The sequence below is a fragment of the Lonchura striata genome, chromosome 5 (assembly GCF_046129695.1).
Source record: "Lonchura striata isolate bLonStr1 chromosome 5, bLonStr1.mat, whole genome shotgun sequence".
NCBI classification, from domain to species: domain Eukaryota; kingdom Metazoa; phylum Chordata; class Aves; order Passeriformes; family Estrildidae; genus Lonchura; species Lonchura striata.
Genome location: NC_134607.1, coordinates 23641024 through 23747617, shown reverse-complemented (window position 1 = coordinate 23747617; position 106594 = coordinate 23641024). Strand labels below are relative to the sequence as shown.

General features: G+C 48.9%; 5 protein-coding genes across 9 annotated transcripts; 4 read left to right on the top strand and 1 right to left on the bottom strand.

Annotated features, from left to right (window-relative positions):
* Positions 1 to 14024: 14024 nt before the first annotated feature.
* CSNK1E (casein kinase 1 epsilon) lies at positions 14025 to 37581 on the top strand. Of its 2 annotated transcripts, none has more exons than XM_021553957.3 (11): positions 14025 to 14057; positions 18347 to 18434; positions 24751 to 24861; positions 25026 to 25174; positions 25874 to 26102; positions 32332 to 32502; positions 33966 to 34114; positions 34613 to 34805; positions 34910 to 35049; positions 35445 to 35510; positions 36037 to 37581. In XM_021553957.3, the coding sequence occupies exons 2-10, from the start codon at positions 18359 to 18361 to the stop codon at positions 35475 to 35477; spliced, it is 1251 nt and encodes a 416-aa protein (XP_021409632.1). In that variant the 5' UTR covers positions 14025 to 14057; positions 18347 to 18358; the 3' UTR covers positions 35478 to 35510; positions 36037 to 37581. The 2 variants fall into 2 exon arrangements, with proteins under 2 accessions (XP_021409632.1, XP_021409631.1); XM_021553956.2 differs by lacking the exon at positions 14025 to 14057 and adding an exon at positions 14098 to 14279.
* A 1663-nt stretch (positions 37582 to 39244) lies between these two features.
* On the top strand, positions 39245 to 70149 carry TMEM184B (transmembrane protein 184B). Of its 2 annotated transcripts, XM_021554079.3 has the most exons (10): positions 39246 to 39355; positions 51913 to 52173; positions 54460 to 54625; positions 58444 to 58534; positions 59065 to 59140; positions 62274 to 62365; positions 62652 to 62821; positions 64764 to 64958; positions 65845 to 65868; positions 66880 to 70149. In XM_021554079.3, exons 1-10 carry the CDS (start codon positions 39353 to 39355, stop codon positions 67119 to 67121), a joined length of 1320 nt encoding a protein of 439 aa, XP_021409754.1. In that variant the 5' UTR covers positions 39246 to 39352; the 3' UTR covers positions 67122 to 70149. The 2 variants fall into 2 exon arrangements, with proteins under 2 accessions (XP_021409755.1, XP_021409754.1); XM_021554080.2 differs by lacking the exon at positions 65845 to 65868 and having other exon boundaries at positions 39245 to 39355.
* Positions 70150 to 71103: 954 nt separating this feature from the next.
* MAFF (MAF bZIP transcription factor F) lies at positions 71104 to 74433 on the bottom strand. 2 transcript variants are annotated; one of them, XM_021553962.3, is made up of 3 exons: positions 74317 to 74433; positions 73182 to 73238; positions 71104 to 73100 (listed from the first exon to the last, which is right to left on the bottom strand). In XM_021553962.3, the coding sequence occupies exons 2-3, from the start codon at positions 73215 to 73217 to the stop codon at positions 72687 to 72689; spliced, it is 450 nt and encodes a 149-aa protein (XP_021409637.1). In that variant the 5' UTR covers positions 73218 to 73238; positions 74317 to 74433; the 3' UTR covers positions 71104 to 72686. The 2 variants fall into 2 exon arrangements, with proteins under 2 accessions (XP_021409637.1, XP_021409638.1); XM_021553963.3 differs by having other exon boundaries at positions 73182 to 73235; positions 74317 to 74430.
* A 487-nt stretch (positions 74434 to 74920) lies between these two features.
* On the top strand, positions 74921 to 89465 carry PLA2G6 (phospholipase A2 group VI). Of its 2 annotated transcripts, XM_021553996.3 has the most exons (16): positions 74921 to 75263; positions 75735 to 75950; positions 77152 to 77332; positions 78467 to 78654; positions 79830 to 79926; positions 80876 to 81058; positions 81245 to 81353; positions 81951 to 82103; positions 83595 to 83685; positions 84432 to 84595; positions 85097 to 85247; positions 85424 to 85560; positions 86184 to 86338; positions 87002 to 87169; positions 88266 to 88339; positions 88805 to 89465. In XM_021553996.3, exons 1-16 carry the CDS (start codon positions 75055 to 75057, stop codon positions 88944 to 88946), a joined length of 2418 nt encoding a protein of 805 aa, XP_021409671.1. In that variant the 5' UTR covers positions 74921 to 75054; the 3' UTR covers positions 88947 to 89465. The 2 variants fall into 2 exon arrangements, with proteins under 2 accessions (XP_021409671.1, XP_021409673.1); XM_021553998.3 differs by lacking the exon at positions 81951 to 82103.
* A 1406-nt stretch (positions 89466 to 90871) lies between these two features.
* BAIAP2L2 (BAR/IMD domain containing adaptor protein 2 like 2) lies at positions 90872 to 102354 on the top strand. Its single transcript, XM_021554031.2, has 14 exons — positions 90872 to 91155; positions 92059 to 92134; positions 92417 to 92503; positions 93540 to 93601; positions 93887 to 93958; positions 94548 to 94664; positions 95044 to 95190; positions 95660 to 95812; positions 96259 to 96400; positions 97201 to 97426; positions 98334 to 98405; positions 98723 to 98903; positions 100718 to 100758; positions 101581 to 102354. Exons 1-14 carry the CDS (start codon positions 91117 to 91119, stop codon positions 101654 to 101656), a joined length of 1491 nt encoding a protein of 496 aa, XP_021409706.1. The 5' UTR covers positions 90872 to 91116; the 3' UTR covers positions 101657 to 102354.
* Positions 102355 to 106594: the final 4240 nt, after the last annotated feature.

The following is a 106594-nucleotide window of genomic DNA, read 5'->3' as shown; positions in this document are numbered from 1 at the left end:
GGCAGATGGTGAAGAAGGAAGGGGAAAAGAGGAAGATAAAGTGAGGTTATATGGAAGTGCATTTGAGAAAGAGCACGAATAGACTCACAAGATATGTCTAGGTCCAGACATGGTCATTTCTCATCCTAGGATGTAGGTTTTGTGGGAGAACAGCTGTCCTGCCTGGGTTTGCTCCATTCACTGGAATAATTCCATTCACCAGAATAATTCCATTCCCCAACACTCTCTGGGCCCAGCAATGGAGCCAGTTTTCTAACCAATGAATGGTGCACCCATTCCATTTCTCCAGGCAGACAATCTCTCCAGGATAAATGCTTTGGGAGACAGTGCCAAAGGCTTTACTGAAGTGCAGGTGGGCATCATCCACAGCCTTGCCCTCATCCACTAAGCAGGTCACTTTGTCATAGAAGGAGATCAGGCTGGTCAAGCAGGACTTGACTTTCCCAAACCCATGCTGGCTGGGCCTGATTCCTGGGTTGTGCCACATGTTCTGTATGATGGCAAGGTGAATTGCTCCATGACCTTTCCTGGCACTGAGGTCAGGTTGACGTGCCTGTAGTTCCCCAGATTCTCCTTCCAGCCCTTTTTGTAGGTGGGTGTCACACTGGCTAACCTCCAGTCACCGGGATCTCTCTGGCTAGCCAGGACTGCTGATAAATGATGGAAAGCAGCTTGGTGAGCTCTTCTGCCAGCTTTCTCAGTGTTCTTGGGTGGATCCCATCCAGCCCCACAGAGTGTCTAAGTGGCGTGGGAGGTCATTGAGCATTCCCCCATGCTTTATGGGACTTCACTTGTGTTCCCTGTCCCTGTCTTCCAGCTCGGAGGACTGAGTACCCTGAGGACAACTTGTGTCACTGTTAAAGACTGAGGCAAAAGAGGCATTAAGTACCTCAGCCTCTACGTCACTCCTGTAGTGATCCTCAGCTCCAGAGCCCATCTGCCAGAGCAGTTTGCCTCAAAGCCTTCACTGAAATGATGGATTCAATAGATTTTGAGTGGCCTCCATCTCTCCTGGTTCTGCTGGTGCTGAGGCAGAGCTGCCTCTCCTCAGAGCTCTAATGCTACTGACTTGGGAATTGGGGTGCCTCTCTCAGCACTAAATTCGAGAGTTTGCTGATTTAGGAAATGAAGTCACTCCCTCCTTTCATTATTTACTTATTTTCCCCTGGGGGAATAAGCAGGGGCTGGTATTGACCTGGCTTTTAATACAGCTTTCAGAGTTGTGTGCCTGCCACTGGCCATGGAAAGAAACTAATGGACCGAGAGGGAAGGACTTTGCGTGCGAGGACACGGGCATTCAGGACACAGGCTGGGGTGGTGGCCTCCAGGAGAGGGGGAACCCTCATGGCTGAGCACCCCCTCACTGACATACAGCATCCTCTGGAGGCGGGTGGCAGTGCTTGGTGGGGATGAAGTGTCCCCTTAGCTCTTGGGTGACTCTTCAGTCACCAAGGAGCGAGTGTGCAGAGATGCCAGGCAAGGGCGGTGCACCAGGGCACGCACAGCTGGAGTGGCTGGGGCAGCACACAGGTCGGCACTGCCTGGGGGCCTCTTGTGGGAAAAATGGGACAAGATTGCAATCAGTCTGAGGGAACAAGCATCATTCAGCCATACTGGTTCCAGCCCCCTCCGTATGTCTGAACCTGCTGGATGTTTTCATGTCATGTTTGGCATCACAGTGGAGAAGACAGTGAGGCATTGGACAATTCCCAGCTAAATCCCTGCTGTTCATAATAAAATTGCAAGAAAGCTTTCAGTGCTGTCAGATCATTAGAGAGGGGAGAGAGAAGGGGGTTGAGGGGAGGTGGCAGGGGGAAGGAGAAAAACAGCCAGTGCAGGAAAACAGAGGTGGTGGGCAAGTGTCTGCCTATCAGACACTCCTCGTACAGCTGTGCTGCTGGAGCCACACACAGCCCCTCCAACAACATGGTGCAGCCACTCCAGTGTCAGTTCCTGCAAGCTGCACATGTGCCCACAGGGTTTGCTGATACACAGCAGCAGGACATCCTTCTGCACAGGTGCTTCTGCACCTGCACACTGGAATCCCAGAGGACTCGTGCCCAAGTACATACTGCAGGTGCCCACATATGCATGCCACACGTGAGGGCAAAATGCATCCTACACCACAACTGCATCCCATAAACACCTAAGCACATTCACAAAAATGCCACACAGCAGCGTCTCAACAAGTGCCTCTCTGCATATGCTGAGGACTCCTTTATCCAGACTGTGAAAAGCCACTGGGAGAATCCATCCTGGAAAACTGCTTCAGAGGAGGCTTGACATTTTTAAGGATTCTGCAAATCAGCTGTCCAGGCCATGCAAAACTGTAAACATACCAGGTATTTTACCTTTTGCACACAGTGTGTGGAGATCAGGTAGGTGATACCTCCTTGCACTGTGCTCTCCAGAGAAGATACGTTTAATGCTTGAGAGGGCATGATGTCCCTGGGATCCTTCCCTCCTCCGGGATCTCATGGAGGGACTACTTCCCTAAGACCTGCCTCCAATCACGAGGGACTGGCAGCTTGCTTTTCAGGAGGAAGACACTGCTTCTTTGTTCATTCAACCACAATCTATATTTCTTTCCTGTCTTACTTCTGAACATCTTACTTGGCTCGTTATTGAAAGCTATTCAAATACCAGAAAGATAATGGGGAGAGGAAGGACTTTTTCCCTATGAATAAGATCCAGGCACTGGTTCAGATCCTCTATCCCATGACAACTAACCACGCTCTTGTCACTCTTGCCAGCTCTCAAATGAATGTTGTTGTTTGAAATGACACTTGAGAAACTTGTTTCATGTTTTATTTTTGGTGACACTTTTGGATAACCCTTTTAAAAAGAAATCATCATTGGCACCTTTCAACTCACACAAAACTTGCTCAGCAAAACATTTTGATACACACTGCAACTAAAAATATTTTTAAGAAACACAACAATAATCTCAATTGAGGAAAAAATAGGTTTGGATTTCCATGATTAGGAAATGGTGCTGAAAATGTCTTTGCTTCTGAACAAACATGTTAGATTTCAAACAGCTCGGTTTTGTCCAAGTTTTGCCCAGAAGTGGATAGGGTACATGGCACTGCCACAGCAGCTGTGCACAGGCTCATGACCTCTGCAAGAATGCCTCCTCTGTGTTCTTTGAACTTGAATAGCTCTTTGCCTTTGCAGGAGGACCTCTTGCAGCTCTTTTGGACCGGCAATATTAAGTGGCCGTGGTTTTAAGTGTCGGAAAAAAAAAAAAAAAAAAAAAAAAAAAAGTCTTACCTTCCCAGGCCATTAAGGGCTTGCCCCCGCGAAGTCAATGGGTCTTTGGCACTGCCCGTGGTAAGAGCAGAGCTGGGCCCTAATGGAGCATCACTATTGGAAAAGCCCGCAGGGCCGCTAAATCCGGAAAGCTGGGATGGGCTGCTGCTGCATGCGCAGGAGGGAGAGCAGGGAATGCAGGCTGCTGGGATGCCGAGAACGTGGGGCGGTGTCGGGCAGCGGGGGCAGCCTCGCTGGCGCAGACAGAGGGGACAGCAGAGGGATGGGGAAGCCGGCGAGCCGGTCTCCGCTCGCAGCTGCCCGCCACACGGGACCCCGCGGCCGGCGTGCCACACCGGCGGGAGCTGAGGCGGAGCCAGCCCTCGGAAGGGCTGCACGGGCTTCTCCTCCTGCCGCGGTCCGCAAGGCGGGTCCTGCCCCGCCAGCCCGGCGGGACGCGGCGCGGCGAGACGGGCAGCGCGGCTACCGCCGGCCTCAGAGCACCATCTAGAGATGAAAGCAAGGCTGGCAGCCCGCGCGTCCCGGAGCCACAGAACCTCCTAGGCTGGAAAAGACCTCTGAGGTCACCGAGTGCAGCCCTGAGCCCAGCACTGCCACGTCCGCTACTAAACCGCATCCCTAAGCATCATATCTACACGTATTTTAAACACTTCTGGGGATGCTGACCTCTCCACTTCCCTGGAAAGCCTGCTCCAGTGCTTGGCAGCACTTTCAGTGAAAAAAATTTTCCTAATATCCAAACTGAACCTTCCCTGGTGCAACTTGAGGCCATTTTCTCTTGTCCTATTGCTTGTTATTTGGGAGGAAAGGTCAACTCCCCTTGCTACAACCTCCTTTCAGGTAGCTGTAGAGAGTGAAAAGGTCACCCCAGAGCCTCCTTTGCTCCAGGCTAAACAACCCTGACTCCCTCAGATGCTCCCCATAAGACTTGTGCCCACACAGATCCCAGCATCCTTGCAGCTCCTGATTCCCCAGGCTCCTCCAGTGCTGGTGGGACACTGTGGGGTTGGGCTGGGGCTGACTCTCCAGGCAGTGCCATGGGGCACAATTGAGGTTTGGGAGAGGAAATGTTTGATCTGGAGTAAAAGTATATTCTGAGAGAACCAGCACCCACCACCAATGCTGCAATAAAGCTCAGCCCTCCTGACAGCCAGGCCATTGCTTTCACAGAGTGGGCACTGACTCTGAAAACAGCTCAGATATGTGCTACCACTTTGATTTCTTGTTGGGGACAAATTTGCAAAGCTATGCCAGCTCTGGGAAGTTAGGCAGAGATGGCCTTTGTTGAGAGTCAGGTCCTTATGGTTGCTGCCTTGCTGTCTGCTTGTCCTTCAGTTGTTTCTCAGCTCTGACTGGTTGTATGTGCTCAATTTATAAAGTTTGCTCCCTTTTCCCCCCCTATTATTCAGTCCTCTGATGGGACATATCCAGCCTGCCTCTCCCATGACATAGACGCGAGGGCAGCATGCTCAGATGGTGGGACGGGGGCAGTGAAGCTGCATGGAGGTGATACTCTTGTCAGCATGAGGGCTGGCAAGTAGAAGGCTTGTTTCCTGAAATCTCTTCAGGCAACAATCATTTTGAATCCACTTGGGACAATAGATAACAACAGCCTGGCTTGCAAACCGTAAGAAGACTCTGGCCTTGAGCTTCTTCCAGGTCCTAAGGAAAACAACACCAGCAAAGCAGTGAGTGGGCTGCCAGTATAATGCTTACCTTTGATCGCATCCCCTCCAGAAAGGGAAAATTTAATGTGGGTAATGCCTCTGCTTCCTGGGCAGCCTGGGCATGTGGACCCCAAGTGACTCACTGTCCATGTCAGGTCAGCCTGGAAAGAGGTAAAGTGGAGCAATGCAATTCCACTGCCCTTATGTCTGTGAAGAAACTCAGTATGGACACAAACACTATCCTGAAATAGTCTGTGTGACACAAGATATTTGAGCTTTAAAAGTTTTTTTTTTTGTCTCTGAAATTAGCCAGATTATTTTGGTGCTGGGCCCAGATTTGAAATAGCAAGTCTTGAAACCTGGGACTTGGCAATATTTGGTCCCTGGCTGCAGTGCATTGATAGAGTTGTTTGAATGTCCCAGCAGTACAGTCACTGGAAGAGTCAGCTGAGGGCCTATGGAGCACAAAGCCTTGTTACAGAAGCTGTATAGGAGCAAGAGAATACGGAGCTTGAAATTGCTCCTGCCAGGTGATTAGGTGCTCACCCAGAAACAGCCTGCACACCACTTCTGGGTTACTGAAGAGAGGAGGAAGATGATACAGGAACTCTAGAGAAGACTTTGAATGTGGTTATAACATGACCTGCAGTCTCCACATGCTTCTCTCAGGGATAAGACCATGAATCTGTAGGAGAGTGGGTGCATGCACATGACAGGCAATGCAGACCTATAGCATAATACTTGGTACCACACAGAATCATCTGATTTAATGCAAGCAGGGTGGAGCCATCCTTGAGCTCCAGGCTGCTGGGTTACAGCATGTGCCTTTGTTTTCTGGGATACAGCGTTGTGCTCACTAGCAATGAGGCTGCCTTAAATAGAGAAACTTATGTGACCCCCTCGAGTGTTGTGTGAGGCTGTAGGAAAAGCAGGGAAGAGCTGCAGTGTAAACCAGCTCTGGAGCAGAGAGCTGCAGACATGGGGTGACTGGCTGCAGGGTGGCAGGGCTAAACAACAGGGTGACCTGGAGTGTCCAAGGAGCCAGCAGTGATCAGCAAGCCAGCAGGTGCCGATGGGACAGAGCAGCGTGAGGTCAGTGGAGGAAGCAAGTCAGGGTGAGGGCAGCTAGCTGGGCTTGCTGCAGAGGAGGTACAAGGTGTGTTGGTACAGCTGTACTGGCCAGATGGAGCTGCATGTTCCCCGCTGCTCTGTTTGAGACAGCTCTCCTGCAGCAGTCAGATGGTCTCATGAGCTCAAAATGCATTGTCAACTGTTAGAATGTAAGAGCCATTTGTGAAAAGCATGGGATTTTCTGACTCCTTGTAAATATTTGATGATTTGTCCCATGGAGAAGCCTCCAGAGTCCTCATGTCCTCCGTGTCTCTATTTTGCTTGTTGCTGCAGTCACAAGAGAAGGGATGGCTTCTGTTCTCAGAGAGAAAGCAAGCACAGGGGGACAGAGGCAGCTGACAGCAAGGCAAACTGACTTTCCCAAGATCATGAAGCAGTCAGTAGCCAAAGGACAGATTTAACCTTCCATTGTGGGGTTAACCTGTCACCTGTTTGTACAGCTAAAGAAGGACATTTCAAGTGGTAAATGAGCCAGGAGAAGTTCCTAGACTGTCTCTGCCTATCCTGTGTCCGCAGCCGCAGCAAAGTTGTTGCCAGGACATTGCACTTCCCTAGGTACACGCACAACACCCATCATCTTTGTACCAGTGCCTACAATTCCAAGCAGTAGTTCTGACAGACCAGGTGCTGTGCATATTCCCATCTCAGACACCCCTGGCCTCTAGACATCCAGATGTAGGAACTGGGAGCTGTTGGGCCTCAGAACTGCTCCAAAAATAGCCTGCATGTGGCCTTACAGATACTAAACATCACCTTCTGGAAGTGAATAGGAGGCTCCTGCAAGTCTTGCAGTCCCTGATGAGCAATTGCACGATCTGAGGCAGAAATAAAAATACACAACCTCAGTCCTCATAGGGAATGAGCCCCAGCTGCCTCTCGTCCTTCGCTGTGTGGGACGGGTGGTGAGATGGCCTTTTGTTAATCGGCGCCCTGTGCCTGGTGTTCAGCTGGCGAGGACAGACTGTCCCTTCCAGAGAAACCCCTTGCATAAGAATTAAAGAGGAGCTGGGCTGAGATGCTGAACTAATCCACCAGGGCATGTCGGGAAGACGCATTTTAAGCCATTCTCCCTGTCCTCCCGCCTTCCAGCGCATTGTTTATCTCTCTTGTCCCTCCCACAGCAGTACGTGAATTATTGTGACTGGGCCAGCTGCTTTCATAACCGCCTGTGTTCTGTCCCATCCCCTCAGCCCCAGAGCCCGCCTGGGAGATGCTCATTCATGGGAGGCTTTTTACCTACGGCCGGTTTGTGCTGCTGTGAACAGCGAGCCCACGCAGACACCGCTCCCCGCTGCCCTGCTGCGTGTGCTGCACACACATTTCACCTCTACGGCTACGTGTTCACTCCCCTGGCACACACACACACACACGGTCCCACCCACAGGCTCCTTGCCAGCCCACTTTGCTCCTCTGATGCTCAGCAAGTTCCCCGGGGTGCACAAAACTAGCACAATTGTCACAGGCGTTGGGAGCTAGTGCTCCCCAACCGTGCTGTGCTCCTCACCCGCTGTCCATCACATCTCTGGGATACCTTGCCTCCCTTGAGCTGCACCCTTCACACAGGATTCAGGCTTGCAGCTGCCACGGACACACATGTGTGTAGCACAGACACACCTGGCACTCACCAGACATATGCTACACACAAGTGGGGCTCTGGGCATCAGAGCATTGAAGGATAATTCAGTGTGAAAGAGTCCCCAGGACAGCTCTAGTCTGACTTCCTGCTCAAAGCAGGGTCAGCAAAGAGGTCAAATAAGGTTGCTTGGAGTTTTATTTGATCTTATAAACTGCTAGGATGGAAACTGTACAGCCTCTCTGGGCAACTTTTTCCCACACTTGACTGCCTTTGAGGACAGAAAGGTCTTCTTTGTATTCAAGCTGGACCTCTCTTCTTTAAACTTATGTTCCTTGTCTCTCATCCTCCCACGAAGCACCACTGTGAAGAGCTTGGCTCTGTATTTTACCAAGACTCACAAGTCCTTTCCCACACAGCTGTTCTGCATCTATCAAGTCCCCAGCCCACATCATTGCCAGAGCCTCTTCCTTGCCAGGTTCAAGGCCGCTCATTTGCCCTTGCTGAACTCCCAGGGTTCCTGCAGGCCCATCCCTCCAGCCTGCTTACGTTTCCTCTGACATCCCCTCAGGCATGTTGACTTGTTTCCCCTCCAATTAAGTGTCACCTGAAAGTGAGACTTGGTGGAAGTGCATCCCATCACCTTCTCCAGGTCATCAATAACCATGTTAAACAGGAGATGTCCCAGGAGAGCCCCCTGAGGCATCCCACTTGGTACCAGGCTCTAGGTAGAATACAACCCATTAACAACTGACTACTCTCTGTACCTGACCAGACAAATATTTTTTGTGTCCATCTGCTTATCCACTTATTGAGACAACACCATTTTTACTTGGATATCAGAACATTAAGAGACAGTGTTGAAAGCCTGGCTGAATTGGAAATAAATTATTTCCACTACTCTCTCCTCACCCATAAGACCAATCTTTTGATCAAAGAAGGTGATTGGGTTGTTCAGGCTGACATGGTGCCTCCGCTGTGGCCCTTCATTTTGCCCAGACTGCTGGGCCAGGTTCTCCCACCACCCTGTAGGAACTCAGCTGCCTCAGTGGCCAGAGAGCACTCAACATGCAGGAGAGCAGGATGAGGTTACACATCTTCAAGTAAGATCCTGCTGATTCAGCCCCTGAGTCCAGCTCCTCCCAGGGAACCTTGGCCCTCCCTTGTGGTTCTCTGATACATCTGCCCTGGCCTGACACAGCTCTGAGAGTGCACCGAAATATTCCTTTTAGTTTCTTTTCCCCATTAGCTCTGTCTTTTTTGTTGCTTCTTTTTTTTTTTTTTTTTTTTTTTTTTTTCACCAAAGCAAGCCAGCAGGGGTGTAATAAAGAGAGCCAGTTGCAAACTGACAGAGGATGGGAATACCATGAGGATAAAAAAGGCAAGGCTATATGGAAAAAAGCAATAAATGCACTTAATTACAGGTGTGGTCAGGAACAGGTCCTATTATTAAAGTTGCCAATGCTTCCCCTCTCAAGACCCTGTTTTCACTTGCTTATATTTTGTCAAAGTTTCACTGCTGGAGCAGAAATTTTGCATAGGAAGTGATTGTCTCAGCTGGAATTGGGAACATTTTGAAAATGTGGACCCACCACTAGTTTTCCGGGGCTAGATTATATATATATACAGCTCAAGGGACAAAAACTGTGGAATTTCTGGGCTTTCAAGCAAGGGCTTGGCCTTGGGCAGGACGTAAGTTTTTGTGTCATGGAGGCTGTGTTTTGCCAGCTCCATGAAGCACTACTGTTCTCCCCCACCAGCATGGACAAATTACATGGTTTTGTTAAACATGGGAAGAAGATTTGTCACAGCGTCACAGCTACAAGCTTTTCAACCTTTGCTAACCTGCCCAACCCTTTTGGTTTCTGAGGCTGTTATGACAACATATGGGCTTTTCCAGGGCGGAGCACTGCAGGGGGAAACTGGGAGGGCTCTCCGTTCTAGAGCTGCTGTTATGTGTCATGCACCGTTTGCATCTCTCAGTGCTTTCCTCTGCCCTGAGCTCTTAGCCACCTCTCTTTCGCCTTCTGGGAAGCCTGGTGGATAAAACTCCCTAATTTGAATACAGAATGAATGACACTCAAGGGAAAGAACCAAAAATCTGGGGAACAGCAAATGAAATTGGGAGGCAGATGAGAGCACAAGCTGCAGGGAAGTCCTGGGTCATTTGAGAAAGGGGCTACTGCCATATTACAGCCGTATCAGCTTGTGTTTCTGGGACTGGAGACTTCTCCAGTGTCCAAACAAGGGTCTTTTCCCAAGTCTTCCCCCAGGTCTTAATGTTCCTGCGCTGTTACCCCAAATGCGACCCGACAGCACATGTCACCTCTTGCCAATCCTGCTCCTTGTTGAGGACAACAGGCAATTGCTGCTCGCTGTTATATCAGAATACACATTTCTCATCACTGAGAAATGTCAGCACCAAGGCTGTACAGCTGCCCTTCAATGTCCTCGTGCATATGAATTACGGTCGAGTCTTTAATTATGTGGCCATGGATTTATTTTCCACAGGACACCTGTAGCACACAGGTTAGATGGTGTTCTGGATGAGTCTGGGCTGTGTCACAAAGAAGGCTCTTCGGAGGGACTCAGCATCATCTTTCTGTTGTTGTGTTCTTTTTTTTTTTTTTTCCAAAAGTGTGAAGAGAAAAGGGTGACTCATTGCTGAGGCAGTTGTGTGCTGGCCTGGATCCTTGCCCTTGCTGCGGATTTCCTACCTGATGCTGAGCGAGTCACTCACAGCAATCTTTTCAGAGGCAGCTATTAGCTATGTTTTATTTATTTTGGCATTTTGCTTTGTTTTTAGCCTTGTGCTATCCTGGGATCCTGATGTCTCATTTGCAGGAGTATTTATTGCTCCCTGCTGCATGTGAAGGGGGACTTGCACCTGACTCTAGAAAATGCTTTAAACTGCAGAGTGCTCTGGTAAAGTGCTCAGATCAGCATCCCCACCTTGCAGGCTGCCTTTGACCTTCCCTCCAGGAATGCTGGATCTTCCCTAAAATGCTGCTATGTCGCTCAGCATGAGTTTTGAAAAGGCAAATCTATTAGTGTTCGTAATGTCCTGAGAAACTAGGTGTATGTTGTGTAAAAGAGGCTCTGTGAATATCGATCACTGTTTTTGGAGTGGGGGCTGCACATTCTGAATAAGCTGTGAGTCAATGCTTTGAAGAACTCTGGCAGCCCTGTTGGACGTGTCAAGCCACAGGTACCTTCCTGCTCAGGTACCTTTGCTCTTGAATGGCAGGTGGAAATGTGTTTGTCCTCGCTTCTCATCTCTTCTTACTTACACTGGCCTTGCAGAAGTAGAACCTCAGCACAGTGTCAAAGTTTTGTCTGCTCTTTCCCTGATTGCTCACACTTCCTGAGCACATGCAAGTGTCTCTGTGGCAAACTGACCTTGGTCTTCAAAGCAGTTTATCCTTCTCTACAGAGTGGGTGAAATGGGATTCTGCTCTTTGTTGATCAGGCAGAGCTGCCAAATGTGACCTGGCAGTTCTCTGAGCTCTGCTAGGTCACTGGAGCTCAGCTTTCCCATGAGTTTTACTAGGTGCTATGAATATCGTATACTGTGACTCTGGAAGGCCACCCACCCAGCCGTGACACTGTGAATAAGCAGCAGAACTCTAACCCTTCTTTTCTTTTCCTACCTGAGGAGTGACATCATGGGCAGTGGAGAGGCTGGCTGTGTGCCCGGTGAGGTGTAGCCCCCTTGGATACACCAGCCCACAAGCATCTGCTCAGGACACGTTGCTGTGGGCTCCCTCTGCAGCGCTGCAATGAGAGCACTGGGGACAGCCCAAGGACCTTTGCATGTGAACAGGACAGCAGCCAAATGTAACCCATCTTCTGCTTGTCTGCCTTCAGCAGCAGCACTCCCTGTAGCATCTAGGGGTGCTTTGACCATGTCTGAATCCTGTGAAGGTGTCCTGGGTGCAGGGCCCCAGTTGCTGAGCTGAGGGGCTTGGATTCCCTTCCATGCTCTTGTACCCAAAGATCCCTTCCAGGCAAACTGGGACAAGGTGAGGCCTCCTGGGGCCTCATCCAGGAATGTTGTTTTGAATGTGTGAGCTTTGTCTCATCACTGGCTCTGGGGGGTTAGACAGCCTTCCAGGTGCTGCTGCCTGAACAGAGCCTTAGTGTACCTTGGTTGGTGCCTAACACAATGCTAACCTGAGAGGACATTCCTCGTTGGACAGGTACACAGAGGAGAAAAGGTGCTGCAGGTACCCACCACTTTGATCACTGTGAGGAACGGAAAAGGCCCAGCAGAGTTTGTCAGCATGGATTCTGCTTGTCCCTTGAATTTATTCCCTGTCCAACCCAACCCTGGCTGGCCTCTCTCTAGTTGGGATCCTGCTGCTTTTGTCATATATAACAACTTCCTTTTTCAGACACTGGGGCAGAAGATACTTGTTGCAGTACTGGAGCAATGACATCCCTGATGGAGACAGGGTCCCTACAGTACTGGCTGCTACATGCATAGCCAAAATCAACATCCCCTGGCCCAGGCTCCCTAATAAAAAATATTCCATGAGAAGAGGTGTAACTAGGCAATACTTGGAGAGAGGTGGGTGTTAATAGATCACATGGCTAGCCAGCACTAAAAGCTTGATTACAATTCAATTAAGGGAATGTTTCTAATTAAAGAGTTCTTATTTTAAGCTGTCAATGATTAAAATAAAGGTAGCTTTAGTGTCTGTACACACTCCAGTTTCATCCCCAAGGGCTTCATCTACATTAGGGATTTCTTCAAATTCCCTCCCGCTGCCTCAGTCAGCAACTGGGGGAGAGTTGGTATGGCCACTGTCCTCCCAGACCTTGCACCTGCCGGACAAGCAGTGTCACCCCAAACTCTGCTCCCACAAGGCATGCAGAGAGCTGCTTCTCCCGGATGCTGATTCAGATCCATCCTTCCCAGCTCCATACCAGAGCCCACCTCTCTCAGTGCCTGTATGAGCCTGCCACTTGCAGCAAAGTCATGAGCAGTGCTGGGCTTTGGCAAATCCCCTCTCTGCTGATGTGCATCCACCCAGGGAAGGAGAGCAACCCTTAGCTGGATCCAGCAGTGGCTGCATGCTGTTACCTGCCTTCCCATCTGCTCACTGTTACATAAGCTGTGAAAAAACAGAGGCTCAATGGAGCATGTGCAAGGAAATGTCATTACTATGAAAAACTCAATTAAATTTTAAATTCTCCAAGTGTAGGCAAAGTTCTGTAATAAAGCAGGTCCAGCAGTGGGAAAGGGAAGCAGTACCGGTTCCCAAAGGCTTGCATAAAAGAGGAACAGCTCTCAGGTCTCAGTGGACTGTCAAGTCAGCATGGGCACTGGCTGGCAGTGGCATTCAGAAGGTTGCAGCCCCCCATCTTGGTACAACACGGAGCAATGACTGCTCTCTGCAGCACACAATGCCAGCATGGCTGCAGCCTGGGCCTCTTGGTGCTGACAGCCTGTGCTTACATTGTATGTTTCGAAGCTGATGTCAGGGGCCTGGCTTAGAAGCACCTAAGGGCTCTTCCCCATCACACTTATCTCCAACTGCAGGAACTGGGGTTCTTGACTTTGGGATGCCTGTGCCAGAGCAGCTCCTGGAGCCTCCAAAGCTGGGCACCATCTGGCTCTTGCTCTACAGAACCCTCTGTCCCTTCCAGCCCACACTACACTGGCCTCCAGCTTTTTCTGCAGTCCTGCTCCCAGAGCTCTCAACAGCACCTCCACTGGCTCCTTTGCACATCCAGCCCCCATCTTCCGGAAGCCCCCAAGTTGTTCCCCAGCGTGGGCTCTGCTCCTATACGCCCAGAAAGGTCTGATACATCCTGCCTGCTCCCCTTTCGGAGCTTTCGGAGGTGCTCTGGGGCTTGCTGTGCCCACCTGTCCCACAAACACCCCAGGGTCTGGGGGGCAGCCCCAGCTTTGCTCCCATCTGTTGGTGGGTGCCTCATGGGCCTCTGTCTGTCCACACTAGGGCTTGTGTGCGTGCTTCCTTATTTGTGTGGATTTGCAGGTGCTTCACCCAAGGGGCATCCCCACTCCTGAGGGGCCTGGGCTGAGGAGCCCTGAACACAGTGGGGCCTTTCTGATGGACCCCCGCTTGACATCCGCTGCCAGCGCGACGGGACACAGCACCCTCCTTCGACCATCCCCATGCTGGGCTACCCCGCTGCGGGTGGCTGCCGTGGGTGGGCTTGCTCCATGCTGAGCAGGAACCTTCAGCGGGGTCGCGGTCCCCAAAACCGAGCCCGTGTGTGTCTGCTCCGCCCGCCGGAGCTGAGGGACGGCGGCTGGGAAGGCGCCGGGAGCGGCGGCAGTTGCGCCTTTAACGGCGGGCGGAGGAGGAGGCGGAGGAGGAGGAGGGCCGGGGCTGCGTTGGGTGACATCAGTGGGTTTGGCTCCGGGGCTCAATGGAAACTGGGTGAGCGCCGGGCTGTGCCGAGCACACGCCGGCTGGAGGGGACGGCGAGCGGGCGGGAGGCGGCAGGCAGCGCCGCGCCGCGCCGAGCCGAGCGAAGGAGGGACGCGCCGGGCACGGCCGCCGCCAGCCCTCCCCAATCCTCCGTCATCCTCCCCGCCGCGGCCGCCTGGCCCCCTGACAGCCGGCGGAGCAGCATCCCCACACGGCCCCCTTCCCGTCAGGGTGGGTATGGGGGGCGCCCGCCCGCATCTTGGGGCGCAAACCCCGGGGGAAAGGCGGCCCCTCCGGCTCTTTGTGTGCGCGGAGGGAGGGGGAGGGGGCGGGGGAGGGGAGGGCAGGGCGCGATGCGCCGGGCCGGGGGGGCGCGGGGGACAAAAGCCCCTTTGTGGGGGCGCGGGGAGGGGGTCGCCCCCTCCGCCAGCGGCAGATTTTGGGGGGGCTGTTCCCCCTTCTCCCCTTTTTCCGCCTGCCGGGGCCCTGCCTGGCTGCCGGCGGGGCCGGGTGGGGAGGGGGGTGCCGTGTGTCCTCGGCGGGGTCTGCGGGGGTCCCGGAGGGGGGCCGCCCCCCGGGGGATTTAGCCCCCCACCCCTTCCGTTCACTGATGCTCCGGGTCTCCCTCCCCGGCCCCCCTCGTCGCCTCTTCGGGGGAGAAGGGGTGTCTGCGTTTGGGGGGATTGTGGGGTCGATATTTCCTCTTGTGGGGGGCGGTAGGGGCGGGGGTCGATGCCGGGTCCGGATGCGAGTGGGGGGACGAGGAGAAGTTCAGCGCCGTTCCCGGGGGTGGCAGCTTTTTGTTACCTACCCGGAAAAATAACAGCCCGGGTACGGCTGTCTTCGCGTAGTGTTTGCCTGTAGGGGGTGGGGGTGTAAGGGACAGATTTATTATTATATTTTTTGGTGTGTGTCCCCCCTTTCCTGTTTTCCTGTTGTGGCTGTTTCTTCCTCAAATGTAGTTCAAATGCTCTGTGCTTGGGGTTTCTTTTCTCCCCCCATCTTATTTGCTGCTCTCCTTTCTGTAAGTGTCTAAGGGTCTGGAGGGGTTTGGTGTTTTGCATTTCAATCAATGTAATTTTTTTCTTTTTTCCTTCACATTTTTAAGCCAGGTCAAATTACTGGTTTCCCAGCCTATCTTTTTTTCCCTTCAAACACCCCCCCCCCAAAAAAAAAAAAAAAAAAAAAAAAAAAAAAAAAAAAAAAAGACGTTTAAAGCCTTAATAGTCTTTGGGTAAAGCAGCCCCCACTCCCTACACTTCCACTGAAAGCTGGAGCATTGCTGGGATCGGCAGCCTCCATTATGGAGCCGTGGGTTTGGTTTTGTATGGCTTTTGCCAGACAGGGCATCTTCTCATTCCCGACCCCCTCGGGTGGGACAGAGGTGTCCCTCCTGTCCCCCAGCCCCTCTTGATGGTCCCCCCCTCCAACATGGTCCCTGCATCGTTGGTCGCCATCGCTGCTGGCACAGCAATGTGATATCAACTCTTATCGTGTGTTTATATAATGGCCTTTGTGCCTGTACGTGGGTATTTTATATTATATAAAAGGGGCTGGTGCAAAATGGTGTGTGTGGGGAAGCAGCGCTGGCGGCTGGATAGTTTTATTATTTTTTTTGAGATTGTGTAGTATTGGATATTCATGTATGCAAACACTCATGCAGAGCACACTCTCGCTCTGAGGTTGTATGTGTGTTAATCCCTTATGGAAAACTAAATGGTTTAACTAAATGATTGCCCTGCAGCCCCTGGGAATGCTGCCTTGGCTGTAGAGTGCAGGAAGGGTGGCAGGGCTGGGGGGTTAAGGCTGTGGGGGGTGGGGTGGGAAGGAGGGTTGGCTTTTAAATTTTACATGTATAAATAACACATAGAGGGGTGATACAAATTTCACATGTAAGAATATATATTTTGTGGGTACAATTTTCTTTCTTCTTGTAACAGTAGACCTGAAGATGAGGAGATAAAGGGCGGAAGCTGTGGATGGTGGTGGGGGTATGTGTGTGAAATAGAAGCAAATGGGATAGATGTTTGAACTCCTGGAGCAGTTGTTGAGGGGGTGGGATGTATGTGTCCTGCCCTCTTACCAGGAATCCAGGCTCTTGCTCTCTGGCTATCCTCAGCCCAGGTTTTCAACTCACACTTGTGTATGTATGTGTGTTGGGGGGGAGATAAGGCAAAATGACAGCTGTGCGAGACCATGATTTTTTTTACTCCATTATCCTGCTTCCCGCTTCCACCCCCGCGCCCTGGAGCATTTTTTAGATTCCCCTTTGGAGCCTGTTGCTTAATCAGCTACAAGGCTGCTGCCTCGTTGTGTGAGAAACCCTTCTTAACCTGGCTCCTGCCTGTCCCAGAAGGGTGGGTCCGAATTTAGGTTAGGGACTGTGGTGTTGCAGAGCAGTACCTGCAGTGTCCCACCGGGCCCTCTTGCCCAGTCTCTGCCGTGTGCTCAGCTGTGCTCGCCCCAGCTGGGAATTGGACTCAAGTGGAAGTGCTCGGGGTTCACAGGCCTGGGTGAGCACTCCATGAAGGAAGGAGGATCGGGAGCTGTCTTCTTGACAGTGGTGTGACGGTTCCTGGGGACACAGACCTTTGATCGTTTATTGGAGTAGGAGTGTAAGCAAGTCAGATGTATGTTAATGTGGTTATACAGAACAGCAGGCAGCGGATAGAAATCATGTCTGTTTGCTGCGCCCTCACCCAGGTACGCCTGCCTTCTGGTTCAGTTCCCAAGGCTCTGCCTACATTCCTGGTAGTAAGAAAGTCAGAAATAGCCACAGGGTTTTCTAGACTTCAGATGGACAGAAACCCACATGCATAAGCAAATACTAGGTGAGGGGACTCCACCTCTGAGTGTTTTGTGTGTGGTTTCTGATGACTGGAGCTCTGCTTTCAGGGTTCACAATGTCCCCTGAATGCCTTGATAGGATTATTTCCCTGTACATCTCCGCAGCCCATCCATTCTTCTGTAATCCCATCTCCTGGGGCAGGGAAGCAGCTCTGGGTTTATAGTATGCCCAGAATCCTGTGGCTGGGATTATTTTTTTGTACTTCTGCCTCACAAGGCCATTTCTCCCTTCTTTCCTACAGTGATGCTTCCTTCCCACCGAACTCCAGCAAGAGAAAGTTCCTCGCTCCCACTTGTGAAAACATGAATCATTCCTCACCTTTCCTGTCCCCAACAGGCTCTGTGTCTGCATTTTGTACGCTAATAATGTGGCACTGCATAAATTAGGACTGTGGCAAATCCCTCTGAAAGGAGACACATTGTCTGTCTCAGGAAGAGATGTGGTTTCTAGAATAAATGGGTGGACATAGAAGAGGCAAGGGAAAGGGGGCTGTTAAGATGGGAGCTGCTGGAGCTGTGTTTGGCCGAGGTGTTTGCAGCAGAAGTTGAGGTTGGCAGAGAGAACAAACTCTGTGGCTGTGGTCCTTCCACCCAGTTGGTTTTCTGTGGTAGGTGAGTAGGCTGAGCCTGGGCATGTTGATAGGGTACATGAGGTCAAAGGGTTAGCTAATCATCTCAGGTAAAGGGATGAGGAAAGGCCTGAGCTGCTAAAAACAAACAGCTGCCATACCTAGGTAGGCAAGAGAGTTGGAGAGGCTCAGGTAGACCAAAGGAGGTGGTGATCAGCAGAAGTGTGTGGAGATGAGCAAGGGGTGTTCCTAGCCAGTGTGTGCCTGGCAGGGTTCAGTTCAGCGAGATGTCTCCTCCCTGTGCCGGCCCCTGCCTAGGAGAGATGCAGTCACTTGCTCCTGGCAGTCTGTCTGTCCCTCGCAGCCCTTGGGTCCTTTGCTTCACCAGCACTGAGGTGTTGGAGTAGGGCTGGGTCAGAGGGAAACTCCTCATAGAGTTTGTTATTCCTGACCCTTCTGGTGTCTCAGAAGGTACTTCTGTCCCAGTGTCAGGTACTGTAAGGTACAGGAAGCAGTACCATGCCACCTCTTTACAGTAGTGTGGCATGATCACGCACTGAAACCTTCTTAGAAGGGGTTTCCTGAACCCCTCCCTAGTCTCTGAGCAAAAAGAGGGGAAGAGGTTCAATCATGCTTCATTCTAATAATGGGAACATGTGAAAAACAAGCTTGAGAGTGTTCTGGTCCTGCAGTGTTTCTTGCTCATGCTGTCCCTGGAAATTCAGATCAGGAGAGGTGATGGAAGCTATGTAGAAAGTGAAGTATTTCAAGATTTAAAACTGCTCAGCCTCTGGATGAAGTGGGGAAGTCTCTTCTGCAGTCTTACATGATTCACTTCCTGTTTCTGCTCTGACAGTGCTCTTTCTGTGCCTCTTTTCTTAGCACGACTGAACCATGGAGCTTCGAGTGGGAAACAAATACCGGCTGGGCAGAAAGATTGGCAGTGGTTCGTTTGGAGACATTTACCTAGGTGAGTGTGAGAGTCTGTCTCAAGGTTGGTTTTCTCAATTGCATCATTGTTTTGGGGTTGTTTTTCTTGCCTGTTGGTATTTGTGGGCACCATGTAAGGTTGGATGGGGTGGAGAAGGGAAAAAAACTAATGGAATACTGCTAGTGGCTGCTGGCCTTCTCATGGTAAAGAAAGGGGGATGAGCTCAGCTTTGACTTACCACATACTGAAGACACAGTGCTGGTTGATCAGACTGATTTAGATTTGGACTGTTTGGGGCATAGTTGTCATATACTCTATTCCAGCATTCTCACTTCCTTTTCTTGAGCTTGGGTGTGTGTGGGTATAAACTCTGTTCACAGAGCGTGTGGTGGAAAGGGAGGACATAGCTATTCCTTCAAGGATAGAAGGAATGCTGTTTTGGGAAGACTGGTAGTGGAAGAGGTGGTCCAGGACCTGTAAGAGAAAGGTATGAGATGAGGAGGTGTAAAACAGGTCAGAGAGCCTGGCCTGGTTGAAGTCCTCGGGCTCAGATCTGTTAGATCTGTAATGGGATTTAGAATTAATGTCTGAAATGACCTGAGCTGGAAGCTCAGTGGACAGAGCCCATGAGGTGCTGGGTTTCCTGTTACCACAGCAGGTCACCTGGGTAGAAGTTCTTCCAAGCCAGTGTGCTGATGTGTAGATATGTTCCCTGATGCTTGCCTGCTCATGTTTTTATTGGCTCAAACCATGTGGGGCCAGAGTGGCGAGACTACCCAGCAGCCTGCTCGATCCCTCCATCAGGGCTGGTGTTACCTTGTCTCTGGTTCTCACCACTACCTGTTCTGCTGTGGTCCTGCAGGCCAGCTGAAGGGCTGCCCTCTGCTTTAGTGTCCGCACCCTTTGGGTACTTGCAGGTGGTTGTCATGTGCTCCTTGACTGTTAATTTGTTCAGTTGAGGTGTATTTCGGTTCCCAGTATATCCACCACTCCTCACTTTTGCTGGTCCTTCAGTTTTTCCTAGTTTCATCTGCTGAGCAGCTTGGAGTCAACACTGCTTTTGAGGTGTGGCATTTCCAGTGCCTGGCAGTGGAGGACTACCCTGGGTGATCTGTAATGTGATGCCTCTGCATAGGCTGCTTTGAGTCTCCTTGGCTTTCCCCATAGCCAACACTATCAGGTTACAGAACTGGCCATAACACACTGTCAGCTGTATCGTTGGAGAGCTCTTCTAGGATCTCCAACATCTTCCCATCCCTCCCCAAATCCCTTTCATTGAATACCTCCAGTTCAGATTACATTTTCCTCTGATTGTAAATCACCATCTATAATCAACCTCTGGTTTTTATTTCCAGTTCCCTCTTGCTTTATTATTCTCTCTTGCTTGGTGCTGGCAGCCCCTCTTGATTAAGTGTCCTGTGGGAATCATCAGTAACAGGCTTTGTTGCCACCTTTATCCAGAACATGAATAAAGGATAAATAATGGATCTGGGATCCCAGTTCCACTGTGTGCTGCCTTTACTACAGCCTGTTCCTGTATGCTGCTCCTGTGTGGGCCTTCAACCAGTTAGTGTCTTGGATGACAGTGGTTTTAATTCCCAGTGCTAGGATTCAGGGATGGTAGCTCAGACACAGCATTTTCCACATTTGTTATGTCTTGAAGCATTGCAGACCCTCTCTACGATAGTGTAAATTGCCAGGATCTTGCTAAACATCTGGGGTACATATAGGGAGAGAAAGGAGGTACTGAATGGAAAGACCTGATCCTGTATTGCTCTGTACCATGTAACAGGTCATCCGCCTGTGCAAATCAGGTATGGAAAACAGGCCCTGGTGAGGGGGTTGTGCCTGCCTTGCCTGTCACTAAACAGAAGAAGCCCAGTGCCCCAGTGTGGTGAGCACAGCAGGATTCAACCAAGTTACTTGAATGCAGTATCAAAGCCCTTGTGATGTTCCTTGAGGTGCAAGCCAGCATGTTTTGAAGCAGTGATAGCGAGACTTCATGGAGCCTGGGTGACTCCCCAGCCTGGAGGGATTGGGCATGTAGTCTGTGGTGGTGTGTCTGGAGGACGCTTGTGTTCATGCTATGCTCTCACGGCCTTCTCTGCAGACGGAAGGACTCATTCACGAGGACTTCTCTCCTGCACCAGGTTCACCTCAGCATTCTCTCCTTTGATAATGGTGTGGATACAGAGCAGGGCTTGTCTGTCTCTGAGGATTAGTAGGGGCTATATGCTTTATCCTTCTCTTTCAGGGTGTTACTACCTTCACCTGCTCTATAACCAATGGGTGCTGCCTGCTGTCCTCTTGGGGTTTGTTTTAGGTTTTTTGTCTGTCAGAAGGAAACTTGGATTTTTACGTGGGTAGATACAAAGGATGGACTGTATTAATCCTTAGCTGGGTCTTGAAGCACATTCCTTCCATGCCCTACTTTGAAGGATAGATGTGCCAGGTGGAATACTCTCTCCGCATTGGTTTGAGAGGGTGGGAAATGAGATCAGGCTGCCCATGAGCCTTGGCTAGCCCATTTACCTCTAGAAATGCTCATTCAGAAGAGCAAACCCAGTTTGCAGAGGAATTGCCGAGACCTTTGGGCTGCTGGAGGGGGAGGTGCTTTGTCAGAGGTGCTGGCCAAGAGGCAGGGCAGGGTTGCTGGACGTGTAGGAATGGTTTGGCCGGGATGCACACTGGTGGTGGAGAGGAGCTGGGCAGACAAAGCATGCTGGGACCTGAGCTGGCTGGGGACAGTTCCTGGTGGCAGGCTCCTCCCTTGCTGGGAGGGGAGTGCCTTCCCTTTGTTTCCTGGCTTGTTAACTCTCTCTCGCCCTATCTGCCTTCATCCATCTGTTCCCAGCCCTCCATTCTTCCCTCGGCAGGCTGTAGAGAGGGGCACAGATGATGGGGAGTGTGGGGCCTCTGCCTGTTGCCCCCGATGCTCAGGGAGGGCGGTGTTTATTGTATCAGACATGCAGTCAGGATTCCACTCTGAAAAGATCCTGTTCAGCCGGTGACATCCTCTGTCCCCGGGGCCCCGTTTCAAAGAGCTTTTGATGAATGAGTTGAATTTGTGCAGCCCCCACAGCGGAGCGAGACTGGGGGAGGATGTTTGGAATTATCCCCCATCCTACATTCAGTCTCTCGAGTGGCTGAAGCTAGCAGACTCTGCTGTATTTGCCTGAAACACGGTGCTTTCCAGTCTGTAAAGAGAGCACAGAACTGTTGCTTTTGTACTTGTAGCTTTAAAAAAGATGGTGGTCGAAGCATGGAACAAAGGATCAGAAAGACTGCTGCCCTTAAATTCCCTCCTCGCTAGTGGTGGTCTTGATCTAGGTGGATCTCTAGCCAAGAAATAGTACAGGGAGCAACTTGTAGACATGGTGAGGTTTGGAGAGGGAACAAGCCGAAAGAGTTCAGACAGTGACCCCCTGAGCAAAGGCTAGGTCAGATTGGTCCAGAGAAGGACCACAATAATGGTTAGATGGATGAAGCACCTCTATTATGAGGAAGGGCTGAGAGAATTGAGATTGTTCAGCCTTGGAGAAGAAAAGGCTTTGGGATGACCTAGTTCCAGCCTTCCCTCCCTGAAAGAAGCATACAAGAAAGACTGGGAGAGACTTTTTGCAAGGGCACATAGTGATAGGACAAGGGGAATGAGTTTAAATTGAAAAAGGTTTTGATTATAGATTAAGAAGAAATTCTTTGCTATGAGGGTGGTGGGAGACTGGAAAAGGTACCCCAGAGAAGTTGTGGATGCCACATCCCTGGAAGTGTTCAAGGCCAGGCTGGATGGGGCTCTGAGCAACCCGGCCTAGTGAAAGGTGTCCCTCATGGCAGGGGTGTTGGAACTAGGTGATCCTTAAGGTCCCTTCCAACCCAAACCATCCTCCAAGTCTGCTTGTGCTCTTCTAGGCCACAGGGTTATTTGTTCTTTCTCTAAGTAACACTTGTGCTTGGGCTATGGAGAGTGGGACTGAAGGCCATCTGAGCATCTGAATCACATAATCACATTTTGAAGAATCAGAGTCTTCTTGATGTCTACCCCTGCTTTCCCTTTATGTGCTCACAGATAACACTCCCTACCTGCAGACAGCCCAGTAGGTGGATGCATCTCCATGTTTCTGAACACCCAGGGTAATTTGGAGATGAAAACTCGTTCATGTTTCCATGGTTCATGTTCTGGGAATCAGGTTCATTCAAAATGCTAATGCTGCAAAAAGTCAGAGAGATTCATCATTTCTTTTGTGTCAGAAAATGTATCAGGAGAGGGAAAAATTCTCCCTTGTCTCTGGGAGCAGACAAGGGAGCTGCTTCAGAGGATTTCGAGGAAAGTCTTCACAAAGGCAGGGGAAAGAGACAAGGGAAGGAAGTGCTCTTACGTTTTTTGGATGTCCTGGGTGTTTCCATGCTGAATGAGAGCCGGTGGTTGAACACTAATTTAAAAGGTGGAAGGATACTAGTCCCTTTTCTTACTCTTTTCCTCCTTGCATCACCTGGTGCTTTTAAGAAGGGTCCTCTGGTGGAGTGAAGGGAATATACGGACTTGTTTTTCTGGCCACCAGTTTTTAAGTGGAAAATGCCAGCATCTTTTCAAAAGTAAGCATTGGACAAATGTTTCTGCCTCTCAGGACGGCTTTTCCCCTTTCCCTTCTCCTGGATCCTGCATTAAAATCTGTATTAAATTAATCCCATTGCTCCTCCTTCCCCTCCCTCAGAACACCCTAAATAATTCCTCTCCCTCCTTAGTGTTTACAGCCTTCAAATATTTGTAGACTGTTGTCATGTCCCATTCTTCTCCCCACCCTTCTTAGTTGTATCTCTTGTCTATGTTACATATTTAGCTCTTTTAATCTTCCTTAGTAAATCAATCCCTCTAGGCCCCAATCGTTTTTGTTGCTCTCTTACAAATTCCTAGCAGCTTGTCTGTCTCAACCCAGCGCTGCAGCATCTAGATCATGTGTTTTTGCTAGCAGGCAGCTCTTGGCTAACTTTGTGTACAAGCCAGAACTCTTCAGCTGGAGATGGATCTCTTTCAGATCCATGGGGAGAAGCAATCCAGTTGTGTGAACATTTCCTTCTTTTCTTTGGTCCCTGGCTCTGGAGGCAGTGTGTGAAAGAGGATAACTGAAAAGATTTATCTGCAGCTTGTCCTTGTGGACTCTTAAAGTCTTATCTCAGGGTTCAGGAGGCACAAATTAGCCAGACCTACCAAAACTAGCTATGGGATATCTGCAAAACATCACCTTTGATTCCAGCTCATGTTTGGCATGCATGTTCTGGAGTAGTTTATTTTATGACAGTGTTCATAGGCTGCTTGTGATCAGGGCTGCTCTCTGATTTGTGTTTAAGTGAAATTTCTAATAGTTCCAGATATGAGGAGGGGCTTGTCTTAGTGTGCGAAGCAGGCATGGTGGAGGAGGAGAAAAGCAAGTCTTGAGTGTCATTCCCGTGACCCGTGTACAGATATTCCTCCTTTCCATTTTAGGATGATGTGAAACATCTGGAATCCTTTCAGCTAGTACAAGAAAAGGAGCAGCCTGTTCCTTCTTTGACAGTGCACTTTGGGACCAGAGTGCTGGCTTTTGCAGCTGGCAGCTCAGTTGTTTTCAGAGAGAAGTGTATGGGGTGGTGGTTTAGTGTAATTGGAAGTATCTAGCAATACCTTCAACAAAGGTGTCCAGACAGCTTAATTCAGGACTGGATTCTGCTTATTTCTTCATACTTCTAATTTGTGATATAGCAAATGTTTCTGTGTTGGCAAAAGATAAAGGTATTATTAAAACCCTCAGGAGAGAGAGAAGCTGGGGATTTGGAAATTGTCTGTATTGAGCAGGTCAGTGCTGTGGAGAAAAGAGAGAGCTCGCATGTTAGTAATGTTTCATCCTGAACTAATTGGCTGTATTGAAATTATGTAACTGAGGTAACCAGTAATTTTTCTGGGGAAGAGATACTCCCTATCACTACCTGAGGGACTGCTTGGGTTCAGGGGCTAGGTTTATGATTAGAGGAAGCTACAACGTCCACTCAGGAAGGTTTAGGTACTGTTGATCTGTGCAGATTGGCCTGCCAAAGTCTGTCACTTTTTGAGATAACAAGGCAGTTCACGTGTAGGATTGTTGTTCTAGACTGACTTCAGGATCAGACCAGGTTTCCTATTCATGTGCCTCTCTCTGGCTTGCGTTTACAAATGGCAGTGCTGGAAACCGTATGAAGTTGAAGTAGCTGAATCTAATTTCTGTCATAGAGAATAAATTTCAGGGCAAATCTTAAGGTCTTGGCATCTTTACAGGCCTTGTTAGAAGTGTTTAACTTCAGTAGAAACTTGTGCAATCTTCATTTCACTCTCATTCCTATGCAGGAGCCAATATTGCAACTGGTGAAGAGGTGGCCATCAAACTGGAATGTGTCAAAACCAAGCATCCCCAGCTCCACATTGAAAGCAAGTTCTACAAGATGATGCAGGGAGGAGGTGAGATGGGGAGGAAATTATGGGGATGGGGGAGTGGTTGGAGAAGGAAACTATTCTGGAGGGCTGTAGAAAATAAATTATTTGGTGTTACACATGAACTTCTCAGCAGGGGATTCAACATCTATTCTCTCTGTTCCCTGGGCTTAATCTTTTTCTTTCCCCAGTGGGTATCCCCTCCATTAAGTGGTGTGGAGCAGAGGGGGACTACAATGTGATGGTGATGGAACTCTTGGGGCCCAGCCTGGAAGATCTCTTCAACTTTTGTTCCCGCAAATTTAGTCTCAAGACAGTTCTGCTGCTGGCAGACCAGATGGTGAGTTTCCTCTGAAGCATTTGTGCCTACTCTCCTTTTCCATGCTTTTTCCCCCCACACACTCCCTTCCCATTCCCTCTGCTTAAGAACTGCTGCATCTGAGGCTTTCTTCATTTAGCACAAGTGGCTGCCAGCTTTCTATTTCTTGATGAAGTTGGGGGCCTGGAACCTAGGCACTGGTGGCATTTCCTTATCTCCATCCCTCCTTCCTTTGCCTGCTGCTCGCCTTGTGTTAGTGTTGCACACATAGATACTTTTGCCTGTGTGATGAATTATTGGCACCTATTTTAATTCCACTGCTCATGCCTTGGGTTCAAGACCCTTAACTCTTCTGAACAGGCCCATTCCTTTCCTGGCTCAGCTAAGTTCAAAAGTTGACAGCTGTCAATGCTGAAGCTCAAAGTTTTAGTCCCTATAGACTTGCTTCCCATCTTTCCTTGTGATGTTAATGGTGACCTTCTCAGAGTGAGGACTGGGTTGGTGTGCAGGGTTAAATTCCATCTCCAGATCCTGCAGCGTCCAGAGGGTGTCATTTCCTTGGCTGTCATCACTGATACTCAATGCAGAGTGTCCTTTTCTTGCTCTGATGGGCCAGTGTCTTGAACGGGGTACTATTTTTAACAGATGCAGTTAAAATAAGTTTGTTTCTTGCTTGTCTCACAATTTGTTTATTTATTTGTTTATCTATCCCTCCTCTAGATCAGCCGTATTGAGTACATTCATTCCAAGAACTTCATCCATCGGGATGTGAAGCCAGACAACTTCCTTATGGGCCTTGGCAAAAAGGGCAACCTAGTATACATCATTGATTTTGGTTTGGCCAAGAAGTACCGAGATGCCCGGACCCACCAGCACATCCCTTATCGGGAAAACAAGAATCTGACTGGCACAGCCCGTTACGCCTCTATCAACACCCACCTGGGAATCGGTGAGCCTGCTGTTGCCTCTCGGTGGGGCTTTCCAGAGGAGGTTGTGTGTCCCCAGAAGGAGGGGGTTGGGTTATTTGCCTCACTCTGCTGCTGACCTGCCTTGAGATGGTGGGCAAATAACTTAAATGCTACACCTGTGTAACTTCTGCTGCTGTGGTGGCATTCTGAGCTCCTTGAAGACAGAAATCGTCTCCTGGTCTATGTGTGTGCACTGCTCAGTGCACGGGTCCCTGTTGAGCATTAAGGCTGTGACCTCTCTGACTGTGCTCCTACTAAATCTGCCTTTGCACAATTTTTGCAGGCTGATTAGATGTGTAAAGGAGACATTCACAAGCACTGAGCCTTTAGGAATATGTGCAGTTGAAACCTGTCTTTTTGACTCCTGAGTGCCTTCATCAGTGATTGTTCTGTAGCTGTCAGAGCTGGAAGATAAGAGGCCCCTGCAATGTGGTGTTACCTACTACTGAGGATGGGGATGTGCAGGAAATATACAAGAAGCTGAAATTGAGGGGAGGCTTCTAGCTGCCTGGACACCCCTGTTCTGTGATTGAGGATTGGCTGTCACAGGCCTTCAAAATAGACACGTGTCTGTGAACTACACAAACTCAGGCAACTTCGGAGTAGGGTTCTGTCCTTAATGTGTGTGGTTAGTACTGAGGAGATGAAACTAGGCTGGAAAAGAATGATGAGTGTTCAGCCAGGTCTTACACTGGTGATGACCATCATCCCAGGTTTTGTAAAAGCCTTGTGCCAGTTAGTAGCCACCATGCTTAAACCTCCTGAAGTCACCGAAACTATTGTCCTGGGAGTCAGCCCCTGGTGGCTGTGAAAAACTTCTTTCCAGCATTTGACCTCCTTTCTCTGCTAAATTAAAGCTAAACTTTGTTCACACTTTGAGGCCTCCTTAGTTACTGTAGGGTCCATTTGGAGCAAGCTGACTTGGTTCTGCTATTGACTGGCAACTCTTAAGGAGCAGAAACATGAATGCTGTCTTGCCTGTTGGACCCAGGGAAGTATCTGCTTTGCTTGCAGATTGTTTATATCTCTGGAAGGCGCTTCTTCTCAAGTGTATAACCTCACCTGGGAATTTGAAAATCAGAGCAAGGCACTCAAAACTTTCAAACTAACAGCTTCCACAGGATTTCATGTCCTCATTCTTCCTGCATTCTCCCCTCTTGCAGATATTTCTCAGATATCTGAAGTTCAATACTTGGCCTGCAGAAAATAAAGCAGTTTTTCCCAATGTCTTCCTTGCTTAATACTATATAACTTTAGATGGAGAATGCTTTATTTATATCAAAATGGGGAGTGTTGTGTGTTGAGAGTGGGCTGTAATCTCCTGACCTCTTCTATGTTATTAAAAATAGTTCTCATAGAGCTTTCTGAGTTGGCCTTCTGTATTTTGGCTTGACCTGCATATATATAACTGACTCTCCATTGAATTCTCAGTCAGGATTTCCACAGCCATGGTAACTGCCACAAGGAGACATGCACAAAATAATTCTCACTACTATGTCTGTCGATTCTTTTGTGTGTGCCTGCTCTGCCTGAACCGATCACGAGAGGCTAAATGTCTGCTTGTGGCTTTTGAACGACTTCATTATTCATTCCACCCCAACTTAGCCCTTTACTACTGGTGCTTGGCTTGTGTGTCAGGATGAACAAACAATGTCTAAACAGTAATCCAAGGGCAAATTGCATATGCCATTGGTCTGAGTGCAGCCGCTGCTCTCTCCATGCCCTTTGATTCGGGAGAGTCTGGGTGTGAGTTACTCTGCGCAACAGGTCTCGGGTGTATTATCTCCACATTGCCGATAGTTGCCCTGAATGGCATAAAGGTTACAGTGACTTGCCTGGAGGAAAGGGGGTGGGGGTGTTTGGGTTTCAGCTGAAGTTCCTGTTTCTCAAGACCTTGCCACAGGGTATATGACAGAGATATTAGTGAGTTAGCAGCATTGCCATGGGAACCAGCACTCTGAATTTTTTGACTTTTCAGAGACTAAATTCTCTGTCTTAACATTACGTTAATGTGGTCTAGGGAGAGAGAAGGAACCAGGTGCTGGGGTATTTGTGTGACAGGAATAGCAAATGAATAAATGCCTTTATTTGAATTTGCAAGCTAAGGGTTGGGCATTCCGATGTCTGGAGGAAACACATTCTTTTCCTGGTGACAGGGGAAAAAAGTAGGAGGCAAAACTGGGGAGGGTTCCACAGCTGGAGACTTGCCGTTGGGGGAGTCATTGGACTGTGCAGGCTTTGGTTCACGCATTCCAGTCAATTTTCACATGCTCTAGGGATGAGAGTCCCTTGCACCCACTGTAGCCTGTAATGTCTGAAATAGATGCCCGGTGTGCCCATGAGACAGTCTTAGAAGAAGCCTGATAGTCTCTGTCTGGGTGACAGAGAGGGTGGGGGGCAGTGCCTTCCCAAATGAATATCCTAGATGGTATCGGTGTAGGCTGTGCAGATCATAAGTCCTCCTGCTCATCCTGCCCTCTGTCACCCGTTCCAGATTCTTGTGTGTTTTTAAAAGCTGTTGCCATGCAGTGGGTAGAGAAAGGGGAACTCTAGTCCAGCATATGCAAGATCGGATCTGACTATGTAATCAGGGAAACATTGCTTGGTTAAGCCTGCCTGCAGCTGGGCTGACTCCAGGGAAGACAGCTGATTTCTAGGGAGTTCTGCATGGGAGCAGCATCACTTTGGTAGGATCAGAGTGGAGGAAAATGCTCAGGAAACAGCTTAGGCTGCAAAGAAACTCATTTTGCCATGAACTTTGTGTCCAAGGCAACCAGTTCTCAGTCTTCGGTCTTTGCCCAAGCATGTCTTGTCCTGTCCTGCCACTCACCCCTGACTTGGCTTCTGAGGACCCTGCTTTGGAAAGGGAGTTAAGGTGTGGGCTGGCTGGGAACCTCACTGGGGGTGAGAGGGAACTGGCAAGAGACTGCTTGCAGAGTGGGTTGGGTTTGGGAAGACATGCTGGGTTGTGTGGGAAGGTGACCTTGTGTTTTCTATTGGAAAGGCTTTTGGGAAGGAGGGAAGAAAGGATGAGTGTCTTATAGAAAATACATTTTTCATAAAATTGGCTTAAAAAAAACCAAAACATTGCAGGAGAGCTGAGATAAAATGGAGAGAGAAAGTATGGTGTGGTGTCACAGGTATGACTATAATTCTGCTTCTGGACTGACTTGCTCAGCGGATGCATTCACGTCACTTGTATTTTTCTTTCACTTTTCAAACTCCAAAGTGAGATTTTTTCTTTTTCCTGTGGCCCAGGGATGCTATGAGAGTTAGTCACTGATTGTCGTGTTTCTAAAAGTAGTTAACACTAAATAATGTTTCCTTGGTATGTAGAGGTAGAGTTTTATTTCTATCTCTTTGCTGTTTAATGTTATCTAGTATCCTGACTCTGCAAAAAAAAGTAATTAAAGACTGGGAGATGTGTTATAGTAACTATAGATGAAACAAATAAACAGGATGTAGAAACTGTTGTCCTTTACCCTCCTCCAAGGATTAATTCAGTATCTTGTATGTAGGGTTACAGGTAATAGACTGCTACAATGTTTTGAGGCAGCTGGACAATTGTGACCCCTTGTGTTGGCATTTCAGGCTCATCACAGGTGTGAGTCTCACTGAAGTTGTTTGAGTGGGCTACAATGCCCACATGTACGTGAGGTGCTAAACATGGGGAGTGCAGTGCTGTGAAACACCTACCATTCAGCATTTTAATAATTAGGCGTTGTGCTTGCAGTTGTTTTTCCTTGATCATATTGCTGTGTTAAGACACAGTTAAAGTGTGTTTGCATGCACGTAATGGATACTAGTTAGCTTCCTAATTTGGTTTTTAACCCCTCTCATTGCCTTCAGTGAGGGCTCATAGTATCCCCCACTGACTTGAGGCTCCCTAATCCCAAGTCTCTAATTCTGGCCTTCCCTAAACTGGTAGGACTGTGACCAGGCATCTGTTTGCAGAATATATCCTGTTCTGGATGGCATTGGTGGCTCTGCTCAAAAGTGCTGTGCTTCACACAAGTGGAGGTGTGTTACTCAGCCTGCCCTAAGCAGTTTGGAGTTCAAGCAAGATTTTGGAGGCAACATTCTGATTTATTCCTGAAAGGCTGATTTGCTTGTTCTGTAGGTTTCTCTGGTTCCTGCCCTGCCTTTCCCTACTCTTCTGAGGGGAACCACCTCTAGTCAGGAAGCCACAGCTAGAGGTGTTAAAGCTACAGCATGGATAAGTCAAGGGCTGGCAAGACTGCAGGATTGAGGTTATCCTTGTCTCCTATGCTTTCAAGCCCTGGGTGTGTGTTCTGACTCCATTTCCACATGCCTCCTGTCTAAGGATGTAGGTCATTAGCCAGTATTGTTTAGTTTTGTTTATTTGATATGCATGGTGAGTAATCGCAGCCCTCTGAGAGTACACGTATCCCAACCTTAGGCTAAATGCAAAACTGGGTTTCTTTTCTCTGTTCCTGTCATAGCACCTAAGTATCTCCCAGACAGCCATGTAATTATCTTTGGCAGTAGCCTGATAAGATTAGGAAGTATTAGCCCCTTTAAAGTGGGCAACTTGAGGCAGTAAGTTCGTGAGGTCAAAAAGTGCTGTAATTTCTGCATGCTCCAAGTAAGACACTTTGGGAATCTGCAGGACTGCCTTCTTCCCTACCATCTTGGAATGTGGCATTTTTGTGGTGTTTCATGTGCTTTGACCCAAATGATCTCTCCTATCAGTTATGGAATGATAAGACCTTCCTTTTCTTCTGCAACCATGGTACTTTTTTTTCCCCCTCAACAATTTTTACTTGACAAGCCCTCAGTTCTCAAAACAGCTAGGAGGTTCTGAGAGACATTTACAAGGAGGAAGGAGCCTTGTGACCCACAGCTTGTGTTGTTACATGAGGATACGTGTATTTGTGACCTGCTACTGCTATTCTTTTGTCAGGATTCAGCTCAGCTAACAGAAAAAGGGATATCTGTAGTGATCTACTGGCCTTTGAATGGGGCAGGTGGTAACATGTATCCGATACTGAGAGCTCACAGACTAGCATATAATCTGCAGCATCTTCCAGGATGTGGCACTGAATCCAGCAAAATATGCTGTAGTAAATTAATCTAATAGATGAAGGTCTTTAGTCTTTTCTCTATCCCTGTGCTCTCCCTTAAGCCATATTTTGCCTGCCTGTTATCTATGTCAGTTATTCTTCTGGAGATGTAAAGTACTTCCTCCAAAGTGTTTATTTTATTTGGGAGGGAAACAAGAACAAGACAATCTTGGCAAGATTTATAGATGAATTTGCAAGCAATGTTGGAGGAGTTGGGAGGAGTTAACCAGGCAATATTTGCAGTTGTTGAGATTCTGCATCAAATCCTTCTTGAGATAGCTTGAAACTTTAAATTGTCTTGGCTATTCTAGAGAACAAGGTCAGTGTGAAATGTTGGGGTTTTTTTTTGTGAGCCAGTTTCTTTTGTTTCATTAGTAAGCATCTAGAGACGAGTCCTTCCAATGGCATCTTAAGGGCAACCCTTGGTCTAAGTAGAGTTGGTAGTGATGCCAGTTATATAGTCATGCCCCATTTGGAGGGGAGTTTTTTCTTCAAAGTATACCCCTTTCCTCCACAGCTTGAAAAATGTCACCAAGCTGGAAAGACATCTTTGTACATTACATGTTAGGCTTCTACTATCAACAAAGTTGTTTACTACAAGAAGGGGTCCCTAGTTCCTTGTTTCTGCCCTGCTTAAAGACTATCAGCAATTTAAATTAGAAGATGTGTTTGAAAGGGCTGTGTTGGACTTAGCTCTGTTAGCTTTGTCTATCTGTGTCTGCCTCTGTCATGACTAATCCTTGGACTGAAGAATCATTCTGGGTGGGGAAGTGTGGGTGCCCTTCCTCTGTGACTGGGAAGAGCAAAGTAGGCAGGGTTGCTGCAGCAGTTCTTGAGATGTGAAATTCTTTTGTGAATTAAGGCTTGTCCAAGTGAGGAGGTAGTCAGTCATTAGTTATGTAGTGGGTTGGGCTGTATGGGGAGAGGAGCACCTTAACTCTTGTACTATGTCCATTATCACAGGAATTTGCTATGGAATGTCTTCTACAAGTTTGAGTATCTGTAGAAATCTACCAGAAAAGAGAAAGGGTTGGTCGTTCCATTCAGTGTTCACCTCCAAAGCTATGTGATTGCCAAAGTGGTTTTGTTTGCTGCTCACTCCTTGCCCCTTTGTAATTTCTCACAGAACAAAGTCGCCGTGATGACCTGGAGAGCCTGGGTTATGTGCTCATGTATTTCAACCTGGGCTCGCTGCCCTGGCAGGGCCTCAAGGCTGCCACCAAGCGCCAAAAGTACGAGAGGATCAGCGAGAAAAAGATGTCAACGCCCATCGAGGTGCTCTGCAAAGGGTACCCTTGTAAGTGCTCTCATCTTGATGGCTGTCTTGTCTGCTGCTTGGCTTGTTCGCCTGCTGAAACCCCCTGGAATCCTGAATCCTAAAGGGCAGTGCCCAGTACCCCAGACCAGGATGTGCTGCTGACACGGGTGATGAGAAGGATAACAGAGAGGTCACGGTACAGTTCAGGTTCAGAAGTGGGAAATGTGTTTTTGTGGGCAGTCAAACCTTCGATAGTAAGGGCATGAGAGTGCTGAGAGGAGGGATCTTTAGGACCTGGTGAGCATTTCAAAGGGGGGGTTGGCATTGAGCTGAGAAGGTATGCTGATGATGCTGAAATTTTACTGTTTAATGAGGAGTCTCAGGAATAACCAGGCATTAAAGTGGCAAATGTAGTTCTTTGTAGGTAAACATGGAGTAATGTATGTGAGAACAGAGAGAAGTCTTGGTCCTCAGGTCATGTGCACAGTAGTAGGCTCTGGCTGACCAGTGTCACTCACCAATGAGCTGTTGCAATTACAATTGATAGTTCTGTGAAAACATCAACTTTGTGCTCGGTGGCTGCTGAGGAAAGGGAGCATTAGGAATTACTAGGAAAGAAGCCCAGTGTGCTTAAACCCATGGCCCACTTGCACCTTGCATACACTGTGTAGGTCTGGTCTATCCCACTGTTTCACTAAGGATATGGTATAACTGAGGAAAAGGCCAAAAGCGTGACCAGAGGTGAGTTGATTTCTGCCCAAGTAATGAGTTTGCTGGAAAAGGAGGTAGATAGAGAGATGGTAGAAGTCTACTCTCTGGCTGTGCCTACAGAAGTTTGGATGGGAGCTGATTATTTGGTGGCCCCAGTTTTTGTATTGGAAGAGAAACAACGCTGGTTTCTGCCAGCTTCAAAATAAAAGGAAGTGGTTCTTCACACAGCCAGTGTGGAGACCTGTGGAAGTCCTTCTCAGAAGATGTTGTGGATGCTTAAATCTTACAGGAGTTGGAGGAGAGATGGGACGAGTATGTAGAAGAGAAATTGTGAGAATTACTGAATAGTTAGGAACTACATGCAGATCAGGAAGTTCATGGAGCTGAAAGCAGGTCAGTGGAAGTGTCAGATGTGTCTGCCCCATTCTTTCTTCTCTCATCTACTTCTGACCATTGTGTATGACAGGCTACTGAGCTAGGAAGACTATTGTTCTGAGTTGAACTTCCCAAAACTTGTCTTCGGCTCTTCTTTAGGCCTGCATTTCTACTGTCATTCAGCAGCCACTGTGACTTGCTAGGTCTTGCTTGGAGAAGCCGACAGAAAGAGGTGCTTAACATTTTCTCTGGTAAAAAGAGAAATGGGGTCCTTTTGGTGGACAAAGCATTGCCACCAGCAGGCTCAGTCCATGTTACACAGCTCAGTGTTTGTGCTGCCTTGGTCCAGCAAGCCGCTGTTGAAAGGCAGGTTGGATGGCAAACCACAGCCATCAGCTGTTCTCTGCTCTCTCCAGCTGAGTTCTCGACATACCTCAACTTCTGCCGTTCACTGAGGTTTGATGATAAGCCTGACTACTCATACCTGCGGCAACTCTTCCGCAACCTCTTCCACCGCCAAGGCTTCTCCTATGACTACGTCTTTGACTGGAACATGCTTAAATTTGTGAGTGTGTTTGGCAGAAGGGCTGGACTGGGGTTGGTTTGTATCATGGAGATGGGGGAGGAAGGTTGGAAACTGCCTGATGTCTGTACTTAGCCCTGGTAAACAGCCTGAGCAAAGGGACCGGGTAGAGTGAAAAAGAGGCAGAGTATTTTGGTGTATAACTAACTGGGGGTATAGTTACTGTTCTATTAGTGTGTCTGATGGAGCACTTGAGTCAGTAGATCTGTAGCTAGCGATAATTTTTCAGGAGAGAACTGTATTTGGAGGTGGGACATAGATGTGTGTTGCAATAACAGCTGTAGTTTATATGCTTTCTTACCTGTTTTGTTTTGGAATAGAATGAGGTCCCTTCTTGGTGCAGTGGAAAATGGTGAGGGGAGTTTTGGGGGTGGAGCTCCACTTTCTTGGCATGATGGAGCACCGTGTGTTTTCTGTCTGGGGTTGCTGCTGTCTCTCCTGCCTGACAGCCGTGTGTGGCGTCGGGGTTTCTCCACTCAGGGTGCAGCCCGGAACCCTGAGGATATGGATCGGGAGCGGCGAGAGCACGAGCGGGAGGAGAGGATGGGGCAGCTCCGAGGGTCAGCCACACGAGCGCTGCCCCCTGGTCCACCTGCCGGAGCCACTGCCAACCGTCTTCGCAATGTCACCGAGCCCATGGCCTCCACCCCCACCTCCCGAATCCAGCAGTCCGGTGAGGGGGGTGGGAGAGCTGGGGGAGGGTGCCACCCCTATTGCTGGCCGGAAACCAAAGCTATTGACTGATATTCTTGTCTCGGCATTTCTCTGCCCCAACAGGCAACACGTCCCCCAGAGCAATCTCAAGAGTGGACAGGGAGCGGAAGGTCAGCATGAGGTTACACCGAGGAGCTCCTGCCAACGTCTCCTCGTCTGACCTCACAGGGCGGCAAGAGGTGTCACGGATTTCAGCATCACAGGTGAGTTCCTGCTGCAATGTTCCTGGCCTTGGCCAGGAAGGTCTACAAGCCCCAGAGCAGTTTTTGCCTGATTTGCTGGAGCTGACATGAGCTGGAAGCTTCTGGTGTGGTGAGGGGAGTGGTACCAAGGTTACACCCTTGCTCTTCCTTGCTCTTCTATTATGTATTTTATGGAGGCTATGCTGAGTACTGCCATTTTAGCTCTCTGCCTTGCTTGGAGTAAGCCATCATCTTGCTGTCTTCCAGACCACAGTGGTTTGGAGAAGCAAAGCAGTAAACTCTTGAGAGGGAGGGTGTCTTGCTGTCAGAGAAACATGCAGTCTCTCTGTTTTGATGCCTTTTTTGCTTTTTATTGTCCTCTCCAGCCCTTAGCAACTCTTCTTTTTCTTTTGTAGACAAGTGTGCCATTTGATCACCTTGGGAAGTGAGGAGCAATTGCCACTGGACCAGTGTTTGCTTAGGTGAGCTTGTACTTATGCCGGGGAACTGGGAATTGGGGAAAAAAAGCCTTAAGTTAAGACTTTGTTGGTGTGGGGGATTGGTATATTTCCTTTCCTTTCATCTTACTTTGAGATGTCCTTTGGCCTCAGAGGGAAGAATAAGGTTGGCTGCCAAAACTTTGAGGGAACAGATTGTCTTAGGTGTAAAGGTAGCTTCCAGATCTCCAGGATGATAGGAAGGGTGGAGAAGGTGTTGGGCTGGGGAGCCATTTTGTTAATTCCTCATGAAAGCTTTTCTGGCAGTGTGACAGTGTTGGGGTGGAGGGTGCTGAGCAGGTGATCAAGTGTGGAAGACTTGGTACAGCTACTGAGTGCCTCTTGTAGAGGAAATGACAGTAGCTGGGCAAGGTAACTCTGAGGGGAGGCAGGAGTGTAGAAGAAAGGGCTGATTTGATTTGTTACACTCCAACTGGCAATGGAAGTGCTGGGAAGAGCCTTTATTCCTAACATCTCTTGCCTTTTTCTCTCTTTTGAATTCTCTTTTTAGTGTCTTCACTGTATTTTTCTTTTAAAAAACAAAAAACCCAAAAAACAAACAAAAACTAAAAAAAAAAAAAAAAGACAAAAAAAAAACCAAACAAAAAACCCAACAGAATTTCTTTTTGCCAACGATGAGGAGTCGAGCTGTGCCCCTGCGCTGGTGTGAGCCGTTTCCAGAGGGCCACCTGTCCCTGGTGTGAGCACCTCCGAGGAACTGTCGAGGACGTGGGAGCCGTGTGGGAACGCCTGTGCTGCTCCCCAGCCCCTATCGCTGCCCCCACTGGCTACCCTCAGTTCCCTCTCCTGACTCTGCTCCTGGTTTTGATTTCTCTGTTTTGCTTTTTCTTTTCTCCTTCTTCTTGCCTATCCTCTCCTGCTTTAATTTTTCTCTTTAATGTTGTTTTCAAATCATATGGTTTCTAGCCATATAAATTTAAACTTTGCTCTCCTTTTTTTCTGAGGGCAGGGATTGGTGGTGGGTGGGTGAGGTATTTTTTTTTGTATTTTTTGTTTTGTTCTTTTCAGGAGCCTTGTGGGCCAGGAGGGAATCAGATTCCAGCCACACTTGATGGTAGAAGTCTGATTTTTATTAGTATAACAGAATTTATTTTCTCAAGCATTAAACACATTTTAAGCTGTGAGGGGAATTGTGGTAACAGCCTAATCATTGACTCGGGCTTCCTTTCCTTGGGTGGCTTCTCTGCGGTTTCTTTTTTGGCTGTTGGGAGAAGTGCCAGCCTTCCCTGATCCAACTGGTCCTCACACACTGAGGGATCTCTTTGGAGAGGCACCTGGTCCCATGGAGGATGGGATTGTTGGAGCTGACATACAGGGAGAAATATACTTCTCATCCCTGCAGTGGGATCTTTTTATTTTTTTTTGTCTGGCTGTGCGTGTTTTTCTATTTTTATTTTTTAATTAAAACTTGTTTTAATTCCTGCGGAGAGAGTGTGGGACTTGAGGAGAAGAGAGGGGCGCACAGAAACTGGAGTTTGGAGTTCTTTCAGAGCGATGGTTCTTGCTCTCTCCTCATGCAACCCCAAGTAAGATCCACCAATACATGCACAATCCCCTCCTGCCCTCTCCCACCCGTTTCCCCCCCCTTTTCCCCCCCCGACTTTAGTTGTTTTTAAATATAATTTAGGAATTCTCAAGCTGCTTTGTGGCACTTGGGGCTTTGAAACACAATGATCACCACTGCGACCTATGGCCTGTAGCAGACACACTGTCACTGTAGTGTGGAGCCGATGGGTTGTTGGCAGGGCGGGGAGGGTGGGGTTAGTCTTTGTTTTGTTTGTTTTTACCCTTTCTATTTAACACTTTATTTTTCCTCCCTGTTTTTTTCCTAATTTATTTACCCCTCTTACTGTCTCTCTCTTTTTTTTAATTAAAGAGCAAAACTTTTTATTACTTTGTAATTTAAAAAAACAAAAAAAAAACCTGAAGAACTTTGGGGGGGATTTTGTACTTTTTTCCTGTGTAAATATTGGACTTTTTTGAGCTTTATCGTGGTTGTTAATTTGAAGTAATAAAGTAGAAAATGATAAAGTGACACCAGCATCTGTCATTTCTTCCTTTAATGGCCCTGGCATCTTTTCTGGGAGTCACATCTTAAATCACAGGAGGCATGGTGTTGCAGCTGAATCTGTTTCTGAATTCCAGGAACAAGTTTGATCAGAATTACTGGAAAAAAAGGCACAGGACTGGAGTGCCTAAAAATAAACCTGAGCTGATCTCTGCAGTTGCAGCCTTGGAACAGGCGAGAGTTATGTGAAATCTGATTCAGGATCTCTTGGTTCCTGGATCTGAGCCTCTGGCATCCCATGTGTCTGGCCTTGAGGAGGAGAGAGGCATGGGCCTTTCCACACCCTTGGCTTTGGGTGTGTGCTGACTTCGACAGATGTGGACCCTGGATTTTGTGGTTTTTGCTTTCTTCCAACTTAAGTCCTGAAGGAGAGGAGCACAGGGCACTTGACAACAGCACAGTGCCTGATGCAAACAGACTGAACTCTGTGATGTGCCACCTGCTGCTTTAGTGTCTGGTGGTGTGGTTTGTTTGGGTTTCTCTTCCTTTGGTTGTCTGACCAGTCTGGCAGTAAAATATTAAATTTTAATACTGATTTATTTCTAAATCGCTGCTCCTATAGCTACACATCCCTGCATTATCCTGATGAGAGGCCTGTTTCTTCCAGGCTCTGTCAAACCCTTGAAACTTATTTTCAGAAACACCTGCTGAGAATAAATGGTGGATCTTGGTGACTTTGCAAATCCTTTCCAAGCCTGTTCTCCGCCAGCTGGCCAGGAAGAGCTGTTCCTTTGTTTCCCTGCTGCATGGGTCTTCCAGCTCCAGGGATGAGTGTAGAAAGGATGGGAAGAAGAAGGGGTATGGGAACTATCCAGGGCTGTGTGATATTCTGCAATTACCTCTATCCTGCAGTTGCCCTGCCTCCATTTTGAGTGTGCTTTTGCTGGATCAGAATGAAACTGGACTTTTTCTGTTGTAGATCCTGTTTTCTGTGAGAAAGGGGAACGTTTCCTGTGTATAAAACAGCACTGCCATCCCTGCAGCGGGGTGGAGGCAGCAGAGCTGTGATCAGGCAGGGTCCAGGGGCTATGGGGGTATTTTGGGCAGGAGTTCTGGCCTGGGACAGAGTGGGAATATGCCTCCACTTTGGGGCATGTGTGGTAGGAGCTCCATATCTGATTCAAGATGGGCAAGGGGACTTCTAATGCAGCAGGAGAAAAGGAGAAAACCATCAACCCTATCGCGGGTAGGATGTCACCTCCTTTTGCTAACACGGTCCTATTAAACTAGGGTGTGGTGCGTTTGCTTGCTTTCTTCCTTCGGCTTTTGTGGTGCTTTGGTTTTTTTTTAGGACTCCGAGTGCCACGTTCGGACTTGAGTGGAAGCACGGCCTTGCTTTCCACACTTCTCCGTGTGTTTGTTTCCCTCGGGGTTTGGGGGGAATCTGCCTGAGGGAGGCTGTTCTGAGGCCAGCGCTGCCTTTGGCCGGCCGGGCGAGCAGAGCCGCCGGCCCGCCCGGCTGCGGAGCAACACCGCCTCACCCGCCGCGGCGGCGCTGCCCCTTTAAGAGAGGAGCGGTGACGTCACCCTGCTCCCCCTCCCGCGCGGGCAGTGGGCGGCGCGCGCGGCGCCGTGCGCAGGCGCGGAGGGAGGGCCGGGCCGGGCCCGGCGTCGCCATGGGCTCCTGAGGCCTCCGCGCCCCCGCGCCGGTGCCGGCGCCGCCCGCGGGGCAGCGGGCAGGGCCCGACCCGACCCCTCCTCGCCCCACCGGGCTGGGCCGCGCCCGCCCGCCCGCTGCATGGTAAGACGTGGCGGGGGCGGCTGCGGGTGCGCGGGGCGGGCCGGGCCGGAGTAGCCGCGCTGGCGTGGGGGTGGCTCGTTGAGGCGCCCACCAACTCACCTTGCGCCCCACGTCGGCCCGGTGTGGTCGCTATTCCCGCTCCCCCGCAGTTCCTCCTCCCGTTCCCCGGCGTGACCTGCGCCACTCCCCGCGTCCCCACTCAGCCCTCCGCCCCGTTTCCCCCGCCCGGTGTGCGCCCCCTCCTCCTCAGGGCTGCCCCCGCCATTCCCCCTCCGCGCACATCCCTCCCGCATGGCCTCCATACCAGCGCACACACCGCGCACCCCCGCCTCTACCCACAGCCTCCCAGTGCAGCCCACCTCATTCCTTCCTCTCCCTCCTTCCTCAAAACCTGTCCTTGCTGCAGCTGTTCGGCTCTCCCTGTGCATGCACACGCACCAGCGCAGCCCCCTCGTTCCCCGGGGCTGTCACGCTCTTTGGTGCCGTTGGGTGCGTGTCCCTGTCTGCACGTTTGTGTCTGGTCCTGGGTGGGCTGGCAGCTCAGTAGACTGCAGTAACGTGATGGGCACCGGGTTTGTGTTTGTTGGGTTTCCTTTGGTTCGGTCTGGTTGGACTGACAGACGCCTCGTGCATGTGCTGGTGTGGTAGGTGTGCCAGGAGGCTGTTACTGTGCCTGTGTTCTCTTCCACTGCAGGTGAGTTGTGGTGGGTCTTGTTCAGATGCTCATGGTGTCTCGAAATCTCAATTGCTCTGTAAGGGCTAAATTCAGCCTTGGCAGCTGCAGTGTGTAGTAGAAGGGCTTTGGAAGAATGTGTGCGTGACTGAGTTCTGATAAATTGTGGAAAGGGACTAGAGTGATTTCAGGGACAGCCCTATGAAAGCTGCCTGGAACATTCTGAAGCTGTCAAGAGTGGGTGGAGGAGGAGGAGGAGTGGGAAATCTACGGGAAATAGTGAAGATGGCTCCTGCTTACAGAAGTTTCAAATTGTTCTTGCCATGTAAGGAGCTTGAACAGGGGTAATTATTGAAGACATAAAGACAGGTTTCCCCAGAGAGAAGACTGTTTACCTCTGTTAAAGATAAAAATAGAAGACATTGATCAATAATAGAGCAAAGACTAATAGGGTGGATAGAAATGGCTTTCCTATCCTGCAGAAAAAAAAAAAAAAAACAATCAATGAAAATGTAATAGAGCATACATCCCACTAACAAAGATTTGGCTCTTTTAATAAAGCAGTTAACTGTGCCTTTGAACTTGTGTTGCTGGACATTACCCTTTGGTCTAAGAGCTTAGCAGCCTCCCTAAAAGGGAACACAGACTTCTCTAGAAATGTTTGTGTTATTCAGGTTTCTAATACTAAAGGTTTGTATTTGTGTGATACTGTTGGCAAAAAAATAAACTCTCATGCTTTTTAGGATGTTGGTAAATGCTAGAGGTTTTGCCAGAGCTTTTCTTATGGAGGAAGTATTTCAGAAAGGCCTGCTTCAGGCTTTCTTTTCATCATTGTCCCCAAGAAAATGGGCTTCAAAGCTGCTCTGGTCACAGGGAGCAGGTTAGGTCATTAACCATATTAACTGTCATTGGTACAGTTGTGCTGTAAACCTTAGGTGTCATGGAAGCAGCAGGTGGGTGTCTGTGCATCTGGAGCAGGAGTGATTTGGTCTTGCTGCAAAATGATTGGGAAGCCTTACTAGTGAAGTCAGCATGTCTGACCAGCTTGGTGGTGTGGGCAGATGTTTTTCTTTGTGATCTGCTCAGGGCTCTACAATCAGTTCAGAGCACTGAACAGGTTGTGTTTTGGAGATGTGGAGCAAGGGGATGAGCCAACCACTCCCAACCACTGGGCACCTTTTGGACTTCAGTTTGTCTGTCTCCTTAGGACACGTGGCAGTCAAAAGGGGAAGGTTCTTAGATAAACTGGTCAGAAAATGAAGTTCAGTGTGACTGGCTGGTTTGGCATAACAGAAGCATTCTGAGCTGTCTGGTCTCTAACCATTTGACAGAATCCAGCTAGAAATCTGCCTTGTTTTCTGTCAGCTTCTTTGCCTGTTTGCTGGTAGCAGGCTGGGAGGTGAGCTTTTGCAGCTGTGGGACTAGGGTTCTTTTCTTCTCATGGATAAAGGAAGGAGGGGTGGGTGGGTTTTTTTCCCTTGCACAAAATAACTTTTAAAACACCTCCTTCCCCCTCAAAAAAGGTGGTCCCTTTTTCTATCCGGTTCTACTGCTGCATAAACTAAAACATCTAATAATCATGTTTTGGTGTAAGATGACAACCTTTTAATTTATCCTTCATTCCTTCTCTCTTCCTGTTTTGGTTTCGTTTTTAATTGGCTTATGTTTACATTGAGGGAGATAAATTGTTACCTGCTTCTTCTAGCAGCAGCAGAAGTGCCTGTTTAATTTTCTCGAAGCTCCAAGCATATCTTTGAGCTCTTGCAGCAATGTCTGGTAGAAGCAGTGAATTCCTCAGGACATGTTTGTTGTTTAGGTTCTAGCTGCTTCAAGAATCCAGTGTTGTATTTAATGAAGTTTGAAGTAAAACACGAAGTTTCAAATCAGACTTTTTGATTCTGAAGTGCCATTGCTATGACTCATTTTCTCAATGTTTCCAGCCTAAAATTGAGGAAACCAAGGAAAGCAGCAGTGAATGTACAGGTTGGTCTGTCTGCAGTATGAAGAGGATAGCACAACCTCAGAGAGAAATTGCATTTAACCTTTGTACAGTTGAGTTTTCTAGCACATGCCTGCTGCTGGCTGCCCGTGTAACAAAGCAGCTGGGTGTTATTGAACAGCCCTGGCTGGGGGCAGAAGCTCTTCTCTGCTTTAGAGTTTGTGATTGATTGTGCTTGTCAAGGCCCTGGAAATTTGAGGTGCTGAAGAGAATAGCACTGGGTTGGAGTTTTGTGTGCTGGCTTGCCCAGCTGTTCTCTTGGAGTGCTGTGTCTGTTGTGTGCTGCTCTCACTTCTTCCCAGACTCACTGGGGTTTGCTTTCTTGTGGTTTCCTGTCAAAACATCACACCCCACCAGAACGCCTGGGACTCCGAAAGCAGTTTGACACTGTGATAAGATGGATTGAAACAGCTAAAACAACTGTAAAATATTACAGTGCTTGAACTGAAAACACCCTTGTAGTAAGGGATTTGGGGTATTTTTTTTCTTCTTTTTCCCCTCCCCCATTTTTTTCTGGGTGATTTTTTTTTTTTTTTAACTTTTTAATTTTTTCCGTGTATGGACTACTTCTGGGGAGGACAGGTGGACTTGTTTTCAGAGCAGCAATTCTCCAGGGAAGTTTTGGAAGTGAAATTCTGCCACATAAAGCTGTGAGTTGCAATCACCCTCCAGGAGTCTCACCACAGAGTCTCTCTCTTCTAAGAAGAGGTGAGGGCTGGAGTACTTGCTCATAGCCAGGTTCTCTCTTTAAAAATCAGGTCAACCTCCATGGGGTTTTTTGTTTCTGATGGTGTAAGTAACATGTGTGGGAAGGCAACAGGGCAAGCTGTGTCCAGGTAAAATACAGTGTGTAGGCAAGCTGTTCAGGAACCGTGCTGTACCTGGGTTTGACCAGGTCTATATAGCCCCCAAGGGGCATAATTCACAGGAACCTGGAAGGGGAAATAACTGACATTCGACCTTCAGTATTAACCCATACAGTACCTGAATATTTGTCTCCCCACCCTCAAGTCTGACTCTGTATTGGAAGGATGGGAATGTGCTAATATTATCTTACAGTCACAGTGCCTGGGAGTCTGATGATACTGAGAGGATCAGCTATTCGAGGATGTTGTATAACGAAGAGTGACCAAGAGCATAGGGAGTTGGTGTCACAGCCTCACATATTTTGTGTCTATCCCCGGAGTATCCATCTCTGCCTGGGTATTTTGTACATGTGGCCCCCGATTAACTTGCTAGTAAAAAAAAAAAATCCTTCTGATTCAGCAAAGGAAATGACTGCAACATGTTATGTAGTGCAGCAGTGAGGCTTCAAGAAGGAGATGAGATAATACCTTAAAAGCTGACCTTGCTGACCCAGTGTTCCCTCCTTAGGCTGCAGAACATGACATGGATGCTGCTGGGGGAGCCTGCAGCTGCCTGGTTATCTCCAACACAGATATAGCCTCAGCAGCGGTAATGTAGCTGTGTTTCTGTCCAGGTTACTTGAAATGAACATAGACAAGTCAGTCACCTCAAGAGGCAGGTTAGAAGTCAGCGAATTTCTCTTTATGGCTCATCATATTTTGTCTCTTCCTTGCGTGTTTCGTTATGAAAGACTGGTTAGTGGTGGGTGAAGCTATTTGCAGCTATTTGTCCTGTCAGCTGGGAGTGACTTCTCTCCTTCTCCAAACTCTCCTGACTTACAGACTTCCTTTCCCCCCTCCCAATGACTTGGTGATGGCACTGATTTTACAAGAGGCTTAAGTCAAAAGTCATTCATACAAATTGTCAAGTAACTTCATGCCACTGCATAATTTAATGTCAGAGGATCTGGAAACATTTAGTTGAAGCTTTGTCCTTTTTTTAAGCATGTACCCTCTCAGGTTGATGCTTGGTGTGATTTTTTTCTGTAGGCTGCTGATGGCTTTTGGAATAAAGAGACTCTAATGAGTCTAGGAATACAAAGGTCCTAATTCGACTTTCAGAACTTTGCCTCTGTAGTATTTTTATTTTTCCTGATGAAGTAGCAGGGCAGGAGAAAAGTGTGGAGGGGCTAATGTTAGATAGGAGCAATGAATTTAGAAGTTAATGGTTTTGAGGAATTAGGGAAGGGTGTTTGTATCCTATGTCCAGAGGTTTAGAGGGGAAAAAAAAAAAAAAAAAAGAGCAACAAATTTCATACAAACACAAGCCAATCAGTTGTTACTGCAGCAATAACAAAATGACTTTTATAGTGAATGTGGCCTTGCATGCTTTGTTGAGAATCACCAATTTTACTCCTGCAGTGTTCATCACTGCTACATGTCTGCATCAGAGAATGATTGCTGGGGAAATCAGATGTGCCATTGCCCTCATATGCACCACTGCACAGTTGCCTAGACCTGTGATGTCTGGGGTCTTTCAGCTCATTTGCTTGCTAAATTGAAGAATGGATTGGATAGATTCTATGTGTCATCTTCTGGGTGGAAAAGTATACTCTAATGTATTAGAAAAATTCTTTTTTGTGTGACTGCTACAAGTTCAATAATTTTCCATGTTGCTGTAGAGTCTGAGTTCTGATTCTTCTTAAAGAAACTGTATACCCTGTGGTAACTTTAAAACTGTTGTCTACCCTCTCTTGGCTCTCAGTGGTGAGAAACAATGAATGCAGGTGGTGGTGGAGTAAGTTCTGATTTGACTTTGTTCTTGAGAGTTTGGAAAATGAAATACAAACAGCCTCTGTCATGTGAGACACAACTGTTTACAACACATCCTTTTTTCTTCTTGCCTCTTTCTCCTCTGCCAGTTGCAGAATATCTTTACACTCTTTCTGTGTTTCTCCCCTGGGAGCAGAGGGCTTGCCTGGTTTGTGTGGAGTTGGGCTGTTGAGAGGATGGGAAAGGGATGCAGTGCATGGCCCAAGTGTGTTTCATCCTGTTCTCAAAGGAGAGACGGTTGGGGAAAAATCCCTTCTCCTCCTCTCCCTCCCCTTCTCTCTTTTTCCTGTCCTTCTAAAAAAGGGACTGGATGTTAGATATTGACCTATCACAATGTGGGTCAGTCTACAAAAAAAAAAAAAAAAAAAAAAAGAGGAGGAGGATGGGGGGAGGAGGGCTGTGCAAATACAGTGAGACAACAGAAATTAATAGAGCAGAACAAAACTCTGGAAAGAAGAGTGCATGGCTCAGGGTAAAAGGGTTTTGTTGTTGATTCTGAGTTTTTTAATGGGTGCATGGGGAGGGGAAGCTTCTCTTAGGGTGACTATAGGCTAGCAAAATGGGTGGGGGCTGTATGAGCTGCAAGTGCAGAAGGTTTTTGTGTTATTCTCAGAATTTAGTTTCCCTAAAATGAGGTACATAGGGTGTAACCTTGTTGAAGGTTAAATTGTTCGTGTGTACAGTGCAGTCTTATGCGTATGTAGGCATCAGATCATCTCTTGAGTATGGCTTAGTGGGTGTGTACTTTGCCATGTGGCTTGGTCTGCCTTAGGTGCCTGACTCCTCTACCTTCTGCTTCTGAGCTGATGGCTACCTGCTCCACTCCTGCTGACCCTACTGGTCTTCTGTCCCAGTGACACTTTCCCCTTGTTCCACTGACTGTACCGACAGCTGTGAAATTGTGACTGGGGCATCTCTTCAGGCTGCTCACTCCTCTAAGGAAATAACACTGAGAAGAACTACATTTGGATCTGCACTTGTTGTGCAGACAGACAAGCACGTTAAGCTGACATGGGGTGCAGCAGCTGCAGATGCAAGCACTGTGTGTGTTTGTGAGTCTGGTGAGTGCCTGTCTTGTGACTGAGCACAGCGTTGCTCATGTGTGTTCAGAGTTACCCATGTGTGTCTGTGTGGCAGGTGTGTCTTGTGGGGTGACTTTCACAGACTTGAACTTAAGAAAGCTTTGCCCAGCATGAGCAGTAAAATGTAAATGAATTGTACTACTTAAAATTGCATGCCAGGTCACATACTTAACTCTGATTGTTTTGGGAGTGCTGCTGGAGACCTTAAAAATGCACTGTTGGGACCTTTTCATGTCTCATAGCCAAGTAAACTAGATGCCACCCCAGAGAGCAAAAGCAGCTTAAGAAGTAATAAACGTAAAAGCATTTGATTTTTCCTGGATTGGTATCACTGATTTCAGTTGTGCCAGTGAGTCTCTTACTGTGTAGTGCTATTTTGTCCTATCTACTGCTCCTTTTCCTCTCTTTTGCCATTTCAGCTGGTGATGCCATCCCTTTGGTTGTTGAAAACACCTTAGATTAATTATTTATCATATATACCTAGGACAATAGAAAGAGCTGCTCCCAGTTGGCAATTCTAGGCATTGATATAATTAAAATGGTCTAAAATAAATATTGAACCATTTTGTCTTGTGATCCTTGTAAGTCTAGGGCACATTGTCAAAAACGTTAAGCTGCTGCTTTCACTAGTATAGCACTCTTGCTTGTGTAATAATAAATGCAGAACATTCAGGCTCTGATTTATCTACTGCATGACACTTCTGTATTGGCCTTTTTGGATCCAGAATAAAGATAATTTAATGGAGAATCTCTTGAAGAAATAGGAGTTTGAGGGGAATGGAAATGCTTTTGTGGTATTTTAACAAAGTTCTGTATGGTGGATATTTAAAGCACTGTAAGCATGGAGTAGGTTTTAAGGAAGAACATTGTCTTGTCTCAGCTCTCCAGGAGAACCTTGCAGCCAGGTTGTGTGTGCTTTTTTTGGTTTGTGTCTTGTACAGCAGAAAGAGGCTTAGCTATTAAGACTCTTTCATGGGATAGCTTTGTGTATCATTCTTTGCTCACTCAGCAGTTTAGAAATTAAATACTTTCAGCCTTGGATGAGATGATCTCTTTTAAAAACACAGATTGTGTTTGCAGTTGGGAGTGAACACCTTCCGAGTCCTTTCATTTGGGGTTCTTTTCCTGTTGGCACTGAGGTAGGTCTTGCTCAGAGCAGGCAAACACCTCCTCCTTTACTAGATTGTGGTTGAATATTCAGATGTACCCCATGGAACTGAAGGACTATGCCTCCTCTTACACCACTTTTGTTGCATCAGAAGTGAGGTTTTCATATTTATGTTTGTTTATGTAGAAATAGCTCCTCCTCAGTGGTAACGTTTCCCATGCCTTTATGCAAGCCAAAAATGAAGTTTTTTGCTTTCACTTTCGCCACATCCTGTCTGTTTTGAGTTTATTTTCAGCAGAAGCTGCCATGTTAATGTTGGAGATGGGAGATCTCTGTTTCCAAAAGATACAGGACTGGCAATCTGCTCTTGATGCAGAATTAGTTTGCTGGTTTTTCTGTGGATGCAGGCCATGTAGACACATCCCTGCGACTTTACATCTGTGTGGTGTCATTAAGAGAACTGGTCCCCATGCCATTTGGAGCTTCTTCTCTATCAAGATTATTTGTAACAGTGTTCTGCATCTCTGGGTTTTTATCAGGATAGTTATCTCGATAGAAATAGCACAGGCTTTGTTTTATTTTCTTTTTCCTTCCTTGCATTGAGAGTCCCCCCAGTACTCCTGAAGTGTTTTCAGAAGATGTGTTAGGTAAGTGTAAGAGGTACTAGTTTGGTGTTTAAGCTAATGCCCTGGCAGTGCAATGCCTTGTCTTGTTCTAACATACATAACTCGTAATGACATCTGGGCAGGAATAGGTGACAGCTTGTAGGGGATGGGGGTGTGATCCCTGCCTTCCATGTTGGGAAGTGGTTCTGTATAGACCTCAGCACTGCCAGAAACTCCTCTAACCCGTGTAGAAGAACGATACTAGCTCTGATCCAAATTTCTCGTGGCCATCCTGGAATACACGTAACCTGCATCCAAAAGTCCTGTGTGTTTCTGTAGATGTACTTTTATGTGTGCTTGTTTCCAGTTAGCAAAGTTTGGTGCTTTTCCTGTGTCTCTGTTGTGGTCCTGTTATGTTGCAGGTTACCTCCGGGGGGAGCAAGGTAGTCATTTGGAGATGGGGAAAGCACCAAGAGTGAAATTTAGAAGTGTTGAAATATTTTCCTTTGACATGTTTAGGAGAGCTCTCCAGAGAGGGAGAATAAGTGTGCGAGGAACTTTACTCTTCCTTGAACTGAAAGCAATGATGAAACAGGTGGGCAGAGAAAACAGGATATGGCAGAAGAGTAAGAAATGCTTCAACATTTATTATACATTACATTGGTTTGTATTGCATTGGCAATTTGAGTTTCCAAATGCCCCTAATTTGACATATGGTAATGTAAAATGCTTTCCTCGTGGTTTGGTACCTTGCAGTGCTGGGAACTGTATGGACAGAGAACAAAAAGATGGTTGTCCCAGGGAGCTTAAAATGCACAAGAAACAACAGAGAAATACAGCCAGCTGGGAGGAGCACCAGGAAAGAGATCACAGCCAGGAGGTGATAGAGGTGAATAGAGAATAGCTTTATGGCTGTTGGAAAGTACCTTTTTACCCAGTCATGACAGTAAGCAGGAAAGTGTATTGTGGCACTTGCTTGGGCTGTGATGGAGGTGGGTGTCCAAGAAATAAATGTCAAAACATATTCACAGTGTCAGCTAAGAAGGAAGCTGCTGATACCAATGTACTGGATCTGTAGTTCATCAAGGCAGTATTTTTGTTGTGACAATTTTCCCAGCACTATCTTTTCTGAGCATTTCTGGGCTTGTGTCCTGTTGCACAGTGGGAAGAGACATCTCAGAAGCAAGGCCTGTTGAGACAAGTTGCCACAGCCCACCTTCACAATGCTGTTTTTAAAAAGGCAGAAGAGGAGCTAGCAGACTGAGCTGGTGGTAGTGAATGAGCTGAAATCCACTTTCCTAGTTAAGGCTCCAGTCATCTGTGCCATTACCTGTTTCTTAAGTATAGACTGGAATTGCTCTTAGAGCTTCAGCTTCTTGCATACACTAGAATTTCATAACAACAGCCTTGTGCACTACTTATATCTGTCACTGTAGCTTTGATGTGTGGGACTTGAGAAGATTAGAAAGGGTAATTTGTAAAGTTTATGTTATTCTTGCGGATTTTGGAGATTCCTTTGTGTTTCACTAGCAAGGAGAATGAACTGCAAACTGATGTATAGAATCAATAAAAGGTGTCAAGGAAATAAAATGCTGTCCTCAGGGGTAATCCTGCATGTTCATGGGTGAGGTGGTTTGGAGTTTGGGTAGGGTATGTAAACCCTGTTTTGTAAGAGAGTTTGTATATTTTCTTTTAGAACACATTGGTGGAAAAAGTTATTAATTTCAATGACAGTGTGATTTGGAGGGGATTAGGTGAGGAATGATGTACAATCCTCTAATTAATGTCTGTTGATGTACAATCACGAGGGGGCAGTGTTAAGATTACATACACAACTTCAATTTATGACTGACCTTGCTTATGAATACATAACCCCTGTAATGACAAAATGCTTGTTGATCACTTTTTGCTGATTTCACTTATTTTAAAATGAGTGCAAAGACACACTCTGAAAGAAAGAATTCCCTTTCAGATCCTCAGATCCTCTCTTGATGTTACTGCTGCTGCCTTTGGGTCTCTGCTGCTGATGTGGCTCGATTAGCTGGAGTGTGGAGGTCCCGGTCCTGTTTCTCCTGGCATGTGTGGTCTGCTGCACAGATCCTCTCCCCCATGAACTTTTGGAAGGGCTTAACAGCTTTCTGTCCTGCATAGCTCACAAAGTGCACTGGGATGTGCAGGACTGCAGCTGGCTGGACTTTATTTAGAGCTAGGTTAACCACAGGTGCATCTGCTCTGATTTCATTTTAGATGTGCCCTTCTTGAGCTTTGTGGAAGCACTCTCAGCACTGTGCATATTCAGTTACTTCAGAAGTTACTTGGGTAGAAATCCCTTTCTTTTAAAAGCAATAAAAGCCTTGTTGACTTGTGACATCTCCACCCAGCCTCCATCTCTCCAAATTTTTAGATACAGTACAGATGATGAAATGTGTGTGTGTGTGTGTGTATGCTTAGAAAATCAAAACTTAAGTTACATTTCCTGTACTGATCGGGACTGGAAAGGAATTATCCTACTGTACATGCAGTTATGGAAAGCTGTAACTCAGAGCAGGGAAATATTGGAAAAAAGAAAGAAAAGCCAAGTTTGAGGATTAGTTTGTAAATTAAAGCACACACTCATGCAGCTTCGCCTATAATAAGATATGCTTAAACAAACCTGGGTATTTCCCAGGACTTTTCTTTTTCCCTCATGGAAGAAAGCAGAAAGGAGGGGGAGTGTGACATAAGGTAACATCAGACTGCTGCACACCAGTGATACGAGTGTATGTTTTGGAAAAGTCTGTGCTAAAGGGGCCATTTTTGTGCCTTAGTGTGCATGTGGAAAGGACTTGCTACTGGCACTCTGCTTTTGTTGGGTACCTGTTCCCTAGTTTGTGCTGTGACTTCAGGTGGAACAGGGCTGGGGCAGTTCCTCTGTGAACATATATTCTCTTTTGTGTTCTGTAACAGCCTGTCAGTAGATGACAAATGTGTCCTTCCTTGGTGCAGCTGTAAACTCTGGTGGTGCATCATTGGCCTTTCTAAAGCCCTTTCCATCCACTGATCATAAAGACCTGTGTAAGAGCAGTGACTTGAGCTTTTATGGAATTGTTCTTTTGAAGAATATTAGGAGGTTATCAGAAGAAGGCAATATCATGCTGTTCCCTTTGATAGGCACATCAGAAGCAGTTCTCCTAATGGATAGAACCAATGGCTGCCTGCTTGTGATTTTGGTTTAAGTGGATTATCTTCCTACAACCCAGAGGTCACACTAGAGTCTGCTTATGACCAAATTGAAAATAATAGCTACTTTAGATCTTAGACCTTCAAGAATTTGTTCCATTGAAAGAACATAGCTTTTTAGCCAGGAAATGGCCAAGGGTCATGCTGTTTTGAAATCTTGCATATTCTTGTGTTTGGTATGTGTTTTTATCTGTCAGCTGGCTTCTAAAAGCCAGTTAGGTTAAATTCACATCATATAGAAAACAATGCTAAGTTAGTAACATTAATAACAGGCTGGCTAAATGTATTATGTCAAACAAATTTTGATAAAAGCATGACTTTCATGCTGTTCACACTGTCAAAGTGAGAAGAGCTTTCAGTGCATATCCTTCAATGCTTTGGGCTGAGTATGGTTTTCAGCATGGCTGTAGGAGAGGTGGGCATTGCTGGCTGGAGGAATTAGAATATTCTTCCCTCTGCTCCCTTTCTGCGCAGGAACGCTGTGGCACATGTTCTTGTTGCTTGTTACTGCTTGGCAGGCTAACCATGACACTAGGAAATAGCAGAATAGCCTGTACCCTTATGGAGAATAGAGATGCTAACTTAGGTGTGCCTGTTGTCTTCCAGTAGGAATGGTTTAGATACTTCCTTCTGATCTTTTTACAAGGGTGTGTAGTGATGGGACTAAGGGAAATGGCTTTAAACTGAGAGTAGGTTAAATTAGATATTAGGAAGAAATTCTTTGCTGTGAGAGAGGTGAGACAGTGGCACAGGTTGCCCAGAGGACTTAGGGATGCTTCATCCTTCGAAGTGTTCAGGGTCAGGTTTGTCTCTTGAGCAACCTGGTGGAAGGAGCCCCAGGCCCATAGCACAGGGCTTGGAACTAGATGGTCTTTAAGGTCCTTTCCAACCCAAACCATTCTATGATTCTGTGATCTCTGGTGAATGCTATATTCATCTTATACATTTTTATTGTAGAAGGATGGTGATGATGGCAGTGGCCAGATTTCATGACCTCTGGGTGGTTGTCAGAGGTTCTTGAGTACCACATGATCTGTTACATCACAAGGGGTGGCAGTGTCAGACTTGCCCAGGTCCTGTTCACAAAATATGCGAGCAGCCTGGTGGAAGGCATGTGAGCGATGCAAAATTCTATTACATTCCTGACTCCTTTCAGCTGTGTTCACTTGCTTTGTGGTTCTCTTCCCTGACAGGTCTTGGCCCGTGGGCAGCTCTTTAGCAATCCCAACTGGAACCTCACACCAAAAGGCACCATGATTATGATGACTGATGTCACTGCAGCCCCCAGATTGGGGTCAGCTGCCACCACTCCAGCCGTGGCTCCTAACTTCTCCTGGATGCCAGAGGATGGCAGCCCCACAGCTGTGGAGCAGCCAATATTCCTCATGACCACTGCTGCTCAGGCTATCTCAGGTTTCTTTGTATGGACAGCTTTGCTCATCACCTGCCATCAGGTAAAACCCTGTCACTTGTACTTCTCATCCTTTCCTTTTCCTCACATGAAGAAGAGACCATTTCCAGAGTGTGAATGGAGGGGAAGCACACTCTTTAAAACTAGCAGGTGTAAAACATTTAGCCATCTCTTGAAGGTTTGCAGAAAGGTGTGTTATCTTAGGTCATCCTTTCACAGGACTTTAGCTGAATATTGCCATTTTTTAAATTGTGTCAGCTGTTAGCTAAAAGATCCTAGTCACCTGTTGTTTGACATTCCTCCTTTGATCTCCTGTGCCAGTGGATTCCACAGGCTGAGCTCTGCTGCGGAAAGGAGTAGCAGGAAATGTTTAATTTTATTTTTTCCTCCTCCCCTCTCTCTGAGGCAGGTGTCCTGGGAGCCTGAATAAGCTAAACCCTGCATCCTGTTCTGTACCTCTCTTTCATGCAGTTGTCATATGAACTGAAAAATACAGTGGGGAAACACAAGCCCTGTTATTTGTCAACCCCTGTTTTTTACCTGTTGGATTGTAGATTCCAGAGTGATGACTAGAATGTAGAAAAGTACAGCCTATTGTTGGAGTACAGGGGCTAGTGAAGGTAAAAAATGGATTAGTAACAGATGAATAAGAGTAACACCTGCAGTTTCACCAGCTTGGGTGACAATTACAAGTGCCATAGATCCTCCTGTCAAATTGATCACCTGCTGAGGGTAGGAGGAAATTTTCCTCTGCTTATAACATTGCACAGTTAGGCATTAATGCCCTTCTCTGAAGAAACCCATGGAGGTCAGTGCCAGGGAGACCTATTGATTGAAATGCGCTGTTGTCCTCTTACATGGCAGCAGGTCCTGTGCTCTCCTAGGCACATGGATCACAGGGCTCTTTTGACATCCCAAGGGCAAAACTTGGAGTCATCTGAACTCTGGTGTCAGCTGTCTGTGCTGGATGAGATGTGTCACTGGGATTGTCGCAAGGCAAAAATATCTCTAAGGTTTGTTAGCTTATTTTCAACCTGTTCTCCTCAGGAAATGAGCTTTTTGTGAGCGTCTCATGGGTTAAGAAGAGCAATTGGAAGTATTTTTGAGCACTTCATAGCGAAAGGAAACAAGTATTTTTGAGCCCTTCAGTCAGTTTTGGCCAGGGAGGAACAAATAACAGACAGCTTGGGAGACACAAGCCCCTCTCCCTTACATGGGATTGTTAGTGTATGTTTTTTCAGTCTCTGGAGAATCCTCACAGCACCCCAAAATGCAGGGTGAAGCTTCAAACAAATGCTTGGACCTCTTCAGGCAGCAGAATCAGTCAGTGGTGAGGCACATATGTAATCAGCTGGTTGTTACTAATTCCAGTAGCTGGGACAGCAGTTCAATGAGAATTGCTGTACAGAGGCCTTGCCTCTCCTGACTTTGTGGTCAAGAGAGTATACCTACAAATTGTGCTGAAGCTCTGCCCTGTGTTATTAGGGCATTGCTGAGGGTGTGCTCATCTTCAGGGTGTGCTTGTGGTCAGTACCTTTTTGGGGAGGTGGGTATTCTGTAAAAAAGCATCTTAGGCCTGGGATTTAATGATGGTTAAGGAACTGTGAGTGGTGGGAGAGGGGAGGGTGGGGATGCTGTACTCCCCCCAGCCAGTGACTTACAGAGATTGGCATGTGTGCAGTCAGACAGAACAAACTGTGTGGTTCCTTTGAGCACACTGCATGAGCTCAGTGCTCCCTTGATGGCTGACCCTTTGTGGCTGTGCTATCACTCATGTGCAGAATTTTTGAGCAGATGGGCTGTGGCTTACCAGCTTTGGGATGTGCTGTAAAGGGCTCTCTTAGGTTGTTTCAAGAGAAAGTCTCAAAAAGCATCCAAAACAGCCAAAAGAGTGAGTGTTCACAAAAAGTGTGTGCTTAAGTGTGTACACCTTCCCTTTTCAGAGAAAAATGGTGTTATGAATCTTAGGTACTCAAAAGAGGATAGCAGGAATGTAGAACTGATGACTGGGAGAAAAGGTGTGAACAAAAAGAATGTGGGCAACGTGATGTCAAAATAAATCAGTTCCCTATAAGAAACTAGATTAGAAATGCCTTCATTTTCTCTTCCCTCTCCTTCCCCCTGTCTGCAAACCAAGGGTTGCTATATCAATGCCATATGATAACAGTGATTTATCTTTTCTTTTATGTTCATCACCTTGAGGCTGCTGGAGGCAATCAAGAGGTGATTTACTGAGATTGTTTTTCCTGGCCCAATTGACTCTCCTGTTCTGCTTTCTCCTCTCTGCTCCATATACCGCTGATCCTGGTCTCCCCTCTCCGTCTCTCAGATCTACATGCATCTCCGCTGCTACAGCTGCCCAAATGAACAGCGCTACATCGTTCGGATCCTCTTCATTGTGCCCATTTATGCCTTTGACTCATGGCTCAGTCTCCTGTTCTTCACCAATGACCAGTACTATGTTTACTTTGGCACAGTGCGGGACTGCTATGAAGGTAAGGAGGGGTCAGACAGAAAATGGGGAGGGTGGGAAATCTCTGCCCTAAGAGAATTTTATTTCTGGTTGAGAGCTGCATTTCTGGAGAGAGCATCGCTGTCGCCTGCTGAATGGTGTGCCCAGCTGGATGACCATGGCTTCCTTAGTGACTGAAAATCATAGAATGGTAGGATGGTTTGTCTCAGGATGGACTGTTAAAGATCATCTAGTGCAGCACCCGTGCCATGGTCTGGGACATCTTTCACTAGATGAAGTTGCTCAAAGCCCTGTCCAACTTGACTCTCTCCCTCACTGGCCTCTGAGCATGAGCCTTCCCTCCAGGGTTCTGTAGAGACTAAATTTATGGTTTTCTGCGGTCCTTTTCTTCAGGAAGGTAAAAGATTTTGGTGAAGCCAAAAAATCTGATGGTATCTGGGTGTTAGAAAGTGATGTATTGCTTAGCTCCTGTCTCTTTTAACAGCATTTAGCAGCCAAGCCACTTGCTTTGTCCTGTGTTCCTGGTGCAGCTTATTAGCAGTGTATTCTGGTCCCATCCTGTGGCTACTTGTGTACTTGCACAGGGTATCACAGTGGCCAAGTGCTGGGGCTGGTGAAGTGTAAAGTGCTTTGGAGTCCTGTAGAAGAGAAGGTGCCATGTTCAGGATGAGCACCTGCTTGGTTTTGGTTATCTGCTGCCGTGATGTAATACCACTAGCACTGTATATGAGGGAATGGTTACTTTCCTGTAAATGCTATTGTAACTTCCCTCCTAGTCTCATCCTGTAAGAAGCCTCTACTCACTCAGTAGGAGGTACTGCACTCTAGCAGTGTCTTTTTGAGGACAATTTATCACCATACCCTTATTAAATCCTAAGTCATTGCTGCAGTTGCTTTGCTGAGGTCTGCAATGCAGACAGTTGCCCCTGGCCATGTGAACAAGTTAATCAGCTGAAGAGACCAGCAGGCCTTCCTTCACATCCACAACAATGTACTGGATGTAGCAGCAGATGGCAAATGCGCACACACGATGCAAGAAAGCATCTTTGTTTGGGGCCTGGGTTTTTTTCTTTCTCCACCCTGTACATTTGTATAGGTCTAGCAGGAAGCCTGCTGCTCTCCTGGCAACAGCCACTATCCCTCTGCCTCCCTTGCTCTGGGAGTTTGCAAGCATTTGAGCATCTGATCAGGAGGCTGCCGGTGCTCTGGAGTTCACCTCGGCATGTTGGCCTGTGTGAGAAAACTACAAGTGGAGGTGAAGATACCTTTGGAAAGCAGATTCTCTCCCTCACTTTTTCTGGGCATTACTTCAAAACAGCCTTTTTGTCTCTTGCCATCCACTTTTATATTTTGGAAGTGTTTTATATTGCAAAGTGGGCTATTGGGGAATGGTGGAAGAAGACCTTACTAATAAATTTTGAAAGCTGTCTTAAGCCATTTACGGAGTGTATTTTGTAGTGTGTGTTAGGAGGAGTCTGTTCTGGTTTTGCTCTTTCATGTGACTGCTTCTGTACAAACCAGGGTGTCAGAAACACTGACACAAGTAGGGTTTGTTTGGGGGGTTTTTTGTTATGTTGGTATCATTAGTACCATCTGATGGATGTGGATCATGAATGGGAGAAGAGTTCTTTGCTAGTGTGATAAGTTTTGCTAGTTAGCACTTACTTTGGGGATGAATGGGCAGATATTTCTCTGTTTTGTTTTGTTTTCTTCCTCTGATGTTGTCTTTTCCCTAGTGCTTGGTGAAGCACTAGGGAAAATACCGGCAGCAGGTATTGTAGTGACCACATCAGAGGGCAGGGGTCACTGGAGGACAATAGGAAAAGCTTAGCTTTTCTTCCTCTGGGTGCTGTCAATTAAGTTGCAGGAAAATTGAAGGCAAAAAGAGTTACCACAGTTATTTAAATAATTTTTCCACGGTTGGTGTTTTCTGTCCTAATTAAAGCTTTGGCAAAATTATTACTGTGTGAACTTCATTCAGTAGTAAGGATTACAGATAGAATAACAATATCCCAATTGCATACTTAGAAGCATGTATACCACTGGCTTTTATGTGCCATAGCAGTCTTGCCAGCTAGACATGGCTACAAGCCATAAGTACAGTGTTTTGAGACTATAAGTGTTTTGGGGACCATGGAGTAAATTTTTGCCAGGGCATAGTTTAGATGCTTATAGAAGAATTTGTCTGACTTTGGAAGATCATTCATGTGGAAAGATTGACCTCAGGTCTAATTGATACGCGATAATAACTTCACAACCAAGGGTTGTAAAGTAGGTAGGTATTTTATTCAGCGCTGGACACAGGGGGAGCAGAACCTTTTCAAATCCTGTGTAACCCAGCTTCTTCAATGCCTGATTTATTCACAAAAGTCATGCATATTCTATAGCGCCTATACATTTATCCCCGCCTATTCTCCACATGGTATGGAAATTAGCTGCCATTGCGTAGTTTGTTCTTTTATTGAGTCAGTGGTCTCAAAAATGAGGCTGGGTCTGATAGGACAAAGCTTCCATAGTCTTCCTCACTATAGAACTTTTGAATTCGGATGTCTTTGCGTGCGCAGTCACCTTTTTTCTTTGCATTTTTAGCAAGCTCAGTAATCTTCATCAGAGGCTCTCCTTCTTTTTGCTGGCTCAGCATAATTTTAATGGGTAACAGATTTTCTTCAGAGGGTCCCCATACTGGTAGAATAATGTATACCATATTTTAATGTATCCATTGCCTAAATCATTCTAAATTCCCTATTAACCCTTAAATCCCCTGTTTCATAATTACTGGCTACTTAGGGAGATCAGCTTATCAGTGTTGTACATTGTTAAGTTTCTGTTCTTATTTTAAAGTTCCTTGAGTCTGCTGTTTCTATAAAGTTATCTGGGGCAAAAAACAGGATTTGGGTGTTGACATTCCAGGGAATGTTCAGATACAGGTGATAGGATATAATGTTGCAAGAAGGGTCATCTAGTCTGTCATTTTGCCCCAGGGCTGTCTGTGTCAAATGCAGAAGTATAGTCCTTGCCCTAAAAAATCTTTCAACTTCAAGGGTCCAACAGCAATTATAACAAGTCAAGAGAGTGGCATACACTCTCATGGGTGTATGCAGGCTCACTTCATGCAAATTTAAGTGAGTTTGGATCCCATGAAAAGGAGATACATCTGTAGTTATAAGGAACTGAAATAGGGTAGAGTGTTAGTGGTCAGTCTTTTTGTCATCTGTAACAGGTTTGTGGGGAAGATGGAAAAGAAGTGGCCTAAGGAGAAGTTTATTCAGCACACAAGAAATGTCATCTTTTTTGAGAAAATGAAGCACAGAGCTTGTTTTGCAAAAGTCCCCACAAGACATGAAAACAGAGTTCCACTGATTGTTATAAGCTGTCTGTTTCTCCAACTCTTATGTCTATAGTTGGGTTACCTGGTAGAGACAAACTGTGCTCATCGGCTAAAAGGTTACACACAGAAGATAACATATGGCTGATGGATCAGAGATACCTTTTCCAGATTATTTAGTACCAGTGTAATGTCCTGAAATAATGCACAGGAACCCTATAAAGAATGTCATCTTACAAATGCCAAATAAAAGAGACTGACCACAGTTTTAAATGGTTCTGTGACCCTTTTGGCATGAGTCATGGAACTGGCCTGGGACCTTGGCCAAACTCTCATTCAGATAGTGTTGTGAGTGCTGAGGTAGGATGATACATGCAGTGAAAATCTGGAGTGCTTTGAAGAGAAAGGTGCTGCATAAGCAGTCCCTGCTAATGTTTGGTCTAATGCCTGTCCTCTTGGTCCTTGCACCTGTTTTGAAGTTGGTTGTCATTTTACTGTGATTGATGTCGTTGCAGCCTTTGTAATATACAACTTTCTCAGCCTCTGCTATGAGTACTTGGGAGGGGAGAGCTCCATCATGTCTGAGATCAGAGGGAAACCAATTGAGTGAGTATTTATTGTGCTTACAGCATGACGCTGTCCTCCTTCTATGCCCATCTACTATTTCTCTATCCCTGTCCTGAAAAACTGTGTCAGGTGGCAAATGTCTGCTGGAACTGGGCAGTGTGAATGATGATGATTTACCAGTACCTTACTCTGAGACAGATCAGGCTGATCACATTCTCTTAGGCAAGCTGGACTGATTCACAGTTTTTCTGGACATCTGCCTATTCCTTTGTTTATTTTCTTACTCCCTTCTCCTCCTTTAAATATTTTCTGTCTTCAGTTGATTCTGTGTGTCTCCTCTAGGATCTATTATTTCTCCCCATGCTGCTCAGTGACAAGAAAAAAAAAATTTCAGTGTATAGTCAAGATGTTGTTTTAGACACATGTCTAGAAGAGGGTATGGCCGTAACTGCAGTCATTGTTGGAGAAAGCACCAGTCCAGCAACTTTGCTACAGAGAGGTAGATAAAGATTTGCACAGTTGTCCAAGTCTTGCTTGTGAACTCTGTCATCTTGTGTTGGTTCTTTCAGGTCTAGCTGCGTGTACGGGACTTGCTGCCTGTGGGGAAAGACCTATTCAATTGGATTCCTGAGATTCTGCAAACAGGTATGGGCTGGGGCATTCTGCAGAAATCAAGTGTGTGAGGGTGGCAGTGGTGCCTTTTGTTGCTGAATTTCTAAGATCTTTGTGGGCGGAGGGGCTCTAATAGCATTTTGAGAGGCCTGCGGACTTCTGAGAAGAGGAGGTGTTTCAGGGTTGGCTTGTTTGTTAAGAATTATTTAAATATGTTAAGAATGATTTTAACATTTTCTATTCAACCCCACATCAGGAAGGCCTTAGTTTAAGACACAAGTTATCTCCTGGAACAGATGATAATCCTAGGAAGAAACTCTTTACATTTCTGGATGACAGAGATCCCAGCTCTAAGAAATTGATGTCTGTTGTGTTGCAGACACCCCACAGTTGTGTAACAGCCTCCTGAATTCCCAGTGCTGCTGTTGTGGTTTGGAACTGAGGAGGGGTGGAGGTTAAGCATGACACATTGGTTTGTAGGAGGAACCAAGTATTGCTCACCATGTGTGTCTGTCTGTGCTGAACTGGGTATGTCGAGGGTGGGTGAATGGGGGAGGCCTAAACTTCTATACAGCCCTTGTCTGCTCATTGCAGGTCAGTCACCTCTGGCTGTCATGAAACAGCAGGTGAATTTCAAGGCTTTGCTCACTTGCTGAAATGAACACAGGAGGTTTCTGTGGAGGCAGTGTGAAGCAGGTCTGGTTCTTTGAAAGGACTCAGGTCACTGTAATTTCAGTCAGCAGATCTAGATATCTGCCCTGGCTTCTCCTGAACATCATGGACCATCTTCTGTATTTTAGCAATATGCAGAAACATCAAAAGTGCAGTGCAGTCCCATGGTAATATCCAGTGTTAAGCTGTGGTGCACAAGTGGCCATTTTCAAGGGACCATTTATTTTGTATGTCTGTTCTATTTGTCCCTGACCCATATTTTGTCCTTACAGATTTTCTGTTTTCTTGTGTCATACTTTTATAGTCTGAACCCACTATGTTGCTTCAGCTTTTTCCCATAGGTTTCATCTGGACACCCTTTGGTTGATTGACTGCATTACCTATTCTTACTGCTCCTAATGTTAATTTTTATCTTTTAAATATATTCTAAGCAGATGTAACACCCATGAAAGTGAATGAATGCTGGAGAAATAATTTCCCTTAGACTTCTTGCTTCTCATGTCCCACAGTCTCTTGCAGTCACTACCTGGGTTGCACATGTCTGTGTTTGGAAAGCTTGTTCACAACAATGAAGACTAGAAGCACACCTTGGGGAATGGGGAAGGTGTATTTTTTTTCTGCTGGCCTCCACAAATCCCAGCTTGTTTGGTAACTCTGTCTTTGGTAGATATTTTTCTTTCCTTTTGCTGGTATCTGGTAGCAATTTTTTTTACTCATGCCTGGCCTTTGCTAACTGTTAAATCTGCACTCCTGTTGTGGAGGCTATGAGGGAGGTGTATTGCAAGGAGGTGATTAAATACTTCCATCCTTCTTGGCTGGAACTTAAATATTGTCTTGGTGAGAAATTGTTGATGCCAAGGTTCACTTTCTGGTACTTCTAGACTTCCAGGATTTTTGGAGAAGACTTTCCAAAGCAAATTCCTGGGAAGGCTGGTGTGAAAGGGCAAGAGAACAAATGTCAGTGCAGACCTGTGCAGTATCCACCATGGTGATGATCAGGAAGAGGAATGTGCTGAAAGGAACATCTTGCCCTTTTTAGCCCTGTTCTCAGTATCTCCAGCACTTCTTTTGCCTCCCATCACCACCTGCCCATTTTCTGCTCTTTCTGGTCCCTTTTAACCTGAAGGAATCTGTGTGTATAAATCTTTTTTCTCACCACCTTCACACTGTCCCCCCCACAACTTTTCTCAGGCCTGTTGTGGGTCAGTCAGTCTGCCTGTGATGCCTGTGGACCTCCAGCAGTGTGGTGGCATGCGGCTGCCTGTGGTGTGAAATATGAACAGCTTGTTTCCTTAAAGATGTCTTGATCAAGATTCTTTGCTGGGCCTCTGTCTGGTGACCCTCTCGCATGGGTCACACACTATCCATGTGCTTCCCATATGCTATAGCATCTTCTAGGGAAGCACCTAAAAATAGTACATGGTGGTTTGAATTGCAGGGAAATGGTTAAAATGTCCCCAGATCAGAAGGAGGGGAAGCTCAGAGGATGGAGTTGTTTACCAATTAGCTTGACCTTTTCCAGTTCACATATTTAAAGTGACTCACTAACTGGCATGTGCTGGGGTTTTTAATCTCCTTGAAGTCTTATGACCACTAACAAATTGCATCGTATCCAAAGCAATTATTACTGTTTGGTTTTACCTTCTTGCCGTACATAGCCCTCCCCACATGCACACAGGTCAGCACCTACCCAGGCTCTTCCAGCCTCCTTCAGGGAGGGTCACATCTCTTCAGGGAGACATTTTTAGGGCCATAAGTCTTTCCTTTTTTTAGGACTTTGAAGTTCAGCATCTGCAGAAAGTTAAGGAATGCAGTGGCTTTGAGAGAACACTGAGTCCCAATAGGAGCAGTAGTTTATACAGGCAGAATGGATATAGCTGATCCCAAGTGCCACGGAATCTTTGGGGGAGATTCAGTAAAGGTCATGTAAAGGATAGCTATTAACTTGTGTGTGGCAACACACATTGTTGTGTTTACAAAATGCCTGAATATTGTGGCAGTTGTCAGAAGCTCCTCTTCGAACAGCAGGGTTCCTCTCTGATCCATGGGACTTTTTTGCCTGACTTTGTGACAGCTATGGACTGGGGTTTGCTTTCCTTCCTGTGTTAAACTTGCTGTGTCTGTGCCATAGCACAGTGTGAGATTTTTTTTGTTTTTCATACTGTTACAGTGCATAAGTGTGCTGCAGCACAGCCTGTGAAAAGCAGCTCTGGAAGAGTGGGGCTGACAGCTTCTCAGAACAACCCTACAGAGAGGTTTTCCCATTTTGGACAAGCAAATGGCACATGTACATTTTCTGAAGCCCCTTCATCTTCTTTTGGGTGCTACAGTCCTCAAGCACAATCAATTAGCAAGTGGCAGGGTCAGATATCTTGTTGGGGCTGGATTGTGTTGCCTTGCTGAGTGGTCCCAGTGGACATTCCATCGTGATGCTGTTGGCAGCTTGTCCTCTTGTACCACCTGCCTCCTCATTCCTCCCCTCTTATTCCTGTAGGCTACCCTGCAGTTCTGTGTGGTGAAGCCCCTCATGGCGATCAGCACAGTCATCCTTCAGGCCTTTGGCAAGTACCAGGATGGTGACTTTGAGTAAGTTTTTTTATTTAGCATGCAAGATTTGTCTGTCCTTTCTCTGCCTGCTTTGCTTATTGTTCATGTGTGTGCTGGGAAGAGATGGGACTACATGGGTTAATGTGCATGAGAAAAGAAGGCAGAGGTAGCCCTCTATTACTTTCATATTTTTTCTATCTTGGTTTGGGGGTGGGAATGGGACAGGGAGGCAGGAAAGAAATGGACTTTTGGAACTTCCCATTGACAGTACCAAGGGGAAAACATGCTGAAGTTTCAGACATTCATATATATCTTCTCTTTTCAGTGTAACCAGTGGCTACCTCTATGTGACGATCATCTACAACATCTCTGTCAGCCTGGCACTGTATGCCCTCTTCCTTTTCTACTTTGCCACACGTGAGCTGCTCAGTCCCTATAGCCCAGTCCTCAAGTTCTTCATGGTGAAGTCTGTCATCTTTCTGTCCTTCTGGCAAGGTGAGCTGCTTTTCCCTTCCCTTGGAAGACACAGAGAGCTCTCTGCAGGGGCTCAGACACAAGAGCAGATGTTGATTAATAGACAAAATGTCTTTCTGTATTCTATTTGGTTTATAGTCATTCATTGCTTTTCTCTGGGAAAGCTGTTTTGCTCGGTTTAATTTTTGTTTATATGCTCCTGAATCCTTATTATCCCTGTGTGTATGTGTGCACAAGAACATGTATTTGGCAAAATCAGGTGATAGGGTAAAGAGTTCTCTGCATTCCTGAAACAATCATAAAGCACAAGCTGCCAACATTTTATCTGCATGCTGCCATTTTATTGATTAAACCGACACATATAAAAAGTTTCAGTCCTTTTTTTAGTGCTCTATAAATAAAATTTTAATGGTATGTCTGTGGTGTATGTGAAGGAGCAAGCTAGCTGGATGCAGTGTGTACTGCCACAGAACCACTGCTGGGAGAAGGACACTCAGAATTCATACACATGAAGCAGAGGTACAGTCGGAAAGTTGAAATTCCACCTAAGCTTAGTGCTTCTGACTAATTGGCTCTGAGCATTTCCCTGTTCAATGCCCTACTTAGGTTTACCAAGTTGCACTTCAAAGACTAATTGATTAGGAACTTAGGTGGAATTCAGGCTGTTGGAGTATAGCCCATCCTCCCTGTTTACAGACAAACTAGTAAGCTGTCTGGTTTATCATCTTGAGGCATCTGGTCACACTGTCTTCTCTGAAATTCTTCAGCCACTAAGCTGTGGACAGGGAGAAACCTCTTACAGTGGTTTGTCAAAAACACTAATATACTTAAATTAAAAGTTCTGTTACTTCAGTTTTTGTTCTAGCTGGTGCAAGTGCTGATGTTGCAAAATATGGAATATGTCAAATTTTTCTTAAGAAAGGATGTTCTTTGGTGTTTGATCGTTGTGTGCTTTCAAGTCTAATCAACATGAAAAGAGGTTTAATCTGTGAAACAGGAGCTAACAAACAAGCTCCAAGTGATGTCCAGGTGTGTTAGAAAGATGAATTTCTTGACACTAGAACTGCCTTGTTAAGGTTTAGGGATCAACGTTTTTCAGTGACCCCAGGGAAGGGTGACAAAGTTTGGGAAGAGGGACATACCACAGATAGTGGACACGAAGAATGCAGAATTTACAAGCCACAAAGACATTTGGCAGAACCCCCAAGGTAAGGAAGAAACTAATAAAGACAGCTCAGCAACTGTGCTGAATCAGCTCCAACAGAGTAAAAGGTAATTCTGGCAGGGGGAGATCATAGCCACTGACCCAAGAAACCACCAGCTCGAAAGGAGAGGGAGGTTGAGCATGCAGGCTAATTAGCATGAGCAGGGAGAGGTTCGTTAACTGATAGAAGACATAATACTAATTAAAAAGAGAATTAGGTAAGTTTAGCCAAGGAACATTAGTGGCTTTGTTTGGAAAAATGTATAAATAGCAAAAAGCTTTGGTAGTCATCATGCTGGCTTTGTGGATTTGCCAGCCAGCAACCCTGTCTATGCAGATCTGTAAATAAGCCAAATACCTTGACTCTTTGTGTGGATTGGCCTCTTGCACACTGTGTGAAAGAACCTATTTTGGGACAACACTGAGATCACAGGATTGCTTACAGAAATATCTGACTCCTCTTACCCTTTTGGACTTGACTAAGTCCTACAGCAGTTAGTTACACAGTTTATGTGTTATTTGAGGATAGAAGAGGATCAGTGTTTGAACATTCTTTGCCTAAATGTATTTGTCTAATTTTATTTTTCCTTTCTCTGTTGTACAAGTGATCATAGGTGCATGTTTGTAGCCCACTCTGTAGATCCTGTGGTGAGTGGGCTACTGTCTGGGACATACAGCACAAACAGCTATTTCCATTCTTTGCAGTTACTGCGAGACCATGTTTTCTGTATATTTACATGAACTTATTACTTTGTTTAGGGATGCTGTTGGCTATCTTGGAAAAGTGTGGTGCCATCCCCAAAATTCACTCTGCTAATGTGTCTGTGGGTGAAGGCACAGTAGCTGCTGGCTATCAAGACTTCATCATTTGTGTGGAGATGTTCTTTGCAGCCATTGCCCTGCGCCATGCCTTCACATACAAGGTGTATGTGGACAAGAGAATTGATGCCCAAGGTAGGACGCATGCCAGTGCATATGGCTTGTCTCTTTGGTAGTAAGACTGGGTGGAGACTGGTCCCTCAGGCAGCCAGCACGCTGATATGACTCCCAACCAGATAGCTTGGAAAACACCACATCCCCTCCTATGAACAGATTTATTGTGCAACAGCCCTCCAGGGCAGAAACCTTGCCTGAATTGCACTGTTCCTTTTTCAGTTCCCCACTATGCCACCCACGACAACTTGTTGCAGACCTGAGGGCTGTAAGATGTTGCATTGTTTCGGTAGAATGGGTTTGTCCTTCTTCCTGTCTCCCCAAAGGGGAACTCCATTGCTCCAGATTGTGTAACAGACTGAAGGCAGGAGGGACAGGGCCTAAGCCAGGCTCTGTTTTGACTCTGGCTTAGGAAGATGAGGCTGTGCTTTGGCAATATGTTTGTCACGGAGGACGAGGATCTTCCTGTAATGACTTTGTGAGGGCTGGGTGGCTATAAGGAAGATTCTTACTTTGGGGAAGAGGAAGATGGATGTTGTCTTGGGGAAAAGGGGCTTTTGTGCCTGGTGTGGAAAACACTAGTCTATGCAGTGTTTTCCAAATAAAGGGATTCCTTCATCCTGGGGGAGATCTGTGCCAAGGAGCTGGAACACAGCAACCCTTGGGCAGTGTCAGTGGAGGTGACTCCTCCATCCCAGCCAGCCCCAGAGGTTTTGGAAGAACAGTGGTTGCAGTGGGGGGGAGATGAGATCTATGGGTGATGAAAGGGTAAACTACAGGTCAGTACAGTGGGGAATGTTTCTGCAGTGGGCCTTGTTCAGTTCTTGTTATTTCCTCTTTCTCTGTCTGTCTTTCTCTCTTCTTCCTTTTATCTCTCCCTTGCTTTGGCCACTGGTCCCTGATGCAGCTGTTCCATCATACGGGCCATACGGTAGGTACAGCATGCTTTGTGTGTTTGTCTCAGTTGGTATTTAGCTGGGATTCTGTTATCTCCTGATTCCCAGCCTTCCTACAACCTGCCCTGTCCCTTGTTCCCCTTTCCTTGCAAGTCTGTGACTCCACTGCCTCATACAGCTGCTTTAGGGTTGTCTGGATTACAAGTAGTAAAACAGCTGTGTGGGCATTAACACATAGCTTTAGAGCATTTGTGTCAGAGCTGTGGGAATCCCTCTCTGAAGAGTTGTGCAGCCTCTCTTCACTTTTATAATTGCCACAGATGATCAGCATACTTTGGTTCTCTTGGGAGCTCATCCCCAGAACTGAGCAGAGCCAGAAGCCCGCGCTGGAAAAGGAGCCTAGAAGCCATGAGACATGGCAGCTCCTAGAAGGAGACACACCTTCCCTCTGTGCTTAGCACTTGGGTGGTTCATTCTCCATCTACTGCTTTCTTCATGGTATCATCATGACACATGGGGTAGTTCTGCCTCTAGTACTGCCTGTTTCCCTCCTTTCCTTACTTTGTGCTGCTTTTTACTCGTATGATCTCTTTTCCATGGGCACTTTGATACTACCTAGCAGTCTTAATTTGCAGTGAGTCAGTGGCAAATGCCATTTCTTCTATATTTTTAGAATTTACTTAGTTTTTGTCTTCTGAAAGTGTTTGGAGGAGCACCTCCCTGACTGTATTCATTGCACACCCAGGCCAGCACCAGTAGTGTGTAGTGGAAGTTGTCCCTGTTGGTGTGTCCCATTCCCATGGTATGTTCCCTGTTTGATGCTGTGGTGGATTCACTTGGCTCACAGTGTCTGGGTTTAGGAGCACCACTGGTAAAACTCAACACTATTTGTGTGGCATTTCCTCAGCAGCTGCGTAAGGAAGTCTGTAATGCACCTTTTTCAGGATCTAGGACTGCATGTTCCCTGTTCTCCTTACTTTCATATTAAGGGGTGTGGGGAAGGCAGCAGTGTTCTTTACTTGCCCCTTCCTGTCTTATCCAAACAGGTCGCTGTGCTCCCATGAAGAGCATTTCCAGCAGCCTCAAGGAGACCATGAATCCCCATGACATTGTCCAAGATGCGATCCACAACTTCTCTCCAGCCTACCAGCAGTACACCCAGCAGTCGACACTGGAGCACGGTCCCCCCTGGCGCAACGGCAGCCATGTGATCTCGCGCTCCCACAGCTGCTCCGGTGCCCGTGACAACGAGAAGACCCTCTTGCTGAGCTCCGATGATGAATTCTAGGAGGGGAAACTGCCAGCACAGGCTGTCATTTTCCTTTTTTTTTTTTTTTTAAATAATTTATTAATGCAGAAACAAGTCATATCACTTCCTAGAGAGTAAAGATTGCAGAAGTTGGCACTTCCCATTAGCTTTTGTGGGTACGGACACAATGAGCAATGCGGAGGTGGCAGAATGGTCAGGACTCCATGCTCGAGCCCATTCTTTATGGCAGCAATCAATTTGAATTGATTCAAGCAAAGCTCCAGGATTTGGGGCTCTGGCTTCGCACACCTGTCCAGCTTGGTGTGGAGTGTGACTGAACAGAGCCTAGAGTTGTAACCAAAAATGTTTTTGGGTTTTTTTTCTAACAGGACAACCTGACTGCTTTCTATTTCTTTTCCTGAATGGTTGATGTAGGCACAGTTTTCTCCCCAGTGCCCTGGTACTAACATCTCTGTGATCCTTGGGAAATAGGATGGGGATGCAGCCATAAGCGCGTTCCTGAGGACCAGACCAGAGACTGGTATTTCTAAATAGCCATTGCCCTGAGTGCTAAGTAAGGAGCATCTGTCCCCACCCTCCTGAGCACCTAGTTATGAGTCTTGGAGTCACTTGAGGGAGCAAAGGGGAAAAGGACAGAGCTTTCTTCATGTTCCTTGGCTGTCAGCATCCCCAGTTGTTATAAAAGCTTGTTGAAGCTCAATGGGGATGGAATTATCGTTTCACAAGGGTTGAGTTTTTTAATCACCAGGTATCCAAGCTTCCCATCTCCCTGACGTTCCTGTAGTAGGAAGCCTCCCTGGAGCATCTTTCTCCTGCTAGCAAGACTCAGGACTGGCTATGGTGAAAGTTTGTAGAGCTCTGGCCCCTTCACCCCTCTTTGGGAAGGGAAGATATGTAAACACAAAACCAGTTTTTCTTCTTGTTTTCTGTCCCCCAGCATTATGTCTGCTGCTGTTAGAGGTAGCTGCCAGAGCAGGTCCTGATCTCTCACAGGCAGCTCTCCCCATGCTCATCATCACTGACTTTGCCGAGCTACACAAGTTCCACCCTTAGGCTGGAATATTCAGGAAGGAATGATGCACACTCCTTTGTTTAATTATCTCTGTAGCTGTTCTGGGGCAGACTGGAGCAGACTTGAAACCTGACATGACCTGGCTGGTCAAATTTGTCCATTTTATTTTCTCAGGCAGCAATTGCTGCTGCACATTTCACAGGCTCTGCTGCACCTGCAGTGCTATCAAGGGTGGAACCAGCATCCGTGGAAGTTGAAGAAGCTTCCCCTTCTTCTGATGGGTTTTGGATGAACCCATGGGTACTTAGTGGAGCCAAAACAAAAGAGATCCCTCTGTAGATCTATCCCGGGACCAGGAAATGCCTCTTGCTTGCTTAAAATTATCTAGGAGAAAAGTGGCAGCACACTCAAGTGCTATAGCTCAGATTCTCCTATGTGCAAGCAGGAAGCAAAATTGAGAGACTGGAGCAAGCTGCTGTGTTCAGCTGTAGTTTCTCCATTCCTCTCCTGCTTTATGCCTCCCCGCCGATAACCGACTTGTGTGATTCTTGATTGCTCCTTGCTGTCCTGCTAGGAGAACTGGAGCCTGGTTTGCTGCCTGGAGTTTCCATTTGTTTCCTGATCCATCTGCTTGTTCACTGAGTGTCTCAGAAGTGACAGTGAGTGGAGAGCACCTCATTTATTCAGCACCTCTGCCCAAGCTGGGCAAAAGAGCTCGAAGAGAGGCAAGTTTCCTCCCTGTTGTGAGGATCAGATAGAGGAAAGCTTAAGGATAGTGCCTCCTCCTGTACTTATGTTTCTGGGGGATGGTGAAACAGGTGAGATCACCAGTACTGTTGAGGGAGCTGGAGGAGTGTCAGTGGATCCAGCAGCTTCTCTGCTGCTGGATTTCCCCATTCACACACATCCTGCAATGCCATGCTGTTGGTTATTAATTTTCCTAAGTTTGTGACTTCTTAATTAAACATGCAAACACATTCTGCCAGGCTTTGTGTGGGCTTGGTGTAAAATTTCCTCATGCATAAGCTGCTTGGAAAGCAGGGCTGAAGGTTGAATAGACTTTGCTTCTGTTTTCTATGGCTTTGATTAATATTCCTTTAATGTGAGATACTGATTTTACTCTCTCTTAGGAAAGTGGGGGATGGGACATGATCCCATCTGCCCCTTTCTTTGCATTTGCAGGTCTTGATGATGTCCCAGTATCACTTGGTTGCTGCCTACAATCTTTGTTGCATTTGGGTGGCTGAAATCTGTGTTATAGCCCCATTGAGCATGAAGGTGGTCTAGGCTCAGAGAAGCATGTCTTAGAACTTATTTTGAAATGCTTCCTGCACACACACATATATATATGTGTATATATATATATATGCACTGTGCAGAAGATCTGGATATTCTCAAAGCATCCTGTGTGTAATGGTTTCAAGTATAACTCTTTTGCACCAGCTGCCTTTGGAGGAGCCTGGTGAGCTAGTACCCAACAAGCCAGCTGCCCTACTTTATAATTTTATATATATATATATATATGTTTTTTAACACCATACAAAATCATCCATCACTGAGCTTCCTGCTCTTCCTCATGACCAGCAAGTGCCAGAGCAAGCAGTGGCTCTGAAGCCACTTTGTGTTGGAGGAACAAATATGAGATCCAGAGCTTGAGACCAAGAAGGCCAAAGCATCCATGGTCTTGTCGGTCTGCTCGTGGTAGCCCAGGACCCAAGAAATGTGCTGGTTCCAGGAGCAGACCCTTGGAGCTGCTCTCCCTCACCTGCTTCCACTCTCCTTCCTTCCTTTTTTGTTTACTATGTAACATTCCCATGGGATTTATTATTTTTCCATATAGAGTAGTTCTTTGTATATAAATGACTGAAAAAAAGTATGATAAATAAGACAGAGTCACCTAGTTTTGTACCTATTGTGTTTAACTGATGTGAGCTCAGCGACAAGCCGCTCTCTATTTTGGTCTTTGTGACGTTATACTCCACAGAAATGAGCAAATATGATGACAAATAAAAAATATAGATAATATAGATTGTACTTAAGCTGCCTCTGTGTGGTGCTGTCTGGGTGACTTCTCTGAGTTTTTCTTCCTTGCAGGGACTGAGGCTTGGTGGGTCAGGATCTCTTGTCCTCTTCTCAGAAGGAAGGCTCCAGGTGTCTGTGTAGGAGCTGATGGAGAAGCATCACTGCAGGACCCTGGGCTGAGACACTACTGCTGGCCCAAGGCAGGAGTAAAACCCATGAATCAAAAACCTGGAGTAGAGATTAATCCTTCCTTAGGTTCTCCTGTGAAACACTGATGGGAGGGAGAGTGCCCTAGCAAACAATGGCTTTGGGATTTTCTTCCATGAGCAGTGTTTGGGGCTGGGGCCATTTGCAGTGGCAGAGGGAATGGGAATGTCAAACCTCCAAACCATCCTGAGTGCTGCAGCCTGCTGGGGACCTGGCCCACCTGGGAATTTGGAACATGCTCACCACTTCCACCTCAGCTCTGAGGAAGCATGGCTTTTCCACACAGGGAGGAGTTTTGGCTTCATCTCCCCAATAAGGTGCCTTCCACACTTCTTCCCCTTCTCTTGCCATCTGTGGGTAGCTCACTGCTTTTTTCCTTGCTTTTCACAGGTAAGGTGATAAGGTCACTCAACAGCGAAGTTTTTGGGCACAGGTGCCCTGTACCTGGTCCAAGGACAGCCTGGAGGGAATTTTTGTAGTGAAAAGCATTATCTTTCCCAGGAAAAGCTGATTCAACACAGCTGCACTGCTCCTGAAAGCAAGTGCTTTGGGGAGGTGGTATTCAGCATTAAGCATGCTTTTTTAGCCCTTTTCTCTCAGAGATTATAAATCTGGTTTTGTCCTAAAAAGCCATGAGCTATCCCCCATCCTATCTTTTTTGGGCACATTCTCGAGCATGTCCTGCAGCAAAGCCAGAGGGAGACAGAAAACCTGACATGGCTCTGTCCCAAGTTCAAGAATGACCAAACATACTCCTGCTGTGGAAAAAAAAAACCAACTTGCTTTATTTGTAAAGTCTACAAAATACAGAGGAGTCGGGTAGGACACATACTGTAAGTCAGAAAATAAATAAGTTTTTTTTTTGCTCTATATAAGTATAAGATAAAATGTGATTTGCATATATAAAATATAAAGTACGGCTCTGTACCAACATCCTGGCTGTGCCGAGAGGCGGAATGGCAGAGGACGTGAAAATAACTTATGTTCGTGCAATAAATAAACCCAAGAGGAGTTGGGGTGGGGGATGCCAACCAAGTGCCCCTTCCAGGAGTGGCAGGCACCTCTCTACAGGGAAGAATGGAGGCTGCAGCCGAGGGCGGCTGGCGTGGCAATACCCAGGCAAGGGCAGAATGGAGGGGCAGGGGAATCATCTACAGCAGCAGATCCTGAGATGGACCTGCCTCCTGCTCCCTCCCCTGTGCTGCCTGTATTTAGCGAACCCAGCTCTTCTCCAGCCTTTCAGCCTGCTCAAGAGCTGGTTGTCCCACACCTGTGTCCAAGCTGGAGGAAAACCAAAGGGAGGAGCCTACCTGCCTGCCAGGCAGCTCCAAGGAGCAGGGATGCTCTCTGTCCCTACTTCCTGCATCTTCACCCCTCTCTCTCTCCACATCTCCGACTCTGAGGGCTGGGAGCACCTTTCCATGGGCTTTGTAGGTGGTGGGGCACCGGGGAGGACTTGGTGGGGCCATACAAGCTGGCCTGTGCTGAGCAAAACAGTGTTTATCTCTGCTCCTGCTGCCTCTGCTTCCTTCCTGCCAGTGCTGCTGCATTTCAGACACCCGGCCAGGCTGTGTGTCCCATCAGCAGGAAGAGGCGTGAAGGATGTGCATGCTAGAGATAGATAAAACAGCACCACTGCTTTTCCCCTTCGTGGACAACAGCCTGGAGTGACCCACTCAGGTCTCCCAGCTCCCCCCTGCCCAATCACTGTCACCTCTGGGGTCCCCCAGCACCACAAGCTGCCACAGTGCTTTCCCATTCCATTCACCCTTACCAGGCATTAACACGCAGCCACTTTATCTCCCCCTCTGACCTGCTAACCTCCCCTTGCCATCTGAATCCCCAGAGATTTCAGACATGCTGCCACCTCCCTTCCTGCTCCAGCTGTGGTCCAGGTTATCTGCCTAATGCCAATACCCTTCTATCATGCCTTCTTCCCCTACACTGCAAAACCTCTCTCCCTGGCACATGCTTCTGGGACTGCCTGGCCCACATGTGGCTCTCCCATGTCCTCTCACAAAAGAGAGGCACGTGGCATTTTCCAACCAGCTTGGAGCTGTGGGATGCTTCCCCACTGCTGCCTGTGTGGGTTCACTCTCTCCTGTCTGCACACCCAAGAGGGGAGGGGGCTATGGGGGCCACCAGTGAGGTCCTGTCCTCCATCCAAGTACCCACATAGCAGCAGCCCTCCCTACCTGGGGGAGCTGGAGGTCAAGGGATGGGAGAAAGAGGATTTTGGGCACAGGTCCTGACAGAGAGGAGGTTGGGGAAGGGCTGGGAGGCAATTCATAGGGAAGGCACCCCGGGGAGGACTGTGCCCAGCGGGGGAACAGAGGCCAGCACTAGGAGTAGGCAGCCTGGTTGGTGCTGGACTTGACAATGGTGATGACACTGGCAGTAGCCACCTTGGCGGGGGGCCCGTGAGTGGCCACGGTGCGGGCGAAGCCCTGCAGGGCCTCGTACTTGCCACGGAGGGTGTCGAGCTCCAGGCGCATGGCAGCGTTCTCCCGGGCCAGCTTGTCCACCTCCCACTCCAGCTCCATCTTCTGCTTCTGCAGCTCTTCCTTCTGGCAGACGCGCTTCACTCGGCAGCTGGCAGCATAACCCCGGTTCTTCAGTGTCCGACGACGCTGCTTCAGCCTCGCCACCTCCTCCTTGGAGAGGCCCCGCAGGTGGTGGTTGAGTTCCCGCACTGACAGCCCCATCAGCTCCTCATCTGACAGCAGTGGAGTGTTCTCCCCCAGCTCCCGCTTCACCTGCCGGAGAGAGGGGTGGCTGCCTGAGACCCCCAAAACCAGCCCCCTGACTCCCAAGCCCCTGTTCTCACTGGTGCTCACCTTCAAAGCCTTGCTGGAGAGCCCGTCTGCAGCCATCCTTTCCTCGCTCTGGCCCTGCTGAGCAGCCAGGAGAAAAGCTGGTTACTGCCAGCCCCGTGTTCCTCACCTCAGAAGAGAGGACACCAGCCCTGCTGGTCCCCTGCCCGCTACCCACATCCCCCCCACCCCGGGCCGCATGACTCATCCCACTCCTTTTAAAAAAGTATATAGTAATAATATTAATAGCAATGATGACTGCAAGCAATAATAATAATGAGGCAAGGATGGACCTCCCACCCTCCTTCATCCCATCACGAGACGGTTGGGATGCTGCTCTGCCCAGGGGACCCAAAATGCCCCAGCCGTCTGCTGGGAAGCCAAGCCTTTCCCGCGGGGAGGAAACACAGGCGAGATCCGCCCGGGGCTGAAGGGAAAGTAAAAGCAGCAGCCCCACCGAGTGACACGGTGGCGAAGTCACCCAGTCGGGACCCGTGTGGAGACGCTGCCCCACCGCCCGGCGAGAGCACGGCGGGTCCCGGCGCAAGGGTCGGGTGTCCCCTGGCTCGGGGGCGGGCGGGTGAGAAGTGGCCGCCCCGTGATTCAGCAGCCCCGGGGTGAAAGTCACGGAAGCGGTGCCTGCCCCTCGCCGATGGCCGGTCCCTCGCCGCCCCCGGGTTCGGAGAGTGAGGAGGGGTCCGGGACCCCGGACTGCAGCCCAGCAGCGTCTCCCCACCTCGGGGAACCCCGTCCTCGTTAGGACAGCCCTCAGAGGGACGAGGGGGGCCGGGACGGGGCCGAGAGCGCCCCGAGAGGAATGAGGGGCTGGAGGGGGGCGGCGGGAAAGGTGGAGCCGGGCCGGCTGGAAGCTGATGCAATCCGGGCCGGGGATCCGCCGCCGGAGCCGGAGGAGCGGCGGCGGATCCCTCCAGGGCGGTGGCCGGCAATTGAAAAGGAAGAACGGACGGCACCGAGCGCGGCTGGCCGGCCGGCCCCCTGTCCCGTCCCCCCCAGCCCTAGTCCCGGTCCCGATCCCCGCCTTCGGCGGCGGCAGAGAGGCCTCCAGCCGGTGCCGGACCCCGCCGCCCCCTTCTCCCGGCCGCCCCGCGAGGGGCGAAGCCGAGGCGGGAGCGGAGGGGCCGCTCCGGCCGGCGCTCACCTGGCGGCTGCGCTGGTCCCGCGGGGCCGCTGCCGGGTCAGGGCGTCGGGCGGCGCCTCCAACCTCGCTCCCCGCGATTACTCACCCGCGGATTCTTTTCATTCATAAAAACACAGTCATGCGGTGACGTCACCCTCGCCACGCCCCCTTACCGCCGCTGCAGCGCGGGACGGCAGCTGCCCTTAAAGCGCCCGCTGCCCTTAAAGCGCCCCGCGGTGCCAGCGCTCCTCGCACGCTGCCAGCGCTCCTCGCACCCCGCGCTGGGAACGCGGCCGCGCTCCAACAGCGCTGGATTGACCTCGAGCTCAGGGGAGGCGCACGACTGGTGAACGGCGCTGCCGGCAGCAGAACGCCCCACCGAAATGGGCCGCTCCCGCTTTAAGAAGGGCGGCCCCACCCCTGTCGCCCCGCCCCTCACAAAGATGGCGCCTTCCGCTCTCCTCCTTCGGCAGGCGGCGGGCGCCGCTTTAATCCCTCCCCCATGGCCCCGCCCCAGAAGCGGCGCCGCTGATTGGTCCGTCCCGGGGGGCGGTGCCGGCGATTGGCGCGCGGCGGGCGGTGCGCGCGGGGGGCGGCGCGCGGGGGGCGCTGGGGGCCCGTCGTGCTTTGCCCGGCGCCATCCCCGGATCCCGCCTCGTCCCGACCCCCGGTCCGGGTCAGCCGTGCCTGGAAGGGCAGGGGCCGGCGGGGCCAGTGGCCGCCTTTCCCTCAGGAGAGGCCGCCTGAGGCTCTGGGAAGATGCAGTTCTTTGGGCGGCTGCTGGACACCTTCAGCAGCGTCACGCAGATATTCTCCAGCCCGTACCGCGTGAGGGAGGTGCCGGCCGCCGAGTACGCCGGTCACGCCTGCCTGCGGGAGGAGGGCAGGGTGGCCCTCTACAAGAACAGCCTCTCTCGCTCCTGGGACTGCTTGCTGGTGAATCCCCAGAGCCCGCAGGTCGCGTTCCGGTGAGTGACAGACCTTTAGCCGTCCCTGCTGACGTGGGAAAACAAAGACCCCAGATTGCTGATGTCGGGACTGCTTCGAGGCCGTGGGTGTGGGTTGTTGTGTTGAAGCAGCAAGTGGGCTGGGAGGCCTGTGCGTGTGCTGGTGGAGGAGTTGTCGCAAAACAGCTCGTGGAAGTAGGACGAGGTCCAAAAATTGCGACTACAGGCAGTTGTGATATAGTTCAGAGCATCCATAGGTCCACATGCATTTCTGCTCGTTCATGTTTCTGTGCAAAACCTGACATTGTTCAGGAAGAGGGGTGCTCTCTTCCAGTGGTCTCCCTGCTTTCCTTGGGACAAAGGTGACCTTAGTTGAAGAAGAAAAGGAAAGTTCCCAGCACTGCCATTTGGAAAAGAGCTGTTTCCCTCACGTACATGGGATTGGGGTTATTCCTTTGAGCAGGATGAACCTTGTGCTTGCCTTTTCTCCAGGCTCTTCCAGCTGGACAACGAAGCAGACGCCCTGGTGTACTTTGAGCAATATGCCCGGCAGCTGCGCCCTTTCTACGAGAGCTCGTGCCAGCCCTTGTCCCTGGAGGAGCTCCAGCAGCTCAGCGACTGCATCCGCAGCTACCCCAGCTGGTCCCCTGCACACATTGCCGTGGAGTTCGGCCGTCGGGAGAGCTTCCGGCACAACCACATCCTGAGGCAAGGAGCAGGGTGTCTCCAGGGGCTCCATGCTCGGAAGGAGCTTGGGAGGACAGGCTGGGCTGTATTAGAGTATCCCTTCTTTGCTGCGGAAGCTGGTTGGTGGGTTTCAACCTGCTGCTGCAGAGCCTGGAGCTCTGGTGTTTAAAGTAAAGGATTGAAGTGTCCTGCTAGAGATACTGATTAGGTTATTGCAAGCCTTCTGGAGCAGCTTTTTGGAGGAGGTTTTTGCTCGCTTTGTAAGCACTGAGAGTGGAGATATGGTAGGACTGTCTGGAAAGAGGTTTTGGCCACAAAACCTTGTTGGTTTTTCATGGGGAACTTCTGCTGTGATTTAACCCCAGCCAGCAGGCAAGCCACATGCAGCCACTCCTCATTTCCATACCAGAGGGAGTGGGGAGAGAATTGAAAGAGTAAAAGGTAGAAAACCTGGGTTGAGATAAAGAAAGGGAAAGCAAAAGCTGTGTACACAAGCAAAGTAAAATAAGGAATTGAATCACTGCTTGCCACAGGCAAGCAGGTGTTCAGCCACCTCCAGGGCCCCATCATGCATCTAGGTGACTTGGGAGGACAAATGCCATCACTCCAAATGTCCCCCCACTTCCTCCTTCTCCCCACACTTTATATACTACGCATGGTGTCATATGGGCTGGAAAATCCCTTTGGTCAGTTGGGGTCACCTGTCCCAGCTGTGTTTCCTCCCAACCTCACCTGCACCTCCAGTTTCCTTACCAGTGGATCAGTATGAAAAGCAGAAAAGGCCTTGGCTCTGTGTAAACTCTGCATAGCAATAACAAAAATATCTCTGTGTTCAGCACAAATCCAAAACATAGTCCCACACCAACCACTGTGAAGAAAGTTAACTCTACCCGAGCCAAAACCATCACAGATTTACCGAGGATAGGGCAGATTGGTGAGGAGGTAGGGGACTGGAGGGCAAATAGCAGCACCATCTCTAGGTTGCTGACTGTAACCTGTTTCCTGCCTCCCTTTGGGCAGAGGGAGTTGATCCCATATGGAGGGCAGGGAAAGGAGCAGCCTGTCAGGGAGATAGTCCAGGAGATGGCTACTTGATGTCCCTTCCCTCTGCTTCTTCTCTGGCCAGAGGCTGGGCTTTCCTGAACTTGATGGTTCACACCAGATGGGACACATCTCTTCTCCGTGGCCATTCCTGGGCCTCACGCTGAGTCCTCTCTTGCAGCTGTGTGAACAGCACGGACAGCGAGGATGGCTGCACCCCACTGCACCTGGCGTGCCGCAAGGGGGATGTGGAGTGCCTGCTGGAGCTGCTGGAGTGCCACGCGCGGGTGGACATCACCGACAAGAATGGGGAGACTGTTTTCCACTATGCTGTGCGAGGAAACAACCCCCAGATCATTGAGGTGGGAGCGACTTCTAGTTTGGGAGAAAGTGGGACTAGAATGGGTCTTCTCTGTGCTGTGATAGAGGTGGGAAAACAGCTACAGACAAGGGAAGAGAAAGTCAGTTCCCTGTGTTGAGTTATTGCTTAAGCCTGATTTCAGCCTCTTATATCCCCTCTTTACTGGTGCTGTTTCCCATATTCAGAGTGCAGATTCCACCCAGCACTCAAACAAGGATGCTAAGCAAGTTTCCCCAGAATGTAATGCTTCTCTGCTTTTTTGCATCAGGCCTCTATCCTGCTTTACCTCAGGCCTGTGGCCATCTGTTCCCTCTCTCCTGCGAGCAGGGTGTTTGGTTTTGGGCAGAGTGCTCCTATAGGGAAGTGTGTGCTGAGGCTGCCATGGGGGATCGTGTGCTGCCCACAGACTGAAGGGCAGTTTGGAGCTGCAGGACCTGCTGTTTGAACTGAGTGGCCTTGCATGGAGCACAGTGATCAGAGCCTCGAGGCAGAGACAGTCTGAGGTTGTAGATGTTCTTGATTGCTGAGAAGTGCTGGGCAGAGTGACGGGGTTTGTAAGGTGTGGGTGGCCTTGCACATGGTTCCTGAAGTCTGTCAGCTCCCCAAGACTTGGTGCAAGCCTGGGACTGACTCTTCCCCATGGCTGCAATCCCCATGTTTGCCCAATACCTGTTGTGACAGCTCTCCCTCTGCCTACCAGTCGGTGTTGGAGTTTCCTAATGCATGATGAGGATCAGGGCTTGCCATGCTGTGGAGTGGGCACTTAGGAACTTTGTGTTAAGAAGATATCCTCTTCTTTATTTCTCTGGTGACATCAACTTGGCTTGTTGTGTGATCTTTCTCATGTTTGTTTTCTGTATTGATTCCTTGCTAAACCAACAAAAATAAACTAAATTTCCACTTCTCATATGTGCACCAGGGCTTGCAGGGTTTCCCCAATGTGGCAGTGAAATACTTTTCTGCAACAAACCAGTCAGCATGTAACAGATCTGCAATTTACAGGGAGCAGGGATGAAGAGGACAGGCTGTAGCATTGTGAGGGGTCCAGTGCTCCAGAGACTGTCCACAGAGCTCAAGAAGAGATTATGCTCTTCCATGTTTATCTGTCTATTTATTTATTGTCTTCTCCTTCCAGCTCCTGGGCAGACCCCCAACAACTGGCTTGGACCACCTGAGCCATGAAGGGCTGACAGCTCTGCACCTTGCATGCCAGCTGGGCAAGGAGGACATGGTTAGGTCCCTGCTGAAATGCCATGCCAGCTGCAGTGTCATGGGCACACTGGGCTACCCCATCCACACAGCACTGAAGTTCTCCCAGAAGGGGTATGTAGTGTCCCCTCCAGTCTGGGAACTTGTGTACTTGCTCAGCATTGCCCAGGGCTGTGCTCGGTAGGACAGGTCTCGTGTGTAGTCATTGTCAAAAAAAAAACAGGGAAGTGCTGGTGTGGGAGAGAAAGAAATGATTGCAGAATAAAACCTTTTTGTCCTGGAATTAATACCTTATTCAGTATCATACATCAGGAGCAAGACAGATTAAAAAAAATATATTTATGAAATGCATTTTCTCAGCTGTAGGAAGATGATTGGCTGATGCTTAGTACTAATTGCTGTACCTCTGTCTTTGAGAACTCTGATTCTAATAAGCTTTCCTTTCAAAGCTTAGTTTTTCCTATCTTCTGTAGGCCAGAGATACTCTTGACCCTTAATAACACACTCTGGAACGGAATCAAAAGAAGCACAATATTTACTCCCTGTTTTCTTTGGAGAAATTCAATTCCATTTGTATATGCTTTATAATACTTAATGTTCAAAGAGTGTCCAAGCTCTACAAACAGGGCTTTCAAGACAACACTAACTGCTGGTAGCTGATTTTTAAGCATTTTGAAAAGTACTTTCCAACATTAGACACACATTCACAAGCTCAGAATGGGCCTAGGTCACTGAAATTGCCTTGGGGCTCCATTTCTTGTACAGGTTTTTTTTTTGTGGTAGTGGAGAAGATAACCAAATTTCATAAATCTACCTATCCTGTTTTCTAGGCACCAGATACTGGTCTCTTCACAATAGGTGTGATTTTTCACTCGTAGGGAAGTACACAGATTCTTAATTTCAGCAAGTATTTAACTATTATAGTTCTATCCCCATGTTTCCATGGAAAGAGAGGAGAAGAGAAGAATTTTGCATCTTGGGTTTGGAGAGTGTCCAGAAATGCCATATTCCTGAATTAGAGAAGCACCCAGATGTTGCTCCACAACTTGTAATTGGAGAGATTCTCCTGCTCCCACCACCACTTGGCTTTTATGCTTCCTGTTGTGCCCACACTTTCTGTGAAGAGCAAAACAAAAGTGCAGCTGAGGAACTTGCAGGTGTTGCAGAGATGCTGCTGCTGCTGCAGGGTTTTCTGGTTTTCCTCTGGGCAGAAGGCAGATAGTGATGTGAGTGGAGGCCTTGAGTCAAGACAGCAGCCATCCATCCTGTCATCTCACTGTGTTTCCCAGGTGTGCCCAGGCCATTCTCGAGGCAGATGCCAGCCAGGTTTGCTCTAAGGACCCACGCTATGATGCCACTCCACTGCACTGGGCAAAGAAGGCAGAGGTAAGTAGAGACAGTCCATGGGGAGGGCCTGTGCTGCTACCCAGCACCCAGTTAATTCCTTCTGTGCTAACTTGTCTGAGTGCATGTGCAGAGCCCTGGGAGTGTCAGAGCCCAGTGCTAGCTGGTGCTGTTTGCCACAGGGAATAGAGCAGCGGAGCCTTGCAGTGAAATAAACTGGTGGGCTCATCCCTAGTATTTCACCTATGGCTGTGAAGCTGCCAGCTTGTCCCTTTTTGCGTTTGTTGAAGAAATTGCAGCCCTGTCCCTGAAGCATAGTTGCCCCTGGAGGGAACTCTCTTCTCATTACCTGCCAGGTACCAAACAGAGAGCCTGCCAGGGAGCAAACGGATCGATGCCTTAGAAACTGCAGGGGAAGTGTGAGGTAGGCACGGAGTGGTGGTGCATGGAGGAAAGTCCATTTCCTGCCAGAGGCCTGGCGGGATGGTGATATGCCATGCTGGAACATCTGAATGATGCTTGTTGTTGGCAGAGGGCATTGCTATAGGAGGGCTCTTTTTCCTCCTGCAATATCCCATTTCTCTCAGAAATGTCCTTTGGAGTTTCAGAGCAGACTTGAATTTTCTTGGTTTATAAAGAGAAGTTCAGAAGGCAAAATTTTTCCTTTTAGTCTGCAAGGATCCTGGCCTGAGTAGGAATTATTTTTTTCTCCACTGATCTTAGCCATTCATTATAGTTGTGTATCAGTCCTGAAGGATTCCGAAGTTCCAGCCAGATTGTGCAGCCACCAACTAGTTCTGTGGTAAAAGACAGAGAAACCCCAGTGCTTGGAACAATTCAGCTGGCATCTGCCAGCCTACTGTATCCAGGCTAAGGCTCCCTCCTGTTCCCCTGCTTTGTTTGCCATGAGACCTGGATGGTTTGAGTGCCCAGCTTGTCCTCATGACTGCTTTCTCTCTCCTTGACGTGGTCCCTGCACGCTGGGGCACAGATGACACGGCTGCTGCTGGAGTACGGCTCTGAGGTGAACGTGAGCAGCCGCACGGCCGACATGGCTCTGCACATCGCGGTCCAGAGGGGCCGCCTGGACTGCGCCATGGTGCTGCTGACACACGGCGCCCACACCAACGCCCGCGGACGCGACGGCAACACCCCGCTGCACCTGGCCATGAAGGTGAGCTCTCTGCAGAGGCTGCGGGGAAGGAGAGACCATTTTCTTGAAGGGTTGAGACAGCGACAGAGTTCTTTGAGTTTCTGGCTGTTTTGTGTGATGTTCCCTTGTGAGTGCTTTGGCTAGTGAAAAGGGAAGGAATGAGAAATCATCTAGTGGTTCTTGACAGAGCTTTCTCTTTTCCCCTAGCATGACCACCTGGATATGATCAAAGCAATCATTGTCTTCGGAGGAGATGTTGAGATCCCCAATGATTTTGGGGAGACACCAGGATTGTTGGCAGCCAGGAGCAGCAAAGGTGAGGGCGCATGTCAGCAGCCTTACAGGGTGAGCCCAACATCCTGTCTCCCCTTGGTGGGCATAACAATGTCTTGGGGAGAGGTGAAAACATGCCATGCATGGGTGATGCTTCTCCAACATGCTTTCCCAGCTTTTAGTTGCTCACATAGTAGGCACCTACTTTGCTAGCAACACAGGCTTTGCATTAATAGTCCTTGATGAATTTCTCTTCTGTGGCACAGAGATGCAAGAGGAAAAGCTGGCATGCACTCCCCCTCTTTGGGGCCACCGTGTCAGGCACTGCAGGCTCACAACAGGATGACGTAGCACTGCTGAACCACCCAGGCACAGGCAGACATGGGCAGGTCTTCAGGGCCAAAGAAGTGTGTGGCACACACCCTTGAAGCTGCACAGCAGTGGATACTCTTGCTGTGCACAAGTCCTGCTGCCTGGCATTTGGGGAGAGTTATCTGGGATGTGTTTTGCCCTTCCCCAGGTCATCCCAGAGCTTTTGTGAGGGTCAGGCCTGCTGTGAATTCGGCAGAGCACGCTCCCCGGTGGTGTGCACATGCACTGATTCTGTTTCTGATCTGTAACTCCCCCTTCGTCACCTAAGGTGCGAACCGGAAAGTGCTCTTAGACCTGCTGCAAATTGTAGGGACCGAACGCTGCCACCCACCACCCAACCCTGAGTCCCCAAGCCTGGCACCATCTGCTGCCTCCTTCCTGGAAGGCCAACCTTCCTCGTGGAGCAACCTCAACAGCTTAGGTAAAGCCTTCCCTGGCCCTCCCTTGCTCTTCTCCCTTGTTGCTTCACAGTGCTGTCTCAGACCTCTTCTTCAGATGCTCTGGGAACTGTCAAAGCTCTCACTGCCTGGTGACTCTGTGGCGACTGTCCTCATTCACCTGTTGCAGGATCCCACCTCTTTTCTCTGCTTTTCCTCTCTGTGTATTCTGAACTCTTGTACTCAAAACATTTGTTTTATACACCTGACACAATGTAGCTCTGTAAAAAGAAAGACTGATTCCCTCACACATCTGGGAGAGGGGTCGCTTAGCCTTCAGGTACTTTGTCCCCTGGGTCATGTGTCATGTGTAGAAGGGAAGGTGCTTGCTGGTCTGCCTTGAGGACCTTCCAGTGTTGTGCTGGACACAAGGAGATTTACAAGTGTCACTTATTCAGATCCTGGAGGCCAGCAGCTGGGAGAGGGAAAGGGTAAAACCTGAGGATAAGCAACCTTGATAATGGAGTTTGTTATGCATAGGAAAAGCCTAGCATGGGACATATGATTGTAGTGAACCTTGTGGTCTATGCTGCCCAAAATAAGCACATAGGTCTATTCTAAATTGTGGGCTTTCTGCTCCAGAGCTCAGGAGGCAACAAGAGGGGTTGTGGACTAGGCAGCAGGGGAGTTGACTTGGAGGGTCATGAGAAGAGCATGCAAGTGGCTAACATCTGCTTGTGGACTACTTCCTATCTCAGGGTGGAGGTTTTCTTTGCAAAACTCTCTTGTGGGGCCATAGAACAATCCTGGAATGTGTCTGTGTTACCACAAATCTCAGTGGCTGTTGGCACCAGGACTTTCTTCTCTCCACAGCCCAGTGAAGGCAACCCATACCCAGTTCCAGCTCTGATGCAGTGGCAGAGCAAAATCCTTTTTTTATTGTGGACTCTGCCCTTGAAGAAACTCCTCACCACAATTCATTGTCATCCACTGCCACCATCTGGCCTGGGTGCTGGCAGGAGTATGTAACTTCTCTCCCCCGTTCTTTCTTTTGGTTTCGCAGGCTGGCTTCTCACCTAGCTTGGATTGGTGGCCCACACCCAGCGTGGCCTGGGTGAATATCAGCTGAGGGGTAATGACAAGTCACCCTGTTCCCACAGTTCTCCTGCCTAGGTTTCTTTGAGGAGTAGATTTAGGTTTTATCTTAACAGCTTGCAGTAAACTGCGTAGTGGGCATGCTGCTGGGCTCTGCCTTCTCTCACCCACTGTGCACATCATCTGCTTTTCCAAATCCTGTATTTTCCAGTGCATCTACAGCTGCCCGCTCTAAAGGATGGTGTTGCTGTCCTTTGGTGTGGAGTTAAATTTAGGGGGTACCTGTTAGCTGTGGGTAAGATGGCTTGTGTCTCCTGCAGGGACCTTTATTCAATGGGGAAGGGAGTTGGATATTCTTTCTTTGTTTATGGTGGAAATCAGTTACCACATTGGCTATCTCTAATTAATTTTTTCTCTTTTGCATGTTCATGGCCCTCTAGGGTACAAGGACCTTCTGTATATTTCCACAACACTTGGACAGTTGTTGAAGGCACAAGATGTTGTGGACATGCCCAGTGAGGCTAGAAGAAAGTAAGTGAGGAACAGCTTCTGTCCAGCCTCCTGTGCAACCTGAAGGTGAAATCTGTGTGAATTCTCCCCTCCCACACCCATGGGGAAGGCATCCTCAGAGAGAGCTGACATTATTTCGTGTCCATCAACATTGCAGTTTTTCCAGCATCTTTTGAGAAATTTCTTGTTTCTGTAAATGACCTCTACCTGTCCTGCCTGGAGCTGCAGTGGAGCCTGAGCTCAGGAAGTGAAACCCTGCTCTGTCCCTCCCCTGTGCTACTGGGCACCCAACACTGTTTTGGCTTTGTGTTTTCCCCATCTCTACACACTGCCCTGATGTTCACTCAGCTCCTCTGCACTGTCTTGACAGTGCCCGCACCTCGCCTTGTGTGGATTGGAGGAGGAGTTGGCACTGAAGTGCTGCTGGCAGGATTTAGGTCTGTCTGCTTTTTTTATTTATGACACAATACCCATTACTGTGTTACTACTTGACTTGAGTGTGGTTTTGGCTGGTGACTCTGGTGTAGAGGTTAGAGGTGGCTATGCAAGAGCAAAGGATGTTGCACCAGCTTTGACCAGGCTTTTTGGATGTGTCTTACTTGCACCTGAGAAGGCACCGCTGGATTTATTTATTCATCATTTACATTGTCTGCAGCAATCTATGTGCTGGCATAGCTTCCTCTCCCCAGGGCCATGTTCCCACAGAGTGTTCTGTGATTCATAATCTGTCCCACAGTTGCCAGTCATCTGTGTCTATCTCTCTGCAGTCAGGACCGGCTCCTGTGCTTGGATGGAGGAGGTATCCGTGGTCTTGTGCTCATCCAACTTCTCCTGGCTATTGAAAAGGCCGCAGGCCGTCCCATTCGTGAGATTTTTGACTGGATTGCGGGGACCAGCACTGGAGGGATCTTGGCCTTGGCTATTGTACATGGTGAGCACATAATGGGTCTTTTCTCACTCTGGTCTGAGTGTTCCTCCTGTGGGAGTAGATGTGTGGTGGGAGCTGCCTCTCTGAATCCTGATCTTTTCTGCCTGCCAAAGGAGGGAAGGGATGTTCCTTAATGAAGGAGAGCCTTCACCTGGCTTCACACTTGCTTCTCTTCTCAGCTGTCTTTGAGCAGCTTTCTGGGTTTTGGGGAGTGCATGGTGGCAGAGTTCAATGTTCTGTACTTCCTGTGCTCCCCACAGAGGCCTTAGAGCACGGTGATTGATAATGGGAAGCTGCTCCGAGCTTGCTCTTCCTCTGTAATCCTTCCCAGTCATGCTGCTGAGAACCAAGCAGATGATAGGAGCAGCTTGGGAAGGAGATTGGATTGGGAGTGACACCTCCCATCTCCCACTTGTCTTGGGAAATCCTTGCTCTGATGTGCTGTTTGTTCTGCCTGCCTGTCCTCCCACTGCCTGCTTCTGCCAACACTGTTGCCCATCTCAGGGAAGTCCATGGACTACATGCGCTGCCTGTACTTCCGCATGAAGGACATGGTGTTCCGGGGGTCTCGGCCCTACGAGTCAGAGCCCCTGGATGAGTTCTTGAAGAAAGAATTTGGGGAAAACACCAAAATGACAGATGTCCGAAGACCCAAGTAAGTCCTGCCTTGGGCTGTGCTTGTTGATGCTGTCTCACATGTGCTCTACACCTGTGTCAGCAGAGATGCTCAGCCTTAGAGCAGACCTGGAGGAGTGTGATGTACAGACTATTGAAATCATAAGTATTTTTATTTTCCATTTTACTCTTATTCTCTCATGTCTACTTCTCCAGGGTTATGGTGACAGGGACATTGTGTGACCGACAGCCAGCTGAGCTCCACCTTTTCCGGAATTACCCTGTACCAGAGACAAAACGCTCCACTGAATACAAGACAAGTGCTTCTTTCCAGCCACTCACTCAGCCAGAAGGTAAATAATGGTACACAGAAGTCCAGCTGGTTGGCTGGGGGGGTTTCATCCCTCAGAGACAGATTTCATGTTCTTCCTCCCATTGCTCTTAAAATAAGCAATGGTTCATCCATGGTCTTGGCTTGTAACTAGATCCTATTGATGGTTCCCATTTCTCCTCTGTTGTCCTCCCTTAGATTCTCTTGTACCGGGAACAGGGCCTGCTAGTGAGGTTCATGAGGAGAGGGGTCTGCTAGAGGAGTCCTGTGTACAATCAGCATCTTTCCCTAGGCTCCCACAGAAAAACATGGAAAAGCCACATAACTGAAGTGTGCAGCCCCCTCCTGCTTACTGCCTGGTCTGGCACACATAACTGGTTCACTATCAAAATAGCAGCAAGAAAATGGATAGAGAGTGAATTTGACCCAGGATATGTAGGAAGTGGTGAGAACATCCTTTAAAGGCCTGCAGAGTCATCCTGTGCATCCAAGCAGAAGCCCTGCTGTTGGGAGAAAGAGGCACAGCCATGTAGGGCAGGGTTTCTTGGGATTGCAAGCCATCCTGATTTGTGTTGGTGGGGGTGGAAAGCTTCTTGTGCACAGCAGAGTTGCTACAAGAGGCCTTTTGCTCTCTGTCCCTTGCAGAGCAGCTTGTGTGGCGTGCTGCCCGCTGCAGCGGTGCAGCTCCCACTTATTTCCGGCCCATTGGCCGTTTCCTGGATGGAGGGCTGCTGGCCAACAACCCCACCCTTGATGCCATGGCAGAGATCCACGAGTACAACAAGACACTGATCAAAAAGGTGAGGGAAATCCTAGCATTGACTGGTAACTGGAGTTTTTTGGCCTCTCTGAACCTCTCTTGGAAAAGCAGGTGTGAGATTGGATGCATCTTAGTGGATAAGCAAGTTTGCAGTGCAGCACGTTAAAAGGGAGTGTATGGAGGGGGATATGTATGGGGAATAGTGGCTGGGAGGTGAGATACCTCTTCTAACAAGTGTGTGAGAGGGGGAGACAGTCTCATCAGCCTCTCCTTGCTTCTTTGAACCAGAATGATTGAGTTGATGGTTGTATGTGGATGAGTTGATGTTGACATGGCTCTTTTTCTGCCCAAAAATAAATGGAGAAGACAAGGGTAAGGTACTCTGCAAGGCTGAGGAGTGAATGCCTTCTGGGTGCGGCAAGTTCTTCAAAAAGTTGAATAAGCAGTGGCAGCTATCGCGCCTTGTAGCTGAAAGGGGAGGTGTGTTGCCAAAATGACCAAAGATTTGGAGTGCTTCATGGTAATCTGGTGCTAGGATGCGTCTCCAGGGTGGTCCCATGGGTTTGGGTGTGGGAGGATGGGAGAAGAAAAGGCTGCTGAGCTTTTTGCCTTGGCTTTCAGAGCTTCACTGAGAAACTGCTGTGAAAGACATGCTTCACTTTCATTGTTGGTCATTGCAAACTGATCTTTTGTTTGTCCTCAGGGTCGGAAGCAGGAAGTGAGGAAATTGGGGTTGGTGGTCTCCCTGGGAACAGGGAAGCCTCCACAGGTCCCAGTGAGCTCTGTGGACGTTTTCCGCCCCTCAAACCCTTGGGAACTGGCAAAGACCGTCTTTGGGGCCAGGGAGCTTGGCAAGATGGTGGTGGATTGTGTGAGTACTGGGAGGAGGCGAAAGACCCCTGGGGTTACTTTCAGGGAGAGAGAAAGGTTTCCAGTTTCCAGCTTCCTCCTTTCAGAAGTAAATTCTATTTCCTTGGAATTGCTCTGACCATGGATGTAGTGGGTAACTTAAGATTTGCAGGAGCACTGCAGGCCTGAAGACCTGTCTGATTAATTGGGGTTTTGAATGCCCCAAAGGGACACTCATCCCCAAGGGATATTCTTGCAGCTGAAAGGAACTAAGGACAGCATGGTGGTCAGTGACTCTTAGAAGCATTTGCAGGTGTGTGTTTGTGAAACTCGGTATCTTTCCAGGAAGCATTGTTTGTCATCTGAGCAACCTGGGGAAAAAGCAAATTAATCATGCCTCATAAAACAGCAATTCATTTTTCTTTAGAAAAGCTTTGTTTTTCCCGCTGGGGAAATCAGTAAATACTAGAGAAGTGAGAGAGTCATTAATTAAAAACAATAGTTGGGAGCTGTGGTTAGGAGTGTGTAGTTGGCATATGCACTTGTGTTCTTCAGAAAGAAGATCATTGCATGTTGTTCATGAAAACACTCTAAATGGATGAAAGCCAGAAGGATCAGAACTGAAGTTCTGACTATGATTTTAATGCTGTAGCTTTATGTCCTTTTTAGCTTCCTGAAGTGAGAAAATGCCCAGAGTCCTTTTGTTTCTCCTATCTTTTATCTCGGGGCTCCCAGGGAAGCTGTCCCAGGATAGCCCAGTAATGTAATCACAGGCTCTGCTGTACAGGGCTTGGACAGAATGGATACAGATTAAATCCCAAGGAGGCTGTCGTTCAGATCACCTTGGGAGTTTCTGTGAAGCAATCCACTCTGTGCTGTGATGGATGGAGGGTCTCCAGGGTGCAATTCTTGTCGCCCAAGGAGGAGCACTGTCCTTACAATAAGAATAAAAAAAAGCCACCCAGCTCTTGGTGGCGAGCAGTGCCATCCAGGATGCCCTTGCTCATGGTTTTTATTTTCCCTCTGGGGCTTGTGCAGTTGGACATGGTGCCAGGGAAGCCTGTTGTAGGCAGGGGAAGAGCAGCCAGGCTGTAACTGCGGGCCTGTTTCTCCTGCAGTGCACTGACGCAGATGGCCCAGCTGTGGATCGTGCCAGGGCCTGGTGTGAGATGACGGATGTCCCCTATTTCCGGTAGGAGCTTCCTTTCCGCTCTCTTGCACAGACCTATTTTTATCCCTCTCACTTCAGACCTGGCTGTGGCATGCGTCATCCCAAATGGCATCCCCCCAGAGGCATGCCTGCTCAGAGCTCCTCCCTGCACACTCCTCGGTGACAGGATGGAGCGTGCCCTGGCCCTGCACAGGAGCTGAGGCACCCAGCACGCCTGGTCTGGGCTAATTAAGGGAGGTTTGGGAGGTGTTGTGTGGCACGGCCCTTTGGGATGTACATCCTGCCCTGCTTCACTGTGGCTCAGCCTTGAGTGTGCCTGGGCCTTGAAGGAGGGGGAAGGTCTCTGCTCTGCCAGCCTGACAGACCAGGGGCCAGCGAGCACCGTGGTGGTGGGAGCCGCTTGGTGGGAGTGTCCTGCTCGGCAGGCTCGTGCCTGGTCACCTCCGTGTCTGTGCCCAGCTGGTGATGCTGTCTCACTGCCCGCAGGCTCAGCCCTCAGCTGCACACTGAGGTGATGCTGGACGAGGTGAACGACGCTGTGCTGGTGAACGCTCTCTGGGACACCCAGCTCTACATCTACCAGCAGCGGGAGCAGTTCGAGCAGCTGGTGCAACATCTCTGCTCGTGACTGACCTGGAGGCTCCCACTGAAGGCAAGGAGCAGCAGACACTGAAATCGCTCAGATTTGCCCTTGAGCCAAAGTGTCGAGGTGGGGACAGACTTGTAATAATCGAGAGGAATTAATATTGAGCAGACAACAGTGCACATACATATGTATTCCCAGACACAGAATGTATGACACACGTATGATAGCTGTGAAATGCTGACAGTTATATTTGTGCTGTAACCCCATCTCTGCTGCTGTGCTTGGTTTTTCTGCCCTGCTCTCTGACCCAGAATCCAAAGCCCTCACCTACTTGTCTTGAGCTGTAGCAGCTGGAATGTCTCCTGTCTGTGCAGTACCTTGACTGACAAAGCACCGTGCACCTTCCTACGTCACAGAATGGGCCTAGGCCTGATAAAGCTTCAGGGATTGCTTGGCCTACTGGGCCCAAGGTATTTCAGAGTGTATAGTATGGGGAAAAGGGATTATTTTTCTCTCAACACACCCAGTTTGGAGGGGAGCAGAAAGGCTGCAACTTTTTGCTGTAGAAAGTTGCAACTGGCCTTGGAGAAGGGCAAGCCTTTTATGAGACAGTTGTCTTCTGCAACAGCTTCTCCTTTTCCCTCTGAGATGGGCTGGCAACACTGTGCCTGGAGAGGGAGCAGCCTCCCCCACCCAGGACTTTATGTGCCACTGATTTGCTGTGTTACACTTTACTCAAGGGCTGAGATGTGAAAGCCTGTCTTTACAGCAAGCTCAGTGGAAGGGACAAGAGCCTTGGCTTTGTAGAGATCATTTCTCTTTATTCTTCACATGAAACTGAAATGCTCTGAGATCAGTTCCCACCAAAGAAGCCAACCCTGGGACAATTTGGATTTACTTTTTTATTACTACTGGAAATTCTACTGTGATTGCTACACCAGTTGTTTCTGCAGTAATTTTTGCGTATTTATAAATAATTTGTGTCTCTATTTGGAGGTGTTTTGAGGAGAAACCTGAAAAACTGAATTTTTAATGGTTTTCTTTTGAAAGAAAATGGACTGCTGCTGTGAATGGACTGCTGCTCCCTGTTTCTGTGAGAAACTAACATGTCCTAAAATAAAGAGGGATTTGCATTTGGTTCCAATGTCATTCAGTCCATGGTGGTCTTGTCTTTCTCTCCATCCTAGGAGTTCTCAGAGGGGTTCTAGGCTTGCAGGCTCTGAATCTCTTATGGGTAGAAAATCAGAGAAAGGGCTCCTTGAGACACAGGATTTATACCATTTGTATGGGCTGAAGAGGTAAATGAGCTGTACCTGCAGCCAGCCCAGGGAGCACGTGGGTGGTGTGAGTGGCTGGTTATGCCACAGCAGTTGCAAGCAGAGTGGAGAGGCTTTGGACCAGCTGCACTATGAGGATCCTCTTGGAGCTGTCCAGGCCTAAAAAAATAGAACACTAAGTTTTGCTTGATCTGTCTCTTCCAAGATAAATGCCCAAAAGAAATCACAATGGCAGTACTGGTCCCTGCTCACCAGAGGTGAAACCTGGGAAAGGGTTCAGATAGAAGCCTGTTCCTGCTGTTAAAGAGTTTCACTGAGAGTGAGAGTTTTACTGGGAGTAGGAGGGAGGCTAAGAGCCAGAGGGCTGAAGCCTGGGTGGGGGGGGATATGGGCAGGGGAGAGCTGAAATTTGTGTAGAGCTTTCCTTGCGTTCCGCCCTGCCTGCTGCTCTTTGCTCACAAGCTGACAGGGATCTCCTGACTTGCGAGGGGCCTTTGTGAGAGAGCCCTGAGGAAGCCCTGCTCGCTGGGCACAGTGAGTGAGCAGCCTGGCGGAGCTGGGGCAGCGAGCCATGGCAGGGACTCGGGCAGGTGGCCGGCGCCGCGGGTGTCGGGGCAGGCAGAGCTGGGTACCAAGCTGGCAATCAATAATGCAAAGAGGCAGTCACATGTCCTTGCTGGCTGTCGCAGGATTCCTCTCCCCCCCAGAGTCTGGTTACTTCCAGAGATCAAGTTCCAGCCTCTCGGCTGGTGAATTATTAAACTCCATCAGTGCTCCCTTTGTACCACATCTCTGTCTTCCTGCTGTCCTTCCTTGCTGGTGACAGGCTCTCTCCATCCAGCTGGCTGTGCAGAAGCAGAGTCCTTCAGGCCAGAATAGCACCTTGTGCTCTCCTTTGCTCTTTGCTTCTCTGACAGAGTGAATAGGCTCCAGAGATGGATCTGTCCTACAGATCCACCATCTCCATCTATAAGGTGAGTGTTGGCATCAAAGGCTGCTCCTGACTGCGTATGGGGGACGTGTGGGTGGGAGATGAGTGGTTTCTGCCAAAGGCTCCCTTGGGTGCAGCTGAGGGTAGAATCCATTTGCAGGTTGAACTACAGCAGCTCCTGTGGGCTCTGGGCTGTATTTGGGAGCTGGAGGAGAGGGTGGTATGGTTCCCAAGGAAGTTCAGGAAGGAACTGGGCAGGCAGGGTGGTTTGGACATGGAGCATGAAGGGTGACACACCTGGGTTGCTGGCAGGAAAAAGTTCAATCGACTGTTTTGCCCCTCCCTTGAAAGAGTCTCTGATCTCATAAATGCTTCCCTACACACATCGGTGCTGACAGTGGGGAGGGCTGAGAGAAGTGGGGAATTGCTTATTCCAGTCTCTGATCTTCTCTGTAGTCAACAGGTAGTCTTAGATAAGGGAAAATAAAGCAGAGAAGCTGGTTGTCCATCCCTTCTCTTACTAAGCTGCTGAGTCTGGCAGTGCACCACATCCTGGCCAGGAAAGGGTTGTGTTCATGCCTGGATTAGAAGCAGTGGCCCTCTGGCTGGCTGTGGGGTGAGGGAAAAGGTGCTCAGATCCCCTTGCATTTCTCCCCTGCCTGCAGTGGGTGTGGGCTTTTGGGAGAAAGCCATCTTCATTTAGGCAACCACTTGGCTCTGCAGTGGGCTCTTGCCCTCTGGCACAGCCCCTCTCCTGGCTGGCTTGGGAAGGCTGCTGAGGTTGCTAGCCAGCCTGATGCAGGGAGCTGGCTGTGCTGGGCTGTACATTGTCTCAGTTCCAGAGATCCAGAGGGGGCTCTTACCCACCACAGCACAGGGGCCTTGGCCTGCTGAGGTCTCTGGGCACAAGGAAAAATGGCATTAATGTGCTTCTGCCTGGCCACAGAGTATCCTGGAGCAGTTCAACCCTGCGCTGGAGAACCTGGTGTACCTGGGGAACAACTACCTGCGTGCCTTCCATGGTGAGTGTGGTCCCACACAGCCAGGGCTCCAGACCACAGTGCTGCATCCAGCCTGGGCACCCCCCATCCCCTCACCCAGGACAAGGTTGCTGGTCTGCCACCTCTGACATGTCCTGAGCTGCTCTTAAGCACTCCTCAGCTCCAGGACCCACTGCTGATGAGGAGAGATGAGGTACCTATAGATGAAGTACCAGAAGGTGGCTGTTCTGTTTGCTGCTTGCTGGAGCTGGTGATGGTGAGAAAGCAGGCTGGGCCCTTACCACCCCTCTCCTCTCCCCACAGCACTATCCAAAGCAGCTGAAGTGTATTTTAAGGCAATTGAGAAGATTGGGGAGCAAGCACTGCAGAGTTCCACCTCACACATGCTGGGTAAGGCTCTCCTGCACATCATCTTCTCTCCTGTGGTGAGCCACAGTTACCTTTTTGACCTTCTCCCTTAGGTGGTATACTTCTAGGTACTGGGGCAAAAAAGACAGCTCCTCTAAATGGTGTCTCTCTGTACTAGGTCCTGTCCAGGTGGTGGCAGTTAAATTATTTCTCACAGTCCCAGTACTCCTCCCTGTATCTCTCTGAGATCAGTGAGTGAGCTCAGCACCTGTAATGGACCTCCAGAGATGGACCTAGCACAGAAACCAGTCCCTGTTGAGGCATGCTGCCCCCAGAGATGAAATTTTCATCATGGAAGGAACATTTTTCTCCTCCTTGAGAGTGTGAGGGAGAATCCAGGGAGCATGCACTGAAAACAATTGGTGGTGTTTTGTCCTCCTGATCCTGCAACTGGCTGGAATGGCAGCTTGGGGCTGAGGGACTCACTCTCAGCAGTGTAAATAACTCTGCAGCCTGGTGGTGACTGCTAAAAACGTGGTCAGGGAACTGCTCCACAGCTAAACATTTTAGCATAAAGCTTCCAGCAGAGGTGCCCTCCTGCAGACTCTCCTTGTCATCTGCACCTCCCAGCTAGCTCCTCTGCCTCCTGTCATCAGTCTCTTCCTTTCCATAAGGCCAAAGCCAGTGAAGTGGGACCATGCACAGCATTGGAGCAAGTGCTGGAGCTGCCTTCCGTAGGACAGCCAGACATGTGCAGAGCAGCTGGGGAGCCTTTGGGGTTAGAAATGGGGCCTGGAGGGGCTGTAGCAGAGCAGAAACGCAGCACACAGAGCCCATGGCAGAGGCAAGGCTGCCTCTAACACCTGGGGCTGTAGCAGAGCACTGGTCCAGCCATCATGGCCTGGAGTAACCTGCATTGGCAGTGCCTGGGAAGGAAGGCTACCAGGGTGTGATATCTCTTGGACTTTCACACCCATGTATCATCAGCCTGAGCTGCACACTGCTGGTCTGCCTCCTTAGGCACACGAGAAAATGGCCACAGGACTTTTACACCTTCTCCTGTCTTTTTCCTCCAAAGGTGAAATTCTGATGCAGATGTCTGACACGCAGAGACTACTGAGCTCTGACTTGGAAGTTGTGGTGAGTGGTTTTCCCAAGGGCGGGTGGAGGTGGAGAATAAAGCAATTCCTTACATACAGCTTATCAGTGTTTACCACATTCACCCCATCAGCTGTCCTCACACACGGCTGCAGGCAGGTGCCTGCCTCCCTGCTGCACATGGCAGAGGAAGGTCACAGGGCTGGCACGCCCAGAGCCTGGCTGCTAGTCACCTGCTCTGCACATTTTATGAGCCACCCCTTATCATGGTGCATGCAACATCCCATATGGTGAAGAGATAAGGGTGATGGCTCCTTCACCTTTCAGGCTCAGACCTTCCACGTGGATCTGCTGCAGCACATGGAGAAGAACAGCAAAATGGATGTGCAGTTTATCAGTGTAAGTGATGAACTCCCTTCTCCTCCTCAGCTCTCCTTGTTTCTCTCTCCCCTTCACCCAAGGGTTTTTGCTTCAACACTTGAGGTGTTTCTGTGATTCTTCTCAGCAGGAGATAGGGGGTCTTATGTTTTCCCATCGTGGAATGGACTCCACTTGTTCAGGGATGATGGAGAGCTAAAAGAGGGCAGGTGGCTGTTCTTTGTGCAGTGGGACTTGCTAAATGCTTCAGCGGGGCTGAGAGACCCAGCATTCCAAAAGCAGAATTCCCAGCTTCCCCAAATTACCCTGCTTGTCTGTGGGTCCAGTGCTGCTGTGCCCCAGCTGGCCTTGCTGCTGGGTACTGTCACAGAGGAAGACAGAGGCTTGGGAGTCAGAGTTGGGGCAGCTGGGTGCCAGTCCTGAGATCTGGAGGTTCATTAGCATTCTTGGGCCATTTAAAATTAAAAGAAAGGCATTTTATAAGAGGTCCAGGTGAAGCCTGATTGCAGGTGGACTCAGATGTCCAACCACCTGTCAGAGCAGGACCCTTGCTGCCTCACAGTGTGGCTGGGTCTCTGGCTCCTTACTGAGCCTGTTTTCTCCCTGGCAGGAGAGCCAGAAGCAGTATGAGCTAGAGTACCAGCGAAGAGCCACCAATCTGGATAAGTGCATGGCAGAGCTGTGGAGAATGGAGAGGGCTCGAGACAAAAATGCCCGAGAGATGAAGGTAAGCAGTGATTGCAGGAAGGGGAGCTGGTAATAAGAACTGGATGATTTCTCAAGAATAGGGCTGATTTCTCAGCAGCCTTGGCCAAGGGGTTGCCCCAGTGTTCAAAAGGCAGCAAGCTTATCTGGAAAGTAGGAAACTCCTGTTCTATAGGGTGCTACTGACCTGTGGTACTCACTACTGCCAAGCCCTTTCATTTAGGAAGCCTCAGGAAGCAGGGACTTAATCTCTGGCACTCTGCTCTAGCTCCTCTCTGCTGCTGCAGCACTGCAATAGGACTGGGAAGCTGATAGACATGATGACCCTTTCCAACCCTTCCCCTGAGCCCACTCTGCTCGATTTTCACTGATCCCTTCCTTCCTTTTTTCCCATGACACAGGAGAATGTGATGCGGCTGCGCTCGGAGATGCAGGCATTCGTCTCTGAGAGCCAGAGGGAGGCTGAGCTGGAGGAGAAACGCCGCTACCGCTTCCTGGCTGAAAAGCACCAGATGCTCTACAACACTCTCCTCCAGTTTTACAGCAGGGTACAGCCCTGCCACGCTGGGGAGCAGATCTGGGGGAGCACACAGCAGGGCTGGAGGGGGAGCATGCAGGCAGGAGGGAGCCAGGACTGAGCCATCCCTTAGGTGAAGGATGCATCTCTGCATGGACTGGGCAGGAAACGATTTTATTTCTTGCTGTGAGGTTCAGGCTGGCTGTACTAGGCTCAGAGAACATGTCTGGGGCTGAGGGTGGTGCTGGCATGGGGTTAGTTGGGTGTGTGAGTGATGGAGGAGGGAAGGGTGCTGTAGGTGTTTATAGCAGTGTCTTTGGGACCAGGGGATCTCTGCTGGAGGGTGCCATCCTGGAAATTCCTGCCTAGAGGGAGCTGTTTTGCCATGCCCACAGGCCTAATTGTGGGAGGACCTGGTCTCTAAGGCACACGTAAGCCCTAGGCTTCCTCTGTATCCGGTCTGCCCTATCCATCACCCTCTCTTCTCTGTTTCTTCCCAGGCTCGGGGCATGATCCAGACCAAGGCACCGCGGTGGAAGGAGCAGCTGGAAGCCAGCCGTAACCCCTCAAACAGCCACTCACAGGGGCTGCTCTCAGCATCCCACGGCCAGGGGTATCCATCAGGACGGCTCACGCCCACCCACCTTGAGATGGTGAGGAGCCCACAGACAGCTTAACCTTGTTTGGTGAGATATCAGACCAGGTTGCCCAGAGAGGTGGTGGATACCCTGTCTCTGGAAACATTCAAGGTCAGGTTGAACTGAGCTGAGAACAACTTGATCTAATTGAAGGCATCCTTGCTCATTTCAGGTGGTTGGACTAGACGGCCTTTAAAAGTCCCTTTCAACCCAAAATATTCAATGGTTCTTTGGTGGTGAGGCTACAGGGCAAGGTCAGTCCTTGGCCCACCATGGTGCTTGCTGCCTTGTTCAGCTCCAATGGCCTTTCCTGGCCAAGAGGAAGAGTAGCCTGTGTGTGGGCTGCAATGGAAGGAATGTGCTGAGTTTGGCTTTCTAGGAGGGACTGCATATCTCTCTGATCATCTCCTGCCTAACACAGTCTTCATGGATGTGTGTTCAACTCCCTTTCTTTCCAACAGCCCCAGAGACCCCTTGGGGACTTTACTTCTTCTATGACCGGGAGTAGATCCAGCATCTTCTCTCCAGACCCTCCAGAAATGAGAATGTCTCCTCAGCCAGAGTCTCCCAGGCGGCCACTGAGGAGGACACCATCAGCAGCCAGTACGACCCACATCTGAGAGCAGTGCTGTGGGGACACACAGGGGCTGGACCTCTCTGGGAAGAGGGTTGGGTTTGGGAAGGGACCACCACTCTACCAGACCACCAAACCTCAGCCACATTCCCGGGCATGGTGAGAGGACAGCACCTAAGGGAGCTGTACAGGGCAAGGCTGAAGTAGAAAGTGATCTCAGCCTTCAGGGCAGAGTCCATCCAGGGCACGGCCAGGCTGTGTGAGGTGGGGAACCTACGAATGTGTAATTTTCAAGGCTCCTTGAACTACAAGAACTGGTTCTTGCTAGAATTCCCATTTTTAGCAAAGCACCTTCTCTCCTACTACCAGATTAAATTTTAGCTTGCCCTATGAAACCCAGCGACTTAACCCGTGGCACACCTGCTTTTCCTTCCTGAGAAATTTCAGCTTAAAGTTTTTACAAGAAGTTAAAAAAGGACAGGGAGAGAAAGAAGTTACCCAAATAATCTGTAGCTCTAGCAGGTCAGGAAGAGGACTGTCAGGCCGGGAGTGCATCAGCCAGAGCATGCAGTGCTTGTGCTCTAGGCATTTGGCCAGAGAGGACGCAGTGCAAAACAAATGGATTTGGCTTGAGTTGATTCTCTCCTGCAGGATGCTTTTCCTTTTTCTCTGCTTTTCCCATGCTATGTTTTGCCCTCTCCCTGAAAGGCCATCTGCTCCTCCCCTAGAGTAACTACTTGGCTGGGAAAGCAAAGGTTCCTTTGAGGCGCTGTGGGTCTTGCAGGAGAATGCCAGACTCCAGCCAGACCCTTGGCATGCCTCCCCACAGGTTTGCTCCCCACGGGCCGCACGTCCCGCTCGGGTTCCTTTGGCGAGGCCAGCAGTGGCAGCGAGGGCAGGAAGAGGAGTGGCACTACAAGAGTTCAGGCCATTGTGCCCCACACGACGGGTGCCAACCGGACCCTGCTGCGGTTCGAGCCCGGGGACATCATCACGGTGCTGATGCCAGAGGCGCAGAATGGCTGGCTCTATGGCAAGCTGGAGGGCTCATCCACGTACGTGTCTCTGCTGCTGTGAATCGGACAGATGCAGGCCTGTTGCGTCTGGAGCTGGAAGGTTAAGCCCAAAATTATCACACCCCCCCGTCGCCTCCTGGTGTGGCCTGGGCACTGTGTCCCACCCACCATCTCAGCAGGACAGAGCTGTGTCAGCACTTCAGTGATGGGGCTCTCCATGCCAAGGAGATGCATGGATGGGCTGCCTGAGAATCCTCCAGGGGCTCTGGGGGGAAGAGCCAGCAACGCAGTGACCCCCTCCTGGCTTGCATGACTCCTGTCATGGGATCCAGCTCAGGGCCACGAACTGCTGGAGTCACCTGAGAGGCCTGGCATTTCTTAGCTCACAACTGCAGCTGCTGCCACAGCCTCCAGCACAGGCAGGGCATGGAAACTGCTGCACCCAGCACTTACTGAATTACTCCCGGTGGCACTGCCAGCCAACATCTGTGTGTAAAGCCTGCTCTGTTCCACATAGGATGTGGTCTGCAGGAATGCTCACAGATGTGAGATGAACAAAAGCAGCACCTGTCTTTGGGTGGCTGTTTCTGAAGTGAAGCTGTGTAAAATTTCTGGACAGGTTTTCACAGCGTCCTTGTGATTGCAGTTGGTTAGAGTGCAACCAATCTCTTGCTGGATTGCACCAACATTAGTCCCAGGAGCACAGGTTTTGCACAGCTCCTGAGATAAGTGAGTCCTACTCCAAGCTCAAGGTCTGTCCCATGATAACCCCTGTGTCCCATCTATGGGTGAAAGAAGTGCAGGAACCCTGTCACACATGGTAGTGGCAAACGTGTCTTGATTCATGTGTGGAATGGGTGCAGATCAAAAGTGTTTGGCAACTGGATATGAAGAACCACAAATCATGCTTGCCTGGGCCTCATTTGGCTCTGTTCCTGTTCCCTAGGTGTGGCTGGTTCCCTGAAGCTTATGTCAAGCCTTTGGAGAATACGAGGGAGATAGAGGAGCCTGACACCAGGTAACAGGATGGCAATTGGCTGGGCAGGAGCTCCTGGTACCCCATGCCAGTGGGGTTTATTTGAGTGTGCCCCATGGACAGCTGCAGGACTCCCATGCTGCAGAGCTTGCCAAGAGCCTCACTGTGCCCTGGGACCTCACAGGCTTCCCTAGACAGCTCCCATAACCTGTGCAATGTCATCTCAAAGGTTCTTGCAACTGGGCCAGTCCAAGACACATCTATTTCCTCCAGAGACGTCCCATGTTGTGCTAGCACCTGTGCTGCTCCCTGATCCTTGCTCTTTGGCTCCCACCTCAATGTCTTCTCCTCTTGCTCAGGTCCTTCCCGCTGCGAAGCAGTCACAGTATGGATGACATCCTGGACCGTCCCAGCACTCCAGCCTCCAGCAATTACTGGCCTGCTGCTGCCCAGCCCAGCGTGCCGAACCCACCTCCCCTCTCGGTGGGTGCCAGCAGTCACCAGAGCGGGGTGGCCACCCCAGTCAACTCTGGCTCCAAGGTGAGTGCAGGAGCAGTGACTAGTGGGTGTGTGTGAAGTGAGCCACATCTGACTTTCATCCTCCAAAGCACACCTTTTCTGCTTTGGCCATAGAGACAGAAAATCACCTTTCTGATGTTGGTGAAGGGACCTGCTGCTTTCCTGAGTCTTTCCTGCTGCTTTCTTACCCAGTCTGTTCATATGTCACATTGTAGATGACCCCTGCCAGTCTCCCTGTTGTGTGCAGATCCTTGGTGCTTGGCTTTGCTTCCCCAAGGAACTGCCTTTCTGCCCCAGCCCTTCTCATCTCTTTCTCTTTTTGCTCACCAGGGACCCTTCAGTTCAGTCCTTTTCTCCATGACCACCCAGCCTGATTTCTGGTGGCTCCAGGGCAGCACTTCTTTCTGCTAATAGTAGGACCATGGAGTGACCAGGCTGGTCTGGGAGTGGGTAACCAGCCAACAGAGATGCCATCCTTCTTCTCCCTTCAGAAAATGGAGAGGAGTTTCATAGAGTTCCTGTTTTAAATTCAGATCAGGTTTGGCTTAAAGTCACAGCTGGGGAAAAGGGAAAAGCTGGGAGCAAAGGCTGGGCACAGCAATATTTGAGAGCCTTAGAACAAGTTGTGTCCAATTCATGGCTTATGGATGGCATACTGAGAAGGAAGTCCTCCATTTGCCATTGGTTCCAGCAGTAGGGAATTGACTGGGGAGAACCAAGTTATAGGTGAGGACCTGGGAGAGGAAAGAACAGTGCTGCCCATGGGGCATTACTTGCTCAGTCTCACAGAGGGCTGGAAAACCTTTTCCATGGTAACTGGTTCCAGGCCAGTGTAAGATTGCAAGTAATTGAATGCCTCAAAGAACTGAAAACTGCAACATTTAATTACTCTTTTTTACTCCTTTATATCCTGCTCTGTGGTTTGAGGTAGCCTCAGGCTGCACAACACAGGGGAACAGCCTTTCTGTCTCTCTGGGTCACAGGGTTTTTATCCTGCCCCAGGGCTAGGGTGTAGGGATAGACCTGGGATTGAGTCACGATTTGTGTACAGCATTTGGAACAGCATGGCAGAGTGTGGAACCTAACCATAAAGGAGAGAAAGACTAATTAGGAAAGATTCAGCCTTGCTTTAAATGTATGCCCAAGACATCCTCCAGGTGAACCACAAACAAATGGGTGTGACTTCCCAGCTGGATGCCAGATAGCCACATGTGGCTTTGTTGTCTGCCACCAGAGCACTTTAACAGGTCAGTTGTTACTGATCTTTCACTATCTACTGGTCAAGAATAAGGGCCACAGGGCCTAGGTCCAACTTTGTCCATCAGGTTTGTCCACTTTTAAGAAATGTGTGGTGTAGGGTAGGTAGGGACAACTCTGGAGTTCCTTATGGAAGCAGGAAGCTCATGAGGCCATGGATGACAGACTTTTTGCCAGGGTATATGGGCAACATGAGGGGGCATCTCTGGCTGCGCTGGAGGGTGAAATGTAGCTCAGACTGTCACTGTTTGCTGTGTTCTTCAGATATGACATTTTGGAGATCTGAGTAATCCCCTTTCTTCCCCAAAACAAAGGAGGATGTCCTAAGGGAGTAAGAAATGTGGTGTAGGGACAACCCCCCACAACAAAATTCAGAGTATTATCTACAGTGGGGAATTTGTGGACTTTTGCAAAGCTTGATTGAATAAGGAGTCTGAGCCCTGTTAAGAGGACTTGGGCTCCTAACTCACCTAAGTGTTTTGTGAGATCTTCCTCCATGTGTGCGGTGTCTCCTGCCCCATTTTCTCTCTCCATTCCCTACTCCAGATTTCTCACTGCTGCTTTTCTTTTCACTGCAGAAATCAGGAGTATTTGACCAGCCCCCTGAACTCTTCCCACGGTGAGTAAGATGTGGAACTCCACTCTAGAATAATCTGACAGAAGGGACTATTATTGCAATGCTATTATTATTTAATATTTTGGATTATCAAATGTGGGAGGAACCAAGAAGTGCCTGGGGAAAAGCAATGCACAGCCTACCTTCCAGGACAGGAGGCAGAGGTGGTCCATTCGGGCCTCTGCTGACTGGGAAGGTCCTACCCTGGCTCATATAAAATGAGGTGGGACCTGAGCACCCTAAACACATGTCCAGACCCACATTCTCCTTTCCATCCATCCTGGAAGGGTCACAATAGCAGCTCGCAGCCTGAGTGTGGAGCTACATGACTGTGCATCTCTGCCTGCTTGGAAAGGGCTGAGGCATAAAAGCACGTGGCTTTGAGTTCTGATGAGTCAGGTCTGTGGGGATGAGACTTGCAATAAATCCATGGGTTTCTTCCCCCTGCAGCTGGGTTGGTGTCTCCATGTTTCTGGGGTGGTGCTGTGTGCTTTCTGGCCTTTTTCTGCTCCCTGACTCCTTGCTTGGAGTGTTGGTGTACACTCTGCAAGTGTAGAGTGCTATTGTGAGGGACAGCCATGTGCTAGTGTCCCTTCTTCATTCTTTGGAAGAAGGAGGGTGAGGAGCCCTCAGGAGAGCCCAAGGGGAACCACATGGGAATGTGTAGCAGGGTGTGTTAAGGATGGAGAAAACATACTCAGGAATGAGCTTTACCACGCTCATGTCAGTGACTGCAACAGGGCTAAGTGGCCTTTGCTTGGTCAGACATCCCTGCATGGCATTTGCAGACTTTCTGATGGTTGCCCATTTCCTTTCCCATTCCAGAGGTACCAACCCCTTTGCCACAGTCAAGCTGCGCCCCACAGTCACCAATGACCGCTCAGCACCCATCATCCGATGAAACAGGGCTGTGGGCAGTGAGGAATTTCAACAGAGAAGGAAGAGAAGTGATAATGCTGTGACCTCCAGCTGGGCAGAAACCTAGTGCTACCACTCAAGGAGTGAACTCTCTTTTCCCCTCCCGTACCTCTGGGACAATGGGACCCATCTCACCTGGGTGCCTGGAGTGCTTTAGCCAGAAGCAGACCTCTGCTGCCCTTTCTGGATTGATCCCTGCTTCCCTCCCCTTGTGGTGGTACTGTACTTGAGTGGGAGGGAGCAGTCTGGTGTTACTGGTGCTGGTGGCCTGGGAGAGGGGATGGTGCTGGAGCTGGAGGTAGGGCTGGCTCAGATCATCTGCAGCCAGGGCAGTGCTGTTGGGGTGTTGAAGGTGAAGCTTTGCTACCCCTGCTGTGGGCAGAGAAGACTGTCACCAAATAGTTTCTTTGCCACCAGAAGAATGAACTCCAAAAGAGAAGGCTACAAAAAGGCTTCCAGTGATGTGGTCCAGCTGACAGGGACTGGTCTTGTCCCCTTTGTCTACTGTGTCCATTTTTAGCAGCACCTGCCTCTTCTCACTCCAGGTTTATCCCCTTAACTTGCTGGGCAGTGCTGGGACAAGGCAGGGGCAGGTGACAAGGTCCAGCACCATTTCCCAGTTCCTTCATGTACTGTCCTATGAAAAATATATGGGTTTTTTAAAATAAAATGGAGAATGCATCTTCTGTGTCCATTTCAGTGGCTGGGGCATCAACTCAGTCGTAGGATGCAGGGGGAGGACAATCGCTCCACACCAGCACTGGGGCCATGATGGCTGCCACAGTTGTGGTGTTGAACACTGCAGTACCATGAGCCCAGATGGGGCAGGCACCAGCCCAGGGGTCTGGGGTAGATGTGGAGGGCACCAGGAGGGCTGCAGTGCCCATTCTTGGCTGCCCCCTGAGTGCCCCTGTCTGTCCTGTTGCTGGAGGGCAACAAGGACCTGTGGGCCCCCTTCTCCTCACCCACTGCTGGAACATAGGCACCCCAGGGCTGCTCCGTGCAGGGGCAGAACATTCCCCTAGGGTCTGCGGGGGCCTCACCAATCTGGGAATACCCTGAGTGTGCTGGGGGAGCCCTCACGGGAGAGGCAGCGTGAGTGAGGGATGGAGTGCTAGCGATGGCCAGGGCTTAGCTGATTAGCCTTATTAATAGACATTAAACCCTGGCTGTGAGTGTGGCCAAGCCCCCGCCGCCCCCCTGCTACTGAGGGGCTTCAGGGGTTTACAGCCCAGGCCTTTTCCTTCCTAAAACCCCACCTGGGCTGAGCCCCACCCCAATATCTGGAAGGAAAAGGATTGCCCCCATGAGCAGCCAGAGACTGGTTGGTCGCCAGCACCTGCCAGATCTCCTCCTGTGAGTCAGCCACTGGGGAGGTTGGTTTTGAGGGGGGTTATTGAGCTGCCCGGGGTGGGCAGGATCTGGCAGTTTGGGTCATGGCTGGCAGCGATTCCTTGGCTGCTCCACCTTGTCTCACTTCTCTGCTGGGCACATGCCCTGCAAAACTGTGCCACCGCTTCTCCATTGTGGTTGGCAGCTGAGGAAGCTTCAAAAGCAGCTGCTTTACCTATTTTGCCCCTTACTGAAGCAGGGACACACAGTCTCCTCCTCCACTGCCTCCCTCCCCAGCACCCAACACCCCTCACCCTCACCCCACTTCTTCCTGTCTTGGTCCCTCCGACTGAATCGGTCCCAGCCAGCCTGCCCTGCTCTGCTGGGGAAAATGCAAGGAGCCCCTGGGTAGTGGGATTACCAGGGGATTCAGGCTGTGGCAGGCAGCCACCTCATCCCCATTGGCTGGAAAAGCCTCTTAAAAGTGGAGAAGTGCTTTCTGCCCGCTCAGCACCTGCTAGTCTCTGCCGACCTGAAACCATAAGCAGCTTCTGACCCACATCTACACTGGGGGTGCTGTGGAACACTGCTCGCACCCACAGGAGGCAAGAGAGTGCCCCACATAGGGTGTCCCCCCAGATCTGCCACAGACAGCTTTGCTAGGCATCACTGGAACGAGGGAAGCAAGCTGAGAGGGGGATTAGCTGTCTTGTGAGGACATAGTTCTCTGAAGGAAGGAGTGGAGCTCAAGAGACTGCTTGACAGGTGCTAGATTCCTGCAGGCATTGTCCTGTGCCCACCATGGAGAGAAGATCCAGCAGGACCATCTGACCAGGCACCATCTTCCAGAGCCGGGAAGTGCCAGCCAGTGGGAGAAGGAAGCGCTGTTGAGGGATCTGCTCAACCCCTGGAGGCTCAGCTTGTGCTCAGGAGGCCATCACTTCATTGCACAGGTCAGTGCTGTGGAAGCATGCTTGCACCCTCGCTCCAGCAGCCGATAGGAACAATTAATCTGGGCCTGCATTCATTTAATTCTCTAACAAATGCTTTCCCAGGGGGTTGTCTGTGGGTTGGAGAGGCTGGTGGCATGAATCGTGGGTCTTGCACTCAATAAATAGACTCCCCACCCCATCTGTATTGAGTGGAGGCACTAGGAGTATTTGTGTGGACCCTCCTGGATGCAGCTTGTCTAGTGCAGTGGGGATTTTCTGGGCATTATCTAGCACCGGCTGCACTGTTCTCTGTGTGTGTCCAGGGACTGCAGCCACAGCTGAACCTGCTGTGGTCTCCAGCCTTCCAGCCTGGGCTTGTGCCTCCTGGTGTTGGCACAAGTCTTCTTGCAGCCATCTTCAGCAAGTTCTGTGGCAGTGCCTGCTCTGGCCCGCCTTCCTGGGATGCACGGGGAAGGGAGGTGCCCATGCTGAAGAGCTTTTAGGTGTATGTGAACTCACACACAGTGATTTTACCTGTGGATAAAGCTCCTTACCTGGGGACAAAATGATAGTGAGCTGTAGAGTGTGCAAAGGCAGGTGCAGGATATGTGGTGTGACCGCAGTGAACAGACAAGCAGGTGTGTCATGGTGTTAGGAAGCAGGCAGCTCTGAACTGCCTGGCTCACAGCTGGGATAAATCTCCAGCAGAGGTGTGCTATGGCATATTGGCCTTGGAGGCATCTCCACAAGTGAGCTCCTCTGGTGCACCCCATCACTTTCAGCCAATACCTAGCTGCAGGCAGGTAAAAGTGCTTTCATGCTTTGCTATACAGTTCTGTAGCATTGAGTAAGTGGCTCCTGCAGAGGTTCCCTCCAGCTCCAAACTCAAACAACTGCCCACAGATTTTTGTCTAACATGCTCTTCAAAATCAGATGCCATGGGCTCATCACTGACCGGTGGCGCTACAAAAGCTCTGAAGAGCATGTCACAGATGGACAAATATTTTCTTGCTAGGATGCTGGCAGGGAGCAGCAGGGTTGAGGGAAAGTTGGATTGCAAAGGTTTGATTGATTCATTTAATTTGCGGTGCAGGATGAGCTCAAGAAAGGCAAGGCTGGGAGAGGGGCTTGGATAAAAAGTCTCAGGCTATGTTTGGTGGCAGCTCTTACTTGAAGTAGCTATGTGCAGCAGATGGTGCAGTAGTGGAGCACCAGCACTGACTGAGAAATCAGTATGCTTTGGCAGCAGGTCACCTTTTGTACAGCTGGATCTAGCTTGTCAGTCAGCTGCAGCTGGGACAGGAACAGTGGGCAAAATGGCAGAAACTGAGCGAGGCTATTCAGTCTGGCTGTCAGGGTGCCAGTGATACAGAAAACACCAGTAAGGGTGAGATGGGGGACGTATGGATAGCTGAAGAGTGTATCATTATTCTTTTCTTCCTTGTAGGGATTTCTTCCCTTAAAAATATCTTTATAGCCCCCAGTTTTCAATCCATGTTTCTGTCCCTTGCCACAGTCCCTGAGACCTGGGCTGGGAGGGAGAGATTAGAGTAGCCTGTGCTGGCCTCAGTTACTCAACCCAAGAGCTGATAGGAAACCAAAGAGTTGCCCCAATCCATGCTCAGAGCCAGATTCAGCTCCCTTTTTTTGTTACTCGCAGCATCCTGAAATTATGGGGAGCTCTGCTGCAGGGAGCCATGGTGGTGGCAGGCATCTGAGTGCTGCACTCTGTTTTCTTCTCCTGCAGAGGAGAAGGAGGGCTATGGCTGAGGGTGGCTGTGGAGTAAGACCACTCATGCAAATTAAGGGCCCTCTGCCTGGGGTCTGCCCCAGCTTGTGCCATCCACACTTTTGTCTAAAGAATTCACATTTCTCTGATATTCAGAGCAACAGTAACTATGGGAATCAGCTCTACTCATCCCCTTTGCATGGAGGACACCAAGAACAGGGACTTCCTTGAGAAATGCACCCAGATCCAAAGCTCCCAGGTTCTAGCTGTGTGTGTCACATCCATAAGACAGTCCCTGTCCCCTCAGCACTCTTTAGTCCATATGTGACTCCTGGCATTTCCCGCAACTGCTGGTGCCAAGAGATGAGGATGCTGCTGCCATCTTGCAGTCCTTCAGCTGAGAGAGCTGGCCAGGAGAAAGGACCCGTGCTAGGAGTGTGCTGCCAACAAGACAGTGATAGCAGACAAACCAGACCCAAGAAAGCCCAACTTGGGCATGGAGAATTCCTGTCTAATCTACCTGGGAGCATCTGTAGTGTAAATACAGTGATGGCTTTGTATACAGGTGTGAAAATAATCCTGGCTGACAAAGAAACTGGCCAATGGTGCTGGAAGGGGCAGAAACCTGGTACCTAAGGGAGAAATTAAAAACATAGCAGTCAGCTGGAGCAAAATTCCTGGGCAGCTTAAGAGCCCTGAGAGCAACTCACAAGACATCCCCTTTAATTCCCTCCTTCTCCCCACTTAGGCTTTGTTCTGGCCCCTCCGTGTATGTACAGAACCCTAATCTCTCTGGCATGCAAATAACCACCGTTTCTTTGTGCTCTCCCCCTTCACCTATTTTGGAAATCTGGCCCCTGATGGCAGGGAGGGGAGGAAAAAGGAGAGTGCCATGCACTTGGCACTCCCAGAGAAAAAAACAGAGGGC

Coding starts and splice junctions, on each gene's coding strand:
- CSNK1E (XM_021553957.3), top strand. CDS start 18,359: ATGGAGCTTCGAGTGGGAAACAAATACCGGCTGGGCAGAAAGATTGGC. Junction 18,435..24,750: donor GTTTGGAGACATTTACCTAG/GTGAGTGTGAGA, acceptor ATTCCTATGCAG/GAGCCAATATTGCAACTGGT. Junction 25,175..25,873: donor TGCTGCTGGCAGACCAGATG/GTGAGTTTCCTC, acceptor TCCCTCCTCTAG/ATCAGCCGTATTGAGTACAT.
- TMEM184B (XM_021554079.3), top strand. Junction 58,535..59,064: donor ATCAGAGGGAAACCAATTGA/GTGAGTATTTAT, acceptor TGGTTCTTTCAG/GTCTAGCTGCGTGTACGGGA. Junction 64,959..65,844: donor CAAGAGAATTGATGCCCAAG/GTAGGACGCATG, acceptor TCCCTGATGCAG/CTGTTCCATCATACGGGCCA.
- MAFF (XM_021553962.3), bottom strand. CDS start 73,217: ATGGCTGCAGACGGGCTCTCCAGCAAGGCTTTGAAG. Junction 73,101..73,181: donor TCTCCAGCAAGGCTTTGAAG/GTGAGCACCAGT, acceptor TCTCTCCGGCAG/GTGAAGCGGGAGCTGGGGGA.
- PLA2G6 (XM_021553996.3), top strand. CDS start 75,055: ATGCAGTTCTTTGGGCGGCTGCTGGACACCTTCAGCAGCGTCACGCAG. Junction 75,264..75,734: donor AGCCCGCAGGTCGCGTTCCG/GTGAGTGACAGA, acceptor CCTTTTCTCCAG/GCTCTTCCAGCTGGACAACG. Junction 77,333..78,466: donor ACAACCCCCAGATCATTGAG/GTGGGAGCGACT, acceptor TTCTCCTTCCAG/CTCCTGGGCAGACCCCCAAC.
- BAIAP2L2 (XM_021554031.2), top strand. CDS start 91,117: ATGGATCTGTCCTACAGATCCACCATCTCCATCTATAAG. Junction 91,156..92,058: donor CCACCATCTCCATCTATAAG/GTGAGTGTTGGC, acceptor GCCTGGCCACAG/AGTATCCTGGAGCAGTTCAA. Junction 98,406..98,722: donor ATAGAGGAGCCTGACACCAG/GTAACAGGATGG, acceptor CCTCTTGCTCAG/GTCCTTCCCGCTGCGAAGCA.